Source organism: Macadamia integrifolia, chromosome 12 (genome assembly GCF_013358625.1).
Source record: "Macadamia integrifolia cultivar HAES 741 chromosome 12, SCU_Mint_v3, whole genome shotgun sequence".
Taxonomy (NCBI): Eukaryota; Viridiplantae; Streptophyta; class Magnoliopsida; order Proteales; family Proteaceae; genus Macadamia; species Macadamia integrifolia.
In genome coordinates, this window is record NC_056568.1 from 3,359,239 (window position 1) to 3,503,417 (window position 144,179).

At 41.2% G+C, this 144,179-nt stretch overlaps 3 long non-coding RNA genes across 3 annotated transcripts; 2 read left to right on the top strand and 1 right to left on the bottom strand.

Moving 5' to 3' along the window:
• The first annotated feature begins 14,100 nt into the window (after nucleotides 1-14,100).
• LOC122058342 lies at nucleotides 14,101-17,742 on the top strand. The gene is made up of 4 exons (XR_006133729.1): nucleotides 14,101-14,661; nucleotides 17,148-17,293; nucleotides 17,411-17,456; nucleotides 17,550-17,742. It is a non-coding gene; the product is annotated as an uncharacterized LOC122058342 (long non-coding RNA).
• Nucleotides 17,743-17,827: 85 nt separating this feature from the next.
• LOC122058341 lies at nucleotides 17,828-72,242 on the top strand. Its single transcript, XR_006133728.1, has 11 exons — nucleotides 17,828-23,513; nucleotides 26,440-26,560; nucleotides 37,007-37,204; nucleotides 37,939-39,788; nucleotides 40,299-40,395; nucleotides 41,480-42,152; nucleotides 48,631-48,793; nucleotides 48,901-49,014; nucleotides 49,701-49,792; nucleotides 49,924-49,934; nucleotides 50,047-72,242. It is a non-coding gene; the product is annotated as an uncharacterized LOC122058341 (long non-coding RNA).
• LOC122058340 lies at nucleotides 29,644-35,515 on the bottom strand. The gene is made up of 2 exons (XR_006133727.1): nucleotides 34,899-35,515; nucleotides 29,644-30,111 (listed from the first exon to the last, which is right to left on the bottom strand). It is a non-coding gene; the product is annotated as an uncharacterized LOC122058340 (long non-coding RNA).
• Nucleotides 72,243-144,179: the final 71,937 nt, after the last annotated feature.

Consider the following 144,179-nt stretch of genomic DNA (forward strand, 5'->3'; position numbering starts at 1 on the left):
AAGCATTCCTAAGGGCATCATCCACCTCATCATGATCAGTTCCATCCATGTCTTTCTCTAAATCCTCACATTCCACCTCATTGACTACCATTAATTCATTAGATTTTGAAATAGGAATCTCCTCGAACTCTTCTAGGACTGAGAAGGCATTGACATGGATAATTGATTCCTTCAATTTAGGACTAGATTGAGAAGCCAATATTTTCTTTCCCCCACTCCCCATGCTACCAAAGGAAGCTAAATTATCCTTACCAACTTTTCTAACATTTGAATTCAAATTTAAAATTGAAACATCCCTCCTTTCCAAATCTCCTACTTCGGATGCTAGCACATCTCCTCCACCTACAACTGCTAGTGTAGGAATATCACTTAGAGAGGCCCCCATAGAATCTGCCAGCTCAACACCTACACCTCCATCAACTCCACCTCCTTGCGCCACCTCTTTGGGCTGGGAACTTCCTTGATCCATTCCCTTTTCAGCATGCTTGTAATCTTCCTTCCAAACCCACTTCTTGTTGGTAGCCTTGGTTGAATCTCTCTCGCATTGACTGGTATCATGGCAAATTTTTTTTGCAATTAGCACATGAAGTTGGATGCCAATTGTACATACCATTATGAGAGAACACAGCACCTACTTTATTGTGAACATAAATTGATTTTGGAAATTCCTTCCCAGCATGCACCACACAAATTCTAGCATATGAGAGACGATCTAGTTCTAGTACATTTGGCAGTAATTATAGAGATTCCAACAACACTTCCAATGGCACTTAAACCTTCAACAGTCCAGTTGTGAAGAGGTAGATTCGGCAAAGAAATCCATACTGGAATCAAATTCAATTGCACCTTATCAAAAGCAATACTAGGTGTCCAAGGTCTCAACAACAAAGGATGTTTATTGACTAACCAAGGTCCTCCTTCCCACACCTTTAATCTATTCTCCTCCACATTAAAATCAGCATGTCCATACAACTTCCATTGCCTCAGAAGGATCTCTTTGGTAATAGCAAAAGAAGGTATTCTTCCAATAAAATGCCCAACTAGAGCCTTTTTCCACCTCTTAATGCCTGCTACAGTCATGGACGATGTACAACAAGCCACCGCATTTCCTTAACTATCAATGGATCCACGAAATCAAGCTTCATTCCATCAACACATGCCATTGATTTTGCAGAAAACAAAACTGCCCAATTCCCACCACCATGTTGATCTTCCTGAACCACAGAAGTCCTCCCTCTACCATCCTTCCACCATCCGTAGAAAAATTCCAACCTCATATTATAGATAAGTAACTTAATGGGCTTATTTTATTGCAAATAAGCCTTGGGTTGGGTTATATATGTGTTGGGCCTTTGATCCCATGAGTTTTCTTTGTAATGAGCCACTTTAATGGGCCTAAATTGTGGGTAGAAAGTAGGAAAATGGGATTTAATTCATTAGTTTAGTTAGAGTCATGTTTTGAGTATATTTCCTTTGTTATTTCAGTTTCCTAGTCAGTTTAAGTTTCCCAGTTAGTTAGGGATTGGGTTAAGCCTTTCCTTTTTAGGGTTTGAGACATTTTTGAGTCTTCTATATAAGTTTGTTAGTGGCTAAAAAAAAACGAATTTATTGATGAAAAAAAAGATGGCTTATGCTGTTGTGGGTGAGATGCCTAAATTAGAGGGTGAGATGCCTATTCACTAGTTCTTCTTCCCCCTTCTCAACCCTCCATCGAATTCTCTTTCTTTTCTTTATTCTCTTATTTTTTTTTTTATTCATTCTTTCGGTCCCTGAATTTGGTTGATATTGAATTTAGTAAAGAACCTACCTGGGATTGGATCGCTGATGATTTGATCTTACATTATTTGGTATCAGAGCCTAATTGAAGATGGTTCTAGAAGTTCGTTACTTTGCTGGACAAAGGGATACATGCTACATCTTTAATTGGCTAGATTCTCTGGAGGAATATTTTGACTACTATAACTTGACAGAGACACGAAAGCTTCAATTTGTTTGCTTCCGGTTGATTGGTTGTGCTAGAGATTGGCGGAGAGTTTATGAAAAGTGACTCCGAGTTCAAGGACATGAGCCTAGGACTTGGGAATAGATGAAGTACGAGTTAGCAACACAATACCTCTCTGCATATATCCAAAGAAGGCTCTTCCCTCTATAGGATTCCCATCAGAATACATCTACAGGTCCCCAAAAGCCACCCGTAGGTGACAAGAGCATGAAGGAATTGTTTAACCACGTGCAAGGTTTAAGATATTGGGTTTTGACCCTTGGGGAGACCAAAATTTCGATGGAAACCTGGGAAATTTTGAGGAAATCGGGGAATTTTTTCTAGTTTGGTGGAAACTTAGGTTTTAACCCCCAAACAGTTTTTTTTTTCCTTGATTTTTTGTGTACATCCTATTTTAGACATTTCTAACATATTCACATCTTTAGTTTCATGAAAAAAACACATAAAGTCATACTTGTGTGGTAAACCAAAGGTTCGGTAATTATTACGCTGATTTGTTAATTGAAATATGTTATAGGTAAATGCCTTTTCAAAAACAGAAAAAAACATTAACATGCAAAAAAAATTCGGCCATCGTGAATGCGTAGATCGGGTCTTCCTAACTAACATAAAAAATTTACATAATTATACTCTATTTACAAGTATATTCTATTAAAAAATGATTTTTAGGGGAAGTTGGGACTTACTTTTTTGGTTCAAGTTGTCTTTCTTATGTATGAAGCAAGAACCACCCTTAGATTCAACTTTGTTAGGCAAAAAATGAAAATCTCCACTGTTTTCCCAAGTTTCTCATTTCTAGGAGAAAAAACTAAGAGAGGGTCGAATTCTGCTAAAGAAGACTTGGATTCTTTTCAAACTAACTTATAAAGGACCTGGTTCAAGTTGAACTAGTTGGTTTGGTTGAAATTTCTCATGTTTCGTTCGGTGAAACATGGAAAATTTTGTCGGAACATGTTGAAACATGGTCGTAACCTATAGGACATATCGTTTTGACCCCTGAGGATATGATTTCACAGGTTTCGACCGATTACTTAAACCATGACCATGTGACCATTATGTTGCAATAAATTATAAAGGAGCAACAAGATAAGACCCCTCCCACTAATGAACCAGAGTCAAAAGTTGAGGTTAGTGTTGAAGAAATTCCAGTAATTCCTATTGTCAAGGAAGAGCTAGTCATTGCTATTCCCATCAACGAGACTCATGTGGAAGAATTTGAAAGCAACAAGGTTGCCACAATAGACAATGAGGTTGAGACTGAGGAACTTGACATGACAATAACTGTGATGACTATGAACAACCAAGAGGAAGAGATCCTAAGGAGCTTGAGATTGAAGTCGTGGAGGTCAAGAACATAGTGGTTGAAGGCATTCATGTGGATGATCCTATGGATACATTTGAGGTTGTTAAAGCTGAGCATGTGGAGATCGTCATCCCATTAAAGTATCTTGAAGATCAAGCTCCTCATATTCTAGACTACATCCTTATTATCAAAGAGCTACCTGAATTTTTCTATTGCTTAAAGAGGGATGTACATCATGATATAATCACCCTCATACTCTACAAAATTCGGGGACGAATTTTTTCTAAGAGAGAGAATTGATGCAGATAAGTCACTTAATGTGCTTATTTTATTGCAAATACGCCTTGAGTTGGGTAATGTATGTGTTGGGCCTTTGATCCCTTGGGTTTTCTTTGTAATGAGCCACTTTAATAGGCCTAAATTATGGATAGAAACTAGAAAGTAGGAAAATGAGATTGAATTCATTAGTTTAGTTAGAGTCTTGTTTTGAGTCTATTTCCTTTGTTATTTCAATTATCTAGTTAGTTTAGGTTTCCCAGTTAGTTAGGGATTGGGTTAGGCATTTCCTTCTTAGGGTTTGAGTCAGTTTGAGTCTTCTATATAAGTTTGTAAGTGGCTACAAAAAAAAAAAGAATTTATTGATTAAAAAATAAATGGCTTATGCTGTTGTGGGTGAGATTCCCAAATTAAAGGGTGAGATTCCCATTATGTTCTTCTTCCCCCTTCTCAACCCTCCATCAAATTCTCTTTTCTTTTATTTATTCTCTTATTTTTTGTTTATTCATTCTTTCGGTCCCTGAATTTGATTTATATTAAATTTAGTAAAGATCCTGCCTGGGATTGGATCACTTGTGATTATTACATTATTTTCCTAAAAAGGAAAGGCCTAACCCAATCTCTAACTAACTAGGAGACCTAAGCTGACTAGGAAACTGAAATAACAAAGGAAATAGACTCAAAATAGGACTCTAACTAAACTAATGAATTAAATCCCGTGTTCCTACTTTCTACCCATAATTTAGGCCCATTACAAAGAAAACCCATGTGATCAAAGGCCCAACATATACATAACCCAACCCAAGGCTTATTTTTAATAAAATAAGCCCATTAAGTGACTTAGCTGCATCACCTCCTCTCTCCCCCGAAACCTAAACAAAAGGTATAGCCAACCCCGAGGAAGATGATGGGCCAATAGCTCCTGTAATTTGCTAGTCCATTCCTTCTACTTTCACTTGCTCTAAAACCTGAAGGAAGGTGTGCAAGCTGAAGTGTTCATTATATGGGTTAAAGCAATCCTCCTTGTGCTTGGTTGGGGGTTTTCACAGGGCTATGGTTGCTATAGGCTACTATTAAAGCAATGCTAACCTCACTATATTCATCAAGAAATCTAGTCGAAAGATTGTTGTTTCGATCGTTTATGTAGATTATATTGTTATCACAGGTGATGACCTTGCTGAAATTTTTCCCCTTAAGAAATACCTTGGTGAGGAATTCGAGATTAAAGATCTTAAATAGCTTCGCTATTTTCTTGGCATTGAAGTTGTTAGGTCTTCTCATGGAATCTACTTGTCTCTGCGAAAGTATGTGCTTGACCTTCTTTCTGAGACATATATGTTAGGGGAAGATGATCCTGTGGATAAGGTGAGATAACAGAGATAGTTGGGCATTTGAGTATCTTTCTGATGCACACCTTGACATAGCATGTGCTGTCAACTTGGTTAGCCAGTACATGCATATCTGTACTCATCACACATTGAAGCCGTGTTGCGCATTCTCCGTTACTTAAAATCTGCCCGAGGATATGGCATCATCTTTTCTCCTCATAATCACCTTCGGGTCGAGGCCTTCACAATTACTGATTAGGTAGGCTCACCTGATGACCGCAGAAGGGTGCCAAGGTGTTCTCCAAGATCGACCTTAGATCGATGCTACCACCAACTCAGGATCAAGGATAGTGATATCAGTAAGACAGCCTTTAGATCAAGGTATTGACATTATGAATTCTTGGTGATGTCATTCGGGTTGACCAATGCACCGGCTGCATTTATGGATTTGATGAACCGGGTATTCCAGGATGTCTTAGACAAGTTTGTGATAGTATTCATTGATGACATTTTGGTCTACTCCAAGAGTGCAGAGGAACATGTTGTTTACCAAAGGTTAGTACTGCAACGGCTGAGAGAGAAGCAACTCTATGCCAAATTCAGCAAGTACGAGTTTTGGCTGTCACAAGTGGCATTCCTAGGCCACATTGTTTTGGCCAAGGGTATAGATGTTGACCTAGGCAAGGTGAAGGCAGATCTAGAATGGGAGACTCCCAAGAGTATAGCAGACATACGTAGTTTTCTGGGATTGGCTGGATACTACAAGAGGTTTATCAAGAACTTCTCCCGCATTGCTACTCCAATGACCCAACTCACACGGAAGGGTGTAAAATTTGAGTGGTCTAATGCTTATGAGAGAAGCTTCAAAGTGCTAAATTAAAAGTTGGTATCAGCTTCACTATTCCAACCAGTACAGGTGGTATGGTTATTTATAGTGATGCCTCCAAGCTGGGATTGGGTTGTGTATTGATGCAGCACAGGAAAGTCATTGCGTATGCATCCCGTTAGTTGAAGGATTATGAGAAGAACTACCCCACCCATGATTTGGAGTTGGCAGCTGTGATTTTTGCACTAAAAATCTGAAGACACGACCTGTATGGTGAGAAGAGTGAGATCTTCAGTGACCATAAGAGCCTCAAGTACTTCTTCACCCAAAAGGAGCTCAACATGAGGCAGAGTGTGGTAGCTGATGCACTTAGTCGGAAATCCCAGTCACTGACTCTTGCATCACTGACCACTAATGGGTATCTCCTAGAGGAGGCCAGGAAAGTAGACTTGGAATTATTAGTAGAGGGTGTCACCTTGTCACTATCGGCATTGGTGGTACAACCTAGTCTAGTGGATTGGATCACTGCAGCTCAGGTTACTAATGTAGAGTTGTTGAAGCTAATAGTAGAATGCTAGGAAGGAACCCAAAAGGACCCAGATTTCTTGGCGACTAAAAGCGGGATTCTCAAGTTCAAAGGGAGATTGTGTGTACCCAATGATGGTGATTTGAGAGACAGTTTTGAGAGAGACATATAGCTCTCCACACTCCATTCACCCTGGCAGCACTAAAATGTTCAAGGACCTCAAAGGCTCCTACTAGTGGAGAGGAATGAAGAATGATGTGGCCATGCATGTGTCTAGATGCCTCACATGCCAGCAAGTCAAGGCTGAGAGACAAATGCCTCATGGGTTATTGCAGTCCCTGCCTATTCCGGAGTGGAAATGGGAGAATATTACCATGGACTTTGTCACGGGCCTACCTCGTACATAGAAGGGTATGGATGCCATTTAGGTAGTTGTGGACCGCTTAACCAAGGCAGCTCACTTTATCCCAATCAAGATTACATTTTCTATGGACAAGTTGGCCAAGTTGTATGTTGATAACCTCATCAGGTTGCATGGTGTACCAGTTAGTATCATCTCTGATCGAGATGCCAGGTTCACTTCCAAGTTCTGGACCTGTGTGCAGAAGGCCATGGGTGCACAGTTGGCTTTCAGCACTGCCTTTCACCCTCAGACCGATGGTCAGTCGGAGAGGACTATTTAGACATTGGAGGACCTACTTCGAGCATGTGCCTTGGATATGAATTATAGTTGGGGTGAGCACATTTCCCTTGTTGAGTTCTCCTACAACAACAGTTATAAGGCCACCATCGGTATGTCCCCATTCGAGGCATAGTATGGTAGGAAGTGCTGGACTCCACTCTATTGGGATGAGGTTGGTGAGCCGCATATTTTGGGTCCAAATTTGATACAGGCTACTAGTGAGAAGGTGAAGGTGATCAGAGAAAGGATCAAGGCAGCTCAATCTAGGCAGAAAAGCTATGCAAATGTTAGGAGGAAACATCTAGAGTTTGGTATTAGAGACAAGGTGTTCTTACAGATCTCCCCACTTAAAGGAGTGATGCGGTTCGACAAGAAGAGAAAGCTTAGTCTAAGGTTTATGGGACCGTATGATGTATTGGAGAGGGTTGGACTGGTAGCTTACTGGATAGCTTTGTTGCCAGAGTTAGAAGGTACATATGATGTCTTCCATGTATCTATGTTGAGGAGGTACATTTCTGACCTGACTCACGTCTTGACTTACATACCCCATGAGTTGGATGAGAACTTTGCCTATGTGGAGTATCCGGAGAAGATTGTTGATCAGAAGAACCATATTCTTTGCAAGTGCACCATTTCCTTCGTCAAAGTGAAGTGGATGAATCACCCCAAATAGGAAGCATCCTGGGAGTGAGAAGATGAAATGATGAAGCAGTATCCTGGATTGTTTGATTTACCAGGTACGTTCAATTTCTAGGATGAAATTCTTGTAAGGTGGGGGGGATGTTACACCTGTACCCTAATCCGATCAAATTTTAACTGTTGTGACAGGCCTTAGATCAGAGATCAAAAGTAAGATCGGGTTTTTGCTTGTGGCTGTGCATTACCGAAGGGGTAGAGATGACCCCATATGTTCGTGCATTTCATGCCTATCTAGCTAGAAGGGATTCATACCTTCCAATCCCATACGGTAAGTGACCCGACTCTCCACACTTGATTTCCAGCACACATCATAATTACCGAAAAGCCTTGGGCATGTCCGAAGGCAACCACCTGTGTGAGACCAACCATAGGACAGCAAGCTATCAAGACAGCAAACAGTCTTGACCATTGGAAACAAGCCACCGGAAGCATCCTGGGCATGAATCCGATGCCAGTTTTTGGTGGGTCCACAGGCTGCTGTCGAGGTTCTGATACCCGTGGGTCCTGCCACTCACATCGTAAATGGTTCTGGATGATCCCAAATCATCCTCCACACTTTTCTCTTGATGTGAACACCTTATGGACCTAAATGTGTAGGACCTCATGCCCCGAAACTCATTTTAAAGCTATTGGTTCAAAAGAGGCCCAAACCAAACGGACCCTAAGGCCCAACTTAAGTTATAAGTTGAGAAATGAGGAAATGAATCCTCATTTCCCTTGTGCCCAACGTAGGAGAGGAGAGAAGGAGGAGAGGAAGGAGGAAAAAGAGGAAGAATGAGGGGATTGAAGGTTTATCTTGGTGTCGGCTGCCACCTTGTTGTCGGAATCACTGTTGGAGGTAAATACAACCTCCCATACTACTCTCTCTTCATTTTGACCTAGACAAAGCTATGGATGGATGGAATCTTGGTGTACACACCATGTTAGGGTTGTAATATGGGTGTCCTACCCTCCCGGTGTTGTTGTCGAGCTCGAAACAAGCCAGGTGATCTCCGATAACATGTAATGCCAAAAGACCAACTAGGGTTTTGATCATTCAATCAACGTATCTCCCAAACGGCTCGGTGGAATTGGAATTTTCTTGGCTTAGAATGATGCTAGGGATATCCCCTACAAACTCCATGGAACAAATCCCAGTAACTGGGCCCGAGCCGGAAAGCCCCAAATTGGTTGGACTACCTTGTACCTTCACCAGAAACAGCCCACTAGATCCACTGGGTCTATTTTCGGTGGCATATTTCCACTGAACATGTGATCTTTACATGCTCTCTATTACCTTCACTAGAAACAGGTCTGATATTTTTGGTGGAAATGCCCTATTTTCGGTGGAAATGCCCTATTTCAGATGGTTGTTTCTGGTGACATTACTGTCACTGGGAGACAATGTCTGTACACTTTGGGGGTGTCCTATGTGGGTCCCTCCTGATGTTTTTGATATGTACTGATGTATGATTCCCTTGTGTCTAGGACAGTGATGCTCACTTGCCCAAAGCCAGAATTGAATTGATCGATCGGTGGTCATACTTAAACACATGACCAATCGTAAAATAGGTGGGGGATGGACTCTGTTTATTTTGTTAAATGTTTATTAATTATTTAATTTCTCACATGCTTAGAATTATATGTTTAATTGAAATTTTCACTTTACGATCATGATATGAATTATATGAAAATGTATGATGGGATCCGGTGTGGCCGAGGTGGTACCAGTACCGTAATCGCCATGTGTTTGGATGTGTGTGTGTGTGAGACAAAATCTGGCCTGACTGAGGTGGTACTGATGCCGTGATTGCCATATGTATGTTGCATTCATACAATGATTATGTGCATTAGAGTTAGTTGTAGTCACAGGTTACACTTTGTGGCCAAGGTCTCGCTGGTATCGTGTATCCTGGGACTACATTTGGAAATGGTTACGCTTCGTGACCGAGGTCTTGCCAATGTTGCGTAGTCCATACTCAACTGCTATTGCATGATAGATTAGGTAAACGGTATCAGGTTTCACTTTGTGGCCAAGGTCTCTTTGGTGTCGTGTACCCGAGATTGTATTTGGAGATGGGTTACACTTTGTGGCCGAGGTCTCTCCGATATTGTGTAATCCATACTAACTATATCATTATGAAGGCATGTAGTATATTTGTGGTTAGGTATCACTCCCTATGCTAGGCACCCTTGCCAACAAGGGTTGAGGTGTTGGATAATCCATTATGGTATATTTGATGAGCCTTCCCGAAGTGCCACTCCCGCGGTACAATGTAATTGTTGCCAGAGACGGGAACCTGTCCGGCGTGGCCGATGTGTTATCGATGCCGTGACTGCCAAAAGGGGGTTATCAGGGATTTGCTGGGTGACCCATGGACACATACGGGGACCAGCAGGCTTTTAATCATGGCTAGGGTTTATATCACTGCGTAGTCAATGTCGTTTTTGAGACATGGGATACAGCCTAATGCGCCATAGTAGTATTTACCAGACTTAGTTTATATTGTTAGGTGGATAATAAACAAATGAACTGCATCACAAGCATCATGGACTATGTGTTTAATTTCTGCAATCATGCATCATAAATATTGCTGCTATTGACTTGCTTGGATGTGCTTGACCCCACCCCTCACTGAGCGAGTTGGAAAGCTCAACCCACGTATACACTCCTTTTTAGATGACGATGCAGATATCATGGTGTCGATGGCAGGTGATCCATTATCCCTTGGGTCGGAGTATGGTGTGAGAGACTGGTGGATGCCCAAAGCAGAGGAGCACGATCAGGACTGTGCTTGCGATCACTGTGCTTACGCTGCACCGTGAGGTTGTATATCCTCTTTGGATACTTTTGGATATAGTTGTGGAGTGTATAATATCTTGAGATTATAGTATATGTCATGGATGAATGTAATAGAATAACTAGGTTATTGCTATTATATTACCATTAGATGTTTCCCCATTTATTTATAAATTCTACTACTATACTCTGATTCCGCTGCTTCTATTGGTTTGTGATGTGAGATTGTGAAAATGTTAAGGTACTGCTATTAGAGATCCTGGTAGATTTGTAAAATAGGTACGTGTCTTACTCACACTGCCGGTATTCCTAATGATAAGTTGGGCCTGTCGGGAGTGGGGTGTGACAGATCATACTTGAGAATGCAGTACCAGAATGACCCATAACCTCAGTAACCAGAATGACCCACAACCTTGGCCATAATACACCCATGAGCATGACCATACACTCTCTTAGTTTATAGGTAGCAGTACCGGAATCTCCCACAACCTCGGTAACCAGAATCTCCCATAACCTCGGACATGCTGCACCCGGGTTAGTTTCCAAGCCTAATGAAATCTAGCATGATTCATTTCACATCAAAATTATAAGGTGATCATACTTGGGAATTCAGTACCGAAATGACCCACAACCTCGGGCATGCTTCACCCACAAGCATGATCACATATGGTCTCAGTTTATGACCATGCAGTACCGAAATCTCTCACAACCTCGATAACTGGAATCTCCCACAACCTCGGACAAGCTAGCTCTGGGTTATTTTTCCTAGCCCAATGCAATCTATCATGATATGAATCATAATTACAAGGCGATCATGCTCAAGAATGCAGTATCGGAATCTCCCACAACCACGGTAACCGGAATGGCCCACAACCTTGGCCATACTGCACCCACAAGCATGACCACACACAGTCTCAATTTATGACATGCAGTATCGGAATCTCCCACAACCTAAGTAACCGGAATGGCCCACAACCTCTGCCATACTGCACCCCATAAATCAACAGCCACACCAACATACACATTCAAGTTCTCAAATAGTAACAAGTTCATAAAGCACAATTTATGATCACACATATAGATAACATGTTGTATAGATTTTTAAAATAGTTCACAAAACTCAGTCACAACTCATATCATCGTGCCACATCAACATTCACCACAAGAAATAAGATTTTAATATGTAAAGTGATATGATTATCCCCATATGCAAATGATGTAAACATTCCATAAAAGTTATACAAAATCCCCTCACCTCAAATCTCAAGTGTTAATGGATAGTCAATGACCTCGTGCCTCGTTGACCGGTCACTTCTTGGTTTTACTCCTAGGATACATAAGGTGTTTAAGAAAACAATTCCATCCATAAGGAAATGAGACCCTAGGCACATGTTCTATTTTCATTTCCTACTCCCCTATTCTTTGAAATCATTCTCAAATTGGGGGGTTTTATGACTATAGGGCCAATTTAGATGTGGGGGATATTCTCCCACCTTAATTGGCTTAGATTAAATGTAATTAATAGGTTAAGATAGGTCTAAACAATGCACCCAAATTTCCCAAAGTTCCAATCGCAACTAAGTTAAATTAGGGAATTTCGATTGACAGTTTATATGGTGACCACTAATGGCTTATGCGATCACCCCAATCCACTATACTTATTTTTAATTTCATTTTTCCCAACCCAATTTTGGGTTTGAATTGTGGGGTATAAAGGGTTTTGGCAAAACACACCATTTCTAGGGTTTAGTTACCCAAATTGGTGATTTCACTAGGAAGGGTTCATGGATTCAAATTGATCTATCAATCTTGCTAGGATGGATCTCTTACACTAAACCTCTCACCCAATTTATAGTTTTGACAAGTGGGAATGTGGGTTTTAGTAAATTTTTCCATTTCTATGTTTTTGTGTTGCTCAAATTGGAGGTTTTAGATGGGGCTTTCTATAGAGATTGTCCATAGACTCAATTGTGACCATTTCATCATTAGTTTAGGTGTAAGACATTATTTTCCCAACATAGGGTTAGGTTAGGATGTTAGGTCATAAAGGAATTGGGTAAATTCTCAAATCCCCTAGGGTTTTGGGTTGCCAAATTTTGGGGCTTTTTCATATGGGAGGTTTCCCACACTCAATGTGAGTGGTCAACTTGTTTGATTAGGTCTCTTTCACCAAAATCCCTCATTTAATTTGTAGATTGGGTAAGTGGGTAGAGGGATTTTGGTTGGGGGAGTTTCCATTAACATTAATGGAGAGCGACAATGGGAGAGAGGGCTAACTATTAGAAAGAAGAGAGAAAGAGAAGACTTACCTTCAATGGGTAGGTGCCCTCCTTGCTCCCCTCTTCTTCCTCTTCCCTTGCTCTTCTTCTCCTCCTTCTTCTTCTCCCTTCTCCCTTCTATTGCTTTTAATTTGGTAGGAATAAAGTGAATGGAGCAAGAGTTCTATTTATAGTCACATAAGTTAACTAAAGGTTGTTTGGCAAAATAATGAGTTTTCACTCATTACTGGGTTAATACGTCATTTGACACTAACGGGTCCACCTCGGGATGTCCCAATACATTAATCTATTCCCCAATAGGTCATCCCAACTATTGGGAATGATTTGAGGTGCACGGGTGCCAGGGCCCGGGTCCCTCGGTAAAATAACCCGATTTTAGCTAGTATTCTTTACCAGAGATGTTCACCACCCAAGGCTCAATTGGTCCCCTTTGTGTGTGGAAGTGGATATTTTAGTTGAATGGAGCCCTTCTAAGGTGTTTCCAATGTGTGAGCCCCATCTCTTGGCATATTTTTGCAATTTAAGCCCAACAAATCCACAAATTACTAGTGGCTATCCCCTGAGTTGCATTGCCTATGTCCAAAAGTTTAAATTTACCCGAGGTTTTGGGCACAGGTATGACAATGATAAATCGCCACAGCCCTAAGTCTTCAATGCCTCTTCTGAAGAACCAACCGAGAGCTTTAATCTCTCCCAAATACCTAACTCTCTCAAAGCCCCAAGACTTCGATCATAAACAATTTAATCTCCCAAAGCCCTAACTCTCCCAAATCTGCGATTTATTCTAACCTTAGACTTCGATCTTCTTCGATTAATAAATTCGATCTTCAACGAGATGAACCACCTTCGATCGCCAAAATCTTCGATTTCAGAGTTCAGAAACCATAAAGGATTGAAGAGTAGAAGTTTGGAGTGTAAACCCTCCATCGTCTTCTCAAAGAAGATGACGATAGTAAGTTGGAGGCAAATTCGTCATCTCCAATAGACTAAGGGTATTTTGGGTTTATGGAAAAAGTGTAATACACTTAACGGTTCCTCACTCACGGTCAGGATACGGTTGATTGAATCTAGAACTTAGAAGGGAAGGGAGTGTACTTTCAAACTTCGTAGGGGAGAGTTATGTAATACTTGAAACATGCAGGGGAGGGGAATGTAATTTCCTCTTTTTCGGGGGAGGGGGGTAGAGGGGTAAAAAGGTCTTTACATGTTTGTTAAAGTTTTTTTTTTTTCTTTCTATAATGTTTGTTAATTATTCGGTACGCATTTCTTTTCCTTGAGGGGCTAAAAAGGTCCTTACATGTTTGTACCGTTCGGAATGGCAACGGTCATATGGGACTATGATTCATTATTTAAATTTTGAAATTCGTCTTGAAAATTTCTGACCGTTTTAAATTTTGAAATTCGTCTTGGAGTGGCGACTGATGAATTTTTCTAACGGTGCCCTAAATACAAGTCTCGACGTTTGGCTTCTAAAGACAAGTCTTGCCGTTTTGTCTTACAAGAACGAGTCTCGCCGTTTGTCAAGCTGGATTAACGCAAAAAAAATCTCCAGAGAGAGAGAGAGAAGTGAAGGGAGACTGAGCTCGAGGATGGGGCTTCATGGGAGGGGTGAGAGCCAAGAGGTATTGCAGCAGAGGGAAACAGGGGGCTATACAGCAGTGGAGGCAGGGGCAGGGGATCGCTCAGCGTTGCAGCGATGGAGGCCGGGACGGAGGATCGCTCAGCTTTGCCGCGATTTCCTTATCCGAAGTCCAAAACCACTTCAGTACCTGTACCACAATGAGGGAGAGTAAGCCAGTTAGAGGATATGAGCTCCTCCTCTCCTGAATTCTGATTCATTTTCACTCGCGTCGGCTCAAAAAACAAAACGGCATATCTCGCCCCTTATATTTTTCCAATCTCGGAACTCCAAAGAGAGCCGGAGCCAAAAATAACTATCTGCTATCGCTGATCCCAGCCTGGTATGTAATTTCTTACTTCTATCCTCCTGATTCTTCTTCCAGTACTCGCATTAGAACACTTCGACCCATCGTTAATCATTACAAATCTTCCTCTTCCTTCTAACTCTCGTTTTTGTGTTAATTTTTATATTTAAAGGGATTTTAGAGATTGTAGTGACTTCCTCCGAGGGGTTTTTTTGTGCACTTGAGGTTTCTTAACTGTCACATGCCATATATGCTAAATTCTTGCTTTGCTTGAGGGATGGGTTGTTGGTATGAAACTACAATTGTATTTACTTTCGGCACTCATTAAGCTGTTTCATTCCTTGGTTTAATGATGTCCTAATACTAGGTTGAGAGCTTCTACTTGAATTTGGAATTTTTTAAAACTCATCTCTTACTATCATGGATACTTTGTTAGATTAGAATGCGGTTCTACTGAGAAAGAAAACTTTCAAAATTGAATACTCTTCTGTCAAGGTACAATCAGGACAAGGGATGTTAGTAACCACCGAAAACATTCATAATATCTCAACACCCTTCATTTAACCTAAGCTCTGCTGGATGTTAGCAGCCTAAGATGTTGAATACCTAGGGCAGTAGAACTAGGTAGTGATTGTGGGGAGGCTGAGGGTTAGTTTTTAATTTGGGGAATTCTTCAAACTAGGTAGCCATTATCTTGGTGTATATTTCAAGCATTGAATCTTGGATGATGCTGTACGTAGTGACAGAAATTTTTTTACTCTATAGTGGTGTGGCTTTTAATTCATTTTCAATACAATCCACATCCTTCCTAACAGTTGAGAGGACTTCTAACTTGGATTCTGTGGGAATGAGTAGCTTTATTGATTTTAAGGAGACTAAATACCAAGACTAAAGGCAAGTAGAGACATTATTTGTGAAGATTATTCATATGGATCTGAGTTTCATGTTGCTTCATTGCATCCTTCTAGTACAACTGGAAAACTCATACAAAAGAACAAGTAACCCATGGTTCCTTGTTCTTTTGTTTTGAGTCATCTCAGAACTGGGGAACAGTAATGCTCTCAAATGGATCTCTTGCTGAGCGTAATGACAGAATATTTTAAGTCCTAAAAGTCAACAAGATGATGGTCCCCCCCCCCACCTCAAGATTCTTCATTTGAAATGGTTGTGGGCTCTAGGTCTGAATACCATTTCGCCAAAACATTTTGGTTTTGGCAGGGGGCGAAATGGTGTTAAAAATTCAAAATTTTGACCCTTGCTTCTCAGAGCCTATATTTTTTTGGAGCACAGGTCCAAAAGCTTTTGCCCACAATATAGGTCTAAGTGCAGAAACAAATGTCCAAGAGTGGTTGGCTGCCTATTATCATGCCCACAATTTGTCCTATTGCAGAATCAAGGAAGACTTGATTCTTCCATTCGACCATTCCACGTAGGAATTTAAATTCTTTGGTTCTGCATTCCAAGGCTGAATTACCATGCAACCAGCTGTGTTTCTCATTTAAAATTCAAAGATGCGGGCGTGTAGCTGAACTGGTGGCTGCAAAAGGGCTATCTGTACCAAATTTGTCCACTTGAAATTTATAGTTTCTTAGATCTCCTAATACTTTTTGAGACCATTTTTAAAAACAGCAAGTGTGATAATCACGCTCAAATATCTTGAGCTGAACACCATGTGTCTGGCAGCATTTTGCATTTTGACTGGCCATCGCTAAAATCTCTAGATACCACCCCACAAAAATAACCCATTTGCAACATTCCTTACTGCAGGTTCATTGTTGTTGAAATGTCCCACAAAAAAAACCCATTTGCAACATTCCTTACAGCAGGTTCATTGTTGTTGAAATGTTGGTAATCCTTATGTGGATTGTGGATTTTCCTTTCCTTCACATTGATGACTGAAACTTGATAGGTTCTTCAGCTTCTTCACAAAACCTGTAATATCTATGAAATTCTACAATTTATAGTGACATTGTCCAAGAACAATACTTGACTAAACTTAAAATGACCCAATTTTTTTAGTATGACTATAAGAAACTTTCTCTGGCTATTGGAAATAGATTTGTAGGCAAAAGGATTTTTCAATCTTCTGCAGAAGTCTTTACCTTTTGTTTTACAGCCAACATGTGGCAGTGTTCTGTTTTATGGGTTTCAAAAGGATTAATGCAAAGAATTTTGTGATCCTTATGTGGATTGTGGATTTTCCTTTCCTTCACATTGATGACTGAAACTTGATAGGTTCTTCAGCTTCTTCACAAAACCTGTAATATCTATGAAATTCTACAATTTATATTGACATTGTCCAAGAACAATACTTGACTAAACTTAAAATGACCCAATTTTTTTACTATGACTGTAAGAAACTTTCTCTGGCTATTGGAAATAGATTTGTAGGCAAAAGGATTTTTCAATCTTCTGCAGAAGTCTTTACCTTTTGTTTTACAGCCAACATGTGGCAGTGTTCTATTTTATGGGTTTCAAAAGGATTAATGCAAAGAATTTTGTGATCCTATATATTGTATTAGGTGGATGTTTTGATGAAGGTGAATGGTTAAGAAATGCATTTAGGTGGTGAGAAACCATTGGTCCTTGGGAGGAGAGGCCTGGACACTTTGGTGATGTTTGGATGTACTAGACGGATGATGGACTTGGATACTATAAATTTCTTCAAGTAGGTTTCTTTAAGGGATTTTTCCCTCATAGTTCCTTCTGGGTGAATTTATCATCAAGTGAGTTTTTTATAATTTGATAAGCTGCTCGAGTAATTATTTCTATTTCTTCTCTGCAGCTAGCAGAGGACCTTGGTGCATTGCCGATATGGGTCTTCAATAATGGTACTATCACTTGACAACAGGCTTTAAGACAATAAATGTTGCCCTTATCTGCCTCGTTTGAAAAGTCAGCATTTCCTTTTTGTCATTTAACAGGAATTAGTCATAATGACTAGGTCAATACTCCCACAATCTTACCATTCGTGCAGGTAAGTCTTTTACTTTGACTTATAGCCATTCATTAAAATGATTTTCCTGTGATAGGTTTCTAATATGCTGATAAGTCTTTTTGTCATTTAACAAGAATTAGTCATAATGACTAGGTCAATACTCCCACAATCTTACCGTTCGTGCAGGTAAGTCTTTTACTTTGACTTATAGCCATTCATTAAAGAGATGATTCATCATGTGTTAATAATATCAAGAATAATTGGTATTCTCTATAAGTGATGTAAGACAATAGAACAGAGTACAGTATCAAAGATATATGTTCCAGTTGATTGGGATCTTCTGAAACCTCATATGCTTCTACTTAATCAACTCCACAAAATATGCTTTCCAATGACCAAGTTCTATAAGTAAATCTTGTATACTGGACTGCACTTCATCTATTGTTATTGTTCCTTAATTTCTTGTTTGATACTTTTGGTAATGGTGTATCTAAAAGTTATGTATTGACATAGGCACCAAGAAATCGGCATTTATCAGCTGTCCTGCCTTATATTGTTTTTGTATAAAATAACAAATGAGATGGTTAGGATATGAGGGACAGGGCACGAGAAAGTTGGAAAAACTCAAATATTGAAGGATATTTCGTAGGTTTCCTGATAGCAAATATAAGGCAGAACAAACAGAACAAAATAACTAGAATAGAAGCCAGAGAAGTTCAGAATTGAGGAACTTGGGGAGAAAATTGAAAACTCGATGCAGATGATCTGATTGACCTGAATCTCAGGTCAATTACTTGTTTAGATGGGTGCTACCTGCTGTAACAGATCTCACAGATAACCAACTTAGCCTTATCCCAGCTTAATGGGGTCGGCTTCATGGACCCAAACAAAATTAGGGAAAATTGAGGTCTAGACAGAAAGGGAGGATGAAGAATGAGAAAATAGGGATAGGAAATGAGATGAGAAATGAAAAGTGAAAAGTGACAAATGAAAGATAACGAATGAAAGATGAAAGTAAAAAAGGAAAGAGGCGCAACTCAACAAGTTAGGAGAATCTGAGCTAAATGGGATTAGCTACATGGATCCTTGCTCTACAATAGGCTCTAAGGTCATACTTGGTACAAGACCCAAATTGTGCATGTCATTCCTCAAAACTTCTCCTGTGATCGTTTTAGGCCTACCACTAGCTCTTTTAGCTCCTTCAATCCGAATCATATCACTCTTCCTTTAATGGGGTGTCCCTATGCCTCTGTTGAACATGACCAAACCACCTGAAACGAATTTCTGGGAGCTTGTCATTGATCGAGGCAAGTCCCAAATTAGCTCTAATACTTTCATTCCTTACTTTATCCTTTCTAGTTTTTTCGCACATCCATCTTAACATCCTCATCTCTGCTACAAATAGCTTCGTAATGTGACATTTCTTCACAGCCCAGCATTTCGCCCCATAGCTAGTCGAACAATAGTTCTATAAAACTTTCCTTTAAGTTTTAACGGGATACATCAGTCACACAGTACTCCAGTTGTACCTCTCCAATTCATCTATCCTACTTTAATTCTTTGTGAAACATCATCCTATACATCACCTTCTTTATTTATAATTGATCCCAGATATTTAAAAGAGTCGCTTTGCAGTATCTCTTTCCCAATTACCATTGTGTCATTATCCATCATAGAGTGACTAAAACATATGCTCTGTCTTCATTCTACTAATATTAAAGCATCTTTTTTCCAAGGTTGATCTCCAAAGCTCTAACTTAGCATTAATTCTTGTTTTTGTCTCATCCACCAAGACGATATCATCGGCAAAAGAGTATACACCACGGGACCTCATCTTGAATGCTCTTTGTTAGCTCATCCATAATAAGCGCAAGTAGATAAGGGCTTAAGGCTGATCCGTGATTGGGAATTCTTTACCCTTACCTCCCACAGATCTCATACTAGTCACCACACCCTCAAACATATCTTTAATTACATCCATATATTTACTCAACACCCCTCTCTTCAGTAGGACACGTAGGATTAAATATCTAGGGACTTTGTCATAGGCTTTTTCCAGGTCAATAAAGATCATATGGAGATCCTTCTTGGTATCTTTATATCTTTCCATGAGCCTCCTCAATAAATAGAAAGCTTCTGTCGTGGATTTACCTGACATAAAGCCAAATTGGTTCACAGATATATGAGTCCCTCTTCTTAAACAACAGATCTCAGAGATCTGAGAGCATAATAGTGGTGCATAGGTGTATTCCTAATGGAAATAGAAAACAGGGAAGGCTCTTAGAACTTGATTTCTAGCCACTCAAAATTATGATTTCAGAATAGAATTCAAGAGCATGGGCTACAGAAGAAACCCAAATATCATATTTGAAGCAATTCTAAATTTCTGACTAGTATTAAGAATGTTCTCAGATGCTCTTTCAACATGTTATAGAAAGAAGCTCCTTATTTGGTAGGTCAGTTACAAAACCTGGGATTACTTCTTCACTGAAAATAGAGTCAACAATAGGGGTGCTGCAAGTTGTTGAGAATCAAGGAACTGACCTGGTGAAATGAACAAATAAATTGGACAATAGAAGAATGAAGAATAAGAGAGGGAACAGGAAACCCACCTGTAAAGTAGTCCCTTGGAATCCACCAAGAAACCTGAGAATCCACTCAAGTCTGACTGCAAATCTCTCACAGAATAGAGTTGAGAACTGAACTTCCCTCCTTATGGATGAAATCTTGGGGATGGCCTACTGGCCTTACACATAGTGTCAAGTGTGGATACGATTGGTTGATATGGTCTGATACATATTGAGATTGGCCAGGTTGATACGATACAAGACCAATACAAAGAATCGTATCAAATTGTTGCGGACCAATATGGTACTGATACAGATCAATCAGTACCGATATGATAACGATGCAGACTGATACACTCTACACACAGGCTGGAAAAATCCAAAAATCCTAGTTCTTGAAAACAAACTTCTTCCTACTCTGATTTTCGGCCAAAACCTAAGTGGATCCCATCTACACTCAAAGAAGACCTAAGAGTGTAAAAAAGCATATATTTGCACTTGCTAATGAATACTCAAAGAAGACCTAGGAGTGTAAACAAACATATATTTGCACTTGCCAATGAATATTTGAATCATATAGATTTTTCCTTTTCAAATGTTCTTGCTTGCTTATTGAAAATTTGAATCGCATAGATGCCTTAAGGATAAAATTAGACATGGCAGTCCTCCTAATCAACTACATGTTCCACACAGCTAGGGAGGAAATTATCCTTAAGTCAGTGGGCCAGCATAGTGCTTCACACGATGCGAAGCATGCACGGACACCGTAACATTGGTTGGATATCATTATTTATTGCCTATCTATGGTGTGCAATTCTTGAAACTCTAGTTTTGCATATATCATAAGCATATCCATGTGTATTAAAGCATATCTACTAAGGGTGCACATTTGACCCTAACGGCTCAAACCCGACCTGAGCTCGAACAGGGCCTGGGCTAAGATTTCTAACCTTGAGGACAGTTTAGGGTTGAAAAAACACTAACCCTATGTCACGGTTGGGCCTGGCCCGGGTTGAGGCCTAAGCCCGGCCCAACCCAACCCAGACTCTTAACCTTGGTTATATAATATGATTTATAATGTATATAATATGTTTGATATATATATTCTGACTTCTGCTGTACATATTATTATAATATATAATATGCTGCCCGCCATATTATATATTGGATTAAAGTAGGTTTGGTTGATTTTTTTCAGGCCCTAGCACGGCTGGGCCCAATTAAGGGGATGCAGGGTTGGGTTTGGGTTTTCAAAAACCCAGCCCAACCCGGCCCATGTGCACCACGTAATATCTACCATCTCTCAAAAATCATCTCCAATACATCTCTTGTAACCAGCTATCCAATACGCTGCCCAATACTGATAATTAACATCTTGACCTCATAACCTGTATGTTAAGATGAGCTAGGACCCAAACCTAATCAAATTGATATTAAAGAATTCCAAATACTAAACTGAAATCAGACCAAGCAATCCTGCCGCCAAATATGGTGGCGTTCCTAGTCACTCTAGGACTCCTTGAAAATAAAACAAACTGGACAACATAAAAACTCAGTGCCTGATGACTCTGTACCACTAATGAAGACTGAACAATGGAAAACAAATCAAATCAAATCAAAAGACTGAAATTGACCCATTAACTAAACTGACATAATTTGTAAGATAACTATGGAGAGAAGTATGTTAACCTTTTCTCCTCTTTTTAAAATCTGCATCACTTCCCTTTTGATTACAATGCCTTTAACAAGGATTTGGTGATGCATTTTGCATTAGACTATGATCCCATATGGAGTATTAGGTGGAAGACTAGCAAGGGGCAGTTGGCAGTTCAATGGGCTGAAAATAAGCTTTGGGTGATCATGTTATAGGTTGGGCCTTTGATTTTCCTGAATTTCATGTAACTCGCCTAATTTATAAGCACATAAAGTGGGGTTGCAGTTACTACACGATATTAGTAGTAAAATTAGGTGCTTCAGTTTGATTAGGATAATAGCTTTGTAAGAATTTTGATTTGAGAAAAATTCAGTTCAGTATAAGAGGGTGTTCAAGAGTCCTTTTCCGAGTCTAGATGGGAATTTCTAAGTCTGATATGTGTATACACCCCCATTAGTTAGCATGATTTGAATAAAGATATTTTGATTTTCTTTACAGTTTTGGAGCTGTTGAGCTGTGCATATGGGATTGGTATTCCATATCTGATCTCCCTCCTCCTAGTTCTGTTCATCTCTGAGATTAGGTGCTCCATCTTCTCTTTTTTTTTTCCTCTATTCTTCATGTTCTCTAATATCTGCTTCTACTTCTCCTCTCTGTTCTTAAGTTATATAATTTCTTTTCTATTCTTCTATTATGGTCCTACCGTCCTATATTAGTTCTATCGATTCCATATGGATCCTGGGCAGTAGCAGTTTTCTGGCACTAGATTTTTTCTAGAACCCCGAACTGCAATATTTGTATCAGAGCCAAACCAGAGCTAAAGGTCTTAAACTTTATTTTCATTCATGTCTTCTCATATCTTTCATTTTTGTCTTCAACTACGTAATGGGAGTTTGGCTATGCTACATATGGATGATGAATGCTAGGAAAGTATTGTGTCACAAGCTATGGTGCATGAGTGCTGAAACTGATGAGTTTGTTGATGGAGGCAATGATGTTTTTTTCATTACTTCTTGCTGTCCTTCTTGTTAACTTGTTAGTGTTTGCTGTCGTGTATGTCCATCTTCAAAGCACATCATCAAAGTGGGTAGACAATGATTGGAAGAACATGAAGGTAGATTTGATCGCGAAAACTTGTGCTTTCTCACGTTTCCCTACACGTCATGTCAAATTGGCCTTCGTGGGTTGCACTAAAGAAATTACTGTACATGAAGAAAATCCTAAACTTTCTACGGAAGTACAAAAAGAGGATTATGTCAAATTTTTTTAATATGATAAAACCCCTCTGAGGTGGGGCCACTTCCTTTCAAATGACAACTGCCTCTTCCTGCTGCAGGGACATTGCACAAAATGTTTATTGATTTGGAGTAATCGTAAATCTAGTTTACCTAGCGACTGCACTTATAATTGAAAAAAGAAAAAAAAAAGGATAACATTAGAAAAACAGTGTTTGTCATAACTTATTGATGACAGTCATAACATAGTTAGGCTCATTAATCTTCCCAGAGAGTTTAAAATGACAAATCAAATATTTTCATTCTTGAGGCTTCTATATGCAAAGTTAAGTATGTAATAATGATGCAAGATGTTCTTGATAGCATTGAGTTTGCAAGAGGTGATCCTGATTCAAAATGGGGATCTGTTTGAGCAGAAATGGGACACCTAGAACCATTTGACTTGAGATATGTTGCAATAGGGAATGAGGATTGTTGGAAAAAGAATTACAAAGGTATGCATTTTTTTTTCTTTTTTTTTTTCCTACTGTATTTCTTGTTTCGTTTTTGGATTGGAAGGTTTGAGGCAGTATTCAAAGATAGAACATGGCCAGTGCCTTCAATACAAACTAAATTATCATTGACTTTTCTACCTGAAAGAAAGCATTGATTTTAGTACACAAAGGTGAGGAGTAAAACTTCTCGGTTTTGGTAGGGATTTATTCAAGACAATTTAGATGGAAATATCTTTCCGTTGTTTTAATTGGTGTTTAAGGTGTAAAGAGACTAACAAGTATTAATCAAGGAAATTTGGTTACTGCCTGATCTTTATTTTTCAATGATCCATAGAGCAACCCAGTGCACGAGGCTCCCACTGCAAGGTCTAGGAGGGGCAAATGTACGCAGCCTTACCCTTGCTTCGCAGGAGAGGCTGTTTCCAAGGTTTGAACCAGTGACCAACATGTTGCAATAGTGCAACACAACCGTTGTGCCACAAGCTCCCCCACTCAGATCCATAATCCTTGTTATTTTCTTATCATTTATGATGTGCTCAATTATGATACCTCCCTCCATTTTACTTGTAGTAGACGTGACATGGGTATGGATGCACTACTTTTTTGTTTTCTTTTTGTTGATGTATACATTAATGCTGCCCTTCCCTACAAGTTCGAGCTTTTAGGTGAAACGGTAGTGAACATGGTATCAAAGCAGGGAGGTCGAGTATTTGACTCTTGGGAAGTGTCAAAGAGAGTTTTCCCCCCACTTCTTTTTCCTTGGTGTCATGTGTGGGCACGTGTATGTGTTACATGCACAGTGTCAAGATGGCCTGCATGTGCAGGGGAGTGTTGATGTATATTATAGCTCAGTTAGAATTGAAGCTATTGATTCGCTTTTTTTTTTTTTTTTTGGTTTAACCATTGGGTTCTGTCTAATTCTTTAAAACATCAATGTAACCTACCAAGTCGGTGGATGAATATTAGCTCAGTTACCATTATCCTAATATTTCAGTCACAAATGTACAGTCCTGGATGTGGACCTTTACCTGTGCTTGAGCCCCCTGTAGCATTGATTCCTGTTGATGATGAAATAACCATTAAAATCTGACTGTACCTTGATTAAAGAGATGCTGCATATCTTAAATATAGATCCATATCTGGGTCCAAACCACGTCCAAGATCCACAGTTGTGCCCAGATCCAAGATCCTCACTTGTGCCCAGATCCAAGATCCATACTAGTGTCTAGATCCAGATCTGGAAATTCAGTTAAAACCAGCATAAGGATCGAGCTTAGCTATGTAGAAACCTAAGAACAGATTGGAATCTGAAAAGAAGAAGAGACCATGATGAGGCACACTAGGCTGAAGTAACAAACACTAGCAAACCTATGAGAAATGAGAATAGCAGTGAACCAGAAAACTGAGAAATAGGGGCAGAAAATAAATGGAGTTAGAACTAACAAAACCTACATCCGATGGAGATGAAACTAATATACAAAGGAGGCCTTAATGGGGTGACAATGTGGTTACAATAAAGCACGGTGATGGTTTGATTGGGAGAAACACACAAGGACAGAAAATAGAAACTAAAAATCCAGAATTAGAAACTCAAAGAAAAACAAATAAAACTCACAAGTGTCTTGTTGGATGAACACCAAAATTGGATTGACTGTAGAAGGGAAGGAGTAGGGGAAAAAAAAAGAGCAACCCAGTGCATGAGGCTCCCACTACTGCAGGGTCTGAGACAACTTACAAAAAATTGAAGATCATCTGACCATTGGTCAGAGAGGAATGCATGTCTGAAGTTCTGTTGCACAGAATGGACAGAACAGATATCGTATGACAGTAAACTTAGACAAATCCTGCATAATATTATAAAACAACAACAACAATCCCAACTAAATGGGGTCAGCGACGTGGATCTGAGCAAAAACAAGGAGGAGAAATGAAATGGGTGGAATTTTTTCTATTATCCCTGATATCTTTCGATTTATTTTATTTAAGTTTGGGGGTCATATTTCTGTCAAATTCTTCACCATGTGGCACCACTTTTCACCCAATTTTCTGGTTTGTCCCTGTTAACTGATCCTGTTAGTATTAATCTCTAGCTGGATTTTTCTGATTTGGGGTTTGTCTACATTATGCTCCCTCATCATAAATCCTGAAAGTTAGTTTCTGCTGGTTGATATTGATACTTTAGTTTCTGCTGGTTGATATTGATACCTATACAAAGAATTTTTATTTGGAAGGTGCTCATTGTGCTATCACATACAAATATATTGTTCCTAATGGAATTTTATAGTTATCATTTGTTGAAACAACGATGGATATTGTATAATTTTCTTCAACATTTCTCTTCTCTGTTCTGTGTTACTTTTGGTTCTTTCTCTCTCTCCAGTAATCTTCCTTCCTCACGAAACATGTACTTGTCAGCTGTTCAAAAACTTTTGTTTTTTGGGTGGTGGGGGGGGGGGGGGGCTGTCTTAATAACATGTATGTGACCCATAGCTTGAAGAAATTTTCTTCGACGTGACTGAATGGTAACATGTTTATACTCTATATTATCATTGGCAGTGGTTTATACATTCTGATTTTGAGGGGGGGGGCACTGTCTAGAAATTATTTTAATAACCTGTATGGCTGTATGTGACCGATAGCTTGAAGAAATTTTCTTCGACATGACTGAATGGTAACATGTTTATACTCTATATTATCATTGGCAGTGGTTTATACATTCTGATTTTGATTAAGAAAGATGCTTGATATTTGGCTATGTCATGTATATCATTCAGTAATCCCTATTATTGATAGATATGATTCACCCATTAAGTTTTTGCATGATAAAGGAATCCTTTATCATGAGATTTTCCTTTTATTTTTCAAGTGAGTTTGATATAAAACTCCTTAATAACCTGAAGTTTTTTGTGAACTGTTTTCTTATCAGGAAATTACCACAAATTCTATTATGCCATAAGAAATTCCTACCCAGACATCAAGATGATTACAAACTGTGATGGATCCTCTCGCCCATTGGATCATCCAGCTGATCTATGGCTGATTTTCATGTAAGATTACAAACAAAACTTGCAGTATAACTGTAATTGTTGTCGATCAGCCATTTCTTGGCATCATAACTGTTACAATCCTAGAAACCTATAATCAAAACAAATAAATAGAGGAAAGTAGAGAAGAAGAAAAGAGCAGAGAAGAGAGAGAGAGGTGCAATCGAAAGAGACGCCCAAAAGAGAGGAGTGACCTGCAATCAGACCAGAATAGTTTGATCGCAGGTTATGCCTCAAAACTTACATTAAATGGTGCTGAAGAAAAGTACAAAAATACCCCCATAAAGAAGAAAAACCTAATCACAGAGATATGGGGCCGATGCAAGAAAGGGATCAATCTGTCTCAAAGGAAATATATATTGGACCTTTTATCTGATACTGATATGCTTGCATCCAGACCTATTGATATCCCTATGGATCCTCACCACAGGGCCCTTATCAGCCCTGTCATTGTTTAGGATTAGCACCTAGTGCTAAATTCAATTCTCCTCCTCAAGCTGGAGCATACACATAACCCATGCTCAGCTTGGTACAACCATTACAAAAACTAGGAGCAAATAGAGACTTAGTGAACATGTCAGCCAACTGATCTGATGAAGGAACAAACAGGGTCTCAATCAGCTTTTTCAGAACAACATCAGGAATGAAGTGGCAGTCCACCTTGATGTGCTTGGTCCTCTCGTGGAATATTGGATTGCTAGCAATGTACAACGTAGCTTGGTTGTCACAATACATCTTCATAGGCTTGGTTACTGGAAACCCCAACTCTAAGAGTAAAGACCGTAGCCACATCAACTCAGCAGTGGTATGAGCCATAGCTCTGTATTCTGCTCTGCACTAGACTGGGCAATGGTAGTCTGCTTCTTACTACGCCATGTAACCAGATTACCTCCAACAAATGTGCAATAACCCATAGTGGACCTACGATCACTAGCAGAGCTAACCCAATTAGCGTCAGAATAGCCAACTAGTTCCATATACCGATTAGGACGATAGATCAGCCCTTTTCCAGGAGCACCCTTTAAGTAGCGAAGAACACGAACAACCATGTCCTAATGTGCTTTCTGAGGAGACTACATGAACTGACTGAGGACTTCAACAGCATAGGAGATGTCAGGATGAGTCACAGTAAGATAAATCAGCTTGCCAATCAAACTCCTATAATGATGCACATCCTGGAGAGGTTTGCCATCATTAACCCTAAACTTTTGGTGATGATCCATAGGGATATCAAAAGGTCTAGATGCAAGCATACCAATATTAGATAAAAGGTCCAACATATATTTCCTTTGAGACAGATTGATCCCTTTCTTGCATCGGATCACTTCAATCCCAAGAAAATAGTGAAGTTGGCCCAAGTCCTTGGTCTGAAAGTATTGCTGTAGATAAGCCTTCACTTCAAAAATTCCTGCCTCTTCATTACCAGTAAGAATAATATCAACATAAACTACTAATACCACTAGTTTATCACCTCTGCGATGAACAAAGACAGAATGATCAGAATAACACTGAGAAAATCCACAAGTCACTATAGTAGTATTGAACTTGTCAAACCATGCCCGAGGGGACTATTTAAGTCCATAGATAGCTTGTATAAGCCTTCACTTCAGAAATTCCTGCCTCTTCATTACTAGTAAGAATAATATCAATATAAACTACTAATACCACTAGTTTATCACCTCTGCGATGAACAAAGACAGAATGATCAGAATAACACTAAGAAAATCCACAAGTCACTATAGTAGTATTGAACTTGTCAAACCATGCCCGAGGGGACTATTTAAGTCCATAGATAGCTTGTATGAGCGACACACATGACCTTTATTCCCCCCTGAGCAATATAACCAGGAGGTTGCTCCATATACACCTCTTCCTATAGGTCACCATACAAGAAGGCATTCTTGATGTCCAACTGAAATAAGGGCCAATCAAAGTTGATAGCAAGAGAAATAAGTAAACGAACGAAGTTCAATCTAGCAACCGGGGAGAAGGTCTCAAAATAATCAACCCCATATATCTGAGTATACCCCTTGGCAACCAGACGGGCTTTCAACCGCTCAACAGAGCCATCAGAGTGATACTTAATAGTGTACACCCAGCGACACTTCACCAAATCCTTACCAGACTCTAGGTACCATGACTCAAGAGAGCATCTATTTCCACATCCATGGTAGCTTTCCATTCAAGGATACGTAAGGCATCATTATGGGTGGGGGGAATAGGGTTAGTATAAAGTGACAGAGCAAGACCATGGATGGTCGAGGGAAGATGAGACAAGGAAACAAAGTTATCAATAAGATATAGAACCATATATTTTTGAGTGCAAGAGCGTGTACCTTTCCTTTGAGCAATTAGTAAGTCATCAGGCAGAGGAGGAGGAGCTTTTCCAGAGGAAGGCGGCAATAGAGGAAGTGAATCATCTAGAGTATTGGTATCTACACTCGGCTGTCCAACCTTTTTCTTGTGCAACCTGTAGAGGAGGTGAGTCACTAGCACTAGGAACATCAGGAAAGGGAATGAGAGAACGAATGGGTGGAGGAGATGAAGAAGTCCACTCCATACCAGACTGAGACACCTGAGGAGGAAAAAATGATGTGCCTTAAAAAAAGTCACATCGGCACTAACAAAGTTCTTGTGAGTAATAGGGTCATAGCACTTGTACCCTTTCTGAGTACGTGAATAACCCAAAAAAATGCACTTAATAGACCAAGGAGATAATTTATCTACTTGTGCATGCAAATTATGGACAAAACACACACACCCAAAGACTCAGGGAGGAAGAGGAAAACTTGGTAAGGTAGGAAACATAATAGAAAAAGGAGACCTATCTGAGAGAACTGAAGAAGGCATGCAATTAATTAAGTGACACGCAGTTAAAACCCCATCACACCAAAAATGTTTAGGAACATGCATATGTATTATAATAGCTCGAGCTACCTCGAGGAGATGCCGATTCTTACGCTCTGCTACCCCATTTTGCTATGGGGTATAGGCACAACTAGTTTGGTGTATCATTCCACGGTTGGCACAAAAATCAAAAATATCATTTTGGGCATATTCTAAAGCATTATCATATCGAAAAAATCTTAATTAAAATGCCAAACTGAATTTTTATTTCATTATAAAATTTCTGGAACACAGATAAAAATTCAGATCTGTCCTTTAACATATACAGCCATGTAAGACGAGAATGATCATCCACAAAGGTCACAAAATAACGAAAACCAAATCTATTACTAACTCTGCAAGGACCCCATACATCAGAATGGACTAAAGAAAATAAAGATGGACTACGAGACAGAACGAGATGGGAAGGACACAAGGTGATGTTTTTCCCACTCACAGGCTTCACATTCGAACCTAAGCATAGACTTAAAACTAGGAAATAAAAGTTTCAACCTAGACAAAGACAAATGCCCTAAACGACAGTGCCATTGGAAAGGAGCATCCCCAACAGCAGTAGTAGCAGCAGAAGAAGTAGGAGAGCCACAGTTGAGATAATATAAACCATCTTTTCCACGCCCTCTACCAATCGCCTTCCTCGTGTGAAGATCCTGAAAAACACAGTAAGAGGGAAAGAAGGTTACTGAGCAATTTAATGAACTAGTTAATTGCCTCACAGAGAGAAGACTTAATAAAAATTATGATACATATAACACAGAAGATAAATTCAGTGAGGATGTAGGTGAGATAGTACCATGGCCTAGAACCGGTGTGCAAGCACCATTGGCAAGAATAATAGATATAGAATTGGTACAAGAAGAAAAGGTTTTAAAAAGTGATGACTTACCACTTATATGGGCAGAAGCACCTAAATCAATGATCCAGGGGGTAGAAGTAGTGGAAAGAAGGGCTGATGAGCTAGGGTGGCAGCGGATGTGGACCCACCATTAGATGTATTAGAGGATGCCTCAAGTGTACAAGCACCGGAGTAACTAATTGATGTCATCACGCAGACTGATAGACGAATCTCCTGAGGAAGTTATCGGCTTAGTATCAGTGGAAGACACTGTGTCAGTTCTGTCATCTGACACTGCATAATTGGTTAACTGGGTGGCCCACTCTGGCTTGTCATGCTTTGCCCAGCAAGTCTCAACAGTATGGTTGGACTTCCCACTGTAAGTGCAATAGCGAGATGCACGATTAGACGGCTATCCACTAGAACCTCAACTAGCCGACCCACGACCTCCCCCACGACTACGACCACAACCACGTCCACAATTGGCAAAGAAGGCAATTATCTTTGGAATACTGATCAGGTTTAGTTAATGAAGTAATACGATGCAGTCACGAACAAATGTCATTCAGAGTAGGAACAGTATCGCCTACAAGTAGATGGCCATTCACTACCTTCAAATGATTATTTAACCCAGCCAAAAATTTTTCAATATCTGTGGTCAAGGGCTGAAAAACATTGAGTTCTTCAACCATTTTCCTGAAAGCACTATAGTACTCTGGAAGAGATTTGTCAGATTGGCGAAACTGGAATAGCTTCACATAAATATCATAAATACGAGTCATGTTCTTTTCCTAAGAGTATGTTTCCTTTAATTCATTCCATACTCCCTTTGCAGTAGAGTGAAACATGACATTTGTAGCAACATCTGGTTCCATACTATTCCACAACTAGATTAAAATCAAGGCATTCTCCTTTATCCATTCATTATAACCCTTGTTAGATGATGGAGGAGGTTCAGAAGTAGTATACTAAAGTTTATCCTTGGCCATAAGATAAACCTTCACAGACTGAGCCCAAAGTAGGTAATTTGAACTTCCCTTGAGCTTGATAGAGGTAATTTGGACATTGACATTGTCCGAGGAAGATGTAGCAATGGTAGTTTTGGTCTCAACCATGAGGAATAAAAAAAAAATAGAAAGGATTGTTGATGTAGAGGCAAACAAACAATGTATGCAGATTTATATAGTACCATAGAATGGGGGATTCTATTACAGAGCCATATTATTAAGACCTAATCGCTCCATAGTCATCACCAAACAAATAATCACCTGTAGGGTTTAGGGTTTAGGGTTTAGGGTTTAGGGTTTAGGGTTTAGGGTTTAGGGTTTGGTTTAGGGTTTAGGGTTTAGGGTTTAGGGTTTAGAGTTTAGGATTACATACCATGGGGCAAAAATCGATGAGGTATAAAAAGCCCTGTCAAAAATCAGTTTTTGATTATCAATTAATAAAATGAGCAAAGGGACATAATCTAACACCCATGTGATTTAAGCCATAGCAAACACAGTAGTAAGTGGCTGCACACTCTGAGGTTAGATACCATGGCTTGATCACAGAGGCTCTGATACCATGTTACAATCCCATAAACCTGTAATCAAAATAAAGAAATAGAGGAAAGAAGAGAAGAAGAAAATAGCAGAGAAGAGAGAGAGAGGTGCAATCAAAAGAGAGGAGTGACCTGCAATCAGACCAGAATAGTTTGATCGTAGGTTATGCCTTAAAACTTATATTAAATGGTGCTGAAGAAAAGTATAAAAATACCCCCATAAAGAAGAAAAACCTAATCACAGAGATATGGGGCCGAGATAGGACATAAATGCCCCTATCGGCCCTGTCGCTGTTTAGGATTAGCGCCTAGCGCTAAGCTCAACAATAACTATCGCTAGGCCATTTGGCAGGAAGCATTATCTAACTCTCTTCTTATTCTGCCTAGGTTTACACATCTGCGAATAACATGTTCTCTATGGCTCATTAATTTAATCATACATCGCTAGTGGTCCAAAGGTGTTATACTGCTCTCTATTTTAAGTTGAATTCTTGCATTGTCGGTTGTGATTAATGTTTCCAGTGAAAACATTTCAGGCTTTTGTTAGTAAATATGTTGTTACTGGAAAAGATGTTGGCACTAGATGTCACACCCCGCCTCTACTCACCTGAAGGCTGGTGACATGGATACACATACGTGTCCACAATCCATCCAGGATCCATGATGCAGTACTTTAAGTGCATAAAATTATGAAATGTATCTACGATCACATATATAATAATAATCAGAATATAACACAACTGGTGAACTCTAATGATATTTACCATATTTACCAAAATGTTTTAGCATCAAAAGTCATAATTACGGTTATACCACTAGGGCTACATCTAATGTGTAAAACAAAAGAATAAAAAAGGAAGATGATACTCTCATCCTCAAAGTGCTCCGAATGCACAATCATCACAAACACATCCGTCCTCATGCATAGCTAGTTCCTCATCCCAGAGGTCACCTCCGTCGAGAGTTGGCTCCTCAACCGCATACTCCGAATGGTTACCTAAATCATCCACTAAATAAGGGCAACAATGGGGGTGAGCTTCCACGAAGCCCAATAAAGGGTGCACACATACTCAAACAATTATGGATACAACAATAAAGATTTACAAGGTAAAACGAATACACATGTGTTGCAACATAATGGAACAACAAGGATTATACAAGCTTATCAATAAAACTAATTTAAATTAGGTTGTGAATGCCACTGCAACATAGGGGATATCCCTAGTCCTGAAAAACCCATCGGTCACCTAGCATTATGCGCTAGTTATGGGTAAGGAGCCTGCAAGTCTCAAAAAACCCATCGGTCACCCCGTAAACCCCTAAAAAATAGTCCCACCCTATAACAACGGTCGCGAAAAATCCATCAGTCACCCGAGTTATAGGATAGGGGGTGTAGCACTCAGTTAAATTTCCACACGAGTCCATCCACTATACTAATTAAAGTTAGGGTATGGGTACTACTGCAACATAGGGGATATCCCTAGTCTCAAAAAATCCATCGGTCACCCAGTGATATACACTAGTTGCGAGTAAAGAGCCTGTAGGTCCCAAAAACCCATCGGTCACCCGTATTGTGGGATAGCTAGTACCTTACCCCTACTAGCAAGGGTGTAGTACCCAGTTTAATTTCCTAGTCAATATATTCTAAGTCCATAGTGGGTACTAGTGCTATTGCAACATAGGGGATATCCCTTGTCCCGAAAAACCGATTGGTCACCCATAATATACACTAGTTGTGAGTTAAGAACCTGCAAGGTCCCAAAAAACCCATCGATCACCCCCGTAAACCCCTAACGAATAATCCCATCCTATAGCCACGGTCCCAGAATACCCATCGGTCACCCGAGTTGTAGGATAGCCAGGACCTTACCCCCTACTGGCAAGGGGTGTAGCACTAGGGTGGTTATTCTCCTAACCCAATACATTCTAACATGCCACATTCCATATCATAGTCATACTCATACACACACCATCATACCATTATGCAATATCACATTCACTGAATAAAACAAGTTTATAATATGCAACATCATGTTATAGATAACAATATCATCAACATCCATAATTTAATATTTAATCAGGAAACAATTTTAACATGCAACTACCATGAATGCACGTATGGATGACATGTTACAAACATTCCATAAAATAACACAAAATCCCCTCACCTCGAATCCTAGGTGATGATGGACAGGCTTCAAGCCGCATTGTCTCATCACCTCTTGGTTCTACTCCTAGGATACATAAAATTTTTAAGAACATAAATCACCCATAGAGAAATGCACATGTTTTAGCTTCATTTCCTATTTCTCTTTCCTCTGAAATCGTTCTCAAATTGGGGGTTTTATGACTACAGTGCTGATTTATACATGGGGGATGTTCTCCCACCACAATTAACTTAGATTAAGTGTAATCAATGGGTTGGTTAAGATGGGTTTTACACAATGCACCCAAATTTCCCCAAAGTTCAAGTCGCGACTAAGCTAAGTTAGGGAATTTTGGTTGAGGGTTTATATGGTGACCACCAATGGCCTATGTGGTCACCCTAATCCACTATGCATGTATTTAATTTCATTTTCCCTAACCCAATTTTGGGTTTGAATAGGGGGGTATAGAGGGTTTGGGCAAAACCCACCATTTCTAAGGTTTAGTTACCAAAATTGAGGGTCACTAGGGAGGGTTTATTGACTCAAATTGATCCATCAATCTTTCTAGGATAAGTCTCTTACACTAAACCCCTCTCCTAATTTGTAGCCTTGACAAGTGGGAAGGTGGGTTTTAGGAAATTTCCTCATTATTAGGTTTTTGTGTTACCCAAGTTGGGGTTTGAAATGGGATTTCACTAAGGAAGGTTCATGGGTTCAAATTGAACCATTAATCTTGCGAAGACAAGTCCCCAACATCAAATCCCACTCCTAATATGTAAGTTTAGTGAGTGGGGAGGTGAGATTTAGTTGGGGTGGTTCCCATTAGTTCACTAGAGAGTGGAAATAGAAGAGAGAGAGAGAGAGAGAGAGAGGGGCAATTACATAGAAGGTAGAGAGTGAGGGACGACTTACCTCAAATGGGTAGGCAAGTATTCCCCTTGCTCCCTCTATTCTTCCTCCTCCCTTGCTCTTCTCCTTCTTCTTCTTCTTCTCCTTTCTCCTTCCTCTTCTTTTTTTTTTCTTTGTTAGGTGGAGAAATGAAAGGCAAGGGCTTCTATTTATAGCCACTAAGTTGCCTAAGGACCGTTTGGAGGAAAAATAGGTTTTCACCCACTACTGGGTTGATCCGTCATTTGGCACTATTGGGCCCACATTGGGGTGTCTCAATATATTAATCCATTCCCCAATATGTTGTCCCAACTATTAGGAGTGGTTTAAGGTGCACAAGTGCAAGGGCCCGGGCCCTATGGCCAAATAACCCAGTTTTGGCCTATGTATTCACTGGAGGTGTTCACCGGTGAAGGCCGAATTGGTCCCTTTGTGTGGAAATGGATATTTAAGTTGAATGGGGCCCTTCTAAGGTGTTTCCAATGTGTGGGACCCATCTCTTGGCATATTTTACTATTTAAGCCCGAAAAATCCATAAATTACTAGTGGTTGTCACCTGGGTTGCATTACTTATGTCCAAAAGTTGAAATTAGCCTAGGTTTTTGGGCACGGGTATAACACTGGAAGCCTCCTAGCGGCACTCGTTTAAGCTGGATTCCTTATTGGGCTGGAAAGGAACAGGCATCTTTATAACTTTCCACAAATAATTCTTGGAATGTCCAAAAGTTGAAATTAGCCCAGGTTTTTGGGCACGGGTATAACACTGGAAGCCTCCTAGCGGCACTCGTTGAAGCTGGATTCCTTATTGGGCTGGAAAGGAACATGCATCTTTATAACTTTCCACAAATAATTCTTGGAATACATGCAAATGCTTGAATCGTGAATATTTATGACTAATTTGTTCTTTATTTTCCATGGTGAAAGAAAAGATAAAACTTTTGGCTCTGAAGCTCTCTTTTGGAAGCATTCTCATGAATATTAATTATCTGCACATCTCAATATGTTAGGTATGAGTATTTGTTTCATTTTTTCATTAGTTTCATTTAATGCTAGTCTTTTTTTATATATTAATTTCTTAAATCTAGAAAAATATTGATATAGGTTGTAGGTAGATTTCTCAACTTGGCCAATTTTTCAGCTTCATCATAAGAATTCTGTCGCAGAAAATATATTACGCCTTATGCTTATTCTTCCATAAACACATGTCCAACTGAAAATTGTTTTGGCGTCTCATTTTTCCCCTGTGTTCTCTACTCTTGTAAATGCTTCACTTGGTTACTACCTTATTTTGACATTGGAATACATCGCCATAGAGAATGGATTCAATCAAGTTCAATTAAATGCTCTATCTTGTAAGTATTTATGCATGCTACCGAATTATAACCTCTTCAAATGCATCATAAGGTGATCTATACAACTATGCCAACAATTTTTCTGCTTTGATGCATATGTTCAATAGTTGGGCCTCTTTGATTTCAACATTTATTATATTGCACCAGTTGCGTATCTGTCTTAAAGGGGAGAAAAATATATGGATTGCTTGATCACAACCAACAATGAAAAATTTCAGGAGAATGACGCATGAAACACTTCCGGGAAGCATGCTAACTGGGTGTTCAGATCATCCATTAAATGTGGAATCTGTAATATTAATAATGTGTCTCAGTGTTTTGAATCACTGTAGTGCCCTGTTTCCTTTGGAATGAATCCAGTATGCTGGGTTTCCTTCCATTTTCTGTCATTGCTTTTGGTGTGCTTCTAATGATGGAATAATACACATGGATAAAGGGCTAGGGATCATGTTTTGTTTACTCTCATCTATTGGCAGATAAATAGATTATTGGATTCATATTTTGATAAGAAGCAAATCAAGGGTGTCATTTTAACTTCCTAGTTTTTTGGGCGGGGGGGTGTTCTGTACATTGCTAAGAGTTCCAATTTTCCTTTCTAATATGGTGATGTCATTGAGATGGCAAGCTAAGCACCAATTTTTGTAAATACTAATGATCGACGGTAAACATTCTCTTCTTTCATCCAAGTTTTTATTCATTATAGTGGCCTCTGCTGACAATCATCTACTGTGACACTTAAAGTTACTTTTTTTCACTGATATAATTTTTTTTATCATTAAGATGGAACCCAGATGCAATTGTCTTTGATTCATCATGACAATATGGAACTCCTAGCTACTAGATGCAACAATTTTTTGCGGAACCAAGTGGTGCAACCATTCTCAACACCACCCTCGAACAAGTTCCCCAAATTCAAAAATTGCCTCTGCGATTACTTGGAAAAACATAAATGACAACAACAATTTCATAAGAATAAAGGTATTAAAACTTGGATCAATGTGAAAATATCTTTTAGGATTCTTATTGCGATTACATCTTACCCCACATTATTTTTTAGTTTTCCAACATAAATTGTTGCGGTATTTTTCTCTGTTATTCCCAGCATATTTGGAGATTAATGTATTTTTACAAATGCACCGTTTTCTTGCATTCTCTCATGACACTTATTTTGTGTCATGTACTTTGCTCCTAGCACAATGGACTTTGTTTTTTATATGAATATGGCCTACAGGTTACCCTTATATGATGGCTATTGAAAGTGTACATATAATTATACAAGTTTGAGAAGTACAGCTGTATTTCTCGTTGGTTTCTGTTGAAAATGAGGCATGCATCTTTTTCTAATGAATGAAATGAGACTGATATCCATGCCCCAAACAGGTGATATTTTATGTTTATAAACATTTTTTGGGGACAATTGGTTTAAACTGATTGCATTATTTTCTGATTCATCAAAAAGATTGTGATAGGATTTTCTCCAATTTCACTATAACTTCGCTTCCTTTTCTGGTATTAGGTTATCCAAGTCTCCTTTTCTTTAATTTCAGTTAGAAAATTCCTTGTTTAGTGGTTCTCTGGAATTTGCATTTTGTAATTTGTTATCTTATCACCTTGTTCCCTCATTTGCATCACCCCGTAAAGAAAACCAATTTTTTTTCCTGTATCCGAGTTACATAGGCTGCTCTTACTGGCATGTAGAAATGTTTTTGCAGATTGTCAACTTTGGGGGAGACAGTGAACCTTAAGATATCTGTTAATGGACTGGATCTGAACTCCATAGGCTTATTTGGGTCAACAAAAACTGAGCTCACATCCAATAATTTAATGGATGAGAATTCTTTCAAAGAGCCAGTAAAGGTGTGTGATTCTGTTATATTTCCTTTTCAGTACCTACAAAAAAATGACTTTAAAAGGCAGACATGTATGATTATGAATCAATGCTAGATGAACTATCTTGCATTTCTCTACCAAAGAACAAACCAAGCCCCTCTGGAATACAGAGGAAGTATGAAGTGTCAATGAACATTGAAAATATACAAGGTTAATTTTCTAGAGACAAGTAGATTGAAAATGTGGGTAAGTACTAAGCTGCTGATTTGGAATGGGGTGGGGGAGAGCAGAAGCAAGCAGACATTTGCACTGATAGATAGAAGATGAGCTAACATAAGCAAGAGTGGCTATACTGGTGATAGGTGATTTATCTAGGAAAGAAAAATTAGTAGATCCAATAGTTGTATATCACTCTTGAATAATAACTAAAAGATATATATTTTGAGATATGGGGGACAGAAATACAAATACCTTAATTCTATGAAGTAGCTTGAGAGGGTGAACAATCCAATTTTTTTTTGTGTTCAAATGCATAACCCAATTGTGTGATGCAGAATATGACTAGTAGAGAAGTGTTTGCTAAGTGGGGCTCACTTAGTTCCTTTTAGAGGACTAGCCCATTGTCTATAGCAAAGACCAGTGGAAGGTCATGTCTATAAAAGGCTTTCTAAGTCATTCATAATGGATGGTTTTTATTTGGAATGAGAAAGTGCATTTTCTATTGATGGAAGTGTGTTCCATTGATCCTTGATGTTCTTCAAGGAGTGCTAGTATTAACTAGTAACTAGAAGCTCTTCTATAAAATTTCGTTTTCTATTATTTGTTGATTCACTAAATTTCACTACTCTTGCTTTGTTACATTTGGAACAAATGTATTAACTTGGCCTACCCGTTCTTTACTTAGTTTTCAGATTTCTTCCGGTACCTGTCTCTTTGTTCTGTTACTATGACTGTCTGTGTTCACCACTCTTCTAATCTCAGATTTCTCAGATCTCTCACTGGTAGATACCCCTCATCTTAAGGAGTTCTCAATCTGATTTTGAGGTCAATCAGTTCTGTCCCTTTTGTTCTATTCAAGTTCTCATATTCTTTGTTAAATATGAAATTTTCTGATTACAGATGGTGTTTCATATTCTGTTCTGTTAGTTCCTTTTCCTATATTCTCTGTTCTGTTATCCTATTAAGTACTAGTCTCTTGCTCGATTTTCTGGTTTAGGATTAGTCTATTAGGCATACAGTAGTACCTTAACCCAATCCTAATTTTTCACCTTTGAATGGATGAGAAAATATAAGATGAAGGTGAATCCTTTGAAGTGTGCATTCAGGGTATCAGACTGAAACCTTTTGAGCTTTTTTATCCACCAGAGAGGGATTGAACTGGATAAAATAAGAACATAAACTTGATCTGGATAAAATAAGAACACAAAATTGATCTTATCTTCTAAACATTTAAGAAGATAATTACTGCAATAAAGGGTGCCGGTGGAGACTTTTTAACCAGTCTATAAAAATGGCATAGCCAAGGGAAATCAATAATTCTGCTGCTATCAGAGTAATTGTGTTGAAATGCAGTAGTGGAGGCAGGGGCGGATCACTCAGCATTGCAGCGATGAAGGCAGGGACGGAGGATCTCACAGTGATGGGAGTCGGACCAGATCTGGAATCCCTTTTCCTATCCAAAGTCCAAACCCACTTGCAGACTTGCAGTAGTACTTGTACCACAACGAGGGAGGTAAGCCAGTTAGAGGGGAACTCCTCTCACTTCTGCATTCTGATCCATCTTCACTTTTGACTCTCGTTTGTGTTAATTTGGGTCTTTAGAGAAATTGTAGTGTCTTCCATCACCCCCAAAGATTGTAGGGGTCGTGTGTTCTTCGTCAATGGGTTTTTGGTGGTCTGCTATAAGTGTGTATACAGTGAGATACCTGATTAAAGTTACTTTTGAAATATATTTTAGCAAGTTTATAGCGGAGTCATAGTTTGATTGGCAAGCTAAATGCATCGCAAATAATAGATATTAAAATGGTTAGCATGAGAGGTTTCTTAACTGTCACATGCCATATATGTTAAATTGTTTGTTTGGGGGATTGATTGTTGGGTGTGAAACTATAGATGTATTTACTTTCGGCACTCATCTCAAATGTTTCGTTCTTGGTTTTGTGATCCTAATACTAGGTTGAGAGCTTTTATTTGAATTTGGAATTTTTGAAAACTCATCTCTTATTCATGGATACTTTGTCAGATTGGAGTGTTGTTCTACTGAGAGAGAAAACTATCAAAAGTGAAAACTTTTTTGTCAAGTCACAATCAGGATAAGGCAGGGCTGTTGCTTAGCAAAGGTTGGTTTATTGTAGATCCTTTTTATATCTCTGCAATATCTGGGCTACTTAATGTTCATTTTCTTCTTTATAATAATTGTATAAATATTCTATGGTATTGGAAAGTTTGTCCATTGCAACATGCTGGCTACAAGTTTGAAACTTGGAAACAACCTCTCCTATGAAATAAGGGGTAAGGCAGTGCACACTTGCCTCCTCCCATACCCTGCGGTCGCGGGAGCCTCGTCCATTGGTTTCTCTTTTTCATTGGAAATTGTCTCCATCTTCTGGTATCTTTTTTTCATTGGAAATTATCTCCCTGTGTTTCTCTTTTTCATTGCAGTAACGGGATCCTCGTGCACTGGGTTGCTATTTTTTATTGGTATATAAGACTGGATCAACATTGATCTGCTTCTTATCGTTTTTCTGATGGAAAGATTGGTAGAGGTTACAGGTGCCAGTGAATCATGGCATTGCATGCGCATCAATGTCAGATAGCCCAATGCCTAGAATCGTTAGGGAACTACTAGGCTTTTTTGTGTAGGACAACTGATTTAGAATGATTGCGAATATTGGATGAGAGTATATATGAATGAGCTTACAGAAACCTGGGGAGGGTGACTTGACTATATGGTGTAGGAAGAAGACTGTTCACGTGATTCTGTTCACAAGGACTTGGTGTGGGCCTGATTAAGCCAGCTTGAATTGGTTGGATATTTTGATTTGCAAAGTTTCTCTTAGTATTTTCTAAATATTAGTTTCTAATTCCTTGTAATGAACTTAGGTGTTAAAATAGAACTAATTTTGTTACTTTCTATTTTATATGTAATAACAATGGATTCTCTGAAAAGGTTCTATCCTAGACTTCGTTGGGCACAATAGCCCAACGATTTGGATGTTTTGAGAACTAGCTCTATGTGAGTGTGTGTATTATGGTAAATCAGTCTCAGCCCTTGAGATTAAGCAAGTGGCAACCGTAGGTGGTGAATCCTTGGTTTGGTACTGGTGGTGAAGCTTTTCCCCTGTAGTCAATAGGTGGTGAAGCCTATGGTCATATCCCCTTCTAACTTCTCATCTATTTCTTCTCTTGCCTACTGTTCTGCAGGGTTTCCACCATGCTTCTTCATTCAACTGGGACATACTTTGGTGACTTCTGATATCTATTTTGTGTTTCACCTTTTTGTCTATCTACCTTTTCTGTTGTTCCTCACATAATATTCTGCCGGTTGCATATTTCTTTTGCTTAAGTTCTGCTTTTTTTCAGTAAATGCTAATTTTGCAATGGATTTGCATCAGAAAGAACAGCTTCATGATGCAGTCCCTCCATGACCCACTACAAGTAAGTCTTGGCTTCTATGTGCAAGATTGAGATGCCCGGCCCATTCATAGAATTCCATGCAATGGTTTGCATTTTTTTCCTAAAAGAATAAGTCAGAAACAAAAAGTAAATTTTGTGTTGGCTCTTTGTGGAAACTACACATGTATGTGATCTCTTTTGCCTTCTATTTTTGCCCTTGATTCACAAGCAGTAAATTTGGTATTGTCTTGTACTTGCTTCAAAATATTGATTGGTCGGTCTATTGGATTTAGCTTTAGGGGAACATATTCATCTTATCATCCACAACAAAAGCAGCAACATGCTCCTTCAGTCAGTAGCAGGGGGTTTCCATTACCATTACTTCTGCTAACATGATCCACTTATAGTACTCTGATCGTTGGTCCCATCCTCCCATGCAGCCTATCGCTCAAAGGTGATAGAAATCTTGTGGAAACTACTGGTATGTATTATGGCATTTTGTGCATGACAGTGTACATTATAATAAACGTAAATATATATTCATATATATATGTGTTGTCCTTAGTCAAACTTACCATTGAGTTGCTAAATATTATGATACATACAAGGTGGCAGTACAAGTATTCTTTCCTTACTTTTCAAACTTCTTTCAGTACTTGTTTTTATTATAATATGTGGAAGACTTATGCATTTATTATTGAACCCTTGTTCTAATACTTGCTGCTTGTGGTGTCATATGAAAATACTTTCTTGTGTGGTTGAGTTCTTCTTCTTAATGTTGAGTAGGATGTTATCTTTGAGGTAAGTTTCTTCATTTGCTAAGCGGATGCCTATATTTTATACTTCTGTTCGTAATAGTCAGTTCATTGTGGATCAGTTTTGAACAAACTTTCTATTCAGTTCCCATGTTTACAAAAATTCTTCTACTAATATGTTTCTATATGATCCTTTGTATGTAAATTTATTTTTCTATTGTCTACCTCATTGAAGTGGTCCATTTTTTTTTTTTTTTTTGTGCAAACCAACCCCCCATGAATTATGTTCTCAAAAATGTAAGATGATTTTTTTGATTGATTTTCTAGCTGATTTCTGCTATGAAAATAACATATATTGGATTAAGCATCACGGCAAATGATTTCGATGCTTGGAAATTCATATCCTACAGTAGGAAGCTCACTACATCAAAGCCAAGTCCAAGCTGGGAATTACTTAAGCTTAAAGGGAATGTTAAATCATGTGAACTACTAACATACTACAGTAACATGAATGCTATACAAAATTAGGATCCTGACCTGCTCATGCCCCTCTGAGATGATAGCCCTTCCTTGACCTCCTCATACCCCCTACTGGTGGTCCCCACTGCCGGTTCCTCCCCTAATCCCCTCTCACTACACCCTCCTACAAACTCCTCCTGTAGTCCCCCTCTGTCCCCCCTCCTCCTCCTACCACCCTTAAACCTCACACTTACGCCTCTGTAGTCAAATCTCTCTCCCTCTCCTCCTCCCAACCCTCCCTTGTTGGTCGTACTCTCTTCTTCCTTCAGCCCTCCACCCTATACCTGTCGGGCTCTGCCCTCCTGGCCTTCTCGATCCAGAAATCTTAAAGTGGAGAAACTGCCTGGTTGGAAATTTCCTCCGCAGTCATCCACCCTTCTCCATCGTCAAAGCCTCTCTTGGTAAGTAATGGAGACCTGCAGGCTCTCTCTCCACCTTCATGCTTGACAATGGCACCTTCATCTTCAATGGCACCTTCATCTTCAACTTCTCAGAGGAAGCTGACAAGTCTTATGCCTTGGAGGGGACCCTTGGTATGTAGGAAAGAAGCTATCTTTTTTAGGTAATGGGATGAGTCCACCTCTATCAACAAAACTGAACCATCATCCATTCCCCTCTAGGTCTCCCTCTCCAACTTACCCCTCCATTTCTTGTGTGTCAAGGGCCTCAACCTTGTCGACTCATCATTAGAAATCCACTACACTCGGATATGCACACCAAAGCAAGGGCACTCACTTTACCAAATCAAGGGCATTGACTAGTGCCCATGTGTGCACTTGCATAGTTGCTTTGAAACCAGATCTCGTGTAGAAGGAACTGGATGATGGAAACAATGTTTGTCTTGCAAACCTATATTTGGATTATCCTTGATTCGGCTTCTGGCCTCACCACTCTTTAATCAAGGAGAGGCAAAACTTCGCAAATTAGGACTACTAGTTGGTACTACAACGCACAAATGTCAAGAGAAACCTAAAGGTTTCCTTTGGCTCCATCTTTCCCTGTGTCTATTGAAGTTGCAGTAGTTTGATTTCCCTCTGATCTATCCTTTTCTGGGTGGAAATACTTGGAGGGACTTTATCCACATTGTCTATAAGCACGCGCCGCTCAATAAACGAATTCAAGACACCCTTGTTCACAATGGAAATAACCGGGTATCCATATTAAACAAGCCATCCTAGGACCTAAAAAGGCCTGAAATCATAGTCGCGATTCCTTCAAACATGTTAATTGGGCAGATACATCCATAATGACTAGGGTGGTCATTGCCAAGTTGAAGTGATGACAATGGACGGTATGGCAATCATCTTTTAGGTCTATATGCCTAGGATCCCAATAGGTCAGTACGTGGCTCATGGGTTACTCTTGCTTCCCAAACGTCACGCATTTTTTAGGTCAGTAGTCAACTGTTACCTGGACATTGAATTGTTTGATCGTCTTTCTCCGAGGAAGAAGCGAAACATAATCAACTTGAATTCAAGACGACATTTGTTTTAGGGTTTCATTTGATGAATGTAGTCATTGTGTTGAAAGATTACATATTTGAAAGATCAAGTAAGCTATTAAGATCCTTCTTATGCATCTTTGCCAGAATAGGTTACCTTTCTAAAAACTTAAAGGATTTTTGTATATGGATAGGCCAAGTAAGTATTTTATTAAATAAGAGAGATATTACATTTGGTAACAAAAACATCTTTTAGAACATGACATAGCTCATTTGGGAAATCAGAAGGATAGATGATAGCCTCTACATCCCCATTTGGCATAGATAACGCAATGTAATCTGCTAGTGGATTAAGCTCCCTCCAAACACAATGTCACTCCAAAAAAGTCTATCCTCTAGATGCAAAACTAGACTCTTCAAATGCTAAACTGACCATGGGCCATTCATGATTCTCTTTAAAATATCTATGGACACCTTTGAATTTGAAAGGATAGAGAACTTCTGAATATCTCTTTTGATGCCTACCACCAAACCTCGTTGGATTCCAACTCCCTTCTCTTTATATGCTAAAATCTATTCTAGTTTAGAACATGACATAGCTCAATTGGGAAATCAGAAGGATAGATGATAGTCTGTACATCCCCATTTGGCATAGACGACGCATTATAATCTGCTAGTGGATTAAGCTCCCTCCAAACACAATATCACCATAACACTCTAGGGAGGTGTTTAGGTTCTAGTGTAGTTAAGTTTTATTTTGGTGGAACTTAGGTTGGAAAATAATTTTGCCTAAACAGAGATAAAAATAATTTTGTTCCAATTAAATTACTGCAATATATATGTTATTCTACCTATATTATTCTACAGAAATAAAGGGTGTTGGTGGGGACTTTCTGACCCATCTATAAAAATGGTATATGTCACACCCCGCCTCCACTTACCTAAAGGCTAGTGACCTGGACACACCACTGTGTCCACAATTAATCCAGGATCTCCGATCCACTACTTTAAGTTCACAAAGTCATGAAATGAATCTAAAATCCACATTACATAATAGTAATCAACATGATAACACAGCTGGTGAATTCTATTGATATTTACCATATTTACACAAAAGAATGTTTACTCCTGACGGAGCATAATTATATTAATACCCTAGGGTTACATCACATATGTAAACAATAGAATAAAAAAAAATATGAATACTATCATCCTCAGGATGCCCCAAAAGCACAATCATCACACTCACAGCCTGCCTCGTGTGTAACAAAATCACCCAATGATCGTCTCCATAAATAGCTGACTCCTTGACAATAGCCTTGGGATGGTTCCTTGGATCAACATCTAAAAACATTGCAACAAATGGGGTGAGCTTCCGAAAAGCCCAGTGAGGGATGAAAATACAAGCAAACAAAATCATATATGAAATGCAACAATAATAACGATGCTCAATAAAAGCAAATGAATGCATATTAAATAAATGAAATGTTATGATCTGGTTTATTATCACGCAAGACTAATCAATAGATTCTAAGTCCATATTAGGTTTTAGCGCTACTACAACATAGGTGGTATCCCCAGTCAAGAATATATGTTATCGATTCCCGAGGATACAAGCTAGTTACGAATTAGGAGCATACAGGTGCCCAATACCTAACATTGTTACCCGGTAAGCCCCTATTAATAATCCCCCATATATACTCATCAAAGTACCAAACCTCAATGATGGATATACCACAACATCGGAATCCAATCTTCAGTGATGGGTTTTGTCACGACACCGGTAACCCCCCTTGGTCATAAAAAATTCCCCTAACCTCGGTCTATTTGACGATAAGATTAGCAAATACGCATCCCCTATTGGCAAGGGTTGTAGCACATGGGTTATTCTCCTAGCCCCATCCAATCTAACATGAAACATATCACATCACAATCATACTTATACTCATACACACTGTTAGTATACAGTGCCAGAACCCGACCTTCGGATACCCAATACCCCACACTCACACACTATGGGCATGCAGTGCCGGAACCTAACCTTTGGCTACCCTGCACCCCAATCATCAACACCAACCCCCCACACACACCCCGTGGGTATGCAATACCAAAACCTAACCTTTGACTACCCTGCATCCCACCCATCAACACCAACACACACACATGCATCGTGGGCATGCAGTGTTGGAACCCAACCTTCGGCTACCCTACATACTACCCATCAACACTAACACACTTCACATCATTATGCATAATAAAAATTCACCAGTAATAGATATTTAATATGCAAAATTTTTATGATCATATACATGGATACACATGTTATAAACACTCCGTAAAATATACACAACACCCACTCACCTCAAGTCGCTATTTGTTGCGTGATGCCGATGGTCTCATGCAATGTTGCCCCACTGTTAACTGGTTCTATTCCTATGATGCATAAGGTTTTTAGGTCAACTGACAAGATTTGGGAAGGTCTTCTTATAGGTCAAATGACAAAACAAAAAGAAGGTAAAAACTAGGTGTTAGGTGGTTCATCGGTGGATGCTCACCAACTGGTGGTGACCCACCGGTGGGTAAATCTAAGGGTGCACAAAAAGTCCAAAATTGATCTACAGGCTTCACCACTGGATGCCCACCGGCTGGTATCCCACCAGTGAGTACACCAACGGGTAAATCTGAGGGTGCACAAAAAGTCCAAAAATTGTCTACAGGCTTCACCACTGGATGCTCACCGACTGGTGTCCACCCGCCGGTGACCATCAACCGGTGAAGCAAAAATGGGGTGTTCTCTGCCCAAATTTGCCCCATAGGTATCCTCTTAAGTGTCTAAATGTGCGTGTGTGATTCCATAAGGGGGAGCCTCCAACTTAATTTCCCATTTTCCCTTCTTTTGCATTGTTTACAAACTAGGGTTTATGGTTATAGGTTTAGTTTACATGTAGGGGGCATCAATACACCTCACTTAGTCTAGGGTTAGTGCAATTAGTGATTTAGATGGTATAGGATTCCAAAGTTTACTCAATTTCCCATTTTAGAGGTCTAGGTTACCCTATATTTGGGGATTTCGGTTGGGGCATCATACCATGGCCACTAATTCCACCTATGATCACCCTAAACCACCAACTTGCATGCATAACTTCATTTCCCCAACACAAGGTTAGGTTGGGAGGATTAATTTTAGGGAAATTGGGTAATGGTCACAGTTCTAGGGTTTGGGTTACCCAAATTGGGGTTTTGAGATGGGGCCTCTTATATGAGAGGTCTAAACACTTATTGTGAGTGACCATGCAGCTAGATTAAGTCCCCAACACCAAATCCCCCATTCAATTTGTAAATTGGGTAGGTTGGTGGAGGGATTTTGGTTAGGGTTTACCTAATTTAGCTTAGGTTTTAGAATAAGGTAAGAGAGAGAGAGAGGAGAACTTACATTCAATGGGTAGGTGCCCTACCTTGCTCCCTCTTCTTCCTCCTCCCTTGCTTTTCTTCTCCTTCTTCTTCTCCTTTCCCCCATCCCTTACTCTTGAGTTGGTAGGAACGAAATGAATGAGCAAGAGGTTCTATTTATAGTAACTTAAGTTACATAAGGGCTATTTGGGTAATTAATGAGTTTTAACTCATTACTGTATTAATCCCTTATTCGGCACTAGCAGGACCACATTGGTGAGTCCTAAGGCATTAATCCATCCCCTGGTAGGTTGTACCAGCTGTTGGGAGTGGTTTGAGGTGCACGGGTTTGAGGGCCCGGGCCCCATAACAAATTAATCCCATTATGGCCAGCAACCCTCACTGGAGGGTGCGCACCAGCCAGTGACAGAGCCCATTAGGGGTCCCCTTAGGTGTTTGCTGGGATATAGGCCCTTTCTATGTATGTTTAACTACTAGATAACTCCCTTCAATGTCTGAGGACTTACACTAACCTCTTCTTCTGTGGTTTGAAACCCTTCCAATACTTGGCACATGAGTAGCATGTGCATGTGGGGTCATCCTTCCTTTCTCGGCAAAAGACAGCTGCTACCCAGCATTCATTGGTATTGGCATCCTCCTGTGTCTCATATGCACAAAATGAGAAAATTTATGGCACGGGTATAACAGTATAGCTAAGGGAAATCAGTAATTCTTCTACTACCAGAGTAGTAGTGTTAAAATACAGGATGATTCATCGCTTATTTAAAATTGTATTTAACCTTCCTTCACTATTTGTTGTAAATCGTTAACTAAATGATTCTATATTTTTTTAGGAAAATGAATTTGGCGTCTTATATTCTTTGAAATACTGCATTGCAAGGATTTGGAATTCCCTGGCGGCTTGCTCAATAGTATAAAATGTTATTGGTTGTTGTGATACATCTCATCGCCGTAAGTATTTCTAACCGTCGCCTCACAAGCATGCGTAATGATCTTGTAAGTCAATCCTGCCTTTCCACCATTATCTATGGATTTATGTTTTTCCAGCTTAGTCTTCTCATAGTTTGCTGACTTCGGGGTTGACTTGGTCTGTCCCCAAACAGGGGGAGTCAAGTCCTGTTGACTCTAATTGTGTTAGTCGGATGAATCAAACGATTGGCTTCATGATGCAATTCAAGGAAGAAGACTGTTCATGTGGTTCTGTTCACAAGAACTTGGTACGGGGCCCATTCAGCCAGCTTTAATTGGTTGGATATTTTGAACTGCAAAGTTTCTCTTAGTATTTACTGAATATTTAGTTTCTAATTCCATGTAATGAGTTACTTGGTAGTTAAAATAGATACTAAGTAGTATTTTCTAATTTTTTTACTTTCTATTTTATATGTATACAATGGTTTTCTGAAAAGATTCCATCCTAGTTTCTATCCTAGACTTAGAAGCGAAGTAGCGTTTCCATTAGTGTAATCTCTCCATTTTCTATTCTAAAGAGAGATGGGGCACACTAGCTAGACGATTTGAACGTTTTGAGAACTAGCTCTATGTGAGTGTGTGTATTATGGTAAATCAGTCTCACCCCTAGAGATAAAGCAAGTGGCAACCCTAGGTGGTGAATCCTTGGTTTAGTATTGGTGGGCCGGTGGCGATCCTTTTCCCCCCGTAGGACATACGTGGTGAAGCCTATGGTAAAACCCCCTTCTATCTTCTCATCTATTTCTTCTCCTGCCTACCATTTTGCAGAGTTTCCACCAAGCTTCTTCATTCAACTGAGACCTACTTTGGTGACTTTGATCTCTATTTTGTGTTTCACCTTTATTTCTATCTACCTTTTCTATTGTTCCTCACATAAGATTCTGCAGGTTGCATAGTTCTTTTGCTTAAGTTATGCTTTTTCATTGTGGTGCAGTAATTGCTGATTTTGTAATGGATTTACATCAGAAAGAACAGCTTCATGACAATGTTGTGTCCATGATGCAGTCCCACCACTACCCACTAGAAGTAAGTATTGGCTTCTATGTGCAAGATTGAGATGCCCGGCATATTCATAGAATTCCATGCAATGGTTTGCACTTTTTTCCAAAAAAAATAAGTAAGAAATAAAAAGTAAATTTTGTGTTTGCTCTTTGCAGGAACTACACAAGTATGTGATCTCTTTTGCCTTTTAATTTAGCCTCACTTGCTTTACATGCTGTAAATTTGGTATTGTCTATTACTTGCTTCAAAATATTGATTGGTCGGTCTGCTGGATTCAGCTTTAGGGGAACATATTCATCTTATCATCCACAGAAAAAGCAGCAACATGCTCCTTCAGTCAGTAGCAGTGGGGTTTCCATTACTGCTGCTAACATTCAAGACATGATCCATTTACAGTACTCTGCTCATTAGGTCCCATCCTGCCATGCAGCCTATCGCTCAAAGGTGATAAAAATCTTGTGGAAACTGGTATGTACTATGGTATTTGTTGCATGACAATCTACATTATAATAAACGTAAATATATATTGATATGTATGTGTTGTCTTTAGTCAAACGTATGATTGACTTGCTAAATATTATGATACATACAGGGTGGCAGTACAAGTGTTCTTTCCCCAATTTTCAAACTTCTTTCAATACTGTTTGATTTTCATTACAATCATTTCTTTTTCTTTTTTGTTTTAAAAATTTTCTCTTCTTAATGTTGAGTAGGATGCTATTTTTGAGGTAAGTTTCTTCATTTTGCCAAGCAGATGCCTATATTTTATACTTCTATTTGTAGTAGTTAGTTCATTCTGGATCTGTTTTGAACAAACTTTCTGTTTATTTACCATATTTACAAAAATTCTTCTACTAATATGTTTCTTTGTGATCCTTTGTATGTAAATTTATTTTTCTATTGTCTACCTCATTGAAGTGGTCCTTTTTTTATTTTTATTTTTTTGTGCAATCCCTCCATAAATTTTGCTTATTCTCCAAAATGTAAGATGAATTTTTTTTTATTGATTTTCTAGTTGATTTCTGTTATTAAAATAACATATATTGCATTCAGCATCACCACAGATGACTTCGACGCTTGGAAATTCATATCCTACAGTAGGAAGCTCACTACATCAAAGCCAAGTCCAAGCTGGGAATAACTAAAGCTTGAAGGGAATGTTAAATGCTGTGAACTACTAATATACTACAGTCACATGAATGCTACACAAAATTAGGATCTTGACCTACTCATGCCCCCTGAGATGATAGCCCCTCCCAGACCTCCTCACGCCCCCTATTGGAGGTCCTCACCGCGGGTTCCTCCCTTGTCCCCTCTCAGTACACCCTCCTGCAAACTCCTCCTCCAGTCCCCCTCAGCCATAGGAATAAAGTACAAACATGTACCTACCTCAAGGCACAGGCTTATCATGCTATCAATACTCAATTTATTATTACATTACTTAAGCTCTATCCCAGCAGCTGGGTTTTCAAACTAGACAAGAATCTTTTTCACATGAGGTCTGTTACCTATCTGTGAGGAATTACAGTGATGGTTGCAGGCCTATGCACTGTCCCAAATGTATGGACAATAGCCCACAACACCAACCCAGCTCCTATAATTGGCCTACCAACACAGAAAGAAGGGATTCCCTGTGTGCAACCCAACACTCAGCTGTAGGTGCTGCAGGGACATTTTTCCCAATCTGAACACAGCCCTACAGTGAGGACAGCAAGCATATACTACCCAGACTACTTGCATATCAGACATTAAACCCAATTCAAGTCTTGGGTTACTAACTGCACACCCACAGCTCTCAATTCAGCTGTAGGGGCACACAGAGACAACATGGGACCTATACAAATCCCATTTAATACATCAACAACATACCATCATGCTCAATTTCAGTTCTTGTGACTGAATTTACCCGAATTCCAGGCTTACAGGGTAAATTCCCTATCCCTGGGTTACTTACGCACCTATTCAGCCCAATTCTGACTGAAAGAGGCTACAGGGATCATAGTTAACTTAACTCCTACCCCAATTAACATAATACAGTAAGCTAACATAATTTACACAGTCCCTGTGACTGATTCCCAGCCAAATCCCAGGCATGCAGTCCAAGGTTCCCAGTTCTGGGTGGCTGTATGCTTGGGAAACCTTGCTGAAATTATTTTTTACTTACCCTATTGTACAGCAATTAGGAAGTAGGATTTTTACCTTAATTTTGCAGGTACAGCAGTAGGAAAGGTAGCAGCAGTAATTCTCCCAACTTGGACAACAGCTTGCACTCTTGAGTAGCTTGCTCTATGCTTGGACAACAGCTCCATGTACTTCCTTCAGCTGGCATGTAGTAGCATCATGAGAGGCAGCAGCCACAGCAGTAATAGTAGCAGCCAGCATGTGCAGCAGAGGCAGCAGGGGTAGCATGCAGTCTGCAGTAGCAGATGTAGCATCATCACTGGGACAACAACATCAGCAGCCTGCATGCTGCAGTAGGGGCAGCAGCGACAACCAACAGTAGCAACAAGAGGTGCAGCAGGGGCAGCAGCAACAGCAAGGATCAGCTGCATACAGCCCTACATGCACAACCCAGGCAGCCGCCCCTTTCTTCCTCTTCTCTTCTTCTTCTTCTCCTCCTCCTCCTTCTTTCTTTCTTCTCCCCTTACCCCAAACAAATTTAGTCTGTGAGAAATGAGAGAAAATGAGAGTAAATGGGTTTATATAATGGCTGGGCATAAGCTACTAGGTTTGTTTGGCTGTAAGGGCCCATTTTTAAAACTGAATTAAGCACCAATGCTGGGTGCCACATGATCATCTGCATGTTGGGTGCCACATGACCAGTGTTGGATGCCCTTTCAACTAAAGTAATTGGCTGAGAATGCCCGCAAGAATGTGGGACCCAAAGAGCAATAATGCAGTTTGGGTTGCAGACAGCACCACCAGTAAGTCTCACTGGCTGGCCGGTGGTCAGGCAGGTGGCCTGCCGATGACAATAAAACTATTCACCTAACAATTCCAACCACAAGGCCAAAGGTCAGACATGTGTGTGACCTTCATTTCACCATTTTGGTCTAATTTCTTCATTGTTTGTCCGGTGCACAAGCAGTTGGTATGCTCACCATGCAACCTTCACTGGCCAACTAAGGCAGCCTAACTACCCTTAGTCCCTATTATGTCCAGACACCCGAGGCATACAGATAAATTTTGATACGGGGTACCAATGACGGCATCACAACTATCCCAGCCCTTGATTTTCTCTCCTTCTCTACCCCCAACGCCTTTCTCAAATCTGCCTCTCTTCTCTCGATCTCTCTCGCATGACATAGCATGACTTCCCTCGATTTTTCACTACCATTAATAACTATCCCACCCACAGATTTTCTCTCCTTCTCTCACACGACCAAGAAAAAATTCTCCCGATTTTATCTACACTAATAACTACCCCAGCACTCAATTTTCTCTCTCCCTGGATCTTTTGTTGTACAACCTTACAAAGAATCTCCCGATTTTCTCTCCCACTAACAACTATCCCAGCCCTCAATTTCTCTTTTCGCTACCCACAACCCTTTCTCGAATCTCTCTTCATCTCTTGATCTTTCTCGCATGAACTAGCATGACTTCTCCCCATTTTCTCTGCAACTAATAACTAGCCTAGACTCCAATTTTCTCTCCCTCTCACACGACCAAGCAAAAATTCTCCCAATTTTCTCTTCCACTAATAACTATCCTAGCACCAGATTTTCTCACCCTCGATCTCTCTCGCATGACCTAGAAAAAATTCTCCAATTTTCTCTCCCAATAATAACTATCCTAGACCCCCATTTTCGCTCCTTTACCCCGACCCCTTTCTTGAATCTCTCTCCTCTTGATCTCGCTTGCATGACCACTATATGACTCCACCCAATTTTTGCTCCCATTAATAACTATCCTAGCCCCAGATTTTCTCTCCCACTCGCACGTGATAACAAAAATTCTACCGATTTTCTATCTACATCGATCTCTCACATGACCTATCAAAAATTCTCCTGATTTCCTCTCCCACTAATAACTGCCTACCCCGATTTTCTCTCTCCTTCTCTATCCCAACACCTTTCTTGAATCTCCCACTTCTCTCGATCTCTATCATACAACCTAGCAAAAATTTTCCCTATTTTTTCTTCCACTAATAACTATCCCAACACTTGATTTTCTCTCTCCTCTACGCCAACCCCTTTCTTGAATCTCTCTTATGACCTTGCATGACTTCTCTCGATTTTATCATCCACTAATAACAGCCCGAATCCATGATTTTCTTTCTCTCACACGACCTAACAAAATTTATCTCTATTTTCTCTCCCACTAATTTCTATCCCAGGAGTCGATTTTCTCTCTCCCTCGATATCTCCTACACGACTTGTAAAAATTCTCCCAAATTTCTCTCCCACTAATAACTATTCCAGCCCTCGATTTTCTCTCCTTCTCAACCCCAAATCCCTTCCTCGAATCTCACTCACGTCTCTCGATCTCTCGCACGACCTAGCATGACTTCTCCTGATTTTCTCTCCTAGTAATAACTATCTCAAACCTTAATTCTCTCGCATGACCTAGTAAAATTCTCTCGATTTTCTCTCCAACTGATAACTATCCTAGGACCCGATTTTTTGTCTCTTGATCTCTCTTGCATGACCAAGAAAAATTATTCTGATTTTCTCTCCCACTAAAAGTTATCCCAGCCCTGATTTCTCTCAACTTTACCCCCAACCCTTTCTTGTATCTCTCTCTATTCTCTAGATCTCTCGCATGACCTAACATGACTTCTTCACATTTTCTCGCCGACTAATACTTATCTCAACCCTTGATTTTCTCTCCCTATCGCATAACCTAGCAAAAATTCTCCCGATTTTCACTCCCTCGATCTCTATCACGGCCTAAAAAAATTCTCCAGATTTTCTCTCCCTCCCCCACAACCTAGAAACAATTCTCCAAATTTTCTCTCCCATTAATAACTAGCCCAACCCTTGAATTTCTCTCCATCTTTACCCCCAACCGCTTCCTCGAATCTGTCTCTCTTCTCTCGATCTCTCTCAAACAACCTAGCATTCCTTCTCCCAATTTTCTCTCCTTCTTAACCCCCAACCCCTTTCTCGAATCTCACTCACTTCTCTCGATCTCTCGCACGACCTAACATGACTTCTCCCGATTTTCTCTCCATTAATAACTATCTCAACCCTTGATTCTCTTGCATGACCAAGTAAAATTCTCCTGATTTTCTCTCCCACTAATAACTATCCCAGCCCCCGATTTCTCTTTCCTCTACCCACAACCCTTTCTCGAATCTCTCTCTCTTCTCTTGATCTCTCTCGCATGACCTAGTACGACTTCTCTCCATTTTCTTTGCAACTAATAACTAGCCAAACCCCCGATTTTCTTTCCCTCTCGCACGACCCAGTAAAAATTCTCCCAATTTTCTCTCCCACTAATAACTATCCCTACACCTGATTTTCTCACCCGCAATCTCTCTTGCATGATCAAGAAAAAATTCTCAAATTTTCTCTCCCAATAATAACTATCCCAGACCTAAATTTTCTCTCCTTTACCCTGACCCCTTCTTTAAATCTCTCTCCTCTCGATCTCTCTTGCATAACCTAGCATAACTCCTCCCGATTTTTTCTCTTATTAATAACTATCCTAGCTCCCGATTTTCTATCCCTCTCGCACTGCTAACTAAAAATCGATTTTCTCTCTCCATCAATCTCTCTCTCACGACCTATAAAAAATTCTCCTGATTTTCTCTCCCACTAATAACTATTGCGGCCCTGATTTTCTCTCTCCTTCTCTATCCCAACACGTTTCTTAAATCTCTCTCTCTTCTCTCGATCTCTCTCGTACAACCTAGCAAAAATTCTCCTGATTTTTTCTTCCACTAATAACTATATCTCAACACTTGATTTTTTATCTCCTTCTCTACCCTACCCCTCTCTTGAATCTGTCTCTTACGACCTAACATGACTTATCATGATTTTATCTCCCACTAATAACTGCCCGAATCCATGATTTTCTTTCTCACACGACCTAACAAAATTTATCTCTATTTTCTCTCCCAAAAATTTCTATCCCAGGAGTCGATTTTCTCTCTCCCTCGATATCTCTTACATGACTTGCAAAAATTCTCTTAATTTTCTCTCCGACTAATAACTATTCCAACCCTCGATTTTCTCTTCTTCTCAACCCCCAACCCCTTTCTCAAATGTCACTCACTTCTCTCGATCTCTTGCACGACATAGCATGACTTCTACTGATTTTCTCTCCCATTAATAACTATCTCAACCCTTGATTCTCTCACATGACCTAGTAAAGTTCTCCTGATTTTATATCCAACTGATAAATAACCTAAGACCCGATTTTTGTCCCTTGATCTCTCACGGATGACCAAGAAAAATTCTTCAGATTTTCTCTCCCACTAATAGCTATTCTAGCCCCAATTCCTCTCTACTCTACCCCCAACACTTTCTTGATTCTCTCTTTATTCTCTTGATCTCTTGATCTCTCGATCTTTTGCTCCTAACATGACTTCTCCACATTTTCTCTCCAACTAATACTTATCTTAGCCCTTGATTTTTTCTCTATATCGTATGACCTAGAAAAAATTCTCCCGATTTTCACTCCCTCGATCTCTATCATGGCCGAAAAAAATTCTCCAATTATCCCACCCACTAATAACTATCCCAATCTAGATTTTTCTCCTTCATTACCCCCGACCTTTTCTCGAATCTCTCTTGCACGACCTAGCATTACTTCCCCTGATTTTCTCTCTCCATCAATCTCTCTCACACGGCCTAGAAAAAATTCTCCTGATTTTCTCTCCCATTAATAATTATCCTAAACCCTAATTTTCACTCTCCTTCTGCACCCCCAACCCCTTTCTTGATTCACTTTTCTCTCAAACTCTCTCGCCCGACCCAGCATGACTTCTCCTGATTTTCTCTCCCACTACTAACCTTCCCAGCCATGATTTTCTCTCCCTTCCCCCCAACATAGCAAAAATTCTCTTAAGTTTCTCCCCATTAATAACTATCCCAACCCTCGAATTTCTCTCCTTCTTTACCTCCAACCTCTTCCTCGAATCTGTCTCTCTTATCTCCAACCCTTGATTTCTCTCCCATTAATAACCTTCTCCCGATTTTCTCTCCCTCTCAATCCCAACCCCTTTCTTGAATCTCACTCACTTCTATCGATCTCTCGCACGACCTAGCATAACTTCTCCTAATTTTCTCCCTCATTAAAAACTATCTGAAGCATTGATTCTCTCGCATGACTTAGTAAAATTTTCCGATTTTCTCTCCCACTAACAACTATCCCAGCCCCTGATTTCTCATTCCTCTACCCACAACCCTTTCTTGAATCTCTATCTCTTCTCTTAATCTCTCTCACATGACCTAGAATGACTTCTCCCCATTTTATTTACAACTAATAACTAGCCTTACCCCGATTTTCTCTCCCTCTTGCATGATTGAGGAAAAATTCTTTCGATTTTCTCTTCCACTAATAACTATCCCAGCACCCGATTTTATCACCCTCGATCTCTCTGACATGACCTAGAAAAAATTCACCAATTTTCTCTCCCAATAATAACTATCTCAGACCCCCATTTTCGCTCCTTTACCCTGACCCCTTTCTTAAATCTCTTTCCTCTCGATCTCTCTTACAAGACCTAGCATGACTCCCGATTTTGCTCCCATTAATAACTATCCTAACCCCTGATTTTTTCTCCCACATGCACGTGCTAATAAAAATTCTACCGATTTTCTCTCTCCATTGATCTCTCTTACACGACCTATAAAAAATTCTCCGGATTTTCTCTCCCACTAATAACTATTGCTGACCCCGATTTTCTCTCTCCTTCTCTACCCCAACACCTTTCTTGACTCTCTCTCTCTTCTCTTGATCTCTATCATACAACCTAGCAAAAATACTCCCAATTTTTTCTTCCACTAATAACTATCCCAATGTTTGATTTTCTCTCTCCTTCTCTACCCCCAACCCCTTTCTTGAATCTCTCTTTTACAACCTAGCATGACTTCTCCCGATTTTATCACCCACTAATAACTGCCCGAATCCATGATTTTCTTTCTCTCACATGACCTAACAAAATTTATCTCTAATTTATCTCCCACTAATTTCTATCCCAGGAGTTGATTTTCTCTCTCCCTTGATATCTCCTGCACAACTTGCAAAAATTCTCCCAACAACTATTCCAGCCCCTGATTTTCTCTCCTTCTCAACCCCCAACCCCTTTCTCGAATCTCACTCACTTCTGTCGATATCTCAGACGACCTAGCATGACTTCTCTCACATTAATAACTATCTCAACCCATTATTCTCTCACATGACTTAATAAAATTCTCCCAATTTTCTCTCCAACTGATAAATATCGTAGGACCCGATTTTTTGTCCCGTAATCACTCTCACATGACCAAGAAAAATTCTTCTGATTTTCTCTCCCACTAATAGTTATCCCTGTCCTGATTTCTCTCAACTCTACCCCAAACCCTTTCTTGTATCTCTCTCTATTCTCTATATCTCTCGTATGACCTAACATGACTTCTCCACGTTTTCTCTCCAACTAATACTTATCTCAGCCCTTGATTTTCTCTCCCTATCGTATGACCTAGCGAAAATTCTCCCGATTTTCTCTCCCTCGAGCTCTACAACGGCCTAAAAAAATTCTCCTATTCTCCCTCCCACTAATAACAATCCCAACCCAGATTCTTCTCCTTCTTTACCCCGATCCTTTTCTCGAATCTCTCTTGCACGACCTAGCATTACATCACCCGATTTTCTCTCTCCATCAATCTCTCTCGTACGGCCTATAAAAATTCTCCCAATTTTCTCTCCTATTAATAACTATCCCAAACCCTAATTTTCACTCTACTTCTGTACCCCCAACCCCTTTCTTGATTCTCTCCTCTCTTGAACTCGCTCACACGACCCAATATAGTCCTCCCGACTTTTTCTCCCAAGCCCCATTTTCTCTCCCTCCCGCATAACCTAGCAAAAATTCTCCTAATTTTCTCTCCCATTAATAACTAGCCAAACCCCCAAATTTCACTCCTTCTTTACCTCTAACCTCTTCCTCGAATCTATCTCTCTTCTCTCGATCTCTCTCAAACAACCAAGCATTCCTTCTCCCGATTTTCTCTCCTTCTCAAACCCCAACCCCTTTCTCGAATCTCACTCACTTCTCTCTATCACTCGCACGACCTAGAATGACTTCTCCTGATTTTCTCCCTATTAATAACTATCTCAACCCTTGATTCTCTCGTATGACCAAGTAAAATTCTCCCGAATTTCTCTCCCACTAACAACTATCCCAGCCCCCAATTTCTCTTTCCTCTACCCCAACCCTTTCTCGAATCTCTCTCTTCTCCTGAGCTCTCTCGCATGACCTGGTATGACTTCTCTCCATTTTCTTTGTAACTAATAACTAGCCAAGCCCCCGATTTTCTCTCCCTCTCGCACGACCAAGCAAAAATTCTCTCAATTTTCTCTCCCACTAATAACTATCCAGTCACCCGATTTTCTCACCCTCGATCTCTCTCGCATGACCTAGAAAAAATTCTCAAATTTTCTCTACCAATAATAACTATCCCAGACCCCAATTTTCTCTCCTTTACCCTGACCCCTTCCTTGAATCTCTCTACTCTCGATTTCTCTTGCATGACCTAGCATGACTCCTTCTGAATTTCACTCCCATTAATAACAATCCTAGCCCCCGATTTTCTATCGCTCTCGCACATGCTAACTAAAATTCTACTGATTTTCTCTCTCCATCAATCTCTCTCGCATGATCTATCAAAAAATTCTCCTGATTTTCTCTCCCACTAATAACTATTGCAAACCCCGATTTTCTCTCTCCTTCTCTACCCCAACACCTTTCTTTAATCTCTCTCTCTCTTCTCTCGATCTTTCTCATATAACCTAGCAAATATTCTCCCGATTTTTTCTTCCACTAATAACTATCTCAACACTTGATTTTCTCTCTCCTTCTCTACCCCAACCCCTTACTTGAATCTCTCTCTTATGACCTAGCATGACTTCTCTCGATTTTATCTCCTACTAATAACTGCCCGAATCCATTATTTTTTTTCTCACACGACCTAACAAAATTTATCTCTATTTTCTCTCCCACAAATTTCTATCCTAGGAGTCGATTTTCTCTTCCCTCGATATCTCCTACTCGATTTGTAAAAATTCTCCCAATTTTCTCTCCCACTAATAACTATTCCAGTCCCCGATTTTCTCTCCTCAACCCCTAACCCCTTTCTCGAATCTCACTCACTTCTCTCGATCTCTTACATGACCTAGCATGACTTCTCCTGATTTTCTCTCCCATTAATAACTATTTCAACCATTGATTCTCTCATATGACCTAGTAAAATTCTCTCAATTTTCTATCCAAGTGAGAACGATAGACCAGATTTTTTGTCCCGATCTCTCTCGCATGACCAAGAAAAATTATTCTGATTTTCTCTCCCACTAATAGCTATTCCAGCCCCGATTTCCCTCCACTCTACCCCCAACCCTTTCTTGAATCTCTCTCTATTCTCTCGATCTCTCCTATGACCTAACATTACTTCTTCACATTTTTCTCTCCAACTAATACCGATCTCAACCCTTGATTTTCTCTGCCTATCATATGACCTACCAAAAATTCTCCCGATTTTTTCTCCTTGGATCTCTATCATGGCCTAAAAAAATTCTCCTATTATCCATCCCACGAATAACTATCCCAATTCTCCTTCTTTACCCCCGACCCTTTTCTCAAATCTCTCTTGTATGACCTACTATTACTTCTCCCGATTTTCTCTCTCCATCAATCTCTCTCGCACGGCCTAGAAAAAATTCTCCCGATTTTCTCTCCCATTAATAACTATCCTAAACCCTAATTTTCACTCTCCTTCCATTCCCCCAACCCCTTTCTTGATTCTCTCTTCTCATGAACTCTCTCGCATGACCCAACATGACTTCTCCCGACTTACTCTCCCTCTAATAACCTTCCCAGCCCCGATTTTCTCTCCCTCTCCCACAACCTAGCAAAAATTCTCCTAATTTTCTCCCCCATTAAAAACTAGCCCAACCCCCAAATTTCTCTCCTTCTTTACCCCCAACCTCTTCCTCGAATATGTCTCTCTTCTATCGATCTCTCTCAAACAACCTAGCATTCCTTCTCTCGATTTTCTCTCCTTTCTCGAATCTCACTTAGTTCTCTCGATCTCTCGCACGTCCTAACATGACTTCTCCTGATTTTCTCTCCCATTAATAACTATCTCAACCCTTGATTCTCTGACATAAACTAGTAAAATTCTCTTGATTTTCTCTCCCACTAACAACTATTCCAGCCCCTGATTTCTCTTTCCTCTACCCCAACCCTTTCTTGAATCTCACTTTCTTCTATTGATCTCTTGCATGACCTAGCATGACTTCTCCCCATTTTCTTTACAAATAACCCCCCGATTTTCTCCCGTACTAGCACGACTGAGCAAAAATTCTCTCGATTTTCTCTTCACTAATAACTATCCCAGCACCCGATTTTCTCACCCTCGATCGCATGACCTAGAAAAAATTCTCTAATTTTCTCTCCCAGTAATAACTATCCTATACCTAAATTTTCTCTCCTTTACCCCGACCCCATTCTTAAATCTCTCTCCTCTCAATCTCTCTTGCATGACCTACCATGACTCCTCCCGATTTTTGCTCCCATTAATAACTATCCTAGCCTCCGATTTTCTCTCCCTCTCGCACTTGTTAACTAAAATTCTATCAAGTTTCTCTCTCCATCGATCTCTCTCCCATAACCTATCAAAAATTCTCCTAATTTTCTCTCTCACTAATAAGTATTGCAGACCCCTATTTTCTCTCTCCTTCTCTACCGTAACACCTTTCTTGAATCTCTCTCTCTCTCTTCACTCGATCGCACTCATACAACCTAAAAAAATTCTCCCGATTTTTTCTTCCACTAATAACTATCCCAACACTTGATTCTCTCTCCTTCTCCACCCCAACACCTTTCTTGAATCTCTCTTACTATACCTAGCATAACTTCTCTCGATTTTATCTCCACTAATAACTGCCCGAATACGTGATTTTCTATCTATCACACGACCTAATAAAATTTATCTCGATTTTTTCTCCCACTAATTTCTATCCCAGGAGTCGATTTTCTCTCCCTTGATATCTCCTGCACGACTTGCAAAAATTCTCCCGATTTTTTCCTCTACTAATAACTATTCCAACACTTGATTCTCTCTCCTTCTCCACCCGAACACCTTTCTTGAATCTCACTCACTTCTTTCAATCTCTCGCATGCATGACTTCTCCTGGTTTTCTCTCCCATTAATAACTATCTCAACCCTTGATTCTCTTGTATGACCCAGTAAAATTCTCTTAATTTTCTCTCCAACTAATAACTATACTAGTACCCGATTTTTTGTTCCTCAACCACTCTCTCATGACCAAGAAAACTTCTTTTGATTTTCTCTCCCACTAATAGCTATCCCAGCCCTGATTTCTCTCTACTCTACCCACAACCCTTTCTTGTATCTCTCTATTCCCTGGATCTCTCTCAAGACCTAACATGACCTCCACATTTTCACTCCAACTAATACTTATCTCAGCCCTTGATTTTCTCTCCCTATTGTATGACCTACCAAAAATTCTTTTGATTTTCTCTCCCACTAATAGCTATCCCAACCCAGATTTTTCTCCTTCTTCACCCCCGACCCTTTTCTCGAATCTCTTTTGCACGACCTAGCATTGCTTCCCCCGATTTTCTCTCTCCATCAATCTCTCTCGCACGGCCTAGAAAAATTCTCCTGATTTTCTCTCCCATTAATAACTATCCCAAACCTTGATTTTCTCTCTTCTCTCTTCTCTCAAACTCTCTCGCACGACCTAGCATGACTCTCCCCGATTTTCTCTCCCACCAATAACCTTCCCAACCCTATTTTCTCTCCCTCCCCCACAACCTAGCAAAAATTCTCCTAATTTTCTCCCCCATCAATAACTATCCTAACCCCTGAATTTCTCTCCTTCTTTATTACCCCCAACCTCTCCCTCGTATCTGTTTCTCTTCTCTCGATCTCTCTCAAACAAACTAGCATACTTTCTCCCGATTTTCTCTCCTTCTCAATCCCAACCCCTTTCTCAAATCTCACTCACTTCCCTCGATCTCTCGGACGACCTAGCATGGCTTCTTCTGATTTCTCCCCCATAATAACTATCTCAACCCCAGATTTCTCTTGCCTCTACCCCCAACCCTTTCTCGAATCTCTCTCTTCTCTCTCTCCCTCTCGCACAACCGAGCAAAAACTCTCCTGATTTTCTTTGTAACTAATAAATATCCCAGTGCTCCCTTGATCTCTCTCATGACCTAGAAAAAATTCTCCAATTTTCTCTCCCAATAATAACTATCCTAGACCCCAATCTTCTCTCCTTTACCCTGACCCCTTTCTTGAAACTCTCTCCTCTCAATCTCTCTTGCATGACCTAGCATGACTCCTCCCGATTTTCGCTCCCATTAATAACTATCCTAGACCCTGATTTTCTATCCCTCTCGCACGTGCTAACTAAAATTCTACCCATTTTCTCTCTCAATGTTCCAGCGATCTCTCTTGCACGACCTATAAAAATTTCTCCTGATTTTCTCCCCCACTAATAACTATTGCAGACCTTGATTTTCTCTCTCCTTCTCTACCCTAACACCTTTCTTAAATCTCTTTCTCTTCTCTCGATCTCTCTTATACAACCTAGCAAAAATTCTTTTGATTTTTTCCTCCACTAATAACTTTCCCAACACTTGATTTTCTCTCTCCTTCTTTACCCCAACCCCTTTCTTGAATCTCTCTCTTACGACCTAGCATAACTTCTCTCGATTTTATCTCCCACTAATAACTGCCCGAAACCATGATTTTTTTTCTCTTACACGACCTAACAAAATTTATCTCTATTTTCTCTCCCACTAATTTATATCCCTGGATCGATTTTCTCTCTCCCTCGTTATCTCATGTTCAACTTGCCAAAATTCTCCTAATTTTCTCTCTCAATAACAACTATTCCAGCCCACGATTTTCTCTCCTTCTCAAAGCCGTTGCTCTTTCTCAAATCTCACACACTTCTCTCTATCTCTTACATGACCTAGCATGACTTCTCCTAATTTTCTCTCCCATTAATAACTATCTCAACCCTTAATTCTCTCGCATAACCTAGCAAAATTCTCCCAATTTTCTCTCCAACTGATAACTATCCTATATCCCGATTTTTTATCCCTCGATCTCTCTCGCATGACCAAGAGAAATTGTTTTGATTTTCTCTCCCACTAATAGCTATCCCAGCCCTGATTTCTCACTACTCTACCCCCAACCCTTTCTTGAATCTCTCTCTATTCTCTCGATCTCTCGCCTGACCTAACATGACTTCTCCACTTTTTCTCTCCAACTAATACTTATCTCAGGCCTTGATTTTCTCTCCATATCGTATGACCTAGCAAAACTTCTCCTGATTTTCTCTCCCTCGATCTCTATCATGGCCTAAAAAAATTCTCCTATTATCCCTCCCACTAATAACGATTCCTACCTAGATTTTCTCCTTCTTTACCCCTGACCCTTTTCTCGAATCTCTCTTACACGACTTAGCATTACTTCCCCCAATTTTCTCTCTCCATCAATCTCTCTCGCACGGCCTAGAAAAAATTCTCCCGATTCTCTCTCCCATTAATAACTATCCCAAACCCTAATTTTCACTCTCCTTCTGTACCCCCAACCCCTTTCTTGATTCTCTCTTCTCTTGAACTCTCTTGCACGACCCAGCATGACTTCTCCCAATTTTCTCTCTCACTAATAACCTTCCCATCCCCGATTTTCTCTCCCTCCCCCACAACCCAGTAAAAATTCTCCTAATTTTCTCCCCCATTAATAACTAGCCCAACCCCCGAATTTCTCTCCTTCTTTACCCCCAACCTCTTCCTCGAATATGTCTCTCTTCTATCGATCTCTCTCAAACAACCTAGCATTCCTTCTCCAGATTTTCTCTCCGTCTCAACCCCAACCCCTTTCTCGAATCTCACTCACTTCTCTTGAACTCTCATATGACCTAGCATGACTTCTCCTAATTTTCTCCCCCATTAATAACGATCTCAACCCTTGAGTCGCTCGCATGACCTTGTAAAATTCTCTCCCACTAACAACTATCCCAGCCCCTAATTTCTCTTTCCTCTACCCCTAACCCTTTCTCGAATCTCTCTCACTTCTCTTGATCTCTCTTGCATGACCTAGCATGACTTCTCCCCATTTTTTCTGTAACTAATAACTAGCCTAGCCCCCGATTTTCTCTCCCTCTCTCACGTCTCTCCCACTAATAACTATTTCAGCACCTGATTTTCTCACCCTCGATCTCTCTTGCATGACCTAGAAAAAATTCTCCAATTTTCTATACCAATAATAACTATCCCAGACCCCAATTTTCTCTCCTTTACCTCTACCCCTTTCTTGAATCTCTCTCCTCTCGATCTCTCTTGCATGACCTAGCATGACTCCTCCCGTTTTTCGCTCCAATTAGTAACTATCCTAGCCCCCGATTTTCTCTCCCTCTCGCACTTGCTAAGTAAATTTCTACCGATTTTCTCTCTCAATCAATCTCTCTCGCACGATCTATCAAAAATTCTCCTGATTTTATCCCCCACTAATAACTATTGCAGATCCTGATTTTCTCTCTCCTTCTCTACCCCAACACCTTTCTTTAATCTCTCTCTCTCTCTCTTCTCTTGATCTTCCTCATATAACCTAGCAAATATTCTCCCGATTTTTTCTTCCACTAATAACTATCGCAACACTTGATTTTCGCTCTCCTTCTCTACCCAACTCCTTTCTTGAATCTCTCTTACGACCTTGCATGACTTCGCTCGATTTTATCTCCCACACTAATCACTGCCCGAATCCATGATTTTCTTTCTCTCACACGAGCTAACAAAATTTATCTCTATTTTCTCTCCCACTAATTTCTATCCCAGGAGTTGATTTTCTTTCTCCCTCGATATCTCCTACACGACTTGTAAAAATTCTCCCAATTTTCTCTCCCACTAATAACTATTCTAGCCCTCGATTTTCTCTCCTTCTCAACCCCCAACCCCTTTCTCGAATCTCACTCACTTCTCTTGATCTCTCGCATGACCTAGCATGTCTTCTTCTGATTTTCTCTCCCAATAATAACTATCTCAAACCTTAATTCTCTCGCATGACCTAGTAAAATTCTCTCAATTTTCTCTCCAACTGATAACTATCCTATGACCCGATTTTTTGTCCCTCAATCTCTCTCGCATGACCAAGAAAAAATTCTTCTGATTTTCTCTCCCACTAATAGCTATTCCAGCCCCGATTTCTCTCTACTCTACCCCTAACCCTTTCTTAAATCTCTCTCTATTCTCTCGATCTCTCGAAGACCTAACATGACTTCTCCATATTTTCTCTCCATCCTATCCCAGCCCTTAATTCTCTCTATCGTATGACCTACCAAAAATTCTCCCGATTTTCACTCCCTCGATCTCTATCACGGCCTAAAAAAATTCTCCTATTATCCCTCCCACTAATAACTATCCCAACCCAAATTTTTATCCTTCTTTACCCCCGACCCTTTTCTCGAATCTCTCTTGCATGACTTACCATTACTTCCCCCGATTTTCTCTCTCCATTAATCTCTCTAGCACGACCTAGAAAAAATGCTCCTGATTTTCTCTCCTATTAATAACTGTCCCAAACCCTAAGTTTCACTCTCCTGTACCCCCAAGCCCTTTCTTGGTTCTCTCTTCTCTCGAACTCTCGAAATCTCTCGCACGACCTAGCATAACTTCTCCCAATTTTCTCTCCGACTAATAACCTTCCCAGCCCCTGATTTTCTCTCCCTCCCACACACAACCTAGCAAAAAGGCTCCTAATTTTCTCTCCCATTAATAACTAGCCCAATCCCCAAATTTCTCTCCATCTTTACCCCAAACATCCTACTTAAATCTCTCTTCTCTCGATCTCTCTCAAACAACTTCGCATTCCTTCTCTCGAACTTCTCTCCCTCTCCTGCATGACCTAGAAAAAACTCTCTTTATTTTCTCTCCAATAATAACTATCCCAGCACCCAATTTCTCTCTTCCTTTATATCTATTGCACGACCTATCAAAAAATCTCCCGCTTTTCACTCCCACTAATTACCCCAACTCCCAATTTATCCTCTAACCTATCTCTCAATCTCTCTCGCATGACCTAATAAGACTTCTCCCAATTTTCCTCTCCAACTAATAACTATCCCAGCAATCGATTTTTTTCCCTCTCGCATGACGTAGCAAAAATTCTCCTATTTTTCTCTCCCACTAGTCACTATCTCAGCACCCGATTTTCTCACCCTCGATCTCTCTCGCACAACCTAGAAAAAATTCTCCCATTTTCTCTCCTAATAATAACTATCTCAACCCCAATTTTCTCTCTCCTTCTCTACCCCAAAACCTTTCTCTAATCTCTCTCTCTTCTCTTGACCTCTTTCGCATGACGCAGCCTGACTTGTCCTGATTTTCTCTTCCTCTTGCATGACCTAACAAAAATTCTCCTAATTTTTTCTCCCACTAATAATTTTTCCAACCCTCGATTTTCTATCTTCTTTTTTACCCCGACCCCTCTCTCGAATCTATCTCTTCTCCCGATCTCTCTCGTATGACCTAGCTTTACTTCTGTCGATTTTCTCTCATACTAATAACTAGTCAAACCCCTAATTTCTTCCTCCCAGACAACCTAACAAAATTTCTCTTGATTTTGTCTCCCACTAATATCTATCCCAGGAACCAATTTTCTCACTCCCTCTATCTCTCTTGCACGACATGTAAAAATTCTCCCAATTTTCTCTCCATTGAGACCCCCAACCCCTTTCTCGAATCTCACTCACTTCTCTCGATCTCTTGCATGACTTGTTCCGATTTTCTCTCCCCCTCTCGCATGACCTAGCAAAATTCTCCCGATTTTCTCTCTAACTAATAACTATCGCAAAACCTATTTCCCCTCTTGCTCGATCTCTCGCATGATCTAAAAAAATTCTCTTGATTTTCTCTCCTTCTCTACCCCCAACCCCTTTCTCTCGAATCTCACTTATTTTTCTCAATCTCTCATATTAACTAGCATGATTTGTCCCAATTTTCTGTTCCCCTCTCGCATGACCTGGAAATATTCTCCTGATTTTCTGTCCAACTAATAACTATCCTAGAACCCTATTTTTCTCTCTCGCATGATCTAGCAAAAATGCTCTTAATTTTCTCGAATCTCTTTAGGTTCTCTCTCTCTCTCGATCTCTCTCTCTCATGATCTAACTTGACTTCTCCACATTTTTTTCTCTAACACTCAATTTTCTCTCCCTATCACATGACCAAGCAAAATTCTCTAGATTTTCTCTCCCTCAATCTCTCACGACCTAAAAAAAAATTCCCTTTCTTCACCCACTAATAACTATCCCAGCCTTGATTTTTTCTCCTTCCTTACCTCGACAGCCCTTTTCTCAAATCTCTCTCGCATGACATAGCATTACTTCTCCCGATTTTTTGTCCCACTAAGAACTATCGTAAACCCTGATTTTCTCCCTCGTGCATGACCTAGCAAAAATGCTCTCAAATTTTGCTCTCCATTGATCTCTCTTGCACAACCTAGAAAAAATTATCCTGATTTTCTATTCTATTAATAACTATTCTAACCCTCAATTTTTCACTCTCCTTCTCTACCCCAACCCCTTTCTCGATTCTCTCTCTCTTCTCTCAATCTCTCTCGTACGACCCAACATGAATTCAACCGATTTTCTCTCCCACTAATAATATCCAGCCCTTGATTTTCTCTCCCTCTTGCACAACCTATCGATGTTCGTACTGATTTTCTCTCCCACAAATAATTAGCCAAGCCCACTAATTCTCTCTCCTTCACTACCCCCAACCCCTTTCTCGAATCTGTCTCTCTTCTCTTGATCTCTCACGCATAACTCTTTAGATTTTGTCTCCCATTCATTACTATCCCAACCCCCAATTTTCTCTCCCTCTCTAGCACGACTTAGAAAAAATTCTCTTGATTTTTTCTCCACTATCCCAACACTCAGTTTACTCTCTCCCTCGATCTCCCTCACATGACTAGCAAAAATCTCTTGATTTTTTCCCCCACTAATAATTATCCAGCTCCCGATTTATCCTGTACTCCATACCCTTTCTCGAATCTTTCAGTGGGGTATTGATCCTCATCGTCACTATCTGTAATGGTAATTATTCCAACCATTGGATCATCATCTTTGGACTCCCCTTCTCGGCTCGAAGTGGGAAGTCGAGGTCCTCTTCAAATATCGAGAGCCCTGACTCATAATTTCTTGACCACATTGGAAAGACACTGGAACGAGGCGTCTGTTGCTTCTACAAATGTGTCCTCTGGCCCTATTTTCTCCAGGTTATTCAACTGGTCATTGTAGTAGCGTTCACTGATGGTTACTTCACCAAGCATGTGGTCAATTTCTTCCACTCTTTCTTGCATCCTCCCCACTTATGAGTATACATCACACATCTTTTCTTCCATATCTATCATGGAGTTCAATTCGTATATAAAAACATTTACTTGTTCTTCCAACTCATCATCATTTCTTGAATCTGACATGGAATCATCCCCTTCCATGCAGATCTCTCTCATACAACCTAGCAAGACTTCTCCCTATTTCCTCTCCAAGTAATAACTATCATAGCCACTAATTTTCTCTCCCTTTCGCATAGCCTAGAAAAATTCTCCCGATTTTCTCTCCCAAAAATAACTATCCCAGCCCGATTACCCTTGATCTCTTTTGCAAGACTTAGAAAAAATTTCCTGATTTTCTCTCCCATAAAAATCCCAAACCCCGATTTTCTCTCATTCTTTACCCTGACCCCTTTCTCAATAAAAATCCCAGACCTCGATTTTTTCTCTTTCTTTACGCCCGACCCCTTTCTCAATTCTCTCTCCTCTCGATCTCTCTTGCATGACTTCTCCTAAAAATCTGTTTAACTCAAAATATCCTAGCCCCCGATTTTCCTTCCCTCTCACGTGACCTATAAAAAATTCCCTGTATTTTCTCTCCCATAATCTCTCTTGCAGACCTAGCAAAAATTCTTCTGATTTTCTCACCCACTAATAACTATCCCAACTCCTAATTTTCTCTCCTTCTTTACCCCCAACACCTTTCTCGAGTCTCTCTCTCTTCTCTCGTTCTCTCTCATATGACCTAGCTTGACTTCTCCTAATTTTCTCTCCCTCTCGAATGACCTAGCAAAAATTCTCCCAATTATTTCTCCCACTAATAACTATCCTAGAACTCAATTTTCTCTCTCCTTCTCTATCCCTGACCCCTTTCTTGAATACCTCTCTTCTCCTGATATCTCTCATACGACCTAGCACGACTTCGTTGGATTTTCTCTCCTATTAATAACTGCTTGAACCCCTGATCATCTTCCTCTCACATGACATAACAAAATTTCTCTCGATTTTCACTCCCACTAAAATCCATCCCGGGAATCGATTTTCTCTCTCCCTCAATCACTCTTGCACGACTTGCAATAAATCTCCAGATTTTCCCTCCCACTAATAACTATTCAACCCCTTTCTCGAATCACACTTCTCTCAATCTCTCGAATGACTTAGCATGACTTATCCTGATTTTTTCTCCTTCTCTCGTATGACCTAGAAAAATTCTACCGATTCTCTCCATCTGATAACTATCCTAGGACCTAATTTTCTCTCTCCCTCGATCTTTCTCGCACGGCCTAGCAAAAATTCTCCTGATTTTCTCTCCACTAATAGATATCCTAGCTCCGATTTCTCTCTATACTACCCCCAACCCTTTCTTGAATCTCTCTCTGCTCTATCGATCTCTCTCGCGTGACCTAGCATGACTTCTCCACATTTTCTCCACTACTAATACCTGTCCAAACCCTTGATTTTCTCTCCCTATCGCATAACCTAGAAAAATTTCTCTCGATTTTCTCTGCCCCGATTTCTCTCACTGCCAAAAAAAAGTTCTCCCATTTTTGCTCCCACTAATAACTATCCCAACCTCTGATTTTTTTCTCCTTCTTTACCCCTGACCCTTTTCTCGAATCTCTCTTATATAACATAGCATGACTCTCCCGATTTTCTCTCTCCATTGATCTCTTTCACATAACCTAAAAAAATTCTCATAATTTTCTCTCTCCCTAATAACTAGCTCAGCCCCTGAATTTCTCTCACCTTCTCTACCCCCAATCCCTCTCTCGATCTCTCGAGCACAACCTAGGATGACTTCTCCCAATTCCCTCCCATTAATAACTATCCCAACCCCCGATTTTCTCCCCCTTTCGTGCAAACTAAAAAAAATTCTCTTGACTTTCTCTTCAGTAATAACTACCCAGCACCCAATTTTGTCTCTCCCTCGATCTCTCTCGCAGAACCTATAAAAAATCTCCTAATTTTCTCTCCCACTAATAACTATCCTAGCTCCCGATCTATTCTCTACCCCCAGCCTTTTCTCGAATCTCTCTTTGTGCTCTCGATCTCTCTCACATTACCTATCAAGACTTCTCCCCATTTCCTCCCCAACTAATTACTATCCCAGCCATCGATTTCCTCTCCCTATCGCACGACCTAGAAAAAATTCTTTCGATTTTCTCTCCCAGTAATAACTATCCCAGCACCCGATTTTCTCACCCTCAATCTCTCTCTCACAACATAGAAACATTTCTCTGACTTTCTCCCATAACACTTCTCCCCCTTTTGATTATTGATGGTTGGAATAAGTTATGGATAGTATCACTCTTTTTAAAACACTTCTCCCCCTTTTGATTATTGATGGTTGGAAGAATCTATGGATAGTATCACTATTTTTAAAACACTTTTCTTTGGCATCGATACAACATTTGTTATACCCATTAAAAATTTTCAATCACTATAGAAGGAAGTTTGATATTTAAATTTTGAATAAGAAATACATGAGATTCTGCACATGCAATACAATTTACTACCAGCTATGTTGATTTTAAATTGAAATGAAATCAATAAAAATCATCCAAGTAAACATTCCACATGAACAAACAACATTGAATAATTAAATTAAAATATGGGAGAGGGTTCTCTGAACAAGCAAGTGGCATAGAGGAGAGCACCTCATGGGGGCAAAAAACAGAGTCGTATGATGAGGAGAGATAGACACAAAAGTGCTAGATTACCTTGACCCTAACAACTCAGAAAAATTTCCTCAAAATATTTACATATACTGCAATTTAACTCCACTATTCCAATTTTCCAAAGTAATCAGCCTAATCCCAGTTTAAGGTATCCCATTCTAACAGGGATAGATAAATCATCTCCCAATCGGCACTTTCTCCAGTCTGTGGTGGTTGAGCATTGTCTCTGCCTGTGGATGAACATTCATGTTCGCTGCTTTTCTCTACCCTGGGCATGTTCAAATGATGAGTTGTAGTGGTCATGTCTCCACTCCCACTTGTTATAGCGGCAGCGGTAACTTGAGGGTCATCGATCAAATGATCGTAATCATCTTGATCCCATGTACACATGACATGGACTAATTTCAGGTCATAACAGCAAAATTTGCAATTGGTCTCATCATTGTTTCATTCTTAGAGTTATATAGACCTTTTTAAATTTAGTTTAATGTCTTATTTATTTACTTTCTCTGTTCCTTTGTCACTTTTCAATAATCTTGGTTGAAAAATACAAGGATTTTGTTGGGATTGGGTGGAATTAGTTATACTTTTGATGGTGAGCAACAAAGTATATAAAAAAGAAAAGAACATAAGATAAAGTACACATACACAAATGGCAAGAGATTTACGTGGTTCGGCAAAACCGGCTACGTCCATGGAATGAGATCCACCATCCATTAAGAATCAAGAGAACATAAGAAGAAAAACTACAACCCTTGGCATCTGACACCTAAACCCAAGCCCCCCCATGTACACCCTTCTCTCCCCTCCCGTTCACTCAGCATCATCACCTTGGCTCTTTGTTTAGTCCTTGTACATGTGCTGCACCCACATTGTACCTCTTGAGACTCTCATAAGGATCCTTAGATGTTGGTTCAATACTCTTAGCTCCTCACTTGGATCAACACTTTTGTTTAACCCCATGTGGTAGACACATCTCTCCTTTTATAGACTCATTATGGTTTTCTCTATCTAGTGTAGAGAAAATCCACTCATTCTCTTTCCTCCTTTATTCTCTTAGAAGAAAGACACCAACCTCCTCTACTCATTTGGAAGAACCATTCTCTTGAGGAACGATTTTCCAATATCATATTGTGGTTATCTTTGTTTCTCTCCCATTAGGTTTTGTCTGATTTGTTTTAGGAATGATAATCGCGAGTTGTTGGGTCGTTTTCATTCTCTATTGGTTTAGGAATTGATGTCTAATGGAGGTCTATGGGAGCAGCTATATTCTAGCAATTGGAATTCCAGGTGTGTTTTTTTTTTTTCTTCTCATTCTTAAATTTATTTCTTGAAGTGTTGGAGAATGCTTTAATGGGATATTATTCTGCTTTTATAGACTGGCTGATATGAAACCCTTGATTTATATATTTAGGATGCGTTTGGTATGCATTCTCAAAATGCATTCCAAATGGAGAATGCATTATGGAATGCCAAAAAGGTCATTTGGTATGGGTTCTTGTTCTTAAAAAATGGAATATGCCTAAGAATGAGGCCCATTATGGAACGGGCTTTTTCATCCATTTTGCATTCACGTTCTAAGGGTGAGATCACAACATGCTGTAAGCACTGTCGAGCAACTTTGAAAAATGCCAACACAAAGTTAAAACACCATATAAATCATCAGATCTCATCGTGTCTCTCCCTTGCTGCCTCCAATAGCCTTCCTGCAACTCCCCTACCTCCTCCCGTAACTCCCTTCTTCCAATTCCAATTCTGTAAATTTACCTTACAGTAGTACCACGGCTCGCCCCCTTCCTCTCGAGTGAACCTAAGTACTACTCACCATCATCTGATTAACAACATTTGATACTGCCACCAACAATTTCAATGACCTTGATGGAATAAGGAATGGAGAGGTGGAAGAGATGATCAACTAGGAATGAAGTAATTTTGGTGGGGAAGCAACAACAAATAGATAATAGAAGAGAGGCTTGTGAATAATTGCAATATAGCATATTCTTTTTCCCCGAATCCCTTCTATATGTTAATCATAAGTCGAGTGTTTCTTTATAGGGGTGTCAATTGGTTGGTTCGGCTTGGTTTTGGTCAAATTGAATCTGTTTCAGTCTAGGAATAAGGGAGACCAAAACCAATCCGTTAAGGAACTTCGGTTTTTGGTCGATTTTGGCTTCGGTTTGTTTTGGTTTTTCAATATCATGTTAATAATGATTTAGATCAGTTTATTATTGGGTTGAACCACAATGAAATCTTACATACATAACTTATAGTGATAAGAATTGACCAAAAAAACACTTTAAATTTATGATTATGATGAAATCATGGTTTATCGTTGTAAGGGAACTAATATTAAACCAATGGATAACAAATTACTAAGAAGACAATAAGATAACTAATATTGAAACCACAAAATGAACCCTATTATCCCCAATCATTCATTTAACTATCCAACTAGTTTTGTATAGTGAACGAGGAAATCAATGGAAGCATTGTTACAATTTACAAATCAATTTCTCTATTCATAACCTAATATTCAATGATTTGTAACAATTCCTCTTGCAATAAAAAATGTTCTCACTAATATTGTGAAAAATGGATAGTCAATTCACCAATTTATAATCTCATAATTATTTTTTTTTATCGGTTTCATTCGATTTGGTTATTGATCAGTTCGGTTTGGACCGGTTTTCAGCCAGTCCCAAGATACCTCAGTCCAAAACCAATCCATATTGGATTGGTTTGGTTCGGTTCGGGTTTTATCGATCGGTTGCAATCGGTTTTATCGGTCCGGGCTAGGTTTTGACACCCTTATTTCTTTCCACCTACTTTCTCTTTATCTCACCTCTCTAACCATCTTCATCTACAAAAACTCCTTGCTCTACCACTTCCATAACTAGCAAGAAAAAACCCTTCTTTGGTAAATTATGTCCCAACCCTCATTACAACATCCCTTCCACATGGCTCAAGAAAAACTTTGTCATTCTCTTTATATCACATCTCTAACCATTTTCATCTCCAAAAACACCCTGCTCCACCTCTTCGATAACCAGTGGGCAAAACCCATTCTTCTGTATCTTCTGCACAAACCCTTGTTACAACAAAAAAATACTGTCTTTTTGGCTGTATTATTTATATATTTCGGAATACCATTCGGGGAATGTATGTATGTATACTTTTAAAATCAAGTAAATAGTTATGTAGACATCATCTATATACTTTTTTCATATGCTATATTTTAAGGGTCTATTATTAATGATTCTAATCTAGCACCTATTATTCACTTGGTTGAAGGGATGCTCAATTAACCATGGGTCTAGATGAACTCTGTCCTTATGTTATCTTTATATATATTATGTTTATTGACGTTGGATATGGTCCATAAGGCTACTTAGTTTACCATCTCCGCAGTGATACAACTGGCTAGGTGGAGGAATTTTTCTCTTCGTTTTTTAGGAAGAACTGGATTGGTCGAGGATGATGGATATACTGGGAGAGTAGCATTCATGGATTTAGGGAGTACCAACCGTACACCTTTCCAGGTTAATCAACCTGTTTATGGTCCTCTGCAAAGAGAACAATCTCAAGCTAATTTTCAGCCTTCTCCGACTCCGATTAATAGGGAAAATGGGTCTTCTTCTCCAACCCCTTCTGATATTCAAGCCCATTTTGGGATCATGATGCTTCATATCACTGAAGAACCCAAATTCCAAATTAATAAGAAACTCCTAATTCAGGAGTACAGATCAGCTAAGAATGCGGGAAAAAGAAAAAATTTTGAAGAACATTATTATTCTAGTTCTGAGCGGCAAGAGCTTCATGAAAAATGGGTTTCTCATATAGAAACTTATCAAATAAATCTTCCTTTCTTTCAGGGGTTAAAAATTTAACTTCTTGACAAATCCTCTAACCCTCATCAGATTAGTGAGATTAAGAAAGTGACAACCACTTATATTTCTAAGGAAGGAACAGAAATTGAGTCTGTTCACCCTCCTTTCCAAGCCATGAAAGCAAGCACGAATCATATGGCTATTCTTCTTAAGACTTCAAGTCGAACCTCTTCACCTCTGACTGAATTTCATCTTAATCAAGTTCTAGAACAAAATAACTTTACTAATCTATGTCTTTAGTCTATTGGAAGCCAGGCTGATCGTATTGAGATGATAGTATTCTTTAAAAGCTTCTACTCTATCTACTTCTCATGGTAAAAATGAGAATATTTGGCTAACTTTTGCTTCTCAACCTAGAACCAAGCCAGAAACTACTTCTTAACCAAGAAGCAACCAATCTGTCCAATTTAAACCTCCTCTAACCTTAGATATCTCGAAGAAGAAAATTGAGTCTAACATTCTGGATGAGATTGTTACTCGACTCCAGAAGCTCCAGGTATCTAAAGGAAAATTGGAAGATAAACAGACCCTGACTCTTTCTCTTGCCGAACCTTCTGATTCTGAAATCAAAATAGCAGAGAAAGAATTTCAATCTATACTACCTCAACAGGCAGCAGTACCTGAGTACATTCCTCGACTTAATCAAGTAATGAGGAAAGCCCGAAAAGTTATGCCTACAACTCCAACTAATTATTATTACCCTCGACCTTCTCCTGTCGATCTTCAATTTGAAGTAGAAGGAGAACCTATTAATTTCCCAATCAATGGTAATACTATATTTGAGTGGAATATTGATGGTTTATCTGAATATCAAATCATCAATCTTTTGAAACAGATGCTTATGTATGCTACAGCAACAAAACTAAATCATTCATCAGATTATGACGTTGCTAAAATGATAGCAACAGGATTTTCCAGCCAACTTCATGGTTGGTGGGATTTCTATTTGTCTGAAGAAGTTAGGCAACAAATTATAAATGCTGTGAGCCGTATCCTACAACAACTCACAGAACAACTTGCTGATGGAAATTTTGCCCAGCGAACTGTTTATGTCGACTAAGAAGATGCGGTTAATACTTTAGTCTATACTATGACTCTTCATTTTGTTGGACCAGCTGAAATCCTAGCTGATCGAATAAGAGAACAACTTATAAATCTTCATTGTCCTACACTATCTCATTATAGATGGTATAGAGAAGTCTTTTATAGAGAGGACTGCAACAATTTCATATGGAATGAGAAGTACATCTCTGGTCTACCTCCTTTATTTGCTCAAAAGGTAAGGTATAAACTTAAAGCAAAGCATAACGGCACTATTCCCTACGAGCAATATACCTACGGGGAATTAGCTGCTGAAATATGCAATGAAGGTCTTAAACTTTGCACAAACCTAAAACTCAAAAAACAATTGTCTAAAGAGAGACAAGTTGGATTTCGTGAACTTGGAGATTTCTATGAGCAGTATGGATTCGAAAAGATTCGTCTTTCAGGACCCAAAAGGACTAAAAAAAAACTCTATAAGTTTTCTAAGCCTAAAAATCAGGCCAAACCATATAAATCTAAATCTAAGCGTTTCTTGAAGAAACGCTTTTCCAAATCTTATCCTCAAAACACTTTTCCCTCTAACAAACCTCCTGTTTGCTACAAGTGTGGAAAAGTAGGACACTATAAGAATAACTGTCGCACGAAGGCTAGAATTAATGCCCTCGAAATCGATGACTCACAAAAGCAAAATCTTGAAAAATCTTGCTATATAGCTCCGACCCTGAGTTCAATACAGAGCCCGACTCAAACCAAGATATTGCTCAACTTGAGCTTGACAGTGATTCTTCTGAGTCTAAATCTCAGACTTCCCATTATAGTTGCGATCCTATCAGGCTATGCTCAAGGAAAATGGGTTGATGGTTCTTTCGACCGAAGAATCATTTCTTCTAAAAACCATTGACCAGGTCAATGATACTACAACTAAGGCTCAACTCATACATGAGTATATCACCTTAGTAAAGGACAATAATAGGCCCGGTTCCAAATAAACCTGCGGTTCAAGATTACAGTTTTAAAACTATAATCAATCAGGTTAAAGCTACCTCTCAAACCCGATAACCTACTATTCAGGAACTTCGTAAGGACCTCAATGAAATTAAAAACTGAAGTAAAGAGTCTTAAACATAGAATTCAGACTCTTGAACTTTATAATAAAAACATATTGAATGAGCAAGACTTTGAGGAAGAAGCTTCCTTTAAGGATCTACTAGTAACTCAAAATATAGTAGCTAGTACCTCTGCAACTCCTGCTGTAGTTTATTCGGATGACACTCAAAATATAGTAGCTAGTACCTTCACAATACTTTGAGAAGACCACTCATAAATTGGTTACAACTGACGGATTTAGAATGCAGGTTGAGTATAAGCTCCCTTATGCTTCTATTTGTAATAATGGACACTGCCTGAAGACTCCTTTTAGTATGGTAAAAGGACTCTCTCAATTTGTACTCGTAGGCACTCCATTTCCTTCTCAATTGTATCCATTACAAATTGATATAGTTGGTCTTCACTCGGTGGTTAATAATCACCTTATTACTTTTTCATTTATCGAACCCCCAAAGATTCATACGGTAAATGAAATTCATACTCAAATTCAGTCCAAAGAAAATTTTATATGCTCTTTGTCATCTGAAATTCAATAGAAGAGCATACAACAAAAAATTAATGACCCTATATTTCAAGCTCAAGTTAAAACCTTTCAAGCTCAACTTGTCAAAGAAGTCTGTTCAGACATCCCTATTGCATTTTGGTCTAGGAAAACACATATAGTTACTCTTCCATACAAAGATAGCTTCTCCGAAAGCCAAATTCCAACTAAAGCTCGGGCAGCCCAAATGCCTGACCAACTAAGGGAAACATGTCAGAAAGAGATATCTAAACTTCTTGCTAAAGGTCTTATTAGACCCAATAAATCTCCCTGGAGCTGCACTGCCTTTTATGTAAACGATAATGCTGAAATTGAAAGAGGTGCACCCATACTTGTCATCAACTACAAACCTTTAAATAAGGTTCTTAAATGGATTCAGTATCCTATCCTTAATAAACGAGATCTTCTCAATAGATTATGCGCCTCCAGCACATTTTTAAAGTTTAATATGAAGTCCGGATACTGGAAAATTCAGATAGCAGAGAACGATAGGTATAAAACAGCTTTTGTTGTCCCATTCGACCAATATGAATGGAATGTTATGCCTTTTGGTCTTAAAAATGCTCCCTCTGAATTTTAAAATATTATCAATCAGATTTTTAATCAATATTCATAATTTATAATTGTGTATATTGATGATGTCCTTACATATTCTCAGGACATTTCCCAACATTGGAAACATTTAAATCTTTTCTTTTCTGTTATTCATCAAGCGGAGTTCTATAAATACTTAGCAAAGGATGCCAAACCTTTGTTTAATAGGCTTAAACAGTAGCCTGAACCATTGACAATTGTACATACCAATTTTGTCCGTAAAATCAAGCTTAAAGCTAAAGAACTTTCGTGCTTAAGTTTAGCACGACCATATTGTTTTAAGATTGTTGAGACCGACACATCCGAATTCGGATACGATGGTATCTTGAAGCAAAAATGTCTTAATCTTCCTAACGAAGTATTAGTATGTTTTACTTCTGGTTCTTGGAATCCCACTCAACAAAATATTCTACAATAAAAAAGGAGATTCTTTCACTTGTTTTATGTATAACTAAATTTGACAGTGATCTTCTTAATCAACATTTTTTTAGTTCGTGTCGACTGTAAAGTGGCTAAAGACGTCCTTGAGAAAGATGTCAAGAATCTAGCTTCAAAACAGAACTTTGCTCAATGGCAGTCGCTACTCTCTATTTTTTATTTTAGTATTGAATTCATTAAAGGTGATACTAACAATCTACCTGACTTTTTAACTCGAGAATTTTTGCCGGGCTTCTAAGCAAAAGGCTGTCGTCCCTGTCTTTCTAAACAAAGATGTTGCCTCAACATCCTCTAGGCAACTTCAAGAACATCCCTCTCCCATCTCATCCCAGTCTCCATCACCTGTCTCAACCTTAAAGGCTGTTAATAACTCTCCTTTCATAAAAACAAATTTTATCCCAATTATCCCCATCGAATCCCTCCATCTTCGCCACACTCCTTCCGAAATTGCCACTATTTACCTCCGTGATCACCTTCATCCATCCACTGGGGATAAAACCCGTCTTTTCTATGAAAAAATCCTTAAAGAAACTTAAAGTGCTCAAATTCAGCATTGTTATAAATTCGCTCATGTTCGGGCTTATTCTAAGCTCAATATACCATAGATCATTCAGGATCGCGAATGGGGATCTTCACCCTCTTTCAAACGCGAATTCCTTGATGTCACCGGCCTTAAACCAAGGTCATACGATTATGCCAACTATGTTAAAGCTTAGGACGTGATCTTATATCAGAATGATCATGAGACCCATTCCTGGTTCTTGAAGTTTTGACTTCAACACACCTTATTAGGTGTGCCGAACTGGTTTTTTAAATGGTTCTATACATGGGGACCACTTCCAGTAGCATTCTTTCCAACGGCTCTTCAACAATTAGTTACCAAATTTCAAGAATTCAATCACTCTCTGGACTCTCGGGCGCTTTTCATTCAATTCTACATCTTATACGAAGTACCCTGGATCCTTCAGTGGAAGTATTAGATGACTACTGATGAGTTCGAAGAATGGAACCATGTTCCTCATTTAGAACGTCATCTACCAGTCAACTAGTGGGATAAATTTGACATTTCACCATTAACTGGTTCACGTTTCGTGCCTAAACGAGGCATCGGTGCCAATCTGCCCCTTGCACCTTCTTCTTCAACGGAAGTTCAGATGCCTTTTTATAATATGTTTCAAGCTGCTCGGCGTTGCCTTCCATATTTATCTGATGAGCAGATCCAGGAGTGCATTCTCACCGCTATCGGGTTTAATCTTCAATCCGACGATCCTGCCCCATCCTCATCGTCCTCCTCAACACTTCCTCCTTCGGATGATGGCAGTCACTGCGCTCAACAACCTGATTCTTAAGGCCTATTAAAAAAAAAAAAAAAAAAAAAAAAAAAAGAAGAACTAATACTTCATTAGGAAGATTAGGACATTTTTGCTTCAAGATACCACCGTATCCGAATTCGGATGCGTTGGTCTCAATAATCTTGAAATAATCTGGTAGTGCTAAACTTAAGCACGGAAGTTCTTTAGCTTTAAGCTTTATTTTACGGACATAATTGGTATGTACAATTGTCCATGGCATCATTTGCTAAGTCTTTATAGAACTCAGCAATATAATTTAGGCTACCGATAAACCTTTGGAGTTGAGTCTTGTCTGTTATTTCATCATAAAATTTATCCGTAAATTGAATAGCTCGTTATATGAGAATTATTGATCCAAATGAAATGTAGTGTCCCAAAAACCGAAATTTAGTTTGAAATAAACTTACTTTCTTTGCAGAAACAACAAGCCCTATTTGACGAATAACAGAAAAAAAAAAAAGATTTAAATGTTTTCAATGTTGGGAAATGTCCGGAGAATATATAAGGACATCATCAATATACACAATTATAAACTATGAATATTGATTAAAAATCTGATTCATAATATTTTGAAATTCAAAGGGAGCATTTTTAAGACCAAAAGGCATAACATTCCATTCATATTGGCCGAATGGGACAACAAAAGCTGTCTTACACCTATCGTTCTCTACTATCTGAATTTGCCAGTATCTAGACTTCATATCAAACTTTGAAAATACGCTGGAGGCGTATAATCTGTTGAGAAGATCTCATTTATTAGGGATAGGATACCGATTCCATTTAAGAACCTTATTTAAAGGTTTGTAGTTGATGATAAGTCTGGGTGCACCTCTTTTAATTTCAACATTATTGTTTACATAAAAGGCAGTGCAGCTCCAGAGAGATTTACTGGGTCTAAGAAGACCTTTAGCAAGATATCCCTTTCTGACATGTTTCCCTTAACTGGTCAGGCATTTGGGCTGCCTGAGCTTTAGTGGGAATTTGGCATTCGGAGAAGCTATCTTCGTATGGAAGAATAACTATATGTGTTTTCCTAAACCAAAATGCAATAGGGATGTCTGAACAGACTTCTTTGACAAGTTGAGTTTGAAAGGTTTTAACTCGAGCTTGAAAGATAGGGTCATCAATTTTTTGTTGTATGCTCTTCTATTGAATTTCATATGACAAAGAGCATATAAATGTTTCTTTGGACTGAATTTGAGTATGAATTTCATTTACCGTATGAACCTTTGGGGGTTCGATAAATGAAAAAGTAATAGGGTGATTATTAACCATCGAGTGAAGACCAACTGTATCAATTTGTAATGGATACAACTGAGAAAGAAATTGAGTGCCTAGGAGTACAAATTGAGAGAGTCCTTTTACCATAATAAAAGGAGTCTTCAAGCAGTGTCATTATTACAAATAGAAGCAGAAGGGAGCTTACACTCAACCTGCATTCTAAATCCGTCAGTTGTAACCAATTTATGAGTGGTCTTCTCAAAGTATTGTGAAGGTACAAGCCCTTCGTTGATACAATTAATGTCAGCGCCTGAATCAATTAAGACGATGGTTTTTAGACTAAACTCTCGATTTATAACAATGTCAATCATAACATGCCATCGATGAGTTTTGACATGTTGAATAGTGGGGATTTGAGCATCATCTGAATAAACTGCAGCAGGAGTTGCAGAGGTACTAGCTACTATATTTTGAGTTACTAGTAGATCCTTAAAGGAAGCTTCTTCCTCAAAGTCTTGCTCAATCAATCTGTTTTCATTATAAAGTTCAAGAGTATGAATTCTCTGTTTAAGACTCTTTACTTCAGTTTTTAACTTCATTGAGGTCCTTACGAAGTTCCTGAATAGTAGGTTCTCGGGTTTGAGAGGTAGCTTTAACCCGATTGATTATAGTTTTAAAACTGTAATCTTGAACCGCATGTTTATTTGGAATCGGGCTAGGCCTATTATTGTCCTTTACTAATGTGATATACTCATGTAAGAGTTGAGCCTTAGTTGTAGGATCAGTGACTTGGTCAATGGTTTTTAGAAGAAATGATTCTTCGGTCGAAAGAACCATCAACCCATTTTCCTTGAGCATAGCCTGATAAGGATCACAACTACAATGGGAAGTCTGAGATTTAGACTCAGAAGAATCACTGTCAAACTCAAGTTAAGCAATATCTTGGTCTGAGTCGGGCTCTGTATTGAACTTAGGGTCGGACGAGCTATATAGCAAGATTTTTTCAAGATTTTGCTTTTGTGAGTCATCGATTTCGAGGGCATTAATTCTAGCCTTCGTGCAACATTTATTCTTATAGTGTCTTACTTTTCCACACTTGTAGCAAATAGGAGGTTTGTTAGAGGGAAAAGTGTTTTGAGGACGAGATTTGGAAAAGCGTTTCTTGAAGAAGCGCTTAGATTTAGATTTATATGGTTTGGCCTGATTTTTAGGCTTAGAAAACTTAGAGAGTTTTTTATGAGTCCTTTTGGGTCCTGAAAGACGAATCTTCTCGAATCCAAACTACTCACAGAAATCTCCAAGTTCTCGAAATCCAACTTGTCTCTCTTTAGACAATTGTTTTTTGAGTTTTAGGTATGTGTAAAGTTAAAAACCTTCATTGCATATTTCAGTGGCTAATTCCCCGTAGGTATATTGCTCGAAGGGAATAGTGCCGTTATGCTTTGCTTTAAATCTATATACCTTACCTTTTGAGCAAATAAAGGAGGTAGACCAGAGATGTACTTCTCATTCCATATGGAATTGTTGCAGTCCTCTCTAAAAAAGACTTCTCTATACCATCTATAATGAGATAGTGTAGGATAACGAAGATTTATAAGTTGTTCTCTTGTTCGATCAGCTAGGATTTCAGCTGGTCCAACAAAATGAAGAGTTACAGTATAGACCAAAGTATTAACCGCATCTTCTTGGTTGAAATAAACAGTTCCCCGGGCAAAATTACCATCAACAAGTTGTTCAGTGAGTTGTTGTAGGATACGGCTCACAACATTTATAATTTGTTGTCTAACTTCTTCAGACAAATAGAAATCCCACCAACCACGAAGTTGGCTGGAAAATCCTGTTGCTATCATTTTAGCAATGTCAGAATCTGATGAATGATTTAGTTTTATTGTTGTAGCATACATAAGCATCTGTTTCAAAAGATTGATGATTTGGTATTCAGATAAACCATCAATATTCCACTCAAATATAGTATTACCATTGATTGGGAAATTAGTAGGTTCTCCTTCTACTTCAAATTGAAGATTGACAGGAGAAGGTCGAGGGTAATAATAATTAGTTGGAGCGGTAGGCATAACTTTTCGGGCTTTCCTCATTACTTGATTAAGTCGAGGAATGTACTCGGGTACTGCTGCCTGTTGAGGTAGCATAGATTGAAATTCTTTCTCTGCTATTTCGATTTCAGAATCATAAGGTTCGGCAAGAGAAAGAGTCAGGGCCTGTATATCTTCCAATTTTCCAGCTTTTGGAGTCGAGTAACAATCCATAATGTTAGACTCAGTTTTCTTCTTCGGGATATCTAAGGTCGGAGGAGGTTTAAACATAACAGATTGGTTGCTTCTTGGTTGAGAAGCAGTTTCTGGCTTGCTTCTAGGTTGAGAAGCAGTTTCTGGCTTGCTTCTAGGTTGAGAAGCAAAAGTTGGCCAAATATGCTCAATTTTAGCATGAGAAGTAGACGGAGTAGAAGCTTTTAAAGAGTCTACTATCGTCTCAATACGATCATTCTGGCTTCCAATAGACTGAAGACATAGATTAGTAAAGTTATTTTGTTCAACAACTTGACTAAGATGAAATTCAGTCAGAGGTGAAGAGGTTTGACTTGAAGTCTTAAGAGGAACAACCATCTGATTCGTGCCTGCTTTTAAGGCTTGGAAAGGAGGGTGAACAGACTCAATTTCTGTTCATTCCTTAGAAATGTAATCACTTTCTTAATCTCACTAATCTGATGAGGGTTAGAGGATTTGTCAAGAAGATAAATTTTTAACCACTGAAAGAAAGGAAGATTTATTTGATGAGTTTCCATGTGAGAAACCCATTTTTCATGAAGCTCCTGCCGCTCAGAACTAGAAGAATAATGTTCTTCGAAAATTTTTCTTTTTCCCGATTTCTTAGCGGATTTGTATTCCTGAATTAGGAGTTTCTTATTAATTTGGAAACTGGGTTCTTCAGTGATATGAAGCATCATGATCCCATAATGGGCTTGCATATTAGAAGGGGTTGGAGAAGAAGACTCCATTTTCCCTATTAATCGGAGCAGGAGAAGGCTGAAAATTAGCCTGTGATTGTTCTCTTTGCAGATGACCATAAACAGGTTGATTAACCTGGAAAGTTGTACGATTGGTACCCTAGAGATTTATAATTCCATAATAATTCTCATTATGAACTCTAGAAGTCGAAGCACGAGAAGGTGCTTGAAACAGAGGATATTCAGAAGAAGAAGAAATTACAGAAGAGGTAGATATTCTTGAATCAGTAGATCTACGATCGAAAGTAATTTCAACATCACCATAAGGAAGTTGAGTAATGCATGGTGGAGAGGTTTTCATGGGTGGCTGAGGTTGAGCCATAGAGCTTAAGGTCCAAGAGTCAGGAAGGTTAACTTCTGACCATCTGATACATCTAGGCACAAAGACTTGTGATCTTTCAGTATTGGCCTGAAAGCAGACAGTTTGACCTTTTGGATCAATAACCTTAGCATTAGAGGCTACGGTAGTCATTACCTTGTAGTAGATATGGTAGATTACCGTAAGATTTTGGGTTCCCGGAGCAACCTTATATACATATGTCTTTAAGAAAATAACAGTACCGTTAAGAATATTAGGGTCTGTTAAGGACATTGGGAGATTTGGACGACATTGAAAATATATCGGTCCTTCACAGATACTAGTTTCCACAACACCCATTAGAGTTTCACTAAATTCTGTCATCCTGGCATCTCTAACTGCTACAAAAACTGCACAATTTAACCCTCGCAAAGTTAAGGGTTTAAGGGTCACTTGAACTACGCCGATGTGGATAAATTTAAATCCACATTCTTTATGCCTCTGGATCTGAGAGCTGGTTAAGAGTTGAATTTGCTCTTGATCAGAAGTAAGAGTGTGAGTACTTTCGTATGTCTTAATAACATAGTCACTATGAAATGCGAATGTTCCTTTATGATATACCTCGGATTCAGGTATTTTAAGAATGGTATAATTATTGATAGCAACTTCCAAGTTGCGAAAAACCAGGATGATGATCTTCTTGAGCTGGAGCGAAAGTATGAAGCCATGGTCTTAGAGGTTCGAGTCAATAAGGGTTTCGGTCAATGCATCCTACTGTCAATCCTGCCTACTTTCAATACTAATTCGCCTTCAAACGCCTATTTGTGGCAACACGACTGAGTACAACTTGGGTGTAGGTCGACACGACTTGGGTGTAAGTCTATATGACAATGGGTGAAACACGACCAACTTAATGGTCCTTACGATTTTGGCACCTGTTTAACTTGGCTCTGATACCATTTACAACCAGGATCAATGAGGAGGTCAGACTTAGGCAGCGAGAGAGGCTATCAGGCTGAGGAGCTATCTTTTCTTAGACTGCAAGTTAGCATTCATGGATTTAGGGGGAGCATTGGTATCGACAATGTAGATCGGATCGGATCAATGATTAGTCAGTTTTATCGTTGTTTTTTATTTTTTATAAAATGTACAACTTTTTTACTATTTTACCCCTGGAAGGATACTGGTAATCGATTCGGATCGATCATGGATTGAGGATCGATCTCAGCTGATACCAATACGATATAGCCGACATAGTACCGATACTTGAAACCATGGTAGGATTGGCTGGGTCAGAATCGGCCAGAAGCTAAATCCAAGATTTCGTACAGGATCGGTCCGAATCCGAATTTTCTAACCCCTTCAGAAGTTGGAAAATCCATATTCTATATTCAAATGTCTGAGCTCTGTAATAGTTCCTGACATAATACCATGAAGTTATTACCAAAATAGAAAAATAGGACATAATACCGTGGAGTTGCAGAGCTTGTTAAGGACTTTGGAAGAACATCGATGGCTGCTTCGGCTGAGAACCCTAGAAGTGAGTCAACAGACGCGACAACCTTAATTTCTTACTATTCGAATCATGTCTGGAGAAAAGTATTCAGTTTCTTTCTCTCTCGTGATTCGAATCTCTTCGACAAGATTTCAAATCTCCATTTGCTACGAACCACTCGGACCAGAGCTCGTAGACGGAAACCAGGTCTCCCTCTGCCATTACGTTCTAACTCACTCGAATGTTCAGGGTAAACTCTTCTCTCTTTCGTTTTCTTTCTTGTCGTTTGATGCTGAAAGCGTCATTATGAGATATGGAAGGCGAAGAATGTGGTTACTTGCATTTATTGTGGATTTTATTTTTGTTTGAATAAGGTGTTAAGACAAATGAGCTAATCAATGAGTTAATTAAGATGTTCGTGTAAGTTTCAGATTGATATATTTTTGGATAGGCATTGAGAATGTGGACATATCTTTTTATCTTTTCCTTGGACATCCTTCTGTTTACTTTATTTTTTGGTGACGTAGTGCTGTGACTATCAAGATTAGAAGTCAAACGCTGTTTGAAGATCATCTGATGTCGCAAGTTTGTCTTGCTGGACTTTCCTGAAGATTGTGCAATGCAGATTAGGGTGAATACAACTAACAAATTATTTGGCCCATGGACAAGTAAATCCGTTCAATTGGTTATATTACCTATTCAATTACTGATTAGTTTTTTAGTGATATGCATGAATGCTTGTCATGGTGAAGAAGACACATTTTGATGAGGCTATAAGTGTTGGTCTGTTTAGTGGCTATGATCAGGAAACCCTGTTTGGCTGTAGCAAGTACCGAAAGCCTAGCACCACTTGGGCTCTGTACTGTAACGTTTCTGTTTTAAAAACTTGATTTTAGGTCTGGACACTTTTTTGCATTTCTGTGATTTTGGAGTGATTCTGCGTCTTAAATGTTGTACGGTAATGCTGAAAAAAAAAAATCGTTTTTGTATCCTGGAAGAAACAGAAAACTGTATGGTTTGCACTTAACAGAATTGGTTCTTATTTCAAGTCATAGTGATTTAGGATAAGACCCCCTGTTTTCAGATTTCTAGAGCTGAATTTCTGGGAAAGATCGTGGGAGAAAGGGTAGGACTGATTTGGTTTAAACAAACAGAAGAGAATAGGAAAATAACAAGAAGGAAATTGTCCTGGGCTGTGACCAGTACCAGTAAACAGTAACTATAAAGAAATAACATATCACACTAGTTGTAGCAGTTTAATTCAGTGACTTTCTTGCAAGAATTACAGTAACTCCAGATGGAAAAGATGACCGGATTTAGGAAACCTAGTGACTGAGACCAAACAAAATGTGAAGAAATCACACTAGACGATGTTTGCGACCGATCAACGAACAGATCTCTGCAAAATTCAATGAAATCAGCGACTCTCCATGAGGGGAAGGAACGAGATTCACATTCCTTTGGTCGATCATCCTTCGCACTTGAGATTAGACCTCCTTCCACCATTTGCAGGTCACAAGATCTTAGATTCCAGAGAAAATGAAAGGTTGTGCGATTGAAGCATTCATCGATTTAGGGTTATGTTATGTTTTAAGTGGCAAATTTCCATTATGCCCCTTATAACTTAAACACACCTTGTGTTGCTCCGCCTTTTACTTAGAATCGATTATGAAGGTGAAAAGCAACAATTTTTTGTGTCGAAAATGGGGCTCAAAAGCTTGCCAAATACCTGGTTTATTTAAAAAAAAAAACAGAAAATAAACTGGACGTACCATACAGTTTCACCCCATTTCTGTTCCAAAAAATTGGAAAAACACGAAATAGTTTTTTTATAACGTACAATATAGAGCCTTGGTGCTTGGGGATGAAACTAGTTGCAGCAGCTAATACAAATTCATGAGGGTGCATCATTGGTGACGCTGGCTGGCGGCTTTCCTAGAAATAGGTCAAAAGCTATCCATGCTTTTGGACGGTTCACAAATGAACTATGGTTTAGAATATAGAACTCTGTTCAGATGGCAATGTCACCCACGATTGTGATAACACATATTGTCAACAGTTCAACCCAATCACCTTGTATGAATGTAGATCTGTCTCAAAGAGAGTTTGAGACTTTGCTTTTCATTTTGTGAGCCATGTCTACCTTATGAGTTTGGTTGTGATTTCCCATTAGTATTCTGTAACATTTATATGCTAATGATATGGTCCCTTTTGTTCTTTTTTAAAATTTTCTCTTGTTTATTTGTCCAAATGAAATACTCAATTACTTTCTTGGTGGCAATCTTTACTTATAAGAAAAGGAGGCGGCCGGGGGGGGGGTGGGAGAGAATGTTAGTTTCATCATTTTGTGGAAAAGGGTTGATGTATTACATTTGTATGTGTTAGTCATATGCATATAGTTTATGTCAACCAGTTCAATGGTAATTTTAGCCAAGTGCTACTTCTTATATACAATATATATGTTTTTTTTTTTGAATGAATAAATAATTCATTACCAAGAGGAAGAATATACAAAGGAAGCCGGGGTGAACAAAAGGGAACGAGGCCCTAAGGCCCAAAAGAGAAGGTCAAAAGGCCAAGAGGCCTAAAAAAAGGGGGGGGGGACATCAATTGGGGGGTGAGATGATGGAGAGGGGGAGGCCCCAGGGGACAACAATGAGACTGTTCCTTGGGGTATATCTGACGGTACTGAGCTTGGTGGTGCCAATCCTGGAGTTGACCTTGAAGAAGATGGCCTTCCAAATCTTGTCAAAGGAACGGGAGTTGGAAGTCCATCTCCGGAGGTTATGCTCCATCCAAATGTGATTTATAACTGCCTCAAAAGTGAGTTTCCCTCTAGTATCACAAATGGTAGACCCGCCGAATGTCATGTCGATCCAGAGCCACTCTCTAGACAAAGGAAGGGTGGTTCTACTGAACGGCCAAATGAATATGAGGGCCTTCTTCCAGATAGAAGAGGAGAAAGGGCAGGAGAAGAAGAGGTGGTTGACATCTTTAGTGCTATTCCAACATAGGTAGTAGGAGGGGGAAGCCTGAATGTGCCTATAGATGGGGAAAGATTGGGTGGGGAGATAGTTGGAGAGGGCATGTCAAACAGTGAAGCTGTGGCGGGGGATGTTGATGTAGATAAGTCACTTGGGCTTATTTTATTGCAAATAAGCCTTGGGTTGTGTTATGTATGTGTTGGGTCTTTGATCCTATGGGTTTTCTTTGAAATGGACCACTTTAATAGGCCTAAAATATGGGTAGAAGCTAGGAAAACGGGATTTTATTCATTAGTTTAATTAGTTGCTATTTAATTCAATAAAGGCCCATTAGGCCATTAGTTGGTTGTCAAGTCCTATATGGACTATTAGTTAGTTAGTCCTACTCCATGTTGGAGTCATAAAGTCAAGTCCTAGTCCTATTTTGAATTCCTAGTTGTAGTAGGAGTGTCTAGTCCTATTGGGAAACTAGCTCCTAGTTGTAGTAGGAGTGTCTAGTCCTGTTGGGAAACTAGCTTCTAGTATTAGTATGATTGTAAACTTCCCCTCTATAAATAGAGAGGCACATGTACCATTATTGGATAGATTTGAATGAAAGAAAGTTTGCATTTATGAAAAAAAGTTTGCAACTAAATGCTTAGAGCAGCTGAGATAGCTGTGGGTGAGAAACCCAGGCTGAGATAGCCACTTTCTTTATTCTCTTTCACCATTCTCAATCCCCCATCTGTTTTATTCTTCTTTTTTATTTTATTTGCTATAACATTCAAGAGGTATAGTTCAGATTTTGATAAAAGTCTCCAGAAATCAGAACCGATCAGCAATCCTAGTGGGAATAGGAGAGAGATCGATCTCCTCTCTTTCTCTCTTCTGTACTCTGTTCAGTCAGGTCTTCAATTAGGGTATTCCAGGCCTCATAAGGGTCCCACGATCCTTACCTAGTCACTGTTGGAAGCATTCAACTGCTGTTCTTGAAGGTTCTTCTCAGTTTTCTCTCCTAGGTCAGAAAATCAAGAAAGCTTGTAACTTCACAACCGGCCGTCAGAAGCCTCTCAACTTTGGGGGTTTTTGTACCCTCCCTAGGGAATATCTACACGCAAGAGTGCAACTCAATTGGACTCCTACAGCCCTGGCTGCACCTCTCTCTCCAGCTCTATAACAGGTCTTTCTCTCTCCTAACGGGTTAGGTTTTGGACTGGTTTTGTTCCTATATGGGTATTGTATCCTTGGGGATTTATTTGATGGTATTATTTCTTTGTTTCTTACTTCTATTTGTATTGTTTGGGGTTATAAACTGCGGAGTTAGTTACTTATAATCTACTCCTGTATTAGATGTGGCCTTTAAACCATGCAGTTTTGTGCCAAGGAGCAATGAGGGGCTTGATACGAATGAATTCCCAAGCAGAGGCTGATGTGAGGAGCCCGTAGATGAGGGGGTCCAAAGGACCTTATTTTCCTGCCACGATGGCCAGGAGGAATGGGGGGGAGAGCAGACCGAATGTCAGAGAGGGGGGGAGAACAGGGAGGGGACTAGCCAGTGGGGGAGAGGATGGAAGAGATCAGTGAGAATCTGGGAAGGCTAGAGGAGTAGATGTATCTCAGGGAGATGAGGTTGGTAAGGATGCTAGATGTATGCCAGGGGTCAAGCTAGAGGGAGGTAGAGGCATGGTTTAAAGTATCTTTGATACCGATATGAAACCCTCCGATATGTATCTTAAATTTAGCTAACCAATGCGGTGACCGATATCGATACTTTAATCCTTGATCTTTAGCATATCTTAGTGCATCTCCTATACGATATGATACCCTCCGATATGTATCTTAAATTTAGTCAACCGATACAATGACCAATATCGATACTTTAATCCTTGGGTAGAGGATCCACTGCCAATGGAGAAAGAGAGACCTTTGAAAGCAATAGGCCTGGATTTGAGAATAGATTGCCAGATTAAGGAAGCATTAGAGGAAAGGGAAACATACCAAAGGGAATCATTTTTCAGGAGGGAGGAGTAGATCCAAGAGACCCAGATGCTACGATGCTTATAAGCAATTTTCCAAATGAGCTTGAGAATGCCAACAGAGTTGGTATCAGTAATAGATCTTATGCCAAGCCCTCCTTCCGCCTTGGGGGAACAAGCTTTGGACCATTTGATGGGGTGGAGGAATTTGGAGGATTCTAATCCTTTCCAAAGGAAGGAGCAGAGGAGGGAATCAATGGATTTTGCTGTGAAAATGGGAATGGAGGAGATTCCAGCCCAGTAGAGGTATAAGGATTGGAGGATTGATTTGATGAGGACCAGGCCGCCAGCGTAAGAAAGAAGCTTGCCTTTCCAAAGTTGGAGCTTGTTTCTGATCGAGTTGAGGATGGGGGAGCAGTGGTGAGCAGAGAGCCTGGAGGAGATGAGGGGGAGGCCTAGGTATTTGATCAGGAGAGAGCCCAAGGAAAATCCTGAGATGGCGAGGAGATGGGAGGAGCGAGCCTTAAAGACGACCAAGAGGAAGATGTTGGGCTTGAGAAAGTTGATGCGGAGGCTTGAAAGGGATTTAAAGAGACGGAGGGAGGACATAATGGAAGAGATGGGTTGAGGGTCGGCTTCAGAGAAAATCATAAGATCGTCCGCAAAGGCAAGGTGAGTGAGCATGAGAGCTTTGCACTTAGGAATGGGGGAAATGAGATGGAGTTCAGTGGAGGATTGGATGGACCGAGAGAGGATTTTAAGGGCAAGAGAGAAGAGGAAGGAAGAGAGGGGGCAACCTTGCCTGATACCCACAACAGAAGAGAAGTAGTCAACAGGACTACCATTGATGAGGACGGAAAATCGGGGAGTGGAGATGCAAGAGTGAATCCAATGGACAAAGCAGGGAGGGAAAGACATTTGAAGGAGAACATTAGAAATAAAGTCCCAGCGAGTGGAATTAAAGGGTTATGGATGTCAATCTTCAGAAGGGCCACGGGAGAGTGAGATTTACGATCAAAACCTCAGACAATTTCGTGACAAAGGATACTGTTGTCCGAATGCTTATTCCCGCAATGAAGGCCGATTGGTTAGGGTTGACTAGAGATTCAATAACCATCTGGATTCGGTTGGGTAGAACTTTGGTAATGAATTTGTTGATGAGGTTACAGAGGGAGATAGGTTTGAAGTCTCCGATTGAGCTGGCACCCTCTTCTTAGGGATGAGGCAAAGAAAGGTGTGGTTTATCCCCGAGATTCGGCGAGGATTAAGGAAGAAGCATCTAATGGCAAAGATGAGTTTGTCACGAATGATATGCCAGAAAGAGGAAAAGAATCCCATGCTAAAACCATCAAGGCCTGGGGCTTTGTTGGATTTATATGAAAGGATGGCAGCTAAAATCTCATCATCAGAGGGGATGGCAAGAAGGGAGAGGAGAACGTTTGCAGGGACAAACTTATTAAGGAGGTTGGAGGGGAGGGGGGGAGTAGGGGGAGGACTGGTGAAAGAGATTGTCAAAGTAGGAGACAACTTCAGATTTAATCTCAGAAGGGAAGGTTAGGTCCAACTAGGGGTGTCAATTCCTAAACCGAACCGGTAAAACCGGCCGGACCGAACCGATAACAACCCGGACCGAACCGAACCGAAGCCTTATTGGTTCGGTTCGGTTTCGAGTATTGTAACCCCAAAACCAAACCGAACCGCACCGAAAACCGGATGAACCCGAAACCAAACTGAAACCGGCTCAAAACCCGGACCGAAACCGAAACCAAACCGGTAAGAAACCGAAACACTCCAAAATTCATTAAAAAATCAAAATTTGAATAATTTTGTATACATTTGTATGGAAAATCGAATCCAAACTAGACCAAAAACCAAAACCAACCCGGTTACAAATCGATTTAAGAAACCGAAGTTCAACAATTCATCATTTGGTTGTTGCCTAATGGCTCCATACCGGTTTAAAAAACCGATCCAAACCGAAATGAACCTAATAAATCCAAACCGGTACCAACCCGAACCCAAACCGCACCGAAGCCGACACCGGACCGAAACCGATAAATCCTTAATGGGTCGGTTTCGGTCACTTCCAAAGTCACACCGAAACCGGTGGAACCGGACCGAAACCGCACCAACCCGGACCGTTGACACCCCTAGGTCCAACCCAGAGGAGGAGATGAGATTGGGGATGGAATTGGAATTGTTTCGGGCTTTGAGAGAATGGTGGAAGTAGGCGGAGTTGGAGTCTCCAAGCTCAAGCCATTTGATTATAGATTTTTGGTGAAGGAGCTTTCTTCTTGTGCAAGAAGAGAGGACAGCTCAGAGGCTACAAGCTTTTCTTCCTCGACAAGGGAGACATTGAGGAGGTCAAGCTGAATCCTTGCTTGGATGGAGTCAAGCTTCCCTTGATTGTATTAGAAATGATGCCAAAAGTGGAAGAGTTCCAGTCTTTAAGGGCGACTTTAACATTTTTAAGTTTTTTGGCAAAAGCAATGAGGCGATAGGAAGAGATAGGAACTGGGGTATCCCAGGATTCTCTGAAGATGGGGAGGAAGTCGTCATGGAGGCCCACATGTCAAAGAACTTAAAAGGCCTAGAGAGAGATGGGAGAGTGTTTAGAATTACCAGGGAGTTTAAAGCAGGCATAGGAGGAGGGAAAGGAATTGAGCCAAGTTTCATTGACAAGGATCATATCCAGTTTACAGGCCGCACGGTCAGGGCCAGCACGCTTGTTGTGCCAGGTACATTTGGGGCCAGACCATCTGAGGTCACTTATGTTGATGTCATCAATACATTATTGAAGGGGTCAATGGAGAGGTCAATGGGGGAACCACCAGATTTGTCATGGGTAGCACGAACCACATTAAAATTGCCTCCAATACTCCAAGGGGCGAGGTCAGCCATAGGGCGAAAGAATTTTCCTACTTAATTAGCCCTATTCCAATTTTGATTGCATAGAATTTTTCTTGGGTAGTAAAAACCCTATGTTCCAGGGTTCACAGGGATGGGTTTCATTCAATTAAAATCTTTGAACCCTTACTGAAATTAGGGTTTCTTATACATAGTAGTAATTCAATTCTTATGGACTTGATTATAGTCCTTAACTTGCTAAAATTTCTAACCCTAACTGCCCAGTTAATGAAACTACCATAATTTTCTCTACTGAAATGAGTAGTGGCTCTTACCTATGGACATCACTGGTCCAGTAATAGACATAGGTGCAAGAGCTCTCTTGAAATCTCTTCTTCCTTCCTTTCCTTTACTGTTGCAGCAAATGATTTTGGAAGGTGAATTCTGAGCCCTAAGGTCTTATATAGGGCAGCTCGAACTGACTTAAGGGTCTGTTTGGCTGGCCCCAATAAATTCCCATGGATAATACCTAATTGACCTAGTATATGATTAATTTATAAATTTAATTTCCCCCTTTTTATTTATTAATATAAAATATGCATTTGTACCTCAAATAGGTCTATTTCCATAGGGTATAATGGGGAATTGCACAATAGAGGTTTGGGCCCCACAGTGCAAAAACCTAGAAATCTGTATTCTGTTAGCCAAACCGGCTGGCCGGTTGGCAGCATTTTCCCCCTTTTGGCCTGTCATCCTACCCTTCTATACCTGATCTTTTATATATTTAAAATTACCTGTTTGCCCACACTTCCTGGTAAGTTTCCCAGTGATGCTGGCTAGCTGAACAGGAACAGGAACAAGTAGGGTCACTTCTGCCTTCCTGGCACTCCACAGCTACCAACCATGCTAGTACTAGCTTCCTCTGGTCTGTCTTCTTGCCTGTTCACAAGTAGGGGTAAAATCAAGTTAGGGTGTTACAATTTCCCCCCTCCTTACAAAAGTTAGGGTGTAATGAATGCAGTTGAACCTCCTTGACATTCACAAGGCTTTCGACTCATCAATTGGGATTTCATCTCCAAAGTCCTGATTAAAATATTCTTCCCCCTTGTGTTTGTTCACTGGATTTCCTCTTGCATCTCCTCCCCTTGCTTCTCCATTCTTGTTAACAGAAGCCCAGCTGGTTACTTTCCCTCCTTTGTCGAAATCAGACAAGGCTGCCCCCTCTCCCCTTTCTCTTCTCTCTGGCCCTTGAGGTCCTATCTAGATCTATTTAATCTTCCACTGACCTGCACCTCTTCTCTCTCATCCCCAAATGCAAATCCCTTCTCCTCACTTACTCACCTCTCCTTCGCTGATGATCTTTTATGATTTTCTCTAAAGCTTATCCTCTCTCCATTTCTTCTATTATGTCATCTCTCCATCTTTTTGAGAGGCTCTCTGGTGACTGGTCTCCATATCAACCTTCTCAAATCCCACCTTTTCCTCTCTGGTGTCCCTAAAGCTTCCAAAGCTTGCCTCCTTGAGCTCGCTAGCTTCTCCTTGGGTTCTCTTCCAGTCATATACCTTGGGTTGCCTCTTATCTCGGCCAAGCTTACTGCTCACCCCTGCATCCCTATGCTTGACCTCATGAGGAAAATACTTCAGCTTTGGAAAGGCAAACGCCTCTCTTATGCCGGCAACTTGGAGCTTGCCAGATTCGTTCTTCAATCTTTGTATCTATATTTGTCTGGAATTTGTCTTCCCCGCCTCTATCATCAAATCTATAGAATCTCTTCTCTGCACTTTCCTCTGGAAAGGTGTCGATTCGGCATAGTTCCTCCATCTGATTCATTGGACCTCTGTCAGATGACTTCCAAAATCTGATGGTGGATTTGGTCTGAGATGTATCAAAGAGGTCAACACTGTGGGCATCCTCAATCTGATCTAGAAAATGGTAACTAAACAAAACAATATCTGGGTTGCTTGGGTCCAATCTTATCTCCTTAAGCATGACTCTTTCTGGATTGTCTCCTAGGCCTCCGATGCCACTTGGATTTGGCGCAAACTCCTCAATCTTCGATCCACTACCCTTGCCTTCTCCTATTCCATTGAGGATAGTTCCAAGAGGACCAAGACCTCCCTATGGCTTGACCCTTGGCACCATTCGGAGTGCTCCTTTCTGCCCTTAGCTCCAAAATCATTTATTCCTCGAGTCTGGGGAGAAATGCCATGATTGATTCCATCATCTCCAATGGCGCTTGGTCCCCCCCTCTCGTAGTAGAGAATACAATTTCCTGGATTCCTTCTCTCAGGTATTTTCACCTCCTCCTCGGTTTGGGAACAAATTAGATCTAAATGCCCTCCTGTCTCTTGGCATAACATTACTTGGTTCGAAGGCCATATCCCGCGTCATAGCTTTACTGCTTGGCGAGCCATCTCCAATTGCCTCTCTACACAGTCTTTCCTCATGTACTGGCACATTCAAGTTCTCCCCTTTTGTTGTCTTTGTTGGAATGGTATCGAAGATGCTGATCATCTCTTCTTCTCCTACCCCTTCTCCTCTTCGTCTGGAAGAGGGCTCTTCTTATCTATTGGCCTTCAAAAAGAGCCATTCTCCCTCTCAGTAGAGAATGATCTGAATCGATAGAACCTACACTGGTTCCTCCATTTGTGATGCCGCTAGTAAACTTGCATTTTGTGCCTCCACCTCCCATATTTGGATGGAGCGAAATCTTCGTAGATGGACATCTAATTCCAGATCCCTAGATCAGATTGGAAGTCCATCTAGAATGACGTTAGCTCCAAACTTGCCTCCTTCCCCCACCGTAGTGTCGAGGATTCCCCAAGGAACATGCTTATTGTTGTATCCTAGTGTCTCCCTTCTTTCATCCTTCACCGCCCCTCCCCCCAGTAGCTCTGTTGTAGCACCCTTTTAGCCTGTGTGTTGTCTTGTTGTGAGCCTCCCCCCTCTTTCTCCTTTTGTATATTCTTCCCCCTTGCGTAATTAAATTATTTATCCACCTAAAAAAAAAAGACGAACATACAAAAGGGAGCACACAAAAATAGAAAGTCTAAATCTAGTTTCCTAGTTGTCTTGCTGTGAAGATTCTGGAATTCCAAAGTGAATGGTCAGTCTTCATGTAATGCAGTTTTCATTTCTCTTCTTCAACACATCAAGACGAGTGATGTGAATCAAGCTTGCACAAGGAAGGGGCTACTGGCCCCATTGAACCAAGTCCAATCTTGAACTAGTCAGCCCATTCCGGCCCCATCAAGCAGCAGCTCCACCATTGGTTATGGCACCTTTGTTGGCAGTAACCTTGTTACTTGGAGAAGCAAGAACCAAGCTGTTGTTACTCAGCTAGTGCTAAATAAGAGTTCCATGCTATGGCCGATGGCATTTGTGAGCTTTTATGGCTTCATGGTCTTCTAAAAAATTTGGCTATCCCTGCTACTCTTCCCATTAAATTATTTTGTGATAGCAAATCTGCCATCAGCATTGCTCATAATCCAGTTCAACATGATCGAACAAAAGACTTGGAGATTGATCGTCGCCTTATCAAAGAAAAACTGGATACAAGTCTTATCATTGTGCCTTTTGTTCCCAGCATTGAACAACCGGATGGTGTGTTTACTAAGGGTATACTAAGGGTTTTAGTAGTAAGATATTTCATTCTATTATCTGCAAGTTGGGCATATGTGATATGCATGCACCAGCTGGAGGGGGAGTGCTATAAATGGGTACAAGGTAGAATAGTATTTTAGGAGGATTTTTTAGTCTTGTACTTCATTCTAGATTGTTCTCCTCCATATTATAAATAGAGCTAGTTTGTGTCCATTAAGGATCTCAATAGGTTGGGTCAGTTTTACTCATATAGAATCTGACACTATTAGATACTGTTCAACCTTGGCTGCTCCTCCCCGTTATACTAAATTTTAAACAGCAGGGATGGGGCAGACGGCGCTCCCGTGTGGCCCACCCTTTTGATATCTCATAATTCTTCTTAAAGATCAAAATCTAATTTGTGCTTCAAGAGGTGATTCTAGAGAAGCTCATTAAAGGTGGTTTGCTGGTAGATATGCAGGCATACATCACAAAGCCTTCCAAATGCTCACCCATATTAGCATAGCTTACTGACATGGTATAGCGACATTTCTGAATATTCTTACGATTGATATGACACGGGAATGGGAGATGGAATTAGTTTCAGGTCAGATATTTGGCATGCTGCTTCAGACCTTAAATTAAACTTCCAATCATTTTCCAGATTGCAGCCGGTAAGGAGTTGGGGATGGCTGGCTATTTGGAGGTGCAGGATAATGGTGTTATCTAGGTGCCAATTTTCTTCATATCTATGATTGGCGTGGTAGGTAATTTGGTCTAACTGCTTGATTGTTTAAATGAGGTAGTGGTGGAGGGAATGATAAGTGGGTGGGTTGTAGAACTAAGTGAGAGGTCTTTTCTGTAAAACCTTTCCTCATCTACCCTAGGAGATTAGTCTAGAATCAATTTGTGCCTCTTTGATTTTGTTTTTTGTTTTTGTTTTTGTTTGGGGTTGGAGAATCAGCTAGTGACTTGATCATGCATTGCTCAACAAAAGATATTTGGGTTGTGCATGCTTGCTTTCAGATTAGTTCAGCTATGCGTGGAGTGGAAGATCTTTTGTTGCCGTGTGACAGAACTCGAATTCCTCCCAAGGAAAAGGTTGTTTAGGACTTATTGCCTGTTTATGTAGGGTGATCAGTGTGAGGAAAGCAAAATAGAAAAACAATCCAATAGAAAATTTTAGTACTGGAGCGTAGACTTGAAGGGTTCAATCTCAGCGTGGACATCTGGTTCTCCTATGTTCAGCAGGTTCATTGTAGCAGATTTTTTGTGGATTGGAATAGGATCATTGTGGCGGGCGATAATCATGGCTGAGGTGCTGGGTTTTCCCTGGATTTTATTTTCTATTGTTTCTCTTCTCCTCTAAGCCTCTCTTCATATTCTTTTTTCGTTGAGCAATAATGTGCCACTTAAAGAGAAAAAGTTACTTTAGCTAGCAGACATTTTTTTTCAGTTGTGCTTTATTTTGAACATTTTGAATGCAGTACATTAAGCAAGCCGGGCTGAACACTATTAAACTCACATCTTTCCAAGTTCAACTTCTGTTGCAAGTTCTGGCTCTAAGCTAGAAGGTGAAAATTGATCTACTTGTACCTGCCTGACCCTATCTTACATTGGTCTGCCGATTAAGAAGTGGTAGCCACTAGCCAAAAGAAAGGTGGTGTGGGTTGTTGGGTCCATAGTATGTAATTCCCCTCTATGTTGCCTTGTACCTTGTCAATAATGCTTTAAGAAAACATGTTCTTTCATATTGGGGCTTTGCATTTAAGAGACCTGTTGTTTCATGTTGGCACTTAGCATCCAATGTTACTTTGAAGGGACACGCTAGACATTCTAAATTGACACATGTTTTCTGTTGTCAGGTTCTACTTGAGGTTCCGAAGGTCTGCTGGGATGATATTGGTGGCTAGAATGAGGTTAAGCAACAAATGATGCTTTCAAGCGGTAGAATGGCCACAAAAGCATCAAGATACTTTCAAGCGTATGGGAACTCGTCCACCAACAGGGGTGCTATTGTTTGATCCTCCTGGTTGCAGCAAAATCCTCATGGCACGTGTTGTAGCTTCTGAAGTAGGGTTGAACTTCCTTGCTGAAAAGGTCCCAGAATTATTTATGTTACACCCGTGCCCTGACTCAGTCTAATTTGAACTGTTGTGATAGGTCTCGGACCGGAGATAGGAAGCACGGTCAGGTTTTGGCTGTGGCCACCCATTGCCAAAGGGGGAGAGATGACCCCAAGTGTCCGTGCATCGCATGTTAGTCTAATTGGAGGGGATTTGTACCTTCCGATCCCAGATGGTAAGTGACCCAACTCCTCACACATAAGTCTAGGCACATATCAAAGTTGTCGAAACGCCTTGAGCATGGCCGAGGGTAACCCCGTGCAAGACCAGCCATGGGACAGTAAGCAGTCAAGACAACAAGCTGTCTTGACCACCTGAAATTTACCACCAGATCCACTGGGCTTGAATCCGGTGGACTGTTTTTTATGAACATAATAGGCTGCTGTCATAGTGTCGATACTCCGATCGTAAATAGTCTCGGATGATCCCAAATCATCCCCCACACTTTACTCATGACGTGAACGCATTTTGAACCTAAGTGGATGGGTTCTCAGGCTTCGAAAGTCATAATAACCCGATTGGTTTGAAGAGGGTCCAACCAAATAGACCCTAAGGTCCATTTTAACTTATAAGTTAGAAATGAGGAATTCATTTCCTCATTTCTATTGTGTCCAACGTAAGGTAGGATCGAAAAAGGAGAAAAAGGAAGAAGAAGGGGAAGAAGAAGGAGAAGGCTTACCTTGGTCCTGGCCGCCAAGTTGTCGGAATCGTTACCGGAGGTAAGTACACTCACTTCCACCACTCTTTCTTCATTTCGACCTAGACAAAGCTAGGTATGGATGGAATCTTAGTGTACAAACCATGTTAAGGTCGTAGAATGCGTGTTCTACCCTCCCGGTGTTGTTGTCGAGCTCGAACCAAGCCTGGTGAGCTTCGATAACATGTATTGCCAAAAGACCAATTAGGGTTTTGATTGTTCGATCAACGTATCTCCTAAATGACTTAGTGGAATCGGGATTTTATTGGCTTAAAATGATGCTGAGAACATCTCCTACAAACTCCACGAAGTAAATCTCGATGATCGGGCTCGAGCCGAAAATCCCCAGAATGGGTGGACTGTCCTGAACCACCATCGGAAACAGCCCATTGGATCCACTGGGTCTACTTTCGGTGGCATATTTCTGGTGGACCACTGAGCCTTAGGAGCTCTCTATCAGTTCCACTGGAAACAAGACTGATATTTTTTTGTGGAAATTCCCTGTTTCCAGTGGGTGTTTCCGGTGACATTACTATCACTGATGGATTTTGTCTGTACCCTTTGGGGGTGATCCAAGTGGGTCCCTCCCGATATTTCTAACACATACTCATGTACGATTGTCCTTATGTCTAGGACAATGAAGCACACAAGCCCCAAGACCGAAACTGAGTGGATTGATCGGTGGCCTTATCTGAACCCTAACACAAGCAAAGAACAAGGTGAGGGATGGTTGTTTTATTTTGGATTGTTTAATTATATAGAATTGTTCACATGCGTAGATTTAATATGCTTAATTATATTGCTCACATGATGATGGTGATTATCATATGTTACATTCTTTGGGTTTAGAGTTTAGGGTATAGGTTTTAGGGTTTAGGGTTTACGGATTAGGGATTTAGTGTTTAGGGTTCAGCGTATAGGGTGTAGGGTTTAGGGATTAGGTTTTAAGGTTTAGGGTTTAGTGTTTAAGGATTAGGTTTAGGGATTAGGGTTTAGGGATTAGGGTTTAGGGTTTGGGGTTTTAGGTTTATGTTGTAGGGTATGGGGCTTTAGGGTTTAGGTTTTAGGGTTAGGGTTTGGGGGTCTAGGGATAAGGGTTCAGGATTTAGGGTTTTAGTGTATAGGGTTTGCGGTCTAGGGCTTGGGGCTGTGGGTTTAGGTTATATGCTTTAGGGGGTTTAGGGTTTGGGTTTAGGCTTTAGGGGTTTGGGTTTAGGGTTTAGCGTTTTGGGTTAACGGTTTAGGGTTTAAGGTTTTGGGTTTAGAGTTTTGGGTTTAGGGCTTAGGGTTTTGGGTTTAGGTTTATAGTTTAGGGTTTAGGGTTTTGGTTTAAGGATTAGGGTTTTGGGGTTTTAGGTTGTGTAGGTTTTAGAGTTTTTGTTTTAGGGTTTAGAGTTTAGGGTTTAAGGATTAGTGTTTTAGTGTTGAGGCTTTAAGGTGTAAGGTGTAGGGTGTAGGGTTTAAGGTTGTGGGTTTAGGGTTTAGGTAGTAGGATTTTAAGGTTTAGGGTTTATAGTATAGGGTGTAGTGTTTAGGGTTTAGGTTTTACGGTTTAGGGGTGTAGGGTTTAGGGTCTGGGGTTTAGGGTTTGGGATATAAAGTTTGGGGTTTAGGCTTTAGGGTTTTGTGTTTAGGGTTGAGGGTTTAGCGTTTATGGTTTTTTGGTTTAGGGTTTAAGGTTTAGGGTTTAGGGATTTGGGTTTAGGGTTTAGGGTTCGGGGTTTGGGGTGTAGGTCTTAAGGTTTTGGGTTTAGGGTTTAGGGCTTTGGGTTTAGGGTTTCGGTTTAGGGTCAAGGGTTTAGGGTTTATGGTTTAGGGTTTAGGGTTTAAGGATTAGGGTTTCTAGGTTTTTGGTTTAGGGTGTAGGCTTTTGGGTTTTGGTTTTAGGGTTTAGGGTTTATGGTTTGGGAAGTAGGGTTTAGGGTTTAGGTATTAGGGTTTTAGGTTTTAAGTTTTAGGGTTAGGGTTTAGGGTTTAGCATTTAGGGTTTTGGTTTTAGGGTTTAGGGTTTATGGTTTGGGAAGTAGGGTTTATGGTTTGGGAAGTAGGGTTTAGGGTTTAGGTATTAGGGTTTTAGGTTTTAAGTTTTAGGGTTAGGGTTTAGGGTTTAGCATTTAGGGTTTAGGGTTTAGGGTTGGTTTTAGGGTTTAGGGTGTAGGGTTTAGTGTTTAGATCTTATGGTTTAGGGTTTAAGGTTTGGGATTTTGGGTTTGGGGTTTGGGGTTTAGGGATTAGGGTTTATGGTTTAGGGTTTAAGGTTTGGGATTTTGGGTTTGGGGTTTGGGGTTTGGGGTTTAGGCTTTATGGTTTTGGGTTTAGGGTTTAGGGTTTAGCGTTTAGGGTTTAGGGTTGGTTTTAGGGTTTAGGGTGTAGGGTTTAGTGTTTAGATCTTAAGGTTTTGGGTTAAGGGTTTAAGGTTTAGGGTTTTGGGTTTAGGGATTAGGGTTAATGGTTTAGGGTTTAAGGTTTGGGATTTTGGGTTTGGGGTTTGGGGTTTGGGAGTAGGGCTTAGGGTTTAGGGTTCAGGGTTAAGGGATTAGAGTTTAGGATCTAGGGTTTAAGGTTTAGGGTTTAGGGTTTAGGGTTTAGAGTTTTGGGTTTAGCATAACAGTTTAGGGTTTGGGGTTTAGGATTTAGGGTTTAGGGTTTAGGGTTTATGGTTTTGGGTTTAGTGTTTTGAGTTTAGGTTTTTTGGTTTAGGGTTTAAGGTTTAGGGTTTAGGGAGTAGAGTTTTGGGTTTAGAGTTTTGGGTGTAGGGTTTGGGGTTTGGGGTTTAGGGCTTCGGGTTTTAGCTTTAGGGTTCAGGGTTTTCGGTTAAGGATTTTGGGTTTAGTATTTTGGGTTTAAGGTTTAGGGTTTAGGGTTTAGGGCATGGGATATAAGGTTTAGGGTTTAGTGTTTAGGGTTTAGGGTTTAGAGTTTAGGGTTTTGGGTTTAGGATTTTTTGTTCAGGGTTTAGGGTTTAGGGTTTAGGGTTTAGGGTTCAAGGTTTACAGTTTAGGGTTTAGAGTTTTGGGCTTACGGTTTATGGGTTTGTGTTTTTGGGTTTAGGGGATTTGGGTTTTAAGGTTTAGTGTTTAGGGTTTAGTGTATAGGGTGTAGGGTTTAGGGTTTATGATTTAGGGATTAGGGTTTAGGGTTTACGGTTTTGGCTGTAGTGTTTAAGGTTTAGGGCTTAGGGATTAAGGTTTAGGGATTAAGGTTTAGGGTTTAGGGTTTAGAGTTTTGGTTTTAGGGTTTGGGGTTTAGGCATTAGGGATTTGGGTTTACAATTTACGGTTTTGGGTTTAGTGTTTTAGGTTTAGGTTTTTGGGTTTTGGGTTTGGGTTTTTGGGTTTAGGGTTTACGGTTTAGGGTGTAGGGGTTACGGTTTAGGGTTTAGGGTTTAGTGTTTGGGGTTCGAGGTTTAGGGCTTAGGGTTTTGGGTTTAGGTTTATGGTTTAGGGATTAGGGTTTAGGATTTTGGGCTTAGGGTGTAAGGATTAGGGTTTTAGGGTTTTAGGTTTATGTGTTGGTTTTAAGGTTTTGGTTTTACAGTTTAGGGTTTAGGGTTTAGGGTTTAGGGTTTAGTGTTTTGAGATTTAGGGTATATGGTGTAAGGTGTAGTAGGGTTTAGAGTTTAGGTTATAAGGTTTAGGGTTTAGGGTTTAAGATTGAGGGTTTAGAGTTTAGGTATTAGGATTTTAGAGTTTAGGGTTTGGGGTATAGGGTGTAGTGTTTAGGGTTTAGGTTTTATGGTTTAGGTTTAGGGTTTAGTTTTTAAGGTTTATGGTTTTTGGATTTGGGGTTTAGTGTTTAGGGTTTAGGTTTTAGGGTTTCGAATCAAGGGGCTTATTAATTATCGGTTTTGGTTTGGATCGGGCAAGCCCTATGGGACCGAACGTTCAGCCCAATAGTTTAAACCCTATGGTATATCGGCTTCTTTTGAGGTTTGACCGTTCTACTGTTTCCATTTTTTAGCCCAACGGCTGAACTTTGAACCTTATGGAGTAAGAGAAATCGCAGAACGCAAATTAAGGCTCATTGATCGCTGCTCGCCACCTGTTGCTCGTCTGCCTCCTGTTGCTCGCTGCCTGCTACTCTTCATTGCCTTTGCTTGAAGTCCTCGCAAGCCACAACATCGTTCAAGTTAGTCTCTCTCTCACTCTGCGATTTCGTGAAAGGAAAATAGCCCTAAGATTGTGATTGCACCCCCTTTCTACTGCCTACAATCTCCCTGTAACTCTACTACAACTTATATTTTGTGGTCCTCTTTCTTTGGAATCTTCCTCTCATGTTGCATTCACTAGGTGACAGTGCTACTGCTTTTGTATCTTCTCTGCATATTATTTGTTCAGCAAGTGTTGTGTTGCATAAATAAAAAGTATTTTTTTAATGAAAAACAGAGGAAAATATCATATATACTAAAAAATATTGAAGAGCACTAGGGACTAAGGAATGGATAAAAATTGTTAGCCATTATCTTTCTCCTTTGGTTATCTCCTCTGTAGATATTTATCCTTAGAACATTTCTTCGAAGAAGAATACATTGTGGTTCAACTCCAGGGGAAAAAAACTGATCCAACCTAGTAATAGCCCGAGACTAAAAGGCCGAATCAACCTGAAACCAAACCGAACCGAAACCAAAACTGACCGAAAACCAAAATTGCTTAATGGGTTGGTTTCGGATTCACACATTATAAGACCAAAACTGACCAATTGACACCCCTAGGTTTGGGTGCTCATGGCTAGGTGTGGGTGTGCATGGGCGAGGTGTGGGTGTGCAAGTTCTATCTTCTGGGAATGATTATGGGAGATATGATGGTCCGATTTTGAAGTACAACATATAGTTGGAATCGTGATTCCGAGTACTATCCATTCATACGGTCGCTTTGGACCAGTTTTCTTCATCTATGGGAATTCATAATTGGACCTTTTTTCTGTCGCACGAGGCTTCTAGGGTTTTCGGTTGAGTACGGAATGTTTCAGGTTTGGGTTACCTCAGTCAGTTGTCATCTCTATCGATCGGAAGTTATTGGTCGTGTCCACAATCCGTAAGTCATCATAGTCTAGGGAGGGCGACAAAATTGGGTGTCTACACCGAGCCAAATTAACCGAACTGAATCAATTCGGTTTGAGCATATGAGTATTCCCTCGGTTCAGCTTGGTTACAGTTCAGGGTATAAGAACCGTCGGTTCAAAACAAACCGAATTGGTACTGGTTTAAGTATATGAATATTCGCCTTTGTTTTTTTTTCTTGGTGGTAAGTGTTTCTTGCAATTTATTACACATATTCACATGCTAAGATAATTTTAGAGTTGACAATGACCATAATATCCATAATTTGAGCCCATTATGGCCTTTAGTCCATCACAATCATGGTCCAAGAGTGGAACCATTTACATAACCGAATTAAAACAGAGTTATAAAACAGTATTACAGAACCGAATCAGAATCGAAACCTAGCCAAACTGAATTAAATTGGCTTGTGTATTCAACTATGGAACCGACTTGGTCCTCGGTTCAATTTTGTTCATCTCATCATCCCTTTGAACCGAACTGAAACTGAGCTGATTGACACCCTTAACTGTGGGAACACATGCACGAACATCCAATTAGGGTTGGAGCGTCTTTTCATGATGCCTGTTTCTGGGTGTAGATAACACAACTAGGTACTAATCTTTTTCTCCTTTTATTTTTTAGATAGTACACATTGGAGGTTAAGCGTAGAAACCATATATAAAAGCCACATTAATATGATAATATATTTTTCATTCTCCAAAATATGGTTGTTCGATCAAATTCAATGAATATTTTATCTATATAATCATCTAAACATATACTATCATAATGTCTTGAACATTGATAAAAAAAAAATTATTTGAATAAAAGGAACTTCTGAAAATCAAAGGATTTGATGACTCAAAATTTGAGATTTAGCCTATACATGTGAGAAAGAGAAATTGTATGGTGAGAAAGGTTCCTACATTATGTGGGTAACAAACATTTTCCTTCAGATATGGTTTCTTCTGATTTTCTACTTACTTTGACATGCGCCACAGCCAAATCTCCGGGCTTACTTTGACATGCGTTAATTTTTTGATCTTTCCCAAACAAAGAATTTTTTTTTTTTTTTTTTAATTTCATTCCTTACTCATTGGCTCTGCCACTATAAGAAAGGTAGAAAGGAGAAGAAAACTACATAAATAGGGGGGAAACCACAAACCACATGGTAACAGCGTTGATCTTGTTGTCTCTCCAACTAGAGTAAGTATCTATTTTTTTTCTATCTGTTTATCTGCTTCTTCCTTAGTTTTAATCTTAACATTCTATTACCCAAGGGGGTAGCACAGTTGGTGAGCAACGAACTTGGTACGAGCCGTAAACTCAGACATCCTAAGTTGGACTTCCACTAGGCATATCTTGGGCCACTCACACGGGGTTGTTTAGTGATCTTCATTGCTTTCAGTGAAAGTTGAATGGTTCTCATTCAACCTTGATATGACCTTGTCCTTGTGGTTGTGGGATCAGTATGGGCCCATGGGACTAGTCAGACCGAAGGCCTAGATACCTGTCGTTAGCAAAAAAAAAAAAAAAAAANTGGACTCCCACTAGGCATACCTTGGGCCACTCACACGGGGTGTTTAATGCTCTTCATTGCTTTTAGTGAAAGTTGAATGGTTCTCATTCAACCTTGATATGACCTGGTTCATGTGGTTGTGGGGTCATCATGGGCCTGCGGGACTAGTCAAACCGAAGGCCTGGATACCCATCGTTAATAAAAAAAAAAATCTAAACATCCTGTTTTGCTTTCTCTTAAAAAATTATAATTAAAGTTTTTGTATAGGGCTTTGATCTCAATGCCCATTGATAATGTTTAGAGAGAGAGAGAGAGAGAGAGAGAGAGAGTGGTCTTCTGAATGATAAGGTAGATCAAATGTCATAACCTAGCTTCAATAGGCCAAGGCATGCGGCACTGGACACCTCACCGTATCTGACAATGTCAGCGTAAATGCGTGCCCCATATGTTCATCGGTAAGTTTTCATGATTTGACGATACTTACGAAAACCTTCAAGTGGGCCTTGGGGTCCCTTATCCCATCGAACCTATTGGACTGTCATTTGAATTTCTTAGGAACCCATGCCCCAGAGAAGAAACTAATCTCATTGGGATCTGAAGCCTACCCCTCTTGGATCTTACTCGGGATCAAACCTTTTGATTTTTCCAGCTACTCTCTCATCTTCTTATCCATTTTCGTTTCTGGAAGCTCACTTTGCATATGGGCAGCAAGCTCTTCCTCTTCTTCATCAATGGCAATCCTGGGTGGGGCCTTAGGTACCGTAGACACCTTGGTGTGGCTACCCTAGGCTGCTATGGCTCTCCTAAAATAGGGTCCATCCTTGTCGTGTTCCGGGAAACATTCTCATTCAGTTTAGGGATAGGATCAACCCAAGGTGAGTTCCTAATTTCCTGTAGGATATGTGCCAAGTTCTTCTTAAATTTTTCCATCTCAGCTTGCATAGCTTCGAAGGGATGAGCCCATGTTGGCTCCGATGCATCACCACTAGCTGGGTCCCTAGCAAAGGCTTCCATCCTGACTGGGATTTGACTTTCTGACGAAGGACTATCTAATCAGGGTGATATTGGACTTAGGCGAGTGAACTAGCAACCTAACAAGTCCACACAGACGATGGGGGATCTATTGGGCTTGGAATCATGCTTGATCCACAAAGAAGGCTTGGCTATTTTTTTTTCTTCTTGCAAACAAGGTTTCCATACAAGGTTAGTACAAAATGGGAGATCTTAGCCAAAAGTGGTCTTATGAGGTATCCTACGCTGTCGGGTTCTGCTCTCTGTTATTTACCCCACTTGATGATTCTTTTCCCCTCTGGACGCTCATGAAATGCACCTCATTGCTGATTTGACATTCTGTACAATTTGGTGGGAATCACCCTAGAATTGCACATACCAAACCATTGAGGTGTCATTCCATATTTTTAGGAAACAATCTTTAACCAACCACCCACTCGAAAGAAAGCATATTCTTGAAAACTCGAATACATCATAAGAACACTACAACTTAAATCTAAAAAAATATATATTTAGATCTCAAGAAAATCTACATGGTTAGCTGGTGGCATTCCTAGGGGGTCCTTCATCGATTTCCTACATAATGCAAGGATGCAATGGATGCAATAAGACCAAACAAGCTTCCTTTACAGGATGTATATACTCAAGGTACGGGATCCTTTTGATACACCTGAAGGCGCTTCCTTGCCCATTACTCATGATGACATACGAGGTTAAGCAACTGGCTACATGGGTAGATGGAACCGTGCTGTGAGTGTGTGCAAAAGTGTAATGCAAAAAGTATTACCGTACGATCTCTAAATGCCACAAGGTTCAGGGACCTCCCCAATGGTGCTGGTACGATAATGGTCATCCTCGCAGTGCGATTGTGCTTTAAGCACAAAAATCACGTGGCGATCATGGTACTAGTACCACCTCGGCCACACTGGATCCCCCTTACATATTAATATACATTTCATAGCATTTCCATCAAAATGTAACATGTAATAGAACATCATCATCATTTAAAAAATTTAATTAATCATACGAGAATCTACACATGTGAGCAGTTCTAAAATAAATAAACATTCCCAAAATAAATGTCAACCATCCCTCACCTTGTTTAAGTTCAACCGGATTGGGTTCCAGGTATGGCCACTAAGTGTTCAATTCAATTCCGGCTTCGAGGTATGTGTGTGTCACTGCCCTAAGCACAAGGGTAATTGAACATCAATACATGTCAAGAATATCAGAAGGGGCCCACAGGGGTCACCCCCAAAGGGTACAGGCAAAGTCTCATGGTCACAGTACTGTCACCAGAAACACTCATCAGAAACAATCACTATCTACCGAAAATATCAGTGGTGTTTCTAGTGGACATAACAGAGAGCTCCTAAGGCCAACATGTTCATCGAAAGTAGCTAGCGAAAACAGGTCTAGGCTATTTTTTATGGCATATTTTCGGTGGCAGTGCAGAAACTGCTCGTGAGTTTTTGGGCTTTTCGACTCGGGCCTGATCGCTAGGATTTATTTCGTAAAGTTTATGGGGGATGTTTCCAGCATCATTATAAGCTATTAAAATCTCGATTCCACTGAGCCATTTGGGAGATACATCGATCAAGCGATCGAACCCCTAGGTGGTCATTTGGTCAATCTTGTTACCGGAGCTCACCGAACTCGGTTTGAGCTCGACAATAGCACCGAGGAGGTGAAATACGAGATCCTCGAGCTCAAGAGGGTTTGTGGGCTAAGATTCCACCTATACCTAGCTTACTTGAGCTTAAAATGAAGAGAGAGAGTGGTAGAAGAGGTAGTACTTACCTCAGACAGGGATTCCAGTAACTAGGAGGGTAGCTGGCACCAAGGTGAGCTTCCCTCCTCCGTCTTCCTCTTCTTCTTATTCCTTCCTCTCCTCTCCTTTCCCTCTCCCACGATTTGTACAAGTGAGAAATGAGGATTCATTTTCTCATTTCCACTTATATGGTAAGTTAGGCCTCAGGGCTTGTTTGGCTGACCATAGTCTGATCCAATTAGGTTAATCCGACTTCCAGGGCATGTGGACCCGACTTCTTTGGTCCGTAAGGTGCACATGTCATGAGGAAGGTGTGGGGGAGGATTTGGGATCATTTGGGGTTGTCTACAATACAGGTGGTGGGACCCACAGGCATCGAAACCCAACGAGCAACCTAAGTGGCCAGTGAAAATAGCCAACGAAAACAAACTATTTCCCAAGTTGTTTCTGATGGCATATTTCTGATAGTTAAGACAGCAACCTGTCTTGACTACTTAGTGTTCACCATCTGGTCTTGCACTGGTAGTTGCCATAAGCTATGTTCGTGGTCTTTTGGTAATTTCGGTGCATGCCAGGATTCAGGTGTAGGGTGTCGAGTCACTTACCATCTGGGATCTGAAGGTATGAATCCCCTCTAGTTGGACTGGCAAGCAATACACGAGCATGTAGAGTCATCTCTCCCCCTTTGGCAATGGGCATTTGTGAGCCAAAAGTCGGTGGTACTTCCCACCTCCGGTCAGAGACCTATCACAATAGTTCAAATTAGACCGGGTTAGGGCACGGGTGTAACATTCCCCCCACCTTACAAGAATTTCATCCTCGAAATTGAACATACCTGGTAAATCAAATAGTCCAGGTAGCTTCTTCATTTTCTCTTCCCGCTTCTAAGATGCTTCCTGCTCTGAGTAGTTCATCCACTTCACCTTGACAAAGGATACGATGCAATTGTTGAGAATATGGTCCTTCCTATCAATAATCTTCTCTTGATACTCCATGTAGGCAAGGTCCTCGTCTAACTCATAGGGTATGTAAGTCAAAACGTGAGTGAAGTTGGGAATGTACTTCCTCAGCATGGATACATGGAAAACATCCTGTGTACCCTCCAACTCTGGTGGTCAAGCTATCCTATAAGCTACTAGTCTGATCCTCTCTAATACATCGTATGGTCCCATAAATCTCGGACTCAACTTCCCTTTCTTGTCGAACTGCATTACCCCTTTAACTGGGGAGATCCATAAGAATACCTTGTCTCCAACCTCAAACTCTAGATGCTTTCTCCTAACATCAGCATAGCTATTCTGTTTGGATTGAGTTGCTTTAATTCTTTCTCTAATCACACCCACCTCACTAGTAGCCTGTATCAAGTCTGGACCCAAAATATCTCGCTCACCAACCTTGTCCCAATAGAATGGAGTTCGGCACTTCCTGCCATACTGTGCTTCAAATGGGGACATTCCAATGGTGGCCCGATAATTGTTGTTGTAGGAGAACTCGATAAGGGAAATGTGTTCATCCCAACTGTAACTCATATCCAAGGCACATGCTCGAAGTAGGTCCTCCAATGTCTGGATAGTCCTCTCTGACTAGCCATCAGTCTGTGGGAGAAATGTCATGTTGAAGTTCAATTGTGTACCCATAGCCTAAAGCATACACGTCCAGAACTTGGAAGTGAATTTGGGATCTCGATAAGAGATAATGCTAACTGGTACACTATGCAACTGGATGATGTTGTCACTATACAACTTGGTTATCTTGTCCATAGAAAATGTGACCTTGATTCAGATGAAGTGAGTTACCTTGGTCAAGTGGTCCATAACTACTCAAATGGCATCCATACCCTTCTGAGTGCGGGGTAGGCCTATGACGAAGTCCATGGTAATATTCTCCCATTTCCACTCCAGAACAGGCAATGACTGTAATAAATCATGAGGCCCTTGTCTTTCAACCTTGACTTGCTGGCATGTGAGGCATTTGGACACGTGTGGTCACATCATTCTTCATTCCCTTCCACCAGTAGGAGCCCTTAAGGTCCTTATACATTTTGGTGTTGCCGAGGTGAATGGAGTATGGAGAGTTATGTGCCTCTCTTAAATCTATATCACGCAATTCACCATCACTAGGCATGCATAACCTCCCCTTGAACTTAAGTATCCCACCTTCAGTTATAGAGAAGTCCAGGTCCTTTTGGGTTCCTTGCATTTTGTTATCAGCTTTCGTAACTCTGCACCAGTGCCCTGAGCTGCAGTGATCCTATCCACTAGACTAGGTTGTACCACCAATGCCAAATAGTGACAAGGTGACACCTTCTACTAGTAGTTCCAAATCTAGCTTCCAGGCCTCCTCTATGAGATGCTCATTGGTGGTCAGCGATGCAAGAGTCAGTGACTAGAATTTTTGACTAAGTGCATTAGCTACCACATTGGCTTTTCTTGAGTGATAGTAGATAATACAGTCATAATCCTTCATAAACTCTAACCAATGCCTCTGTCTCATATTGAGCTCCTTTTGGGTGAAGAAATATTTGAGGCTCTTATGGCCACTGTAAATCTCACTCTTCTCACCATACAAGTAATGTCTCTAGAATTTCAGTGCAAAAATCACTGCTGCCAACTCCAAATCATGGGCGGGGTAGTTCTTCTCATAATCCTTCAACTGGTGGGATGCATAAGCAATGAATTTCATGTGCTACATCAATACACAACCCAATCCCAACTTGGAGGCATCACTATGCACAACAATACTACCTATAGCGGTCGGAATAGTTAAAACTAGAGTTGATATCTGTCACACCCCGTTCACACAGAATCGGACTGATGACCGGGTTAACCCCGGTTAACCCAAACCTGCCAGGATCATCTGATATAGTACCCAATCATAGCATACACACATCTAAGATAAACGTTCAAAAGTTTAGCGGAAGACTTAATTTACCTGTAAATACCCCCAATATACTTGATACCCAAATTGTATTATATAGATAATTACATGTGGGCCTGCAGGCATAATATTTACACAAAAAGAATAACAATTCACGTATCAAGTACACCAAAAAGGGGTCAACAAAAGAATAAAAAAGTATAACCCTGCACGGCGTCAATACTGCGATCCCTCAGCACAACCCTCGCATAAGCAATCTGTGCCGTGCTCACACTCCTCGGGGACCCACCAATCCTCGTCGGGGAACTCAACTGTGGGGCCTGACCCTTGATCTTCAAGCAGATAACCTGTAGAATCATCTAAAAGAGGTGTACACGTGGGATGAGCTCACTAGCTCAGTAAGTGAAAAGGAGGACCACACAACAGTCCACACAATAATCACAATCATATGCACTATATGCTATGCAATCCATTTTCCATCACATCCACCTAAACAACATTACTAAGTCCTTGGTTTAGTGCTACTACAACCATAGTGCGCGTATACTTCGGGTACGAGCCGTAAACTCCATCCTGCGATATGCCCATAGGGCTGTCAGAGAAGGCCCACCGTGAGTACTCGAAAAAGTAAAGCATGCCGACCACCGGCTCTCAACATAAAATTAAATGATAGAAAATAAAGGTGCTGACTCCAGCAATTTAAAAGCAGTACGATTGGCCCTCTTGAATATACCACCGAGGTTGCCGACTATCCTAATGACTAGCCGGGCGTATGTCTAACCGCCACAGTGACCCGACAACCGCGACCACTACTTCTCTCCAAATGGTAACCCAACACCTCAACCCCTGTTGGGAAGGGTTGTAGCACGGGAAGGTGATAATCCTAAACCGCATGAACATGACATAGTATGATTGCATAGTGCCACCGTATCCCATTCCACGGGCCACCCATGCACTCATTTTCAAGCCGACTATGGCTCTAGTCTATTAATCCATCATGCACAATGATGTCAACATTCATCACATAAGCACATCATCATTTGACATTGAGAAAATAAACACAACACACATGGCATAAAAATATGAGGATGGCTAAGCTACATATAATTTGCATGATGACATGACTAGTCTAGATACAATTAAATGAATACCAAACAAGCCTTAAAATAAGGCCAAACGTCCTCTCCCCACTTACCTATAGTGTACAAAGACTCACGCCCGGTACGGGTGAGATCCGGTGGGAGAAGCATAAGTTTTGGTGAACCTATCATAAGTGAATGGGGTTAGCATTTCACCACTTTGGGGTAAAAAATAACAAGATTTGATGACAAAATCATGTTTAGAATCCTAAAGGAAGGTCGCACGTCTGTTTTGGGTCCATTCGGATGTAAAAATCATGTCGGGAGCCTCTCGGGTGGGTCAGACAACCCACCTGTCTTGACCCACCAGTCATGACCGGCGGGTAGGTTGGCCCACCGGTTGGCCCTTTGGTAGGGCCCGTTGGTTGGCCCCGAGGGCCTACTAAGACCAGCGAGTAGGTTGGCCCACCGGTCGGCCCGTCGGTAGGGCCCACCAGTTGGCCCCGAGGGCCTGCCCTCTCAGGCGGGTACCCTCAAGCTGGCCATTTGGCCCACCGGTCTTGGCGAAAAAATGTCATTTTCCCCGAAACCTTCCCCAACCTTTGGGAGAATCAAATGGGGCTTTTTCAAACCCATTTTCCACACATTCAAGGTCTCACAAGATGATTCTAACCTAGATCTAGGTTAGATTTAAGGAATGGAAAGCAATCTTACCTTCTTTGCTCAAGAACTCGTTCAACAACCCCAAAATCACCTCAAATCATCAATGCTTCCCCAACCTTGTAACACTTCTTCAAATCCTTCAAAATCAACACATAAACCATCTATTAAACCTTAGATTCATCATCTCGAACGAGAATTACAAGACCTCAAGAAACACTACCCAAATCAAGGGTTTTACTTGGATATGGTGAAAGTTTAAGGAATATAGCCTTCGCTCACCTCTAAACGTACACCTCGTGTAGGAGATCACTCTTTCGGCATCGGAATGGGAAGATCAAGCCTTGGTGCCGCTTAAATCCATTTCTTCTTCCTCTTCCTTCCCTTTTCTTCTTCTCCGTTCTCTTTTTTCCCTCCTTTTCTCTCTCCTCTTTACTCTTTTCACCAAACACCCGAATGTCATAAATGAGAAAATGAAAAACTCATAAATGCTATTTATACTTTCTAAAACAACTAAGTAACCACATGGGTGGGTCACTCAGGTGGGCGGATGCGCCCACTTGTGACCGCCCACCTGAGGGCCAGAAATTGGCCAACAAGTGGGATTTTGGTGGAATTCGACCCTCGGCATGAATTTCACTCTCTGCACAAGATATATTATACGTATACGCTTTAGGATACGACTACATACCTGCTTTATCCGTACATGGCCTTATGATATGTGCATGTACATGGCTTGGGTACACCCATCTGCTCTGGCACTGACTCGGACTTGTCTGGCCAACCGGTGTTCAAAGTCACCCTTGCCATCATGGTCCATAAGGAACCCACCTTAACCCTCTCCGGTTCGGGTCCTGTATGGTTAAACCGGGTCAACCTTGTAATTAGACCGGGTTTAAAAAGTAGGGTATCACATTTACCCCCCATTTCTAAAAATTTCGTCCTCGAAATTGGCGTACCTGGTTGTTCGAAAAGATGAGGGTACTTGGCTTGGATTTCATCCTCTTTCTCCCAAGATGCTTCTTCAAGTGAATGATTAGCCCATCGCACCTTTACGAAGGAAATGGAGCGGTTGCGAAGGGTTTTCACCATTCGGTCCAATATTTCAACTGGCTACTCTGTATAGGTCATATCAGCTTCTAGATATTCTGGTTCCACGGGCAATACATGAGAGGGATCATGGACGTATCGCTTCAGCATGGATACATGGAATACGTTATGGACATTCCCCAGTGAGGGTGGCAGAGAAAGCATGTAGGCTACTGAGCCGACCCGAGCTAAGATCTCAAATGGGCCAACGTATCTTGGGCTCAACTTCCCCTTTCTATGAAATCTTTGCAACCCTTTAGTAGGAGAGATCTTGAGAAACACCTTTTCTCCTAGCTAAAATTCAAGGTCTTTCCTGCGGTTGTCTGCATAGCTCTTTTGATGTGACTGAGCTGCTTTAATCCTTTTTCGAACAACATTAACCTTGTCACAAGTCATCTGTATCATTTTAGGTCCTAACATTCGGCGTTCGCCTACCTTATCCCAATACAGAGGAGTCCTGCACTTCCTACCATATAATGCCTCATACGGAGCCATCCCAGTTGTAGCTTGGTAACTGTTGTTATAGGCAAACTCCATAAGGGGTATATATTCTTCCCAACTACCCCACATTTCCATTGCACATGCCCTGAGCATGTCTTCTAATATCTGTATGGTCCGCTCCGACTGACCATCAGTCTGTGGGTGGAAAGCAGTACCTAAATTCAGATGTGATCCCGAGGCATGCTGGAAGCTTTTCCAAAATCTGGAAGTGAACCTTGGGTCCCTATCTGACACAATGCTCACTAGCACTCCATGCAAGCACACTATGTTATCCATATAAAGTTGTGCTAACCTGGCCATAGAGAACTTGGTCTTGATGGGAATGAAATGAGCAGTCTTAGTAAGCCAATCAATGATCACCCATATCGCGTCCATTCCCTTAGGTGTACATGGTAGTCCGGTGACAAAGTCCATTGTAATCCTATCCCATTTCCAGTCTGGTACTAGGTGTGGTTGAAGAGTACCATAAGGTCGATGCCTCTCAGCTTTTACTTTTTGGCATGTAAGACAAGTCGCCACATATAGGGCTATTGTGATTTTCATGCTTGGCCACCAAAAATTTTGTTTGAGGTCTTTATACATCTTTGTACTTCCTAAGTGGAGTGAGTACTCAGAGCTGTGTGCTTCCCGCACTATCCTGTCTTGTATATCCAAATCATCAGGCACACACAATCTGCCTCGAAACATTAATGCCCCATCACTGGCTAAAACAAAATCAGGGTCGTTCATTGTTTGATCTTGAATCTTGACTCTGATCTACTGCAATTCAGGATCCAAAGGTTGTTTCATTATCACCTCTTGCCTAATAGATGGATGCACCTGTAGAGACACCAGGGATACAGTCAACCATTTAAGGTTTTCTAATTGATGTTCAAGCTCTAAGGTTACTCCTTCATATAAGAGGGTTTCATCCATTAGCGTCGCCTCTTGTATGAGTGGTGGGCTGACTGCTAAGTGTGAGAGTGATACTGTCACACCCCGTTCACACAGAAGCGGGCCAGTGACCGGGTTAACACCGGTTAACCCAAACCTACTAGGATCATCTGATATAGTATCCCACCACAGCATACACATAACTAAGAAAGTGTTCATCAGTTCAGCGGAAGACTTAATTTACTTGTGAATATTCCCGTAATACTCGATACCCAAATTGTAATACATAGTTAAGTACATGTGGGCCTGCAGGCATGATATTTACACAGGAATAATACAATTTACATATCAAGTACTCCAAAGGAATCATCAAAAATCAAAGAGTACAGCTCAGCTTGGTATCAAAAGTAGAGCTTAGCTCGGTATCAAAGGTAGAGCTCAGCTCGGCATCAAAAGTGGAGCTCAGCTCGGTATCAGAACTGCGGTCTCACATCACAGCCCTCGCACGAGTAATCCATGCCGTGCTCTAGTTCCTTAAGGACCCACCAATCCTCTTCAAGGAACTCAACTGTGGGACCCGCCCCGTGCTCATCTGGTTGATGACCTGCAAATTCATCTAAAAGAGGTGCACACGTGGGATGAGCTCACTAGCTCAGTAAGTGGAAAGAAGGACCACACAGCAGTCCACACAGCAAATCACAACCATATGCACTATATGCTATGCACTTCATTTTTAATCACATCCACCTAAACGACATTATTAAGTCTTTGGTTTAGTGCTACTATAGCCACAGTGCGCGTATACTCTGGGTACAAGCCGCGAACTCCATCCCGCGATACGCCCATAGGGCTGTCGGAGAAGGCCCACCATGAGAACTCAAAAAAGTAAAACATGCCGACCACCGGCTCTCAACATAAAGTAAATGACAGAAACTAAAGGTGCTGACTCCAGCAATTTAAAACTAGTACGATTGGCCCTCTTGAATATACCACCGGGGTTACCGACTGTCCTAATGACCAGCCGGGCTTATGTCTAACCACCATAGTGAGCCGACAACCGCGACCACTGCTTCCCCCAAATAGTAACCCAACACCTCAACCCCTGTTGGGAAGGGTCATAGCACGGGAAGGTGATAATCTTAAACCGTATGCTCCTACATGACATAGTACGATTGCATAGTGCCTCTGTATCCCATTCCACCGGCCACCAATGAACTCGTTTCCAAGCCGACTACGGCATTTAGTCTACTAATGCATTATGCAAAATGATGTCATCATTCATCACATATTCACATCATCATTTGACATTAAGAAAATAAACACAACACGCAAGTCATAATAATATGAGGATGGCTAAGTTACACATAATTCGCATAATGGCATGACTAGTCTAGATACAATTAAATGAGTGCCAAACAAGCCTTGAAACAAGGCCAAACGTCCTCTCCCCACTTACCTGTAATGTACTAAGACTCATGCTCGGTACGGGTGAGATCCGGTGCGAGAAGCGTACATTTTTGTGAACCTAACATAAGTGAATTGGGTTAGCATCTCACCATTTTGGGATCAAAACTAACACGATCCAATGACAAAGTCATGTTTAGAATCCTAAAAGAAGGTCGCACGTCCGTTTTGGGTCCGTTCGGACGTAAAAATCACGTTGGGAGCCTCTCGGGTGGGTCGGACAACCCACCTGTCTGACCCACCAGTCAGACCCATCGGTCATGACCGACGGGCAGGTCGGCCCACCGGTTGGCCCGCCAGTTGGGCCTGCCTATTGGCCCCAAGGGTCCTGCTAAGACCGATGGGAAGATTGGCCCACCGGTCGACCCGCCGGTTGGCCCCAAGGGTCTGCCCTCTCAGGCGGGCCATTTGGCCCACCGGTCTTGGCGGCAAACGCTATTTTTTCCCAAACTTCCCCCAACCTTTGGGGAATCAAATGGGGCTTTTCCAAACCCATTCTTCACACATTCAAGGCCTCATAAGATGGTTCTAACCTAGATCTAGGTTAGATTTAAGGAATGGAAAGCCATATTACCTTCTTTGCTCAAGAACTCGTTCAAAACCCCAAAGTCACTTCAAATCACCAATGCTCTTGCAAACCTTGTAAACACTTCTCCAAATCCTTTAAAATCAACACATAGATCATCTATTAAACCTTAGATTCATCATCTCAAGGGGGATTTACAAGACCTCAAGAATCTCTACCCAAATCAAGGGTTTTACTTGGGTATGGTGAATGTTTAAGGAATCTAGCCTTTGCTCACCTCTAAACGTAGATCTCGTGTTGGAGATCACTCTTCCGGCGTCAGAATGGGAAGATCAACCCTCGTCGCCACTGAAATCCATCTCTTCTTCCTCTTCCTTCTCTTTTCCTCTTCTTTCCCTTCTTTTCTCTCCTCTTTACTCTTCTCACCAAACGTCCGAGTGTCATAAATGAGAAAAAGGAAAAATATAATGCTATTTATACTTTCTAAAATAACTAAGTAATCACATGGGTGGGTCACTCAGGTGGGTGGATGCGCCCACCTATGACCGCCCACCTGAGGGCCAAAACTTGGCCAACGAGTGGGATTTTGACAGAATTCGGTCCTCAGCACGAATCTCACTCTTGGCATAAGATGTAATATACGTATGCGCCTTAAGATACAACTACATACCTACTTTATCCGTACATGGCCTTATGATATGTGCATGTACACGGCTTGGGTACGCTCGTCTCCTCTGGCACTAGCTCGGACTTGTCTGGCCAGCCGATGTTTAAGGTCACCTTTGCCATCATGGTCTATAAGGATCCCGCCTTAACCCTCTCCGGTTCGGGCCCTGCATGGTTAAATCAGATCAACCGTGTAATCAGACCGGGTTTAAGAAGTAGGGTATTACATTTACCCCCTCCTTTTTGAAAATTTCATCCTCGAAATTGGCGTACCTGGTTGTTCAAAAAGATGAGGGTACTTGGCTTGGATTTCATCCTCTTTCTCCCAAGATGCTTCTTCAAGTGAATGATTTGCCCATCGCACCTTTACATAGGAAATTGAGCGATTGCAAAGGGTTTTCACCTTTTGATCCAAAATTTTAGCTGGCTACTCTTCCTCGTAGGTCATATCAGCTTCTAGATATTCAGGTTCCATGGGTAATACATGAGATGGATCATAAACGTATCGCTTCAGCATGGATACATGAAATACGTTATGAACATCCCTAAGTGAAGGTGGCAGAGCAAGCATGTAGGCTACTGAGCCAACCCGGACTAAGATCTCAAATGGTCCAATGTATCTTGGGCTCAACTTCCCCTTTCTGTGAAATCTTTGCAACCCCTTAGTAGGAGAGATCTTGAGAAACACCTTTTCTCCTGGCTGAAATTCAATGTCTTTTCTGCGAGTGTCTGCATAGCTCTTTTGCCAAGACTGAGCTGCTTTAATCCTTTCCCGAATAACATCGACCTTGTCACAAGTCATCTATATCATTTCAGGTCCTAACATTCGGCATTCGACTACCTCATCCCAATACAGAGGAGTCCTGTACTTCCTACCATATAATGCCTCATACGGAGCCATCCCAATTGTAGCTTGCTAACTGTTGTTATAGACAAATTCTATAAGAGTTATATATTCTTTCCAACTACCGCACATTTCCATTGCACATGCCCGGAGCATGTCTTCTAATATCTGTATGGTCCGCTCTGGCTGACCATCAGTCTGAGGGTGGAAAGCAGTACTCAAATTCAATTGTGATCCCAAGGCATGCTGGAAACTTTTCCAAAATCTGGAAGTGAACCTTGGGTCCCTATCTGATACAATGCTCACTGGCACTCCATGTAAGCGCACTATGTTATCCATATAAAGTTATGCTAGTTTGGCCATAGAGAACTTGGTCTTGATGGGAATAAAATGAGCAGTCTTAGTAAGCCGATCAACGATCACCCATATCGCGTCCATCCCCTTAGGTGTACATGGTAGTTCGGTGACAAAATCCATTGTAATCCTATCCCATTTCCATTCTGGTACTGGGAGTGGCTGAAGAGTACCATAAGTTCGATGCCTCTCAGCTTTTACTTTCTGGCATGTAAGGCATGTCGCCACATACATAGCTATTGTGACTTTCATGCTTGGCCACCAGTAATTTTGTTTGAGGTCTTTGTACATCTTTGTACTTTCTGGGTGGAGTGAGTACTCGGAGCTATGTGCTTTTCGCACTATCTTGTCTTGTATATCCAAATCATCGGGTACACACAATCTGCCTCGAAACATCAATGCCCCATCAATGGCTAAAACAAAATCTGGGTCGTTCATTGTTTGATCTTGAACCTTAACTCTGATCCGCTGCAATTCAAGATCCAAAGGTTGTTTCATTATTACCTCTTGCCTAATAGTCGGATGCACCTGTAGAGCCGCCAAGGATACAGTCACCCATTTAAGGTTTTCTGGTTGACGTTCAAACTCTAAGGTTGCTCCTTCATATAAGAGAGCTTCATCCATTAGTGTCACCTCCTGTACAAGTGGTGGGCTGACTGCTCAGTATGAGAGTGACACAGTCTGTGCCTTCCGACTCAACGCATCTGCCACTACATTAGCCTTGCTGGGATGATATTGAATGTCGCAGTCATAATCCTTCATGAGCTCAAGCCATCTCCTCTGCCTTATGTTCAAATCCTTCTAGGTGAAAAAGTACTTAAGGCTTTTGTGATCACTGTATATCTCGCACTTTTCCCCATACAAGTAATGTCGCCAAATCTTAAGGGTAAAAATGACTGCAGCTAGTTCCAAGTCATGAGTGGGGTAGTTCTTCTCATACTCCTTTAGTTGTAGGATGCATACGCTATTACCTTACCGCGTTGCATGAGAACACAACCCAAACCAGCTTTGGAAGCATCAGTGTAGACTGTCATTCCACCTGTGCCTTCAGGGATGGTCAACACAGGGGCCGACACCAACCTCTTCTTCAATTCCTGGAAACTCTTCTCACATTCCTCTACCCAGTCGAATTTCACACCCTTTTTGGTTAATTTAGTAATTGGTGCTGAGATTCGAGCAAAATTTTCAATGAAGCGCTGGTAATATCCAGCCAAACCCAAGAAGCTTCTAATTTTAGTGACATTTTTAGGGCTTTCCCACTCTACTACTGCTTTCACCTTATTAGGATCCCCCAATTCCGGCCTTAGACACTACGTGCCCCAGGAATCCATCTTGCTTAAGCCAAAATTCACATTTGCTGTATTTGGTAAACAATCGTTGTTCTCTCAACCTTTGTAACACCATTCTCAAGTGTTGAGTGTGCTCCTCTTCTGTCTTGGAGTGTATCAAGATGTCATCAATAAAAATAATTACCCATTTATTGAGGACATTATGAAATACTCGATTTATTAAATCCTTGAATGCTGCCGGTGCATTGGTTAACACAAAAGATAACACTAGGAACTCATAGTGACCATACCGAGTCCTGAATGCTGTCTTAGGTATGTCGCTGCTCTTTATCTTGAGCTGATAATAGCCTGATCTAAGGTCTATCTTTGAAAATACCCTTGCACCCTGCAGTTGGTCAAACAAATCATCAATGCGTGGCAATGGGTACCAGTTCTTAATGATTAGCTTATTTAATTCCCGGTAATCGATGCACATACGCAAGCTGCCATCCTTCTTCTTGACAAACAATACTGGGGCACCCCAAGGTGAAACACTTGGGTGGATAAACCCCTTTTCCAATAATTCCTGCAACTGCATCTGCAACTCCTTCAATTCAGCTGGTGCCATCCTGTATGGAGCTTTAGACACTGGAGCTTCTCTAGGAACCAAGTCTATGGCAAACTACAACTCTTTATCAGGAGGTAAATGCATCAGATCATCTGGAAAGACGTCGGGAAACTCTTTAACCACCTTTAACTATTCTAGAGGTATAATCCTTGTATCAACATCAAGTACCGATGCTAAGTAGCCCTGACATCTACTCTCCAACAATTTTACCGCTTGAAGGGCGGAGACGAGGACCTTTCTCACCCGTTTCATTTTATCTGCTCGGTATACCAATTCTCTTCCTTCGTCATCTGTCACCCTAATCAGTTTTCAGCACACATCACATTAGCTCGATGAGCCGACAACCAATCCATGCCCAGTATAACATCGAAATTCTACATATTGAACTTAATGAGTTGTGCCTCCAATTTCTTCTCACTGATCTCCACTGGGCACGGCCCATTCACCTCCTTCAACTGTGTAACTTTACCAGTAGGCATACTAACAATCATCCCATGATCTAGGGTCCTAGGTGGCATGCCAAGTTTCTTAACAAATCTCTTAGATACGAATGAATGTGTAGCTCCTAAATCGAATAAAACATAGGCTGGTATGCCTAATATAGATAGTACACCTAGTGTAACAATGCATATAATTTCAGCAGGTCATCAATATTTAACATAAGGAAATTCTTAAATTTAAAATGTACCTGCTACCACTTCTGTGTTGGCCTCAGCTTCCTCAGCTGATAGGGCATACATCTTTCCCTGCGGTTGATTCCCCCGAGTTAGGGGAGGTCGGTACGCAGAGGGCTGACTGGAGGGTAAGGCTGGTCTGACCGGACAGTCTTTTGCATAGTACCCATAGGAATGGCAGTTAAAGCAATAGATCTGAGACACCGAAACTGGGGTGGGGCCCCTCTGCACTTGACCCGTTGAAGATAGAGGTCAGGGCGGCCTTGGAACTGTAGGTACCGCACTAGTGTTTGGGCAGAAGGATGTAGAGCCCAAACCACCAGCCGGTCGAGGAGGGTAGCCAGATGGCCTATAAGGCTGCCTATATGTAGGCCCAGAGCTGTACGACCCATGGTATACCTTGGAGGAGTTGCCCATATCCGAAAATGGATTTGTTCTCTTCCACAGTCCAGGTGTGAGGGACTGTTCTCCCTTCTGCTTATCCTCCATGATCTTGGACTTCTACACAATCTGGCCATAGTCGGTCAAATCTAAGACCTCAAGTACAGACCCAATGGATGCCTTTAGGCCCTTCAGAAATCTTGCAGCCTTCTCTTCAGCTGTCCTCATATGCCTAGGGGCAAAATGGAACAAGCTCTCAAACTGCTGTTGGTACTCAAGGATAGTCTTACCTCCTTGAGTTAAGGCCATAAATTCTGTCTCCTTGCGGTCTCTGGAGCTGCGTGGATAATGATTGTCCAAGAACAACTCCTTGAACTGTTCCTAGGTGGGTTCCGGATGTGCGACCAATAATATGGGCTTAGAGGCTTGCCACTAAGAGTTGGCCTCCTTCTTGAGTTGTAACCCCGCACAAATGAGTTTCTGTGTATCTGTGCACTCAATCACCTCAAATATTTTCTCCAGCTCCTGGATCCACTGGTCCGGCTCCAGAGGATCACTCCCCACCTTAAAGAATACAAGTGGCAAGTTCCTCTTGAATGACTCCACTACCTTTGACGTATTATTCGTCGGCTGGTAATTAGGAGCATAAGCTGGATAGTAAGGGTATGGAGGGGGCACCACATATGGAGGAATACTGAATGGCGGAATTAGAGGTGTACCTCCCACTTGTGGCCCCGTACCAGACCCTACAGGCGGGTCCTGTGGAGTAAGTATCTGGGGAGGTTGGCCTGATTGAGAAAGGTCCAACTGTTGCTGAATAGAAGTCATAAATGCTTGCTGTTACTGAAGCATTTGTTGCTGGAAAGCCTATTGTGACTACTGAATTATGGTAGCAACATCCCCCGAAGTAATAACCGGTGGAGGGTTCGGAAGTGCAGTCATAGGGGGGTCCTCTTGTACCCCACCCTGTCCAAAGGTCTCTGGAGGTTGTGGAAGTGAGGTTTGCCCCACAGAGCGGGACCTTCTGGGATTCGGTGGCCGACCGACCGGACGAGGACCTCGCGAGGTACCTCGTGCATTGTTACCGGATCTAGTACGTACCATGGTATCCCTGTACCTGGAACATATCATACACCACATTGGTTAAACACCATAGAATTGATATCTGCACATAATTATAGGCTAACACGCAGGGTATTGTAGTGTATAATAGTTTGCAACTAACCGCAACTTAATTCCAAAAATACAGGGCTAGTGCTTTAGCAAGTATGACAATGGTCCCACTTGACCATAACATATTATTATAAGAATAATAATATTAATAATAATAATAATTATTATATTAATAATAATAATTATTATATTAATAATAATAATAATAATAATGATCCCTCTTTTTTTTTTTCAAGTTTTCTCTCAATCGGCGGGCTGCCACTGGCGGGCTGGTTGGGCCGCTGGTCAGCCCACCGGTCCAAATCTTCAACCGGCGGGCTGACACTGGCTGGTAGGTTGGCCCATCGGTCCTACCCAAGCGGGAAAAATGAACAGGGCTTTTAAGCCCCTGTTCATCATTTGTTCTCACGTTTTCTTCCTCACTCTCTCTCTCTCTCTCTCTCAGGCGATTTTGGAGAGCTTCTTGACGCTTCCACTCGCGATCTCACTCAACGATCCGGTGCTTTTGGGAAGATTCAACTCCTATACTAACAAGTAAGTTTCTTCCTCATTTTCTTCTCAGAACTTGTACTTGGGGGGGTAGAACTCATGTGTAGTCTTTAATCTAGGTTCTTTTCCCGTGTTTCTTTCCATAGAACAGTGTTTCCATGAAAATGTGATGTTTCCCTTGTGATTTATTTCTAGTTTTAGGATTTACTTCTCAATTTTTGAGAGAAACCCCAACCGTGCCCTAGTTTTTCAAATTTGGGGATTTCTTCAATTTCTGCTCTTTTCTTCCCAATTAATAACTCAAATGCAATGCCTTATGTTTGATTTGTACTTAACATGCTGTAGAGATCATAGAAAGTCCCTTATGTTTGAAATCCCATTTCTTCCCATGAAAATCCATCTTTTTGTGTTGGGTTTCTTTGATTCCCTTTACATCCTTTCATATTTGTGGACCTCAATAGCATATTAGCATATGTTTTTGCATATTCTTGATTGCACTACAATGGCATTTCAATCTTAGACCTGTAGCTTCAAGCTTTCCTCTATTGTGAGTCTTTTAAGCTTTTTCTTAGATTGGACTTGCACCTTGAGAATTGGGGTTTTTCCATTCCCTAATTGTCATGCTTTATATGCCTTTTGTCACATTTCTGTTTTACCATAATTTCTATCTTGTCACTGGCCATGCATTTCATCTATAGACTTTCTATCATTCCTCACTTGGCACATTTTGTCACATTTTTATTTTGCCATGCTTTCTGTCTTGTCACTTACCATACATTCCATCCATAGACTTTCTATCATTCCTCGCTTGTCACATTTTTTTTTTTGCAAGACTTGGGTTTTAGGGCTTTCTCTTATTGCTCACCCATCTATTTATTCCCTTTTTGTTATTCCTCTTCCTTACCATTTTTTTTCTCCTCTTTTCGTTCTAGGATGTCATCTCGCAAAGGCAAAGAACCCGCATCCTCTTCTACTCGGTGTAAGACCACAGCTTCCAAACAGAAGAGTGCGGGGACTAGTTCTCCAGCCCCCCGCACAAGGCGACCCGGACCTGCCCCTATGGATCCTTCTGACTATGACGAGGAACTCTTCCGCTGTTCAGAGGCAGCAACCAACTGGCAGGCCTTCCTGAAGAGGTCTGTAATGATGAAGAAGACTGTGGTAGTTGACGACTTTCACAAGATTCAGCTTCAGGAGAGGTTCATAGCACTGGGCTGGCAGTTTATCCTCCACATAGACTGTCCATGCTACAAGCAATTGGTTCGTAGATTCTACTACAACCTGGAGGTTTCCTACTAGTGCGGGGAGTATGCGATAATTAATATGGTGAAGGGGGTGGACATTAAGCTAACCGTGGACACCCTGGCTAGTATTTTGTGTATCTCTTCAGCTGGGCACCGTTTCTACTGTCCTCCCAGGAGTAAGCCTATGGGCCCGTTCATTAGTTTTGAGACACCAGACCACATCTATGAGACCATCTGTGGCAGCAGTGCGCATCCGGAGTCCGAGACATCATTTTACCCGGAGGTTCGTGTGTTTGCCTGTTTGGTCAAGTTCAACTTGCTCCCCAGAGGAGGTCATCGGAACCAGGTGGGCTTCATGGCGGCCTTCTTAGCTTACTGCATCTATACGGCCTTAGAGGGAGGTGCTGAGCACTTGTGCTTACCTTACGTCATCCTCAAGATGATGGAGCACCACACTTCTCACCCCGAGGATGGAGGATTTCCATATGGTAGGATCTTCACCAGGATCTTTGAGTTCTTTAGGGTGACTGGTGAGGAGGGGAAGACTCCAACAGATAAGTTTGACAGGGGGAATCTATTGAGGATGGGTCTCCACACTCTTATGGATGTACCTCAGAGAGCAGGAGCTCAGAGAGGTAGGGATAGGAGGGCTGCCCCTAAGGAGGATGTTCCCATGGAGGAGGAGTCTAGTGAGGAGGATGAGGACTATGTTCCTCAGGGTGGGGAGGAGGATTTTGTGGATGAGGACATCTTTGAGGAGGTGCCTTAGGAGTCGAGAGGTGCTGATCTTGGCTTCACTAGAGCTGCAGGCCCACAGCATAGAGCCCCACCACCTGAGAGTGGTGCATATGATTTTGAGGGCATGATGTCTACTATAAGGGCTTTGAAGGACGGGTAAGATCAGCTGTTAAGAAGACTGGAGGAGAGTGCTTCTAGGGAGGAACGCATCCTAGAGAGGCAGGCTACTTTGGAGAATTCCTTTCACAGACTGGGCCAGGACTTGGATACAATGGCCATTGCCATTTCAGCAGATTTTGGCTGACTTCAGAGGGATGTACAACTGGTGAACTCGAGGTTTGACTACTATGACCATCAACTCAACGTTAACTCTAGACCTCAGGTGAACGTAGTAGTATTGGACAATGACAATGACGATGACGATGATCAGTGAGGACTTAGCTCGTCCACACCAGCTTCTCACCTGTTTCATTTTGTTGATCTTATTGTATTTTTTTTCTTTCTTTTCTCATTCTTTGTACTTTCTCTGTAGCTGGACTTATTTGTGGGGTGATGTGTTTTGATGGTGGTTTGTGGTGAATTTGTATATTTGAATACTTGTGTAGTTTAGTTGTGGTGTCTTTTGTTAATTATAATTATTGATGTATATATATCTGTTGTTTATCAGGTGTTTGTGTGAAATTTTTTTTGGAAATCTCATTTTGCGTCGTTATGCTGCCGAAATTTCGTTAAACTCATACTTGATGGGTTATGACATCAACTAATTAAACTTTCATTTTCTCTCACGCATGCCATGAATGCAATATCTAAATGCAACCATTTTTATTACTTTCTTTCTTCGGCTTTTAACACTTTAAAGCTTTTACATTAACCCAATCTCATTTCCTATTATAGATTCTATGGGGTCTAATGGTATGCTGTGAGTGGAATAGAGCATCACGCTCTAATACCACCGTTGTCACACCCCGTTCACACAGAACTGGACCGGTGATCGGGTTAACACTAGTTAACCCAAACCTACTAGGATCTTCTGATACAATATCCAACCACAGCATACACACAACTAAGAAAGTGTTCATCAGTTCAGCGGAAGGCTTAATTTACCTGTAAATATTCCCATTATACTTGATACCCAAATTGTAATACATAGTTAAGTACATGTGGGCCCGCAGGCATGATATTTACACAAAAGAATACAATTCACCTATCAAGTACACAAAAGGGATCATCAAAAACACAAAGGGTACAACTTAGCTCGGTATCAAAAGTAGAGCTCAGCTCGGTATCAGAAGAAGAGCTCAGCTCGGTATAAACAGTAAGCTCAGCTCGGCATCAGAGCACATCCCTCGCACGAGCAATCCGTGCCGTGCTCTAATTCCTCAGAGACCCACCAATCCTCCTTAGAAAATTCAACTGTGGGGCCCGACCCGTGCTCTTCAGGTTGATGACCTGCAAAATCATCTAAAAGAGGTGCACATGTGGGATGAGCTCACTAGCTCAATAAGTGAAAAGAAGGACCACACAGTAGTCCACACAACAAATCACAAGCATATGCACTATATGCTATGCAATTCATTTTTAATCACATCCACCTAAACAACATTACTAAGTCCTTGGTTTAGTGCTACTACAACCACAGTGCGCGTATACTCTGGGTACAAGCCGCGAACTCCATCCCGCGATACGCCCATAGGGCTGTCGGAGAAGGCCCACCGTGAGTACTCAGAAAAGTAAAACATGCCGACCACCGGCTCTCAACATCAAGTAAATGACAGAAATAAAGGTGCTGACTTCAACAATTTAAAAGCAGTACGATTGGCCCTCTTGAATATACCACCGGGGTTGCCGACTATCCTATTGACCAGCTGGCATATGTCTAACCGCCATAGTGACCTGACAACCGCGACCATTGCTTCCCCCCAAATGGTAACCCAACACCTCAACCCCTGTTGGGAAGGGTTGTAGCACGGGAAGATGATAATCCTACACCGCATGACCCTATATGACATAGTAAGATTGCATAGTGCCTCCGTGTCCCATTCCACGGGCCACCAATGCACCCGTTTCCAAGCCGACTACGGCATCTAGTCTACTAATGCATTATGCACAATGATCTCATCATTCATCACATATTCACATCATCATTTGACATTAAGAAAATAAACACAACACACAAGTCATAATAATATGAGGATGGCTAAGTTACACATAATTCGTATGATGAAATAACTAGTCTAGATACAATTAAATGAATGCCAAACAAGCCTTAACATAAGGCCAAACGTCCTCTCCCCACTTACTTGTAGTGTACAAGGATTCATGCTCGGTATGGGTGAGATCCGGTGCGAGAAGCGTACGTTTTGGTGAACCTAATGTCACACCCCGTTCACACTGAACCGGGCCAGTGACCGAGTTAACACCGGTTAACCCAAACCTGCCAGGATCATCAGATACTGTATTCCACCACAGCATACACACAACTAATATAAACTCATCAGATCAGTGGAAGACTAAGTTTTACCTGTGAATAATCCCATAATACTTGATACCCGGATAGTGATACAATAATTATATACATTTGGGCCCGAAGGCATGATATATACACAAAAGAATAAAATTCAAATATCAAGTACATAAGGAAATCCACCAAAACAATCAGAGTACACAGCTCGGCTCGGTATCAAGGCTGGAGCTCAGCTCGGCATCAAGGGTCGTGCCCATCTTGGCATCACATAGAAGAGCTCAGCTCGGCCTCAGAAATGGAGCTCAGCACGGCCTCAAAGGTGGAGCTCAGCTCGGCCTCAGAACTGCTGTCCCGCAGCACAGCTCTCGCATGAGCAGTCAGCGCCGTGCTCTAACTCCTCAGGGGTCCACCAGTCCTCTTCAGAAAACTCGACTGTGGGACCCACCCCATACTCCTCAGATGTATGACTTGTAAAATCATCTAAAAAGGGGTGTACACGTGGGATGAGCTCACTAGCTCAGTAAGTGCTAAGATGGACCACACACAGCAGTCCACACATCAAAACACATCATATGCACTACATGCCATGCTATACATTTTAAATCACATCCACCTAAGCAACATTACTAAGTCCTTGGTTTTAGTGCTACTACAACCACAATGCGTGTATACTCTAGGTACGAGCCGCGAACTCCCTCCCACGATATGCCCATAGGGCTGTCGGAGAAGGCCCACCGTGAGTACTCGGAAAAGTAAAGACAAGGCCGTCCACCGGCTCTCAACAGAAATGTAAATGACTAAAAATAAAGGTGCTGACTCCAGCAATTTAAAAGCAGTACGATTGGCCCTCTTGAATGTACCACCGGGGTTGCCGGCTGTCCTACATGACCCACCGGGCGTTATGTCTAACCGCCACAATGACCCGACAACCGCGACCACTGCTTCCCCCCAAATGATAACCCAACACCTTAACCCCTGTTGGGAAGGGTCGTAGCACGGGATGTTGAAAATCCTAATACCGCATGCTCCTATATGACAATAGTACGATTGCATAATGCCTCCGTGTCCCATTCCACGGGCCACCAATGCACTCGTCTCCAAGCCGACTACGGTATCTAGTCTATCAATGCAACATGCACAATGATGTCCACATTCAACATATAAACATCTCATTCAATTGGCATTTGGAAAGTAAACATAGCACATATGCACATCAATGTGTGGGATGACTAGACTACATAGCATATTCATGATGGCATGACTAGATTAGATATAATTAAATGAATGCCAAACAATGCCTTGAAATAAGGCCAAACGTCCTCTCCCCACTTACTTGTAACGTACAAGAATTCCCATTCGGTACGGGTGAGATCCGGTGCGAATCGGGTAGGATGAACCTAACATAATTAAGCGGGGTTAGTACTTCACCATTTTAGGATCAAAATTAATGAAATCCGATGTCAAAATCGTGTTTAGAACGTCAAAAGAAGGTCACACGTCCGATTTGGGTCCAACCGGACGTAAGGATCACCCTCGGGGCCACACGGGTGGGTCAGACAGGTGGGCAGTCTGGCCCATAGGTCCTACCCACCGGTTGGGACCGACGGGTAGGGGCCCGCCGGTATGGCCCACCGGTTCCACCCGCCCCGGCTAGGGCCGGCAGGTAGGATGGCCCACCGGTTGGGCCCGTCGGTTGGGCCCGATGGCCCCCCTGCCTTCTCAGGTGGGTGCCCACAGGCGGGTAGGGGCCCACCGGTTGCACCCACCGGTCTTGGCGGGAAACACCCTGTTTCTTCTCCATTTTCTCCATTCTTTGGGGAATCAAATGGGGGCTTTTCCCATCCATTCTTCACACCTTCAAGGTTTTATAGGATGATTCTAACCTAGATCTAGGTTAGATTCAAGTGATGGGAACCCATCTTACCTTCTTTGCTCAAGAACAACCTCAAACCCTCCAAATCACTTCAAACTCACAATGCCTCTTCCACCTTGTCAATATCTCTTCAAATCCTTCAAGATCAACACATAAATCATCTATTAAACCTTAGATTCATCATTTCAAAGGGGATTTACAAGATCTCAAGAAACCATACTCGAATCAAGGGTTTAAAGCTTGGGTATGGTGAATGTTCACAAAACCCAACTTTGCTTACCTCTAACTGTAGATCTAGAGTTGAAGATCACTCTCCCGGCGCCGGAATGGAAAGATCGAGCTTCGACGCCGCTGAAATCCCTCTTTTCTTCCTCTTCCTTCTCTTCCTTTCTTCTTCCCTTTCTTTTCTCTCTCCTCTTTACTCTTCTCACCAACGTACGGGGGTAATAAATGGAAAGAAGAGAAATCATAAAGCTTTATATACAATTCTTAATTAAGTGAATAGTGCACATGGGTGGGTCACTCAGGTGGGTGGGTGCACCCACCTGTCCTACCCACCTGAGGGCCAGAACTTGGGATTTTGACCGGGTTCGGGCCTCGGCGCGAATCCCACCCTGGCATAAAATGTAATATACGTATATACCTTAAAATACGAATATATACCTATTTTATCTGTACATGGCCTTATGGTAGGTGTATGTACACGGCTTGGGCACTCCCGTCTCTTCTGGCACTGGCTCGGACTTGTCGGGCCAATCGGTGTTTAAGGTCACCCGTGCCATCATAGCCCATAAGGAACCCGCTCTAACTCTCTCCGGTTTGGGTCCTGCATAGTTAAATCGGGTCAACCGTGTAATCAGACTGGGTTTAAGAAGTAGGGTATTACATTTACCCCCCTTCTAAAAAATTTTATCCTCGAAATTACGTACCTGGTTGATCAAAAAGATGAGGGTACTTGGTTTGCATTTCATCCTCTTTCTCCCAAGACGTGTCTTCAAGTGAATGATTAGCCCATCGCACCTTTACATAGGAAATGGAGCGGTTGCGAAGGGTTTTCACCTTTCGGTCCAAAATTTCAGCTGGCTGTTCTGTATAAGTCATGTCAGCTTCAAGATATTTTGGCTCCACGAGTAATACATGAGAGGGATCATGAACGTATCGCTTCAGCATGGATACGTGGAATACATTATGAACGTCCCCGAGTGAAGGTGGCAGAGCAAGCATGTAGGCTACTGAGCCAACCCGGGCTAAGATCTCAAATGGTCCAATGTATCTTAGGCTCAACTTCCCCTTTCTGTGAAACCTTTGCAACCCTTTAGTAGGAGAGATCTTGAGAAATACCTTTTCTCCTGGCTGAAATTCAATGTCTTTTCTGCGGGTGTCCATATAACTCTTTTGACGGGACTGAGCTGCTTTAATCCGTTCTCGAATAATGTCGACTTGTCACAAGTCATCTGTATCATCTCAGGTCCTAACATTCGACGTTCACCTACCTCATCCCAATACAAAGGATTTCTGCACTTCCTGCCATATAATGCCTCATACAGAGCCATCCCAATTGTAGCTTGGTAGCTGTTGTAGGCAAACTCCATAAGAGGTATGTATTCTTCCCAACTGCCACTCATCTCCATTGTATATACCCTGAGCATGTCTTCTAATATCTGTATGGTTCACTCCGACTGACCATCCGTCTGTGGGTGGAAGGCAGTACTCAAATTCAACTGCGATCCCAAGGCACGCTGTAGGCTTTTCCAAAATCTGGAAGTGAACCTTGGGTCCCTATCTGATACAATGCTCACTGGCACTCCATGTAATCACACTATGTTGTCCATGTAAAGTTGTGCTAGTTTGGCCATGGAGAACTTAGTCTTGATGGGAATGAAATGAGCAGTCTTGGTAAGCCGATCAATGATCACCCATATTGCATCCATTCCCTTAGGTGTACATGGTAGTCCGGTGACGAAGTCCATTGTAATCCTCTCCCACTTCCATTTTGGTACTGGGAGTGGCTGAAGAGTACCATAAGGTCGATGCCTCGTAACTTTTACTTTCTGGCATGTGAGACAAGTCGCCACATACAGAGCTATTGTGACTTTCATGCTTGGCCACCAGTAATTTTGTTTGAGGTCTTTGTACATCTTTGTACTTCCTGGGTGGAGTGAGTACTCGGAGCTATGTGCTTCTCGCACTATCTTGTCTTGTATATCCAAATCATCGGGTACACACAATCTGCCTCGAAACATCAATGCCCCATCACTGGCTAAAACAAAATCTAGGTCGTTCATTGTTTGATTTTGAACCTTAACTCTGATCCGCTGCAATTCAGGATCCAAAGGTTGTTTCATTATTACCTCTTGCCTAATAGCCGGATGCACCTGTAGAGCCGTCAAGGATACAGTCAACCATTTAAGGTTTTCTGGTTGACGTTCCAATTCTAAGGTTGCTCCTTCATACAAGAGGGCTTCATCCATTAGCATCGCCTCTTGCACGAGTGGTAGGTTGACTGCTAAGCATGAGAGTGACACAGTCTGTGCCTTCTGACTCAACACATCCGCCACAACATTTGCCTTGCCGGGATGATACTGAATGTCGCAGTCATAATCCTTCATGAGCTCAAGCCATCTCCTCTGTCTCATGTTCAGATCCTTCTGGGTGAAGAAGTACTTTAGAATTTTGTGATCACTGTATATCTCACACTTCTCCCCATACAAATAATGTCGCCAAATCTTAAGGGCAAAAATGACTGCGGCTAGTTCTAAGTCATGAGTGGGGTAGTTCTTCTCATACTCCTTTAGTTGTCGGGATGCATAAGCTATGACTTTACCGCGTTGCATGAGAACGCAACCCAAACCAACTTTGGAAGCATCAGTGTAGACTGTCATTCCACCTGTGCCTTCAGGGATGGTCAACACAGGGGCCGACACCAACCTCTTCTTCAATTCCTAGAAACTCTTCTCACATTCCTCTGCCCAGTCGAATTTCACACCCTTTTTGGTTAATTTAGTCATTGGTGCTAAGATTCGGGCGAAATTCTCAATGAAACGCTGGTAGTATCCAGCCAAACCCGAGAAGCTTCTAATTTCAGTGACATTCTTGGGTCTTTCCCATTCTACCACTACTTTCACCTTATCGGGATCTACTTCGATTTCGGCCTTAGACACTACGTGCCCCAGGAATACAACTTGTTTAAGCCAGAAGTCACACTTGCTGTACTTGGCAAACAACTGTTGTTCTCTCAACCTCTGTAACACCATTCTCAAGTGTTGAGTGTGCTCCTCTTCGGTCTTGGAGTAGATCAAGATATCGTCAATAAAAACAATTACCCATTTATCGAGCACATCCTGAAATACTCGATTCATTAGATCCATAAATGCTGCTGGTGCATTGGTTAACCTGGAAGATAACACTAGGAACTCATAGTGACTATACCGAGTCCTGAATGCTGTCTTGGGTATGTCGCTGCTCTTTATCTTGAGCTGATAATAGCCCGATCGAAGGTCTATCTTTAAAATACCCTGGCACCCTGCAGTTGGTCAAATAAATCATCAATGCATGGCAATGGATACCGGTTCTTAATGGTTAGCTTATTTAACTCCCGGTAATCTATGCACATACGCAAGCTGCCATCCTTCTTCTTGACAAACAACTCCGGGGCACCCCAAGGTGAAACACTTGGGCGAATAAACCCCTTTTCCAATAGTTCCTGCAACTGCATCTTCAACTCCTTCAATTCAGCTGGTGCCATCCTATATGGAGCCTTAGATACTGGAGCTACTCCAGGAGTCAAATCTATGGCAAACTCCAACTCTCTATCAGGTGGTAAATGCATCAGATCATCTGAGAAAATGTCGGGAAACTCTTTAACCACCTTTACCTCTTCTAGAGGTGTAATCCTTGCATCAACATCAAGTACCGATGCTAAGTAGCCCTGACATCCACTTTCCAACAACTTTACCGCTTGAAGAGTGGACACAAGGGACTTCCTCACCCGTTTCGTTATATCTGCTTGGTATACCAATTCTCTTCCTTCGTCATCTGTCACCCTAATCAGCTTCTCAGCATACATCACATTAGCTCGATGAGCCGACAACCAATCCATGCCCAATATAACATCAAAATTCCGCATATTGAACTTAATGAGTTGTGCATCAAAGTTCTTTCCACTAATTTCCACTGGGCACGACCCATATACCTCCTTCAACTATGCAACTTTACCAGTAGGCATACTAACAATCATTCCATGATCTAGGATCCTGGGTGGCATCCCAAGTTTCTCGGCAAATCTCTTAGATGCGAATGAATGTGTAGCTCCTGAATCGAATAAAACATAGGCTGGTATGCCTGATATGGGTAGGATACCTAGTGTAACAATGCATATAATTTCAGCAGGTCATCAATATTTAACATAAGGAAATTCTTAATTTAAAATGTACCTGCTACTACTTCTGTACTGGCCTCAGCTTCCTCAGCTGACAAAGCATACATCCTTCCTTGCGGTTGATTCCCCCAAGCTAAAGGAGGTTAGTACGCGGAGGGCTGACTGGAGGGCAAGGCTGGTCTGACCCGACAGTCTTTTACATAATGCCCGTATGAATGGCAGTTAAAGCAACGAATCTGAGATGTCGGAACTAGGGTGGGGCCCCTCTGCACTTGACCCGTTGTAGATGGAGGTCGAGGTGGCCTTGGAGCTGTAGGTGCCGCACTAGTGTTCGGGCAAAAAGATGTGGAGCCCGAACCACCAGCTGGTCTAAGAGGGTAGCCAGATGGCCTATAGGGCTGCCTATACATAGGCCCAGAACTGTATGATCTGCGGTACGCCTTGGAGGAGTTCCCCATATCCGGAAATGGGTTTGTTCTTTTCCACAGTTCAGGGGTGAGGGACTGTTCTCCCTTTTGCTTATCCTCCATGGTCTTGGCCTTCTGCACAATCTGGCCATAGTCAGTCAAATCCAAGACCTCAAGTACAGACCCAATGGATGCTTTTAGGCCTTTTAGGAATCTCGCGGACTTCTCTTCAGCTGTCCTCATATGCCTTGGGGCAAAATGGAACAAGCTCTCAAATTGTTGTTGGTACTCAAGGATAGTTTTACCTCCTTGAGTTAAAGCCATATACTCAGTCTCCTTGCGGTCTCTGAAGCTGTGCGGGTAATGGTTGTCCAAGAACAACTCCTTGAACTGTTCCCAGGTGGGTTCTAGATGGGCAGCCAACAATATGGGCTTGGAGGCTTGCCACCAAGAATTTGCCTCCTTCTTGAGTTGCAACGCAGCACAAATGAGTTTCTGTGCGTCCGTGCACTCAAGCACCTCAAATATTTTCTCTAGTTCTTGGATCCATTGGTCCGGTTCCAGAGGATCACTCCCCACCTTAGAGAATACAGGTGGTAAGTTCCTCTTGAATGACTCCACTACCTTTGACATATTATTCGTCAGTGGGAAGTTAGGAGCATAAGCCGGATAGTAAGAGTATGGAGGAGGCACCCTATACTGAGGAACACTGAATGGTGGGACTGGAGGTGTACCTCCCACTTGTGGTCCCATTCCCGACCCTACAGGCGGGTCCTGTGGAGTAAGTATCCGGGGATGACCCGATTGAGAAAGGTCCAATTGTTGCTGAATAGAAGTCATAAATGCTTGCTGTTGCTGAAGCATTTGTTGCTGAAAAGCCTGTTGTGACTGCTGAATTATGGTAGCAACATCTCCCGGAGTAATAACCGGTGGAGGGTCCGGGAGTGTAGTCATAGGTGGGTCCCCATGTGCCCCACCCTGACCAAGGGTCTCTGGAGGTGGTGGAGGTGAGGTTTGTCCCACAGAGCGGGACCTCCCTGGTTTGTCCCACAGAGTGGGTCCCGACTGGACGAGGACCACGCGAGGTACCTCGGGCATTACTGTCGGATCTAGTACGTACCATCGTATCCCTGTACCTGGAACATATCACGCACCACAATGGTTAGACACCATAGAATTGATTTCAGCACACAATTATATGCCATTACATGGGGTACTATAGTGCATGATAGTCTGCAATTAACCACAACTTAATTCCAAGATACAAGGCCGGTGCTCCGACAAGTATGTCAATGGTCCTACTTGACCATAACACATTAACATAGGAATAATAATAATAATAATCAATATAAACATATTAGTAATATAATAAAATTTTCAATTCTTCCCAAGTTTCCACAACCGGTGGGCTGCACCGACGGGCAGGGGCCCGTCGATCGGCCCACTGGTCTCAGAACCTCAATCGACGGGTGACACCGGCGGGTAGGGTGGCCTGCCGGTCGGCCCGCTGGTCCTGGCCGAGTAAAAACACGAACAGGGCCCATCAGGCTCTGTTCGTGTGCATTCTCTTCCATTCTCCTCTCTCTTTCTCTCTATCCCTTCTAGGCGATTTTGGAGAGCATTTCGACGCTTCCACCCACGATTCCACTCATCAACTCGGCGCTTTTCGAGAAGATTCACATCTCCCACTTCCAAGTAAGTTATCCCTCTCTTTTTCTCAAACTTTTCACTTGGGGGGGTAAATCCATGTGTAGACTTTAATCTAGGCTTTCTTTCCATATTTCTTTCCATAGAATAGCATTTCCATGTGATTGTGATGTTTCTCTTGTGGTCATTTCTAGTTTATTAGGATTTATCTCCTCATTTGGAGAAAAACCCCAAATCGTGCCCTAGTTTTCCCAATTTGGGGATTTCTTCAATTCTCACCCCTTTTCTCCAATTAATGATTCCATTGTGATGCATTACACTTGATTTGTGCTTAACATGCTATAGATTTCATGAAATGTACCTTATGCTTGGAATCCCCGTGTCTTCCCATGACAACCCCTCTTTTGTATTGGGTTTCCTTGATTTTTCCTGTACATACTTGGTATTTGTGGACCTCCATAGTCTATTAGAGTATGTTTTTGTATATTCATGATCTCGCTACCATGGCATTTCCATCTTAGACCTATAGTTTCAAGTTTTACTCCATTGTGAATGAATTTGCACATTGAAATCAAATCCTCTCATGTTACATATGCTCCTTGCTATCATGTTGTTGTTTTATCATGACTCCGCTTTGTCACTTACCGTGCATCTCGTTTATAGGCTCCCTATCATTCCTAGCTTGTCGCTTTTTCTATTTTGTGAGAAATTTGGGTTTTGGGGCTCCCCTTTACTGCTGTCATTTTCCTTTCCTTACTCACTCTGCTTTCCTCTTTTCTTGCCAGGATGTCATCTCGCACCGGCAAGGACCCTTTTCTTCTGGCGTTTGACGTAAGACTACTGCTTCTAAGCGGAAGAGTGTGAGAACCAGCTCTTCAGTCCCCTGCACAGGGAGACCCGGACCTTCCCGATCAGACCCTTCGGACTATGATGAGGAGCTCTTCCATAGTGCAGAGGCAGCAGCCAACTGGTCGACTTTCCTGAAGAGGCCGGTGATGATGGAGAAGACTGTGGTAGTCAACAACTTCCATAAGGCTCGGCTTCAGGAGAGGTTCTCAGCACTGGGCTGGGAGTCTATCCTCCACGTAGACCGTCCATGCTACGAGCAGCTAGTTCGCAGGTTCTACTGCAACTTGGAGGTTTCTTATCCGTACGAGGAGTACACCATAGTCAGCTTGGTGAAGGGGGTAGACATCCAGCTGACCGTGGATACCTTGGCCAGCATCTTGGGCATCTCAGCAGCTGGGCACCGATACTACAGTCCCCCCAGGAGTAAGCCTCTGGGACCATTCATGAGCTTGGAGACGCCAGACTTCATCTATGAGACCATCTGTGGTAGCAGTACCCGTCCGGAGTCCGAGACATCCTTCTACCCCGAGGTTCACTTATTTGCCCGTTTGGTCCAGTTCAACATGCTCCCCAGAGGAGGTCATCGGAACCAGGTGGGTTTCATGGTGGCCTTCATCGCTTTCTGCATATACACGGCCGTAGAGGGAGGTGTCGAGCACTTGTGCCTGTCGTACATCATTCTCAAGACGATGGAGCACTATACTTCCCACCCTGAGGATGGAGGATTCCCCTATGGCAGGATCCTCACTAGGATCTTCAAGTTCTTTGGGGTGGACCTGAGCGGCGAGGAGGGGAAGACTCCGGCTGATAGGTTCGACAGGGGTAACCTCCTGAGGATGGGTCTCCATACCCTTATGGATACACCTCCGAGAGCAGGAGCTCAGAGGGGTAGGGATAGGAGGGCTGCCCCTATGGAGGATGTCCACATGGAGGAGGAGTCCAGCGGGGAGGATGAGAACTATGTTCCTCAGGACGAGGAGGATGATCTGGTGGGTGGTGACATCCTTGAGGAGGCGCCTCAGGAGTCAAGAGGCCCCGATCCTGGTTCCTCCAGAGCTGCAGCCTCACAGCCTAGAGCCCCACCACTTGGGTGTGGTGCATACGACTTCGAGGGCATGATGTCCACCATGCGGGCCTTGCAGGATGGCCAAGTTCAGTTACTGAGAAGGCTGGACGAGAGTGCCTCCAGGGAGGAACGCATCCTAGAGAGGCAGGCCACTTTGGAGAACTCCTTTCTCCAACTGGGCCAGGACTTGAGCACCACGGCCAATGCCATGTCAGCAGATTTTGGCCGACTACGGAGGGCAGTACGGCTAGTGAACGCGAGGTTTGACTACTACGACCATCGCCTCGACGTCAACTCTAGGCCTCCGGCGAACGTGGTGATCATAGATGACGACGACGATGATCAGTGAGGGCTTAGCTCGCCCACACCAGCTTTTTTTATCTATTTTCCTTTTTGTGGACCTTGTTGTATATTTCATTTCTTCTCATTCCTTGTATTTGCACTCTAACTGGAATCATTTGTGGAATAATATATTTTGATAGCGATTTTTTTTTTGTGGTGAATTCATATGTTGAATACTTGTGTAGTTTAGTTGTGGTGTATTTTGCTACTTTTGATCTTTGTCGTATATGAATATATTGTTTATCAGGTGTTTGTGTGAAATTTTTTTTTTTAGAAATCCCATTTTACGCCGTTATGCTGCCAAAATTTTGTCAAACTAGTACTCGATAGGTTATAACATCAACTTATTTACCTTTTATCTACTCTCACACATGCCATGAATGCAACATCTAATGCAACCCTGTTTTTAATACTTCATTCTTTGGCTTTTATTCTTTAAAGCTTTTACATTAACCCAATCTCATTTTCCTATTATAGATTCTACGGGATTCTAATGGTATGCTATGAGTGGAGCAGAGCATCACGCTCTGATACCACCGTTTGTCACACCCCGTTCCCACTGAACCGGGCCAGTGACCGGGTTAACACCGGTTAACCCAAACCTACCAGGATCATCTGATAATGTATTCCACCACAGCATACACAAAACTAATAAAACTTATCAGATCAGCAGAAGACTAGGTTTACCTGTGAATATTCCCATAATACTTGATACCCGAATTGTGATACAATAGTTATATACATGTGGGCCCGGAGGCATGATATTTACACAATAAAAGTACAATTCACATATCAAGTACATAAAGGAAACTATCAAAAATCAGAGTACACAGCTCAGCTCGGTATCAAAGGCTAGAGCTGAGCTCGGCATCAAGGGTTGAGCCCAGCTCGGCATCACATGGTAGAGCTCAGCTCAGCCTCAAAAGTGGAGCTCAACTCGGCATCAGAACTGCGGTCCTGCAGCACAACTCTCGCACGAGTAGTCAGTACCGTGCTCTAACTCCTCAGGGGCCCACCAGTCCTCTTCGGAGAACTCGACTGTGGGACCCACCCCGTGCTCCTCAGATGTATGACCTGTAAAATCATCTAAAAAGGGGTGCACACGTGGGATGAGCTCACCAGCTCAGTAAGTGGAAAGGTGGACCACACAGCAGTCCACAGATCAAAACACAATCATATGCACTACATGCTATGCAATACATTTTGAATCACATCCACCTAAGAACATTACTAAGTCTTTGGTTTAGTGCTACTACAGCTACAGTGCGCGTATACTCTGGGTACGAGCCGCGAACTCCATCCCGCGATATGCCTATAGAGCTGTCGGAGAAGGCCCACCGTGAGTACTCAGAAAAATAAAAACATGCCAACCACCGGCTCTCAACAGAAAAGTAAATGACTGAAATTAAAGGTGCTGACTCTAGCAATTTAAAAGCAGTACGATTGACCCTATTGAATATACCACCGGGGTTACCGACTGTCCTAATGACCCACCGAGCGTTATGTCTAACCGCCACAGTGACCCGACAACCGCGACCACTGCTTCCCCCCAAATGGTAACCCAACACCTTAACCCCTATTGGGAAGGGTCATAGCACGGGACGGTGAAAATCCTAAACCGCATGCTCCTATATGACAATAGTACGATTACATAGTGCCACCACATCCCATACCACGGGCCACCAATGCACTCGTGTCCAAGCCGACTACGGCATCTAGTCTATTAATGCATTATGCACAATGATGTCAACATTCATCACATAAGCATCTCATCACCTGGCATTTAGAAAGTAAACATAGCACACATGCATAACAATGTGAGGATGACTAATCTACATAGCATATTCATGATGGCATGACTAGACTATATACAATTGAATGAATGCCAAACAATGCCTTGAAACAAGGCCAAACATCCTCTCCCCACTTACCTGTAGTGTACAAGGATTCCCATTCGGTACGGGTGAGATCCGATGCGAGAAGCGTAGGATTTGGTGAACCTAATATGATTGAGCGGGGTTAGTACTTCACCATTTTGGAATCAAAATTAACACGATACAATGACACGATCATGTTTAGAATCCTAAAAGGAGGTCACACGTCCAATTTGGGTCCAATCGGACGTAAAAATCACCTTCGGGGCCTCACAGGTGGGTCAGACAGCCCACCTGTCTGGCCCACCAGTCTGGACCGACGGGCAGGTTGGCCTGTCGATTGGCCTGCTGGTCTGGCCCACCGGTTAGGCCAGGGGCCTGTTAAGATCGGCGGGCAGGGTGGCCCGTCAGTTAGCCCACTGGTCTGGCCCGTCGGTTGTGCCCGAAGGCCCTGCCCTCTCAGGCGGGTGCTCACAGGCAGGCCAGATGGCCCACCGGTCTTGCCCACCAGTCTTGGAGGGAAAACTGCTGTTTCCTCCCAACTTTCTCCATTCTTTGGGGATTCAAATGGGGATTTTCCCAACCCATTCTTTACACTTTCAATTTCTTATAGGATGGTTCTAACCTAGATCTAGGTTAGATTCTAGTGATGGGAAACCATCTTACCTTCTTTGCTCAAGAACACCTTCAAACCCTCAAAATCACTTCAAACCCACAATGCTTCTCCAACCTTGTCAATACCTCTTCAAATCCTTCAAGATCAACACATAAATCATCTATTAAACCTTAGATTCATCATTTCAAAGGGGATTTACAAGATCTCAAGAAACCCTACTCGAATCAAGGGTTTTACTTGGGTATGGTGAATGTTCAAGGAACCCCAACTTTGCTTACCTCTAAATGTAGATCTAGTGTTGAAGATCACTCTTCCGACGCCGGAATGGGAAGATCAAGCTTCGGCGCCGCTGAAATCCTTCTCTTCTTCCTCTACCTTCTCTTCCCTTTTTCTCCCCTTTATTTTCTCTCTCCTCTTTACTATCCTCACCAACGTACGAGTGTCATAAATGAAAAGAAAAGAAAATCATAAATGCTATATATATGCTTCTTAAATAACTAAATAGTTCACATGGATGGGACACTCAGGTGGGTGGGTCCGCCCACCTGTCCGCCCACCTGAGGGCCAAAACTTGAGATTTTGACAGAGTTTGGGCCTCGGCGCGAACCCCACCCCTGGCATACGATGTAATAT